The sequence below is a fragment of the Moschus berezovskii genome, chromosome 6 (genome assembly GCF_049115385.1).
Source record: "Moschus berezovskii isolate FMDL1 chromosome 6, NW_MosBer_1.0, whole genome shotgun sequence".
NCBI classification, from domain to species: Eukaryota; Metazoa; Chordata; class Mammalia; order Artiodactyla; family Moschidae; genus Moschus; species Moschus berezovskii.
This window is the reverse complement of record NC_142465.1, coordinates 9,193,254-9,303,336: the sequence shown is the minus strand read 5'-3', so window position 1 is coordinate 9,303,336 and position 110,083 is coordinate 9,193,254. Positions and strand designations below refer to the sequence as shown.

At 43.5% G+C, this 110,083-nt stretch overlaps 1 long non-coding RNA gene across 1 annotated transcript; it reads left to right on the top strand.

Moving 5' to 3' along the window:
* Positions 1-12,627: 12,627 nt before the first annotated feature.
* On the top strand, positions 12,628-74,854 carry LOC148777540 (uncharacterized). Its single transcript, XR_016037496.1, has 4 exons — positions 12,628-12,969; positions 66,729-66,777; positions 72,571-72,803; positions 74,727-74,854. It is a non-coding gene; the product is annotated as an uncharacterized LOC148777540 (long non-coding RNA).
* Positions 74,855-110,083: the final 35,229 nt, after the last annotated feature.

Below are 110,083 nucleotides of genomic sequence, written 5' to 3'. Positions count from 1 at the left end.
CCAATGTAGGAGTCAATCAAGAATCACCCTGTCAACTGAAGACAAAAGTACAGCTTAACCGTTGAGAATTATGTTTTGTTCAGCAAAATTTCTGAGAACTCAAGCCTGGATAGCTGAGGCTCTGCTATAGCTGAGGGCTATAAGATAGGCTCTCAGATAATTGAGGGACTGCTCTGAAGAGGAAGGGCAGGAGCCGGGATTTATAGAAGTTTTTACAACAGAAACCAGCTAGAACATCAAAAGATTACTGTTAATGAAAGAAAACCAGGTATCTCAAGTTAATGAGCTGAGCGCTTTTCTATGTACGGGGAGATATAAGAATCTGAGCTCACTTAATCCATCCGTTCGATATGCACCTTAGCTATCTGGAACTGGTATTCTGGTTTCCCATTCTGGATCCCCTCAGGGTGCACAGCTTGGGTGGCTGCAGTGGCTGATGGCTTGATGGGTGCAATCTCCTTTGTTTACGGATATGGCGGGTGACATCCCACAACGTAACATTTGTTTTTCATGCTGTATAGTAAAAAGGTTATGAAAAACGAAGAAGATCTTCTGCTAAATAGAGGTCAAATTAGATTGCTTGGTATAATTGGTGGGAATGTTGAAACACTAAGCACATTTTATGGAATAGAGTGCATAAGTCTTCAGAATTTTAAGGGATTAAGGGGAACAGCCAACAGTAAATGCCAACAGCCTCTGAGCTTTAATTTCAGAGTTTTTTCCAGGACTGTTCTTCTTTAATGATATGCACCTGCCTTTCCTTTGGCTTCTGCCTGATTTTATCTTTGTCCTGAAATTTAGGTGGAATAAAAACAATGTCAGATGAGGGAATTTTTAAAACAAAACTTTACCCAGTTGTGCTCACGTTTTCAACAAATGAATTGCACTTTGTGCATTTGCAAATCCTTGCGCTCTAAACACAGGTTTCCTCACCTTTCTCAGACATACTGCTTTTCCCATGTCCTCACAGGGAGCAGTAAAACACTGATGTTTGTGAAACACTGTTGTTTCCTAATAACTCATTATTTTTCGTGGCGAGACAGTGATGTTATAACATCACCTGTCTTAACAAGATTTCATTTAATAATAAAACTGTCCTTAACAAGAAATGTAACCGGATAGGGTCGGGGGTTCCCCCATGTTAGCAAACTCAGGTTCACAAAAGCCAATATTTAAGAGACACGGGTTGGTTGGAAAAGAAAGATTGCTTTATTCAGGAGGCTAGTAACCTGGGGAGAAGGTGGACTCCAATCTGAAGATTCTGCTCTACCTTGAGAGTTTATAAAGGAAGAAAGGGGAAGTCAGTCACAGTTAATCATTTGGAGAGAGTTCAGAGTCTTTGTTTTCTTCTACTTCGTGCAGACTTTCTTCTGATTGGGCTCAGGTGGTAAAGAATCCGCCTACAGTGCAGGAGACCTGGGTTTGATCCCTGGGTCAGGATGATCCCCTGGTGAAGGAAATGGCAACCCACTCCAGTGGACAGGGGGACCTGATGGACTACAGTCCATGGGGTCGCAAAAGACTCGGACATGACTGAGTGGCTAACATTTTCACTTCTGACTGGTTGGTGATGAAGTAACAGGATGGTGCTCCAGGACTCCTGTGCTCAGCCCAAAGTTACCATCCTACACCTGGGTTCCTGCCTTAGTTCCTGGCAAAACCTTAGTTCCTGCCAAAGAACCCAAAGATACTGTTATGTGTATCACTTAGGAAGAACTGTCTTATCGTTGCACTATTGTCTTTAGATTGCTCCTCCTTTGTTTCTGCATTCCTTCACTTCCCTGATAGTAACTATTTGGATCTACTCTTTGGTACTCAGGGAAGGTCTGTGAGGCTGAAGTCTCTTTCCTACAAACAAGAAATGGGAGACAGAGAAAGGATTTGTATGCAGAAGGGCCCCACAGAGTCCTGCTTGGTTTCACCTGGAGAAAGAGAAGCAGGCATTGCTTTCTTGACAGAAGAGAAGTCATTTTGCCTAAGCTGTTTTGTGACCTCAGCCTGGCCACAATGCTTGCCAGGCCTCAGTTATTAGTAATCTTAAAGAAAGTATGGAAATGCAGACACAAAGGAAAAGCAGTCAGTTAACAAACTGTTGTCTTTAAAACAGACTTCTAGTTCCTCCTAGGGATATGCAGAATAATCTGAGACATAGGTTTAAATTCTGCAGGAACTAAAGTCCCCTACCCTGCAGAGGGTGGTAGGATGTAACAGAGAAGTTGGAAGACGGTAGATGACACCACCCTTATGGCAGAAAGTGAAGAGGAACTAAAGAACCTCTTGATGAAAGTGAAAGAGGAGAGTGAAAAAGTTGGCTTAAAACTCAATATTCAGAAAACTAAGATCATGGCATCCAGTCCCATCACTTCCTGGCAAATAGGTGGGGAGACAGTGGAAACCATGGCAGACTTTATTTTTGGGGGCTTCAAAATCACTGCAGATGGTGACTGCAGCCATGAAATTAAAAGACGCTTACTCCTTGGAAGGAAAGTTATGACCAACCTAGGCAGCATATTAAAAAGCAGAGACATTACTTTGCCAACAAAGGTCTGTCTAGTCAAAGCTATGGTTTTTCCAGTAGTCCTGTATGGATGTTAGAGTTGGACTATAAAGAAAGCTGATCGCCAAAGAACTGATGCTTTTGAACTGTGGTGTTGGAGAAGACTCTTGAGAGTCCCTTGGACTGCAGGGAGATCCAACCAGTCCATCCTAAAGGAGATCAGTCCTGAGTGTTCATTGGAAGGACTGATGTTGAAGCTGAAACTCCAATACTTTGGCCACCTGATGCGAAGAGCTGACTCATTGGAAGGGACCCTGATGCTAGGAAAGATTGAGGGCAGGAGGAGAAGGGGATGACAGAGGATGAGCTGGTTGGATGGCATCACTGACTCAATGGACACGGGTTTGGGTGGACTCTGGGAGTTGGTGATGGACAGGGATGCCTGGCGAGCTGTGGTTCATGGGGTTGCAAAGAGTCGGACACGACTGAGTGACTGAACTGACCTGAACTACATACTAAGACCCCAGACTGATCAGAACCTAAGGAATGATGACATTGACCTTTTCTGATCCTTCTGAATTCAATCAACTAAAGCCTGGACTCTGGCAAACTTTACACAAATTCTGTGCTGAATTCTCTTCTGCTCAAGCTTCTTCATGACTATGCTTACACCACCCAACCCTCTTCATAGATATGTATGTACCTTTAGCTTAAAACTTCCCCAATATCACAGTAGTGAAGACTGCTTTGGGAAAGATCCCCAAGGTTCTCCTTACCTGCTGCAAGTAATAAATCCTTCCTTTTCCTGCTCTGTGATTTGGTTGTGTCTTTTGGCTCAACACCTATTGAGAGGTGAACCCAGTATTCAGGTAACAAAAACACGTTAGAAATAGACTAACACTGGATACGAGAGATCATTACTCCTAGATGTTTATTTGAGGTTTCCATTATGTTTTTATTTGAACCCAAGAGTCCATTGGAAGACTGGCGTTTATTTGAATATTTGTCAGTGGAAGAAAATAAGAAGCAGAAAGTTCTTTTCAAACAAACTCCTGACTCCTTAAAGATATTAAAAATGACTTGCTTTACTATAAAGGTATAAGTAACTGAAGATCAGAAAGATAATGTTGTCTATGTACTGTGATATGTATAGATGGAAATAATACACTTCTGTATATATGCCATCCACCGCAGAGATGAATCTTCATTCACCTAAGTAAATGCTCTTCACGCATGGCCAGTTAGCACATAACTATTTGTTATCAGTTGTAGTATAAATTTCCAGGCCCAAGATGGACCCACCTCTGCCCTGGGTGCCCTGTCAGCAAACCGAAACTTAGAGAATGTTCATGCATGTGTGCTCAGTTGCTCAGCCGTGTCCAGTTCTTTGTGACCCCATACTCTAGCCTCCCAGGCTCCTCCGTCCATGGGATTCTCCAGGAAAGAGTACTGGAGTGGGCTGCCGTAACTTTCATGTCCCTGTCAACGCTCTGCTCGATCAGAAATGCAGGATATTAAGTCAGTCAACCCCAAACACCAATCCAAGTCTGGGTTTCAAACTTACTTCCTTGTTCCTTCTTACACCATATGAGGTGGACTGTGCGGCTTCAGCCAATCAGATATTTCCTGTTTTTCTGTTTCTTGTTCTTTATTTGCTATCCTATAAAATCATGCTGCCTTCTGCCCTATTTTGCAGTTCTCCGAGTGGAGACTGTCTGCTTCATGAAGTGTTAAATAAAGGTTGTTTGTATCACCTAAATTGTCTTCATCTTTGTTGTTGCCTTTCAGTCGCTAAGTCGGGTCCAACTCTTCACAACCCCATCAACTGCAGTGTGCCAGGCTTCTCTGACCTTTACTATCTCCCTGAGTTTGCTCAAACTCATGTGCATTGAGTCAGTGATGCATCCAGCCATCTCATCCCCTGTCACCCCCTTCTCCTCGTACCTTCAGTCTTTTCCAGCATCAGGGTCTTTTCCAATGAGTCAGCTCTTCGCATCAGGTGGCCAAAGTATTGCAGCTTCAGCATCAGTCCTTCCGATGAACATTCAGGACTGATTTCCTTTAGGATTGACCGGTTTGATCTCCTTGCAGTCTAAGGGACTCTCAAGCGTCTTCTCCAGCGTCTTTCACAGTTTGAAAGCATCAATTATTTGGCACTTAGCCTTCTTTATGGTTCAATTCTCACATTCATATATGACTATTGGAAAAACCATAGCTTTGACTATATGGACGTTTGTCAGCAAAGTGATGTCTCTGCTTTTTATGTCTGTCTAGGTTTGTCAGTTTGTCTGAATGCAGAGTTCCAAAGAATAGCAAGGAGAGATAAAAAAGCCTTCCTCAGTGATCAATGCAAAGAAATAGAGGAAAACAACAGAAGAGGAAAAACAAGAGATCTCTTCAAGAAAATTAGAGATTCCAAGGGAACATTTCATGCAAAGATGGACTCGATAAAGGACAGAAATGGTATGGACCTAACTGAAGCAGAAGATATTAAGAAGAGGTGGCAAGAATACACAGAAGAACTGTACAAAAAAGATCTTCACAACCAAGATAGTCATGATAATGTGATCACTGACCTAGAGCCAGACATCTTGGAATGTGAAGTCAAGTGGGCCTTAGAAAGCATCACTACTAACAAAGCTAGTGGAGGTGATGGAATTCCAGCTGAGCTATTTCAAATCTTGAAAGATGATGCTGTGAAAGTGCTGAACTCAATATGCCAGCAAATTTGGAAAACTCAGCAGTGGCCACAGGACTGGAAGAGGTCAGTCTTCATTGCAATCCCAAAGAAAGGCAATGCCAAAGAATGCTCAAACTACTGCACAATTGCACTCATCTCACACGCTAGTGAAGTCATGCTCAAAATTCTCCAAGCCAGGCTTCAGCAATATGTGAACCATGAACTCCCAGATGTTCAAGCTGGTTTTAGAAAAGGCAGAGGCACCAGAGATCAAATTGCCAACATCCGCTGAATCATGGAGAAAGCAAGAGAGTTCCAGAAAAATATCTATTTCTGCTTCATTGACTATGCCAAAGCCTTTGACTGTGTGGATCACAATCAACTGTGGAACATTCTGAAAGAGATGGGAATACCAGACCACCTGACCTGTCTCTTGAGAAACCTGTATGCAGGTCAGGAAGCAACAGTCAGAACTGTACATGGAACAACAGACTGGTTCCAAATAGGAAAAGGAGTACGTCAAGGCTGTATATTGTCACCTTGCTTATTTAACTTATATGCAGAGTACATCATGAGGAACGCTGGGCTGGAAGAAGCACAAGCTGGAATCAAGATTGCTGGGAGAAATATCCATAACCTCAGATATGCAGATGACACTACCCTTATGGCAGAAAGTGAAGAGGAACTCAAAAGCCTCTTGATGAAAGTGAAAGAGGAGAGTGAAAAGGTTGGCTTGAAGCTCAACATTCAGAAAACGAAGATCATGGCATCTGGTCCCATCACTTCATGGGAAATAGATGGAAGAACAGTGGAAACAGTGGCTGACTTTATTTTTTTGGGCTCCAAAATCACTGCAGATGCTGATTGCAGCCATGAAATTAAAAGACGCTTACTCCTTGGAAGGAATGTTATGACCAGCCTTGATAGTATATTAAAAAGCAGAGACATTACTTTGCCAACAAAGGTCCGTCTAGTCAGGGCTATGGTTTTTCCCGTGGTCATGTATGGATGTGAGAGTTGGACTGTGAAGAAAGCTGAAGAATTGATGCTTTTGAACTGTGGTGTTGGAGAAGACTCTTGAGAGTCCCTTGGACTGCAAGGAGATCCAGCCAGTCCATTCTAAAGGAGATCAATCCTGGGTGTTCATTGGAAGGACTGATGCTGAAGCTGAAGCTCCAATACTTTGGCCACCTCATGCGACGAGTTGACTCACTGGAAAAGACTCTGATGCTGGGAAAGGTTGGGGGTGGGAGGAGAAGGGGATGACAGAGAATGAGATGGCTGGATGGCATCACCGACTCTGTGGACATGAGTTTGAGTGAACTCCGGGAGTTGGTGATGGACAGGGAGGCCTGGTGTGCTGTGATTCATGGGGTCGCGGAGAGTCGGACACGACTGAGCGACTGAACTGAACTGACTGAGGTTTGTCAGAGTTATTCCTCCAAGGTGCAGGCATCTTTAATTTTGTGGCTGCAGTCACAGTCGACGTTGATTTTGGAGCCCAAGAAAATGAAATCTGACACTGTTTTTACATTTTTCCCATCTATTTGCCACAAAGTGATGGGCCCGGATGCCATGATCTTAGTTTTTTGAATGTTGAGTATTAAGCCAGCTTTTTCACTCTCTTTTTCCACCTTCATCGAAAGACTCTGTAGTTCCTCTTTACTTTCTGCCATTAAGGTGGTATCATCTGCATATCTGAGGTTATTGATATTTCTCCCAGCAATCTTGATTCCAGCTTGTGCTTCATCCAGCCCGGTGTTTTGCATGATATACCCTGCATATATTCAGGGTTACAGTATACAGCCTTGACGTACTCCTTTCCCAATTTTGAACCAGTCTTTTGTTCCATGTCCAGCTCTAACTGTTGCTTCTTGTCCTGCATACAGGTTTCTCAGGAGACAGGTATGTGGTCTGATTTTTCCATCTCATTAAAAGTATTCCACAGTTTGTTGTGATCCATAGTCAAAGTGGATAGTGGATAGTCAATGAAGCATAGTCAATGAAGCAGAAGTAGATTTTTTTGGAAATTCCCTTGCTTTTTCTATGATCCAGCATTATGTTGGCAATTTGATCTCTGGTTCCTCTGCCTTTTCTAAGTCCAGCTTGTACATCTGGAATTTCTCAGTTCATGTACTGCTGGGCCTATCTTGAAGGATTTTGAGCATAATCTTGCTGGCATGTGAAATGAGTCTTCTTTAAACATTTTAAAACTGAGTCCGTAAGGAAATAAGTTTTGCATTGAAGGTGAGCACTTAGAAACTTTTAAAGCCATGTGATAATAATTTATATATGTTGAATCAAAAAATAGAAAACTTGGCTTATATTTGTGTGTCTTTTCGTTCCATTTTGCTCTTCTTTTTTGTTGTGGTTTATTAAAATGTGAGTTCATGATGGGTTGGGAAAAGAAAACCTGGTTCTTCATTCAGAAGGTTTGAGAAGCACTGTCTTGAAAATGGTGTTTGGCAGGAGGGGGGCATATGTGTGTATGTGTGTAAAATTAAAGGGAGAACTGAAGTAGAAAGTCATTAGATCAAATGACATGTCATTTGTGAAGGAATTGGTGTTCACTTTTCCTCACTGTGTTTTACCATAGAGTTTGCAGACTCTGTCTTGATGGAGCAGCTGAATACACAGTAAATGCTCTCAGGAGTGTCACCTGTACCTGCAAACAAGAGGTGTGAGCCCTGCACCTGGCTGAGCTTCTGGACAAGACCCTTCCTCATCCGGTGAGCCGCGTTCTTGGGTTCTGAGTCCCATCTCTAGTTAGGAAACTAGCCATCCCTGGCAGAGAGGGCTCAGACTCTCCAGGGCCTCCATCCCTGGGAACTTTGGATTGATGGCTGCCCTCCAGCTCCAACACTGGACAGTCAGTTCTTTCTTTTCTCTCTCCTTTTTTTTGGCTGCATTGCAGAGTTTGTGGGATCTTAGTTCCCCAATCAGGGATGGAATTCACACCCTCTGCACTGGAAACGTGGAGTCTTAGCCACTGGACTGCCAGGGAAGTCCTCTGTTAGTCACTTTTTCTTTATTCTATTTTCTTTAAACTGAACACAGGGATCACAGAATAACAGCTTTTGGAGGACAGGCAAAGTGGTTTTGTTCAATAGAATGCAAAGAGTATTTACAGGAAAATGTTGCTGTTCCATGGGTAAGTGGGTGAAAACATAATGAGTGGTTGTTTTTATTAGTATAGCTGTAAGCAGCATAGACAGATTCTCAGAGTCGAAAGAGCATTAAAAATCACTTAACCCAAAGATTAAGAAATCCCTGCTGAGAAGTATTCCCTAGTCTCTGCTTAGGAAATACACACCTGTCAGTGAGTGTCCCAGCAGGAAAGGGAAGGCACAGTCCAACTGGGTCACTGGAAAATAGTAATTTACAAAACTGTGGGCAGGTTTCATGGAAGCCATAGGGGATAGCGCAACACTTCCAAGCTAGCAGTATCAGGAGGCCCCTACTTTCCCTGTGCCTGAGAGGTCAGCAGAGGCCATGGTTCTTGGAACTCTGAGGCAGTAGCTGTCTTAGTCTGCTGGGGCTGCGCTGACATAATAGCGCAGACAGGATGGCTTAAACAGCAGACATTTCCCTCCTCTTCTGGGTGCTGGGCAGTCCGAGATCAAGGTGCTGGCAGATTGGGTTCCTGGTGAGCGCTGGCTTCCTGGCTTGCAGACGGTGGCTTTCTCACCGTGTCCTCACGCGACAGAGAAAGCAAGCTCTGCTCTCTCTTCCTTTTCTTCCAAGGAAGCCGATCCCCTCATGGGCGCTCCATTGTCATGACCTCATCTAAGCATAATTACTCCCCAAGGGCCCCACTTCCAAATACCATGTCTCTGGGGGTTAGGACTTTATGAACTTTGGGGAACACGGATATTTACTCCAAAACGGCACCAATAGGAAGGGCTGCCTGATGGGAGCCTATCACCTTCAACAGAGGGATGAAGACAACCCATGGCAATGTGACAAAAGGGGCCCTGTGGAATAAGGACCCTGAGCTCCCTTTCCACAGCTCTCTTATTGGCCAGACCCACCAAGAAGCAGGAGGGTAAGGTGGCTCGTTGATCTGGTTCTTATCTTACCATGGAGCGAGGAAGGTAAGGATCTGGAGAGGCAAATAGAAAATACACAGCCAGCTTCTCAGACTGCTCATTAATATTTCCCTGGGATGACTAAGTGTCATAATGTACATAAGGCTCTTCATGTATTGGCTGCAATGCTGTAGGTACTTAACAAATGCTAATGTGCTGGATGTAAATTTGATAGTCCCAGACTTATTACTCAGGCATGTACATATTCAGTTTTTTAAAAATATGCTTAAAAACTGAGTTTGGATCAAAAGTCCCCAATTTCTGTCTGGCAGATTGCAAACACAGAGTCTTAATAAATCAGTATAATTCAGTCATTTTTGAAAAATTTAGTTTTTTTAGAGAAGTTGACACATTCAGGGTTTTCCTTTCCACCTTCTCCATTTTCTCCCCTTCTCCTCAGGCCTGATCTAAATTTCTGGAAGGGTCTCATGAATGATATAGGTATTGGTGGTGTATGGCTCACTGTCATCCTAAGTTCTCTGCGATATTATCATCTGTTCTTCCCAGTTCTGTCATTTCTGCCAAGCACTTATGCTCTGAGTCTTTCAGGGTTTATCCTTAGTACAGGCATACCTCAAAGATATTGCAGGTTTGGGTCCAGACCACTGCAATAAAGCTAATATTGCAGTAAAGCAAGTCACGTGAACTTTTTGGTTTCCCACTGCATATAAAAGTTATGTTTAGGGACTTCCCTGGCGGTTTAATGATTAAGACTCTGTGCTTCCAACGCAGGGGACTTGGGTTCAGTCCCTGGTCAGGGAATTAAGATCCCATATGCCATGAGATATGGCCAAAAAAAAAGTTAAAAAATTATGTTTACACTGTACTGTAGCCTCTTAAATGTGCAATAGCATTAAGTCTAAACAATGTGTATACCTTAATTTTCAAATAATTTATTGCTGATAAAAGCTTATCACCATCTGAGCCTTCACAGAGTTGTAATCTTTTCACTGATTGCAAAGCACCATAATAAATACAACAATAAAGAAAAATTTTGAAATACTATGAGAATTATCAAAATGTGACAGAGAGACAGGAAGTGAGGCAATGCTGTTGGAGAAATGGCACCAGTAAACTTATTTGTTGCAGGGTTGCCATAAACTTTCAACTTGTAAAAATCACAGTATCTGCAAAGTGCAATAAAATGAAGTATGCCTGTACTAACAATCAAGCTTTAGAATTAAAAATAAACAAAACCAAGTATCTTTCAGCCTCACTTGCCCACTTAGCTAGATAGCCATGTGCAATGAATTATCTGAGCAGTCACACAGAGCAGTATTCACAACCCGGGGTTAGAGTGTGTTATAAGAGTCAAATGTCATAGGGATCTGTTTGAAGTAGTGGAATTAAATATCAGAGACAATATTCAAGAAAGACATTCAGACAACAGGATCCTATCTATTATAAAACTGATGTTTTAAGTGCTTTATATTTGTTAAGGCTGAATAAGACTGACCACCCAATAGCCACACATCAGCAATGTTCAACCTGCCTTGTCAGGAGAAGCTTTCATTTTCATGGGTGTGTAAGTTTGAGATTTGACTCTTCATTGAGTTTCTGCTTCTAGATAAGAACTTTTTTTTTTTAGCCTCACTGATGTGAAAATGTAATAAGTTTTCTGCTTGAAACTCTGGGGTTTAATTTGGTAAAATTCCACAAGAGGTTAAAGGAATAAAACCAATTATAATTTTATTTTTAAAAGTATTATCAAAGAATATTTGCACAGCTTCAGATACTCTGAATACTGGAATTTTTACATTTTGAAATAAGATTAATCTGGTCTTCAAATTGTGCCAATATCCAAACTGGGAAAATATGGTGCCTGTTCTAGGCTTGAAAGTTATCACCTAAATTCAACTAATGACCAAAGAATATGGAACCATGGCAGTCATGAGGATTTAGTTAATCTGTGTCAGCTGTTTGTGTTTTGGTCCTTTGTGGTTAGTTCTGAACAGGTGAGAGCCTAAAATTTAATTCCTTTGTCCCTGTTACCATGATACATCCAAAAGAAAAATATTAACGAACCAAGTATTTACACATATCTTCATTGCTAGGACACAGCCGTAGTCTCAATATATTACTGTTTGTTACCTCTTGAGTGATACTATTTGGTTGCTCATTGAGCAATAAGAGAAGAATCAGTATAAACAGCAGAGCGTTTGTAAGAGCAATCATGCTTTCGCTATGCCATGCTCTGGGATAAGCACTTTTCACATATTAACTTATTTAATTCTCCCAGTGACCCACTGATGTAGTTACTATTCCAGTCATTCCCATTTTAGTGATAAAAAAAGTTGGCTGAAGTGGTGGTTTAATCTTTTGTGACCCATGGACTGTAGCCTGCCAGGCTCCTCTATCTGTGGGATTTCCCAGGCAAGAATACAGGAGTGGTAGCCATTTCCTTCTCCAGGGGATCTTCCAACCCATAGATTGAACCTACATCTCCTGCATTGCAGGCAGGTTCTTTACCCCTGAGCCACCAGGGGAGCCCCTAAAGAAACAGACAGTCGTTTATTCAGCTATTATTTATTGAGTCCTTACTATGACCTGATAATTGGCTGAAGAATTAGGAATACATCAGTCATTCCTGCCTTTGTGGAATTTACCATCTAGTGGTAAGAGGAAAAAAACCTACAAATATGTAAATTATATGGTAAGTTAGAAAGTGGTGATATTGAAAAAAGTAAAGCATTAAAGAGGGTTCTGTGTATGTTTGTGTGCATGTATGTTTGTGTGCAGTTTAAAGGATTATGGGCAGTAACAGCTTCACTGAGAAGGTGACTTTTGAGCAAAAAATTGAGGCAGATGAAGAGGTAAAGCCCTGGGAGACGATCATGCCACAAAGAATAAACTGTCAAGTGCAAAAGCCCCAAGAAGTTACCTAGAGTGTAGCAAATGAAGCAGGAAGGCCTTCATGGGTGGAGTGAAGCGAGAAATAGAAAAGGTCAGAAAAACGGCTGGATTCCCTGGGCTTTGCAGACATTAACTTTTTGGAGCTGAGAAGGTTTTGAACAGAGAAATTGTATGATGTGACTTGTGCTGTAAAAATATCATCTGGAGGTTATATTAAGAATAGACTGTGTGTGGGCAGGCAGTAGATGGGGTGCTGGTAGGCTAGGGCAGGAACCAGAGAGATGAGTTAGGAGGCTGTTATAATAATCTGGGGGTTATGGAGACTAGAGGGTAATGAGAGGGGGTTGTACCAGTATAGTTGTATGGAGGTGGTGAGAATCATCAGATTCTGAGTCTTTTGAAGATGGAATCCCTAGGATTTGCTGGCAGATTCCCTTGTGACTCAGCTGGTAAAGAATACGCCTGCAATGTAGGAGACCTGGGTTCGATCCCTGTGTTGGGAAGATCCCCTGGAGAAGGAAAAGGCTACCCACTCCAGTATTCTGGCCTGGAGAATTCCACGGACTGTATAGTCCATGGGGTCGCAAAGAGTCGGTCATGACTGAGCAACTTTCACTTCACTTGGATATGAGATGGAGAAGAGTAAGAATGACTCCGAACTTTTTGTCCTGACTTACTGGAAGGGTGAGGTTGCATTGACTGAAATTGGGGAGAACTTGGAGAGGATCGGGGTTGCTAAGATCAGGAATTCAGTTTTGATCTGTTGGGTCTGACATGATGACAGAACATCCGGGGGAGGCGGGACAACGGCTTTCCCAAAGGGGCCATCTGGATCCTACTCCCTGAAACCTGTGAGTATGTGTGGCTACATGGCAAAGGGGAATGAAGCGGGCAGAGGGGATGAAGGTTGCTAATTAGCTGGCCTTGAGAGAGCGTTTTCCAGGTGGACGCAATGTAATCACACGTGTAGATGTGGAAGAGCACCACGGAGGGGGCGGTGTCAGAGAGATGCAGTGTGAGAGAGATTTGACTGGGCATTGCTGGCTTCGGACATAGAAATGGCCAACAGAAAAGGAGTGCAAGCAGTCTCTAGAAAAGACAAGATGATTGATTCTACCCTGGAGCCTCTAGAAAGAAATGCCACCCTGCTGGCAGGTTGACTTTAGACCAGTGAGACTCATTTTGGACTTCTGACCTTCAGCAGTGTAAGGTAATACACTGGTGGGTTTTTTTAAGTGTTTTATTTATTTAGCATCAGCTGCGCTGGGTCTTTGTTACCGAGCACGGTCCTTCTCTAGCTGCCGCAAGCGGGAGCTCCTCCTCCTTGCAATGCTCCTCCTTGCGATGGCTTCTCTTGTTGCACAGCTCAAGCTCTAGAGCAGGCAGCCGTCAGCAGTTGTGGTGCTAGGACTCAGTTGTCCCTCAGCGTGTGGAATCTTCCTGGAGCAGCGGTAGAACCTGCGTCCCCTGCATTGGCAGGCAGATTCGTAACCATTGGACCACCAGGGAAGTCTTTGGTGTTGTTTTAAAGTCACTAGGTTTGCGATCATTTGTTGCAGCAACAAATAGGAAATATAGCATCCAAGTGGAGTTATCTGGTAGGTAGGTGGATATAAATGCCTGGATTTGGGGTAGAGGTTCAGGATACAGACATAAATGTGGAGTTATTGATGATACTTAAAACCAGGAGACCTGAGGAATTTCCTGACAGTCCAGTGGTTAGGACTCCGCACTCTTAATGCAAGGAGTGTGGGTTCAATCCCTGGTCGAGGAACTAAGATCCTGCGTGTTGCAGGACATGGCCAACAAACAAGCAAATGAACAAAAAACTAGGAGAACTGATGAGATCAAGGAAATCAGTGCAGAGAAGAGGGGAGGGAGAAAAGGGCAGGGGGAAGGCAGGGCCTGAGCTTGAAGAAACTCTGCCAGTCTGAGATCAGGAAGGTGTGAAGGAGCCAGCGAGAGGCCTGGAGGGAGAAGCTGGTGAGGCAGGACAGCCAGCGGGGCGTGCCTCCTGGAAACCCGGAGAAGGAAGTGTTCCAAGGAGGGGCGATGATATACATTATGCCCTGCGATGGCTCAGGTGAGAGGAGCATGGGGATGGGTCGTGGGATTGGACAGCGTGAAGGCTATCGGTGATCTTGACAAGAGCAGTTGGAGGCGAGTGGTGAGGGCCAAAACCTTTTGTAGATGTTAGCAGGAACAGTCAGAATGGAACGGAAGGCGAGTATAGGCTCCTTTCTTGAAGAATTTCATCGTAAGAATGAGCATAGAGCAGGATAGCTGGAGAGGAAGGTAGCCTGTGAGTGTGATCGAGAGAAATAAGAACGCATTTTGTGTCCATGAGAATGACCAGCAGAGAGGATCAGAGGGGTTCAGTGGCTTGCTCAAGGTCCCATGACATGTAGAACAGAGTTGAACTGTCCCAGCTGAGGGGCAGACCCACCCCCAGAAGCAGAGCCACTTAGTGAACTCAGCAGCTGACCAGCACTCATGAGTGAACCCAACCAAGACCAGCTTAGTAATGCTTGCTGTTTTAATCTGTTAAGTTTATGGGTGACTTTTATGTAAAAAGAAAAAGCAAAGCAAAACTGGTATTGGGTCAAATTAGGTACACGTGTTTGGGGCACATGACCACCTAAGTTCATGACCAAGGCTGACTAATACATGCAGAGGACATTATTAGCTTCATTAGAATGAGACTGTAAGAGGCCTTTTGCTCTCCAAGGTCTGCCTAGGTATGAAAATGTATATTTTATGCTAAATTTCTAATTTCCTTTTTCACTGGAAAAAAAATAGGAATGTAATCACCTTCAGCGACTTATTTATGACATGAAAATTGATATATATTTCTCTCAATAGGTGGCAAAATAAGAATAAAGAACACTATTACTGTTTCCTAAATGCTTGTCTAGACAACACCAAGTAACTGCTTTTTCATGTCGTAACAATGCCATATTTTAAATTTTTTACACTTTGCTTTCATTTCTTTTGAAAAACCATGAGGGAAGTTTGTATCTCGAATATATTTGAAAAGATCATTTTCCTCTGTTAGCTTGATTTTGATGATTATTTTATAGTGTATATGTATGCTGAAACATCAAATTGTAAGTCTTAAGTATATACAAGTTTTGTCACTTATTCCTCAATAAAGACAAGAAAAAAAAGCAAAATAAAATTCGGTTCCTCAAAATGAATTCATCAGGTGAAAAAAGGATGAAAGAGAAAGGAAATATCATTTTCCAAAACCCTAATTCACCTTAGTTCGGACATATAAGTAATTGTCTGCACAATTAGTTTCAGGGTATTATGACTTTGGTGCAAGAAAAGCTATGATGGCTATAAACTCATCTTTTAGCTGTAACTAACTGTTAAAATCTAGGAATAGACGCTTGGAATACATTTCTTGATTAATCCATTCCTTTTCTCAAAATATAAGTGAATTTGGAGTAAGACCTTATTTTGGAGGATTTTATGCTTCAATGAGGGCTACCCCAGTGGCTCAGTGGTGGGATGAGGGTTTGATCCTTGCGTTGGGAAGACCCCCTGGAGAAGGAAATGGCAACCCACTCAGTATTCACTCCTGGGAAATCCCATGGGCAGAGGAAGCTGGTGAGTGACAGTCTACAAAAAAGTTGGATATGACTTAGCGACTAAACGTCATCAATGCCTTCAGTTCAGTTCAGTCGCTCAGTCGTGTCCGACTCTCCGCGACCCCATGAATCACAGCACGCCAGGCCTCCCTGTCCATCACCAACTCCCGGAGTTCACTCAAACTCATGTCCACAGAGTCGGTGATGCCATCCAGACACCTCATTCTCTGTCATCCCCTTCTCCCCCTGCCCCAAACCTTTCCCAGCATCAGAGTCTTTTCCAGTGAGTCAACTTGTTGCATGAGGTGGCCAAAGTATTGGAGCTTCAGTCCCTCCAATGAACACCCAGGATTGATCTCCTTTAGAATGGACTGGTTGGATCTCCTTGCAGTATAAGGGACTCTCAAGAGTCTTCTCCAGCACCACAGATCGAAAGCATCAATTCTTCGGCGATCAGCTTTCTTCACAGTCCAACTCTCACATCCATACATGACCACGGGAAAAACCATAGCCCTGACTAGACGGACCTTGGTTGGCAAAGTAATGTCTCTGCTTTTTAATATACTATCAAGGTTGGTCATAACTTTCCTTCCAAGGAATAAGCGTCTTTCAATTTCCTGGCTGCAATCAGCATCCACAGTGATTTTGGAGCCCCAAAAAATAAAGTCAGCCACTGTTTCCACTGTTTCCCCATCTATTTCCCATGAAGTGATGGGACCAGATGCCATGATCTTCGTTTTCTGAATGTTGAGCTTCAAGCCAACCTTTTCACTCTCCTCCCTCACTTTCATCAAGAGGCTTTTGAGTTCCTCTTCACTTTCTGCCATAAGGGTGGTGTCATCTGTATGTCTGAGGTTATTGATATTTCTCCCAGCAATCTTGATTCCAGCCTGTGCTTCTTCCAGCCCAGCGTTCCTCATGATGTACTCTGCATATAAGTTAAATAAGCAAGGTGACAATATACAGCCTTGATGTACTCCTTTTCCTATTTGGAACCATTCTGTTGTTCCATGTACAGTTCTGACTGTTGCTTCCTGACCTGCATACAGGTTTCTCAAGAGGCAGGTCAGGTGGTCTGGGATTCCCATCTCTCTCAGAATGTTCCACAGTTTCTTGTGATCCACACAGTCAAAGGCTTTGGCATAGTCAATGAAGCAGAAATAGATGTTTTTCTGGAACTCTCTTGCTTTCTCCATGATCCAGCAGATGTTGGCAATTTGATCTCTGGTGCCTCTGCCTTTTCTAAAACCTGCTTGAACATCTGGGAGTTCACGTTCACATATTGCTGAAGCCTGGCTTGGAGAATTTTGAGCATGACTTCACTAGCGTGTGAGATGAGTGCAATTGTGCGGTAGTTTGAGCATTCTTTGGCATTGCCTTTCTTTGGGATTGCAATGAAGACTGACCTTTTCCAGTCCTGTGGCCACTGCTGAGTTTTCCAAATTTGCTGGCATATTCAGTGCAGCACTTTCACAGCATCATCTTTCAAGATTTGAAATAGCTCAACTGGAATTCCATCACCTCCACTAGCTTTGTTTATAGTGATGCTTTCTAAGGCCCACTTGACTTCACATTCCAAGATGTCTGGCTCTAGGTCAGTGATCACGTTATCGTGACTATCTTGGTCGTGAAGATCTTTTTTGTACAGTTCTTCTGTGTATTCTTGCCACCTCTTCTTAATATCTTCTGCTTCTGTTAGGTCCCTACCATTTCTGTCCTTTATCGAGCCCATCTTTGCATGAAATGTTCCCTTGGAATCTCTAATTTTCTTGAAGAGATCTCTTGTTTTTCCTATTCTGTTGTTTTCCTTTATTTCTTTGCATTGATCACTGAGGAAGGCTTTTTTATCTCTCCTTGCTATTCTTTGGAACTCTGCATTCAGATGCTTATATCTTTCCGTTTCTCCTTTGCTTTTTGCTTCTCTTCTTTTCACAGCTATTTGTAAGGCCTCCTCAGACAGCCATTTCGCTTTTTTGCATTTCTTTTTCATGGGGATGGTCTTGGTCCCTGTCTCCTGTACAGTGTCATGAACCTCTGTCCAGAGTTCATCAGGCACTCTATCTATCAGATCTAGTCCCTTAAATAAGGGATTTGACTTAGGTCATATCTGAACGGTCTAGTGGTTTTCCCTACTTTCTTCAATTTCAGTCTGAATTTGGCAATAAGGAGTTCATGATCTGAGCCACAGTCAGCTCCTGGTCTTGTTTTTGCTAACTGTATAGAGCTTCTCCATCTTTGGCTGCAAAGAATATAATCAATCTGATTTCGGTGTTGACCATCTGGTGATGTCCATGTGTAGAGTCTTCTCTTGTGTTGTTGGAAGAGGGTGTTTTCTATGACCAGTGCGTTCTCTTGGCAAAACTCTACTAGCCTTTGCCCTGCTTCATTCTGTGCTCCAAGGCTAAATTTGCTTGTTACTCCAAGTGTTTCTTGACTTCCTACTTTTGCATTCCAATCCCCTATAAAGAAAAGGACATCTTTTTGGGGTGTTCGTTCTAAAAGGTCTTGTAGGTCTTCATAGAACCGTTCAACTTCAGCTTCTTCAGCGTTACTGGTTGGGGCATAGGCCTGGATTACTGTAATATTGAATGGTTTGCCTTGGAAACGAACAGAAATCATTCTGTCATTTTTAAGATTGCATCCAAGTACTGCATTTCAAACTCTTTTGTTGACCATGATGGCTACTCCATTTCTTCTAAGGGATTCCTGCCCACAGTAGTAGATACAATGGTCATCTGAGTGAAATTCACCCATTCCAGTCAGTGAGTCTCTAAGCACAGAACATCTTGCTTTGTATTCATTCCTCTTCTCTCTTTTCTGAGGGGTAAGGCTACTGTGATTCTCCTTAGTGTCATGATCCCTGGGACTCGCCGTCTCTCTCCTCCCTGATTACCCTCCCAGCTCCATTTCAGAGGAGTAGAGGCACTGTGCCCTTACTGGTCCTTTCTTTGTGTAAGTTCAGTAATTCCTAGCTTTGCCAGAATTTATATTCTTCACCAGACTGTATCACTAGTCTATGTGAACACTGATGTAAGATACTATTTGAACCCTGTAGCTTTACAGATTGGGTTAGATGTATATCTGGTTTCCTACAGACATGGGACAGAAATTTGCAAGTTTAAAATCTAAGAAATGTGTTTGCCCAAAGGCCTGGTGATGTGTTAATAACCATTCCTACCCACAGAAGATTTTGAGTCACTTCGTGCTCTGTCGTTGTACAGAGACTTTCCTCTGGCATATCAGGAAGCATTTAAGAGAGAGCAATTTTGTTCATGACTCTTTATGGCAGATGGTGATGAAATCACTGTTGTGGAGGGGTTTTGATTAGAACTAAGGGAGCTATTCTGAACTTGACATCCACCGAAGAGCCTAAGTGGATACGTCTTTCATATTTGGTCTCCTGGTATTAAACACTTTCTTACATTAATCACTTCCTTGGCTGTATAATAGGGTGCCAACCAGAACTTCTATATAAATAATAGTTTTATTGAATACGCATGCCAAGAGCTGTTCTAAGACCTTTCTAAGGTGGGGGTTTGAATGCATAAGGCAGTTGAATTTCACACATTTTGATTTTTAAAATTTCTTAGACCTAAAAACAGTCTTCAAAGTTCTTAAAGGTCATTTTGTCATGAAATAAGAAGCAATTATATGACTTGAAGAAATACTGAAAGAGAAATATTTTTTTTCTGAATATGTTTCTGTTAAAGCAATCAATTGATTCATAGGAACACCAAACAAGGAAACATGACAGGGATTAATACAGCAATTGGACAGCCATGAAAGAAGGGAATTTTTGGCACAGGCAAGGTGTAATCATGAAACAGGAGAGATGGAAAACATAATGAGACCACAGCTACATGCAATAACGTAGCTTTTTTTTTTTCAAGTTATGTCTTGAGTGTAGCTGAGTTTTAAAAGGAAGTGGCTAAGGAAACGTTGGCACTAACCTGTATCTTTTCTTATGAAGCTTTTGATGCCAAACAATTGCATAGTTTTCAGAAATGGTGAAATTAACATGGTCATGTGCCCTAAGATGGGGGTGGGGAGAGGAATTTGGGATGAAAAAGTGTATCAAGTTTCCCCCAAACTAAGCCGTTTAAGACAACAAAAAATACGTTATCTCATAGTTTCTAAAGTTCTGGACCCCGGGAACAGTTTAGGCAAATGGTTCTGGCTCTTGAAGTCACAGTCAAGCTGCCATCTTCTAAAAGCTTGACTCAGGCTTTGAGGAGAACCCACTTTCAGATGCATTCACTGAGATGTGGTCACAAGGCTTCAGTTCTTCACATTTTATTTTTCTAATCCGATCTAGAAAATGACAATTACTTCTGCTGTATGCAAATGGACAAACAGACCAACCGTATTAAGACGTGATTGGTGACTATGCAGCATTTGACTATCAGGAGATGGGATTTATGGAGACCATCTTGGAGCCAGCTTTCTTTATGGTTTATTCTTTTACAAAAAGTCATTTGACCTTCAGTTAATGAACCAGCATCTGCTTATACACCTACTTCCTTTTGGATTATACAAATCGTCATCACAGGAATTTGGAGCTGGAAGAGACTGTAGAGATGATCTTTTAACCCAGAAATTTTGGTCTTTTTGAGGAAAATAAAGCCCAGAATACACAAATGAATTGCTTTAAGCCACCCTCTCCTCCAAGAGCTGATTCAAAATTTTATCTGAAGACCTGTCAGTATCTTTTTATAAAATATTTGAACAATATTTTGTTTATGGTTTATTTTACTGATTCATCAAAAGAACCCAAATGTTTAATTTTTCATGAGTCTAGATTCAGTCAAATTGAATCTTTTTTCAATTTATGAAAAAATGTATTGAATGTTATTTTGTGCCAGATTCATATTAGATACTGTTAGATACACTTTAAAATAAGAGAAAAAAAAAAATCCCTTTCCTAAGAAGCCCACAGTCTCTTTACGTTTAAACAAGTATTGAAATAGGTGCTGTGGATGACACAAAAATGAAAAAAATATTATTCTTACTCTAAAAAGGCTTAAAATCTATTACAATTAATGTTAGAATTCTGTATGTAAAATGCTAATTGGCATGATTTAACTTTTCATATGACTGATCTCATGGCACCAGTGTTAAGCTAAAGGGCTTTGTAGCTCCCTTGTTGATAGCTGGATTTGCTACTGGCAGTTAAGCTGGGTCCATGTTACTTTAATGTGTTTACATTTGTTTATTGAAGTACAGTTATTTACAACATTATACGAGTTTTGTTAGGGAACAGGGTTCTTGGCCTCCTTAAACAATGGAAATTGATCAAAGGCCAGACTAGAAACTCAAGCAAGACTTTATTGGGACTGGTGCTACAGCAGGAGAGAAAGAAATCAAGTAACAGTTTCCCTTGTTTGCTTCCTAGGGCAGGGGTTGGGGTAAGGGTGACTTGATTTCTTACACGTGGTGAGTGTAGGAGTGGGTCCTGGGGCTAGGTCAGAAGGGGTGGCTGTGATGGTCTGCCCACTGCCTTCACTGTGCTGCGTGAGGGTGCCAGTGCAGTGCTGTTACTGGGTTTTGGTCTTGCTGTATCTTGTTCATGATGTGCCCCAGCTGTACATGCTCACCGTTACTTTTAGTCCCTTATGGTTTCTTTGTACTTTGTTGCTGGAGAAGACACTTGTCCGGGGCCAGCATTATAGTAAGGGTCCCAGGTCCCAGCCTATCTTAGTCTCAGGTGAGTGGCGCAGTGATGCAGTGTTTACAGATTATGCTTCATTAAAGGTGATTACTAGGTAACGGCTGCGATTTCCTGTGCTATACAGCATATCCTGTGGCTTGTCTATTCTTCACGCAATAATCTGTATCTCTTAATCCCATACCCTAATCTGCCCTTCCCCCTTTTTCCCCTTTGGTCACCACTGGTTTGTTTTCTGTGTCTGTGAATCTGTTTCTGTTTTGCATATATACTCATTTGTAGCTTTTTTTTTTAAGATTCCACATATAAGTGACTTTATACAGTATTTATCTTTCTCTCTGACTTATTTCACTAAGCATAATATTCTCTAGGTTGCCCATCTATGTTGCTGCAAATTGCAGAATTTCGCTTTTTAATGGCTGAGCAATATTCCATGGCGCATATATGTGTACATATATACCACATCTTCTTCATCCATTTGTCTGTTGATGAGTATTTGGGTTGCTTCCATAGCTTAACTACTGTAAATAGTACTGCTTTGAGCACTGGGGTACATGTGTCTTTTCAAGTTAGTGTTTTCATTTTCCCCCCCGATATATACTTAAGAGTGGAACTGTCAGACTATATAATAGTTCTATTTTTAGTTTTTTCAGGAATCTCCATACTGTTTCCCGTAGTGGCTACACCAATTTACAATTCCGCCAACAGTGTGTGAGGACTCCGTTTTCTCCACATCCTCACCAATATTTGTTATTTGCAGACTTTTTTGATGATAACCAGTCTGACAGGTATGAAGGGATATTTCGCTGTCGTTTAGATTTGCAGTTCTCCAATTATTAGGGTTAGTCGATCAGTTGTGTCCGACTCTTTGTGATCCCGTAGACTGTAGCCTTACAGGCTCCTCTGTCCTTGGAATTCTTCAGGCAAGAATACTGCAGTGGGTAGCCATTCCCAAGAATTAGTGATATTGAACATCCTTGTCTGTTAGCCATCTATATGTATTCTTTGGGAAAATGTCTTATCATGTCTTCTGTCCATTTATTGATTGGGTTGTTTGTGCTTTTTAAGAACTGTTTGTATTGTTGACAATTAACCCCTTCTCAGTTACATCATTTGCAAATATTTTCTCCCATTCTGTAGGTTGTCTTTTTCATTGATGGTTTCTTTTGTTGTGAAAAGGTCTTAAGTTTAATTAGATCCCATTTCTTTATTTTTAAATATTTATTTATTTTGCCTTAGGAGACAGATCCAAAAAATATTGCTGAGGTTTATGTCAAAGAGTGTGCTGCTTGTGTTCTTTTCTAGCAGTTTTATGGTTTCAGGTCTTATACTCAGGTCTTCGATCCATTTGAGTTTATTTTTGTGTATAGTGTGTAGTTATGTTCTAATCTCACTGATTTACATGTAGCTGAAATAGTACAGGCGAAGAACCAGCGTAATGCTGGGTATCCAGGTAAGAGCTTTAATTACAATATAAAAGATGTTTCATAGCACGGATTACTGCTTCCATTTCTTCTTCCTGGAAAATGAAGGAAATAAAAATACACTGTAGGTTTCTCCTGAGGAGTAAAGGTTGGCAAAATATGCCGCTCCAAAATAAGCCTCTTTGGCACAGGATTATTTTGAGAAACAGGAGACATAAGAGAAGCTCTGAAAACACAGAAGTTACCATTTTTAAGGGAAATTTACATTTATAAGGAAATCCCCCTTTGTAAGGTTATCTTTGTATCAGAAGAGAAAGATGACTAAATCACAAGAAATCCATCAATGGGGAAGGCGCCAATTTAAATCAGCGTAGCAAACCTTCCTTTTGTTTACTATCCTTCTCCTGGTCACGTCCCCATAATCGGATACTTGCACACCCTTCTCTCTTTTGTCTTTAGCTGAAGATGGTATTTAAGCCTGAATTCTCAACTACCCCTGAGTGTTATTCAGTTTTTCCTGCCTATCTCCCCAAAATACATGAAGTATACATGTTAGTAAACTTCTGTTTATTTCTTTCTTGTTACTCTGTCTCTTGTTACAGGGTACCAGGGAGAAATCCTAGAAGAGTAGATAGAAAATTATTTTTCCTCCTCTACAGGAATAAATGCAATAATCCATGTAAAATACTTAGCCCGCAGACTGACACATAGTAGACATGTAAGTTATCATTATTGGATGTTTCAATAAAGCATTCACTAGTATGGACATAGATAAAACTGGGAGAGCAATCGCAAGCCATGGGTCAACAGAGCTAGCAGGAAAATAGGAACTAGGTCCAAGGCCCAAAATAGCTAGGAAATATAAGAGCAATGGACCTGGCTGGCAGTGCAAAGTGAGGATGAATTCCATCAAGGTTTTACTCAAAGCCAGGGCAGGCTTGGTGGGTAATCTGATTTATTTGAAGGGCCTGGAGTGGGAGAGACAGCAGAGCAGAAGCAAAAACTAGGTGAATTTGAGGTTTCAATATAAGAAAGGAAATATAGATATCATATAGTGGAGCAAGTAGAAGCAGGCTTGGCCATAAATGGCTGTACCTTGTCAAAGGAAACGGTTAGGATAGAGGGGAAAGAGATTAATGCAGTATGCCAAAATGATATCCATATGTGTGGAAGCCCGTAACCATTAAGTGGGAGCATAGTGGATAAGCATAAAAGTAGAGAGAAAGCAAAAATGACGTAGTTGTGGGAGGATACTAAAGACAGTTTCATACAGAGCAGAAAATAGAAATTGTATTCTGGAATCAGACAGCACATGCTGGCCAGGCTCTCCAGAAAATTGCTAGATCCCAAGTTCTGTTAAGAACAATGCATCAAATCCTTGAAAGTCAGAATATCATGGTAGTTTAATTTAATGAGCCATAAAGGTGGACAGATTTAATTTCAGATGTATCGCGTGACATTTGATAAATTAACCTCTATTAACCTTGATTTTCTAGCAAGTCAAATAAAAATGATAAAATTCTTCTGAGGGCAATATAGGAGAAGTCTTTTGAAAATGGTTAAGCGTTTTCCTAGAATTTCACCTTCCCATTAATAGAGAAATGACAAAAGAGAGTTGCTATTTTGGATTTAATTTTACCAACAATGAAGAAGCTCTGAGCTGAGTTGGGAACTTCAGAAGAAAGAGGAGAAAATACAAGGTAATTACCTACAGTACACCCTGGGTAGAAAGAAGGGAACTCGGAGCGTGAGCCTGGGATCAGGTCGTTTCTTTCCATTCCTCCAAGAGGTTTCCAAAGCACAACTTGGCAAGAACTTTGGGACCACCCAGATGGCAACACATGTCCTACCTTCTGGAAATGTTCCTTTTCCTTTGTCTTTCTGTGACATTTTTGTGCAAACATTTGTTTTTCCACCTAGGTGGTTCTGAAAGTGCCTAAGTCAGAGTCAGGAGCACTTCAGTTCTCTTTTACTTCCTTTGACCTGTCACTTCTCTACAGAATTTATCGTTCCCTTACTAAGATGCCGTCCGAGCCCAAGTTTTAACCGCTCCTCTGATTGACTCACCTCTGAGTGCGCTCAGGCGTCAAAGTGTCAGTCGCTCAGCCGAGTCTGACTCTTTGCGACCACATGGACTGTAACCCACCAGTCTCCTCTGTCCATGGGATTCTCCAGGCAAGAATACTGGAGTGGGTTGCCATGTCCTTCACCAGGGCATCTTCCCAACCCAGGGATCAAACCTGGGTCCCTTGCATTTCAGGCAGACTCTTTACCGTCTGAGCCACAAGGGCAGGTCACACATGGTATCCATGTCAATGAACTTCTGTTTGTTTTTGTCCTGTTAATCTATGTTTTGTCAGACATGGTGCATCCTGCTGAGGTAACGAGAACGTAGGAGGACAGAAGGAAAGATTGCTCTCGTCCCCTACAATAGCTACGTGATGACACAACATCTGAAAAGCTAAGCCGCTAGGTTTTTCAAAGACTTAGGTCTGGGATGGGCACAGCATCACTTCCACCACAGTCTCTTGGTTAAAGCAGTCACAGGGCCAGACCAGACTTGAGATTGTGGGAAATAAACGCCACCCCTCAATGGAGGCAGGGTGGATCAAGAGTGAGTGGCCATTTAAGATCTACCGCATTCCCATTGAATATTTTAAAAAACTCAAGCCCTTCGTGTAGACCTGGAAGTGCCCGGGTGAGGGTTGGCAGCAGGAAAGACATCTGCCCTAGTTGTAGCCTGTCAGCACTCCACATTCCCTGCTCCTTCTCAACTGCTTCTGGTCACTTCATTAGTAAACCTCCATTCTCTTCAGGGCTGCCTCTTCCTCAAACAGGCCCACAGCTGGAGCTTCCCTCTCCGAGGCTGTGCTGTCACAAAGGGGACAGTGAGAGGCAAAGCGGGGAAAGCCAGACGTCGATGCCCCTCTTCCTCCCACCAGGAGTGCCCACGGCGGCCGTCCCTCTTCCCGAGGTCCTGTCTCCTGCCAGCTCACTGAAGGCCCATCGTCCCAGCGCTGCAGTTTCCTTTCCTTTCCTCTCTCACACATGTTTTACTTTCTAATAAGTCTCTGGATAAGGCCAGACGTCATTTTCCATGAGAAAAATCTCCTTTCCCAGAGGGAAGTATATTGAGCTTGTCACGCCCTTGCCTGCCCCACACCACAGTAGTGGCCCTGGACCTTACCTTGCAGACCTAGCGTCCCCCTAACAAGGGACATGGAAATGACGAGAACAGACTCTGTCTTTTTATGAATATACTGAATTCCGCCTTTCTCTCTCCTGGTTTTTACCTGTGGCCTCTCTGCTCTGCCAGAGCGGTCAGCCTGCCTTGGGGAGGATGAAGGTCGTACAGTAGGAAGGCAGAGAGGAAGGGGAAGCGGGATGCAGCTGACTTCCAGAGCTGTCAGAAATGAAGCAACAGTCTTAAAAGCCAGTCTTTGTCAAGAGAGGAAATTTCTCTACTCCATAAGCCACCATTAACATATCAGGAGCAGAATCCAGTGCGCTAAAAGGAGAGCGTTACTCTGGCGGGAGAGAACTGAGGGGAAGAAAAGCACCTGCGGCAAAGGGGTGGGCGGACCGGGGCGGGTGTGGGAGGGACACGGGGGTCAGCTTTGCGGAACATGGGGCGGACGTTTGGAGACACTGTTCCTCTCCACGCTCAAGTCCTACTACAGGGAGGTCTTCAAGTCAGTCAGAGCAGATGGGGGTTTGTCCTTCTCAGGAACGGCTGCCTGAGAGCGGGTGAGACTGAAGCCGCGGACTCGCCGCACAGGATGGCCCTAGCGAGGCCAGGGCAGAGAAGGCCTGCGGCTGGGGATCCGGTGTGCGGGGGCGCGGCCGAGGTTCGCGGCCAGCCGTGCACGGGCTCCTTAGCCACCGGCCGGGGAGCGAGGTGGCCGGGGGCTGACGACCTTAGCCGAGCCGAGAGAAGGCGGGCGGGCTCCCGGCTGCAGATGTTAGCGGGGTGCTCAGAGGGCCCAGACTCGCCCCGCCTCAGTGGAGGCCAACCAGCGTGACCGGCCCGCAAGGGAGGCGGCAGAAAGACGAGCGCACGCCATCGCACCCCGTCTCCCCAGTGCCCAGGGGATGTGCGCCTTATCCGCGCCTAGAGCCATATGGGGAAACGGAGAGAAAGGAGCAACCCAGCGCTGATTGCGACTTACACTTTATTTATTTGTTTTGCAAGCTTAATCATTTAATGAGTATACTTATGAATATTAAAAAAGGAATCACTTTTGTTTAAAATATGATTTAAATGTTGAGAAAGATCCCTTTTCATTTGACGACATTTCTAGTAACATTTGTGATGTAAAGCTTGGCATGTTGTCATTTCCAGTGAACTTAGGTTACACTTTAATTGATGGAAAGTTTGCTCCTCACAGAACACTCTGTCAAGTGTACCATTAACTAGAAAAGTCCATGTGCTCTCCCCTCCCCCAAAATTGGCTGCTCCCCCGTAGGATGGCAGCTCGTGAGGATTAGGTCTGTGACCGAAAACTTTAAAATTTCAGTCTCGCACACTTCAGTTTTACTTTTTGTTCAGTTTGCACCTTCATTCGTGGTATGTTCTTCAATAAATGACCAGCTTTCCTACAGAAATGAATTCTTCAGCTCCCCCAGGATGCAGATGTAGCCCTAATTATTTTTAAAGCAAAAATATTTCTTCCCACCTCATCAGAAACCATCATTCCTTCTAAACTCCCCATTGTTCATGTTTTATTTGGAAAGACCCGAAACTGTGAAAACACGAACCTCAGGTCACACAGTGGTTTGTGGCGCCTCTGCTCTGATGAACTTAACTCCCAGGAGCTTGGCCGCCGTTCCTTGTGGTCTGCTGCTGGTCTGGGGGGAGCTGCCAGAAGCTCTGTGTGTGGTGTGGCCCAGGTGTATCGGGAGCCACATCCCAGCGGACCCAATTCTGTGGTCTTTTCTGGGGTCCCATCTGTCTCAGCCTCAGGTAACTGTCCTGCTGAATTGCAATAAAATAAAAATAAAATTCCTCTTCTTAGTTTGATATAAAGTTGGAATTTTTCAAAAGGTATTTTCAATAAGAAACTAAGATAATTTTAAAAAACACTAAGACCTGCAAGACCTGCTAGAACTAACACCCAAAAAAGATGTCCTTTTCATTATAGGGGACTGGAATGCAAAAGTAGGAAGTCAGGAAACACCTGCAGTAACAGGCAAGTTTGGCCTTGGAGCACAGAATGAAGCAGGGCAAAGGCTAATAGAGTTTTGTCAAGAGAACGCACTGGTCATAGCAAACACCCTCTTCCAACAACACAGGAGAAGACTCTACACATGGACATCACCAGATGGTCAACACTGAAATCAGACTGATTATATCCTTTGAAGCCAAAGATGGAGAAGCTGTATACAGTCAGCAAAAACAAGACCAGGAGCTGACTGTGGCTCAGATCATGAACTCCTCATTGCCAAATTCAGACTGAAATTGAAGAAAGTAGGGAAAACCACTAGACCATTCAGGTATGAGCTAAATCAAATCCCTTATGGTTCTACAGTGGAAGTGAGAAATAGATTTAAGGGACTAGATCTGATAGAGTGCCTCATGAACTATGGATGGAGGTTCATGACATTGTACAGGAGACAGGGACCAAGACCATCCCCAAGAAAAAGAAAGGCAAAAAAGCAAAATGGCTGTCTGAGGAGGCCTTACAAATAGCTGTGAAAAGAAGAGAAGCGAAAAGCAAAGGGAAAAAGGAAAGATATACCCATTTGAATGTAGAGTTCCAAAGAATAGCAAGGAGAGATAAAAAAGCCTTCCTCAGCAATCAATGCAAAGAAATAGAGGAAAACAATAGAATGGGAAAGACTAGAGGTCTCTTCAAGAAATCAAGATATCAAGGGAACATTTCATGCAAAGATGGGCTCGATAAAGGACAGAAATGGTACGGACCTAATAGAAGCAGAAGATATTAAGAAGAGGTGGCAAGAATACACAGAAGAACTGTACAAAAAAGATCTTCACGACCCAGATAATCATAAAGGTGTGATCACTCACACTCACCTAGAGCCAGACATCCTGGAATGTGAAGTCAAGTGGGCCTTAGGAAGCATCACTATGAACAAAGCCAGTGGAGGTGGTGGAATTCCAGTTGAGCTTTTACAAATCCTGAAAGATGATGCTGTGAAAGTGCTGAACTCAATATGCCAGCAAATTTGGAAAACTCAGCAGTGGCCACAGGACTGGAAAAGGTCAGTTTTCATTCCAATCCCAAAGAAAGGCAATGCCAAATAATGCTCAAACTACCACACAATTACACTCATCTCACACACTAGTAAAGTCATGCTCAAAATTCTCCAAGCCAGGCTTCAACAGTATGTGAACCATAAACTTCCAGACGTTCACGCTGATTTATAAAAGGCAGAGGAACCAGAGATCAAATTGCCAACATCCTTTGGATCATTGAAAAAGCAAGAGAGTTCCAGAAAAACATCTATTTCTGCTTCATTGACTATGCCAAAACTTTTGACTGTGTGGATCACAATAAACTGTGGAACATTCTGAAAGAGATGGGAATACCAGACCACCTGACCTGCTTCTTGAGAAACCTGTATTCAGGTCACGAAGCAACAGTTAGAACTGGACACAGAACAACAGACTGGTTCCAAATAGGAAAAGGAGTATGTCACGGCTGTGTATTGTCACCCTGCTTTTTTTAACTGATATGCAGAGTACATCATGAGAAACGCTGGACTGGAAGAAACACAAGCTGGAATCAAGATTGGCAGGAGAAATATCAATAACCTCAGATATGCAGATGACACCACTCTTATGGCAGAAAGCAAAGAAGAACTAAAGAGCCGCTTGATGAAAGTGAAAGAGGAGAGTGAAAAAGTTGGCTTAAAACTCAGTATTCAGAAAACTAAGATCATGGCATCTGGTCCCATCACTTCATGGGAAATAGATGGGGAAACAGTGGAAACAGTGGCTGACTTAATTTTTCTGGGCTCCAAAATCACTGCAGATGCTGATTGCAGCCATGAAATTAAAAGACGCTTACTCCTTGGAAGGAAAGTTATGACCAAGCTAGACAGCATATTAAAAAGCAGAGACATTACTTTGCCAACAAAGGTCCGTCTAGTCAAGGCTATGGTTTTTCCCGTGGTCATGTATGGATGTGAGAGTTGGACTGTGAAGAAAGCTGATCGCTGAAGAATTGATGCTTTTGAACTGTGGTGTTGGAGAAGACTCTTGAGAGTCCCTTGGACTGCAAGGAGATCCAACCAGTCCATTCGCAAGGAGATCAATCCTGGGTGTTCATTGGAAGGACTGATGCGAAAGCTGAAACTCCAATACTTTGGCCACCTGACTCATTTGAAAAGACCCTGATGCTGGGAAAGATTGGGGGCAGGTGGAGAAGGGGACAGCAGAGGATGAAATGGTTGGATGGCATCACTGACTCGATGGACATGAGTTTGAGTGAACTCCGGGAGTTGGTGATGGACAGGGAGGCCTGGCGTGCTGTGGTTCATGGGGTCGCAAAGAGTTGGGCACGACTGAGCGAATGAACTGAACTGAACATATAAAAACCAAGGATTTTTTCGGATTACAGATTTATTGCAGCAAATAGTGGTGCAGCGGAGGGGAATGCCCAGGTAAATATCACCTCGGTGGCACAGCTTTTAGAGGATTCATTGATGGCTTCCATCCAGTGATGGTGTCATCCTGCCAGAGGACTCTTGTCCTAGAGTCAGAAATACCACTTGTGGTTTTCTTCCTTCTTTAAGCGGTGGTTTTCACCCAGGGAGGGGATAGGGGGTTATTTTAGGCCCTCAGGGACTTTTGACAACGTCTGGAAACACTTTGTCAGTCATCACAGTTTAGGGAAAGTGATGCCTTTGGCCCCTAGTAGGTAGAGGCTAGGGATACTACTAAACATCCTACAATGTACAGGACAGTCCCCCACCACAAAGCGTTATTCTGCCCAAAATGTCGATTTTGCTGAGGTTGAGAGAACCTATTTTGAGAATCATATTCTGTATGACAATTAACTGGTGTGGTCAAAGGTTGGTTCTCATTGGAAAAGAGACAAAATCACAATTCTATATTAACTAATGAACTAACTAATCATTCCATTCATGTATTAAATATTTTTTGGTATCTACTATGTTCATGGCCTTGCTAAGCAATGAGCAAGACAGACAAACTCTTCCCTTGCAGAGCTTATGGGCAAAGGCAAACACAAAGCCATTAAACATAAAAGTATACAGATGTTATTATTTCATTATAATTGTGATAATGCCATAAACAAAATATATGGGCAGATAATAAGAATGTATTTGAAGAGAAATCTAGCTTTAAAAAAAATCAATAGAACACTGTTATATTTTCTTAAAATCAAAAAATTCATTGAAAGAAATTCTTAGTGTTTTATTCCCTGGAACTTCCATCCTTACTGTTCTCAATGAGACGGACTGATTAGGCGTCCTTGGTTTTCCAAAGGAACATTGTGTCTTGCCTTGTTTTCAAACTGTCCATTCTCTTTTCTAAAATATAATAGCCTATTGAAGCTTGTTTGCTGCTGAGCACAAGCTGTATCCTCCCTGTGGAAACCAGCATGATTCTGGGAAGAGCTGGGGTTGAAGGGCAACCTTGGGTTAATCCAAGAATTAAGACCGAAGTGACCGCCTCCAGTTTCCAGCTGGTGGCCAATTCCTTTTCCTGCATAAAGATTCTCAGTAAATAACAGAATCCATATTTCACAACATGAGTCTATGGTCTTTTCCCAGGGATATTGATCATGGAAGCCTTCTCTGGGGAAAGGAATGGTCGAGACCTGAAATATGAATTAGGCAAAGTTGGGAAAGGTGAGGGCAAGCATTCCAAGAATGTGAAGGTCTATGAGGTTTGAGGCCAGCTCAGGGGAAAGACCCGCGTGAGGGAGGGGATCTTCCCGCCACATCTAAAATCACATTGAGTCAGGGGACCGTCTTTAGTCACAAGTTCAGCACAGCAACGTCAGCCTCCCAGCGAGCCTGGCCACCCAAAAGCAGGGCTCTCACATCTGGAAATTCTTTTCTAATCGGTGTCGGGACCACGACCCTTATGTATATTAAAGGGGGCATGATATAGTGACCCACTAAACATAGTCCTGATTTAAATAATCTACTATACAATGGACTTCCCTGAAACCTGGGTTCGATCCCTGGGTCAGGAAGATCCCGTGGAGATGGGAATGGCAACTCACCCCAGTAGTCTTGCCTGGAGAATTCCATGAACAGAGGAGCCTGGCAGGCTACTGTCCATGGGGTCGCAGAGTCGGACACAACTGAAGCAGTTTAGCACCCACGTAAGAGTCGGACACAACTGAGTGACTTCACTTTCACTTTTCACTTTCATGAACTGGAGAAGGAAATGGCAACCCTCTCCAGTGTTCTTGCCTGGAGAATCCCAGGGATGGGGGAGCCTGGTGGGCTACCATCTGTGGGGTCGCACAGAGTCAGACACGACTGATGCGAATTAGCAGCAGCAGCAGCAGCGTGGGGTATAAGCTGACATAACAAAATAATCCTCATACTTAGTGAATACAGAAAAAGTACTCACTACTGTCTTTTCCTTCCTTCTTTTCAGAGCCATCACAGACTTCCTCTTACATTTGATCCAGAACATGTAGCCCTACTTAGGGGGACGGGAATGGTGGCGGAATTGTTTTACAATGACTCACTGAACAATAAGCCCCAACCAGCTCTCCTGCAAATGCATGATCACAAATGCATTATAAGAATTACAACAAGGGCATTCAGAAACAGAGCAGTGAGTATTCTCCACTGAGAATGCGTGAGTCTATGCAGCAAATGTTTATGTCGACCTGGCTGAGGGCCACACCAGGGCAGACTTACATTTCCTTTCTGAGATCAAAGATTCCATGGAGAAGCTAATGAAGACAAGGGACTCCTTTCCTGAAAAAGGCAAAGAAAAGTGAAAGTGTAAGTTGCTCAGTCGTGTCTGACTCTTTGCGACCCCATGGACTGTAGCCCGCCAGGCTTCTCAGTCCATGGAATTCTCCAGGCAAGAATACTGGAGTGGGTTGCCATTCCCTCCTCAAGGGAGCTTCCTGACCCAAGGATTGAACTCCTGCAACGAAAGCAGATTCTTTACCATCTGAGCAACAAGGGAAAAAGGCAAAGATGCACTTATATTCAAACATTTGCATACAGTTCATGGGTTTCCAGTTCCAACGTGCATCCATCTCAGGGAAACAGCTGTGCTGCTCTCAAACTATAACAATGGAACTAACGACATTGTAAGTCAACTAATTTACAAAAAAGTAAACTGTAACAGTGGATAAGGAAGAACATGCTCCTGGTGGGAGGCACTGTGTCCTGTCCCGGACATAGTGAGTTTGAGGTGCATGTGGCAGGATGTTCGGGTGGAAGTGCCCCAGAAGCAGTTTAAAATGTGTCCTGGTTTTGTTTGGTTTTGCGTTGTTGCTGTGCTTAGTTGGAAGTGGCTGGGTTTGCATAGTACAATGGGCCCCACCCCAGGAGTCCAAGTTCTCCTGTGTCCATATTTAGAAATTTTTTTTTCTTAGAAAAATGTTCATTGTAAAAAAATTTCCTGGGTTTCTGTTTACTTAAAATATGACCCTCCGTTTGCTTTTTTAAGGTCCTTTTCATAATCACTCTCTCCTGCAGAGCCCGATTAAAGAAAAGGCCAGCCCTGTGGATGTCTGGAGAGCCAGGCTAAGGGGAGAAGCTGAAATATTAAATGTGGTTGAAGGAAATATTGAACAAATCTTCTACTCCCCACCCCATCACTCTGCTGAAGGGACTGGCTAAACTGCCCTCTGAGAAAGCCGAGTCTGTGAGCTGTGCTGCTTTTCCTTTGTTGTTGGGTGTAAGGTTTGGGGGCTGTAGAGTGCTAAAACATGCCCCCCAAAAAGATACCCACATACTAATCCCTGGAACCTGTGGATGTCACCTTACGTGGCCTTTGGCCTTACAGGACCAAAAAGGCTCTTTGCAAATGTGATTAAGGACTTTGACATGGGGAGATCAACCTGGATCATCTGCATGGACCCTAAAGGCCACTGCATAAATCCTAATAAGAGGGAGTCAGAGGGAGGTTTGACACAGAAGAGAAGGCAGATAGAGAGGAGGTGGCAACGTGACCACAAGGCAGAGGCCGCAGCGACGTGACCTTAAGTCAGGGGACAGCCACAGTCACCAGAACTGGGCAGGGCTCTTCCCTCAAGAGCGCAGCCCTGCTCATTTCAGACTTCTGGCCTTCAGAACTGGGAGAGCAGAGACTGCTGTTGTTTCAGATCACCGAGTTTGTGGAAGCTTTTACAGTAGTCATGGGAAAATAACTGGGGTCTCAACTAGTCAGTAGAAGAGGTGGCGAACAATCCAGATCAGAGCCTATTTGTCTCAGGTTTTTCAAGAAGGTTTCTGCTTTCCATTTTCAACCTCAAATATTTCTTTCTGAATCCCAGTGAATCTTGTCTCACCTTGACACTGTCCTATACATACTAACTGATTTTGATTTACTAATACAGAATTCTGTTAACATTTTGTTTGTTTTGGCTCCTTCCCCTTCAGCTTATATTTTATACCTCCAAATAGTTATATATCATTTGGGAAGAATCAGTTTCTCTCTTTCTGCCTCTTTTCCCTCCCTCCTCCCCTTCTATTGTGCTTAATCTGAAAAGTCACATACAGGGAACAGCCTCCTTTTTCTTTTCCTGTGATTTCCTTCTTTTGGTGGTTTAGAACTGTAGGGCTGCTTGCCCTCAAGTGTTTGAAGCCACCCACACACTTTTGAAGTATTGCCTCCAGCAGCTGACAAAGCGACACAATCAGATGGCAGTCACGAATGCCTCCATCATTCGTTTCACAAAACCACTATGGAAATGGGTCTGTAGGAAGAAGGAAAGAAAAGAGAAAATGACTGGAATTTTTTGAAATGAGAGATAAATTGGGCCATGTTTATTTTAAAATAACCACTAGTGAGAGTAGGAACTAAAAGCAAATCTACATCAGAGAATCTGGGGCATCAAAACAATCCACATGAAATCTGTTTGCATGAAGACCTTCTAGTGCTTCTGGGAGAAATGGTTCAGGGTGGACTTTAGGAGGATGGCCAAGAGATAGGGCACCGGGATCTCAGATGAGAACATTATAACACCAGGATCACCTGATTATGGCATATAGCCAATCTGGCCCACCTTCTGCTTTTATAAATAAAGTTTTATTGGAACACAGTCATGTCCATTCATTTTCATGTTGTCTATGGCTAGTTTTGCATTGGAGTGGTAGAGCTAAATAGCTGTGATAGAGATTGTATGGCACATAAAGCCTAAAACATTTACTAGTTTGCTCTTTACAGGAAAATATGCCTATCCCTGATATAACAAAATTGTAGCAGTAGTTCTGAGTGGAAAAAGTAAACTCTACCAAAGAGAAATGCCAAGAATTACCAAGTGTATTAGTTTCCTAACTATATTAAGTAACAGTTCTGAGTGTAAAAAGTAAGCTTTAACAAAGATAAATACCAAAAATTACCAGGATTATTAACTTCTTCTGTAACAAACTATTACAAACTGGACAACTTAAACAGCAGAAATTAGTTCTGTCATAGCTCAGGAGGCTAGAATTGCAAAATGAAAATGTGGGCAGGACTGGTTATTCTGCAGGTGCTGAAGGAGAATGGATTGCATGGCTGTCTCCTGGCTTCTGGTGGCTGTCAGCAGTCGTTGGCTGGGAGGCACAGGCTTCAGTCTCCGCCTCCGCGTTCACGTGGTTTTCTCCCCGTGTCTCTCCGAGGAGAGACACAAATGAATTGAATTTGAATTGAATCATTGAATTTTAGGGCCCACCTAAATCCAGAGTGATTTCATCTTGAGATCCATAACTGAATTATATCTGCAAAAACCGGATAAAATCACATTCACAAGTCCCATGGGCTAGGACTTGTCTGGGGGGAAACTGTTCAATTCACTGCACTACCAAAACTAGGTTAGCCATGTTGGGGGAAAAGGAGGCAGCTCAGGGGCTTTGGAGATTGCTCTGCACATCATCCCCCCACTCCTGAATGTGGCCTTAGGAGGCAGTGATAACATTAATATCTTATTGATTTTGACAAAAGTTTCTATAGTTGAAGGAATGTACTTAATCCTCAGACAACCCTGAACTATTATCTTATAACCTAGTCTTTGCTTCCTTTCCTTTTTCAGTTTTGTGTCGCTCACCTTATGGTCCACATGTAGAAAATCTGGGGAATTTAAACTATTGTGGCCCTAACTACGGCAAAGTGAACAAAAGACGGACAGCTGGGAAGCCCCTGGATGGTAGCGGGGAGGGAGTCGAGTGAGGCCTTTCAAGTCTGCAGGAATCTCTTCTGTCAGAGAGGATTTTGTTTTGTTTTTCTTTTAAAGCTGTGACTTGGAAACAAAGAAGTGTGGCTCTTCACTCTGTGTCTCGTCTTGTCCTTTGTTTTATTCTCTTTACCAGATTTCAGACTAAAGGCAGACAAAACTTGGAGGGGGCGGTGGTGGTAAGGAATGCAGCCCATGTTTCTGCTAGGATTCCTTTTTTTCCCCCCATCAAAATATATACCATTTTGACCAGAATTCACAAGCAGGGGTGGAAGGAGTGTGGGGAGAACGTCTGAGTAGAAGTGACAGTTTCTCATAGAGATTATCCTTGACTGGCACTGAAGCCAAGCAGAGGAGAAAGAATCGGGGAAGTCAGGGCTCCTGTCCCGAGCAGGAGCGACAGCACCTTGAGGCCACGTCAGGGGAGCCCCGGGCAGGAGAAAGAAGTCACAGGAGGTGCCCAGCTAGGAGCGCCCCGTGCTTGTGTCCTTCTGCCTGAAACAGCTAGAATCACCTCCTTTCTCCTGTGTGAACTTTGTCTGTTAGCTCCAGTAGCTAGGATAAGTCAAAGCTCCACAGTTTCCTCTAATTTTAAGATATTTTCTGAGAACTCGTACCTTTGGCACACTGGTTTCTTGTTTCTCCACTCATTTGTGGCAGAGTTTCCTGCATTCATTAAATGTGACTTGCATTTTCTAAGCTGCACAAGCCTAGTTAAATGGACATCCATAACAGTGATTTTAAAAAATAAAAAGCACTTCTATAAATGCACTGGAGGGGAGAAATAACTTTTCCTTTACCATGTTAGAGTTTCTGGTTGGGACTGACATTAGACAGAATTAACGGAGAAAAAAAGCATACAAACTTTATTAACACGTACATAGGAGCTCTCACCAGAAAAATGACCCGAAAAACTGACTGGGCTTCCCAGATGGCTCAGTGGTAAAGAATCTGCCAGCAGTGCAGAAGATGTAGGTTTGATCCCAGCGTCAGGAAAATTCCCTGGAGGAGGGCATGGCAACCCACTCCAGGATTCTTGCCTGGAGAATCCCCATGGACAGAGGAGCCTGGGGTTTAGCTTCCAGTTCCACCATTCGCAGGCTGAGTAGTAAGGGTTGACACTGGGACAGCCTGGAGGTTAGAGGCGCCAATCCCTATGCAGCTGAAAGTCTGAGTCTAACTTTACAGTTGGGTCCCCATGTCCATGGTTTCCCATCCTTGGATTCAACCGGTCTCTGATTATTTGGTACTGTGGTGGTGGTTTGGTCAGTAAGTCATGTCTGACTCTTGCAACCCCGTGGACTGTAGCCCGCCAGGCTCCTCTGCTCCCTGGGATTCTCCAGGCAAGAGTACTGGAGTGGGTTCCCCTTTCCTTCTCCAGGGGATCTTCCTGACCCAGGAACTGAACCCGGGTCTCCTGTACTGCAGGCAGATTGTTTACCAACTGAGCTATGAGGGAAGCCCTTTGGTACTGTAGCACTTCTTTATTGAAAAAAAAAATCCATGTATAGATGGACCTGCATATTTCAAAACCTGTGTTATTCAAGGATCAACTGAAGTTGGTTTCTCTGGCCTCCTTTCCCTCACGTGCAGAATGGAGATAAGCACTTACTTACTGTTCAGAAAAGAGTTACGTAGCAAGCCTGCGGTAGCTGTCATCAGAAAGACTTGATTACAAGGTCGGCCCTTGGCTGGTGTCTGGGAATTTGGGATTTGAGGAGGGTTTCTACCATTTCCTAATTGGTGATAATGGTTCACTGGGCCTAAACTGTTTGGAAAGTAATGTGGTCTGTGCTGAACACCTGCTTTCCTTTCTGGAGCCTGGAATTTGGGCACACGCTTGGCAGAGTGCCTGTGTGACCAGCCGCCAGTAACAGTGCTGGGCACCGAGTCTCTTGAGCTTCTCCTGTGAGCAGCGCTTCTCCCGTCTTGTCACGACCAGTACTGGGAGACTGAAGCGCCTGCCGTGTGATTTAGGACTCCTAGAAGCGTGTGCTTGGTTTCCTCTAAGCTTTGCCCCACGCGGCTTTTCTCTTTGCTGATTTTGCTTTGTGTCCTTTTGCTGTGATCTCAGCCTCGAAAAGACAGTGTCCAGAGTCCTGTGTGTCCTCCTAGCGAAGCACTGAAACACACTTGGTGGGGAGAGAGGTTGTTTTAGGACTCTTGTCTTGGTTTGTTCCAGCTGCTGTAAAAGAAGAAATAAATAACTACAGATTTGGTGGCTTATTAACCACAGAAATTTATTTCTCACAGCTCTGGAGCTGGGAAGTCAAAGATCAAGCTGCTGCATATAGTGACTTTCTGAAGGTCCTCCTCCTGGTTTGAAGCTGGTCCCTTCTTACCGGGCCTTCACATGCCGGAAGGGGCAAGGGACCTCTGGGGGTCTTTTATGATGGGGCACTAATCCCCTTCACGAGCCTTCCATTAGGACGGAAGCACCTCCCCAAGGCCGCACCTAATGCTGTCACCCTTAGGGGTTAAGATTTCATTTCAGCCAACTCCCAGGAAAACTCCCTGGCTTCCCATTTCTCGTCTCCTTTCTCCCGTTATCTCCCCATTCTTTGTCAGAAAAGTCCAGAACCGTGGCAGGAAGGGCAGGCAGCCATAATGATCAAGTCAGAATTGTGTTTGGCACATGAGGGAAAAGGAAATGACAAGGAACCTCCACTCAGGAATTATTTTTGTTTTGCTACAGAGCTGAATTAGTGTTGTCCATTTCAAAGCAATCGCCTTGAGAGGCTCAACCCTTTATTAACAATGGTCCAAACATTTTGGGATATTTTATTCTTGTAAAGTGAAAGTGTCAGTTAGTCATGTCTGACTCTTTCCGACCCTATGGACTGTAGCCTGCCAGGCTCCTCTGTTCATGGAATTCTCCAGGCAAAAGTACTGGAGTGGGTAGCCATTCCCTTCTCCAGGGGATCTTCCCAACCCAGGGATTGAACCCAGATCTCCTGCATTGCAGGTGGATTCTTTACTGATTCTGAGCCACTAGGGAAGCCCATTTATTCTTGTAACTGGCTTATAAATCCCTGTTTAAAAAAAAAAATCACTGCATCCCTTTGCAGTCACCCTCCGTAGAATATAGCTCCCAGCAGGCACCCCTCTGTCTTTCAGTGTTTGCCTCTGTAATTGTCCCAGTTCACTGCTCTACACTGACAGAGGATTGGCGCAGGGCCTCTAGAGGACACTGGGTCCAGCTATAGGGCTACTACTGATGATCAACAATGCCCAGGGACCCCTGGCCCTGACATCAGTGGGGACAGTAGAAGGTGAAAAGGGAGGAAGAGAAGTAAGCACATATAGACAGCAAAGCAATAGGAGTAAAAAGAAGAAGGCAAAATACAAGAGAGGAAGGAATTTAAAAAAACGCAGAGGAACAGTTTATGACTCATCCTCTCCAACCTCTGAATGCAGTGAAGCTGGTTGCTCTGTTCTATATTATCGCTGGTTCCCGGCCACCTGGTGAGAGGAGGTGCAGCGGGCTGGGAGAAGCTGAGCGGCGTGAAGAGGCTCTGCCCAGAGGCACTCGTTTTGGGTTTCATTATCCACTAAGGAGTGTCTCTCTCGGTAATGAAACTTTGCTCAGAGAAAGTTGGGCTATGAAGCCAGCTACCTGATCTATCAATAAAGAAACCATGTCCTTTCTTTTCGGAGTTCTGAAGCCATTATCTGTGGCGTGACAGCTGACTACAATAGAATGAATTGTCATATCACTAATGGTGGATTAAGGGATGAATGAGTGAACTAAGTGGGAGGACAGGTCTATTATCACCGAGAATACAGTTTGATTAATAGAAGGAAAGGCTGTGGAACAAAAAAAAAAGGAAAAAGAAAAGACTGATTTAAAAAGAGAGATTGATGAATAGATTAGAACTTGAATAGATTGTAGGTTGTAAACAAAATACGTAATGATATAAAAAGAAAAAAAATCCATGGTCCTGTTCTACCCCACCCACTTATAAATTTCACTGTGTAGGCAAAAATCACTCCTACATGTGGCTGTGTGTCTGTCCGTGTGTGTGTATAAAAACAATTTATTAAATTACCTGAGTTATATACCTGGTGATGCGAAGACTGAAGGCAAAAGGAGACGTGAAATTCACTCAGTCATGTCCCAAAAGATGTTTTTTAGTGTGGACCATTTTTAAAGTCTTTTCTTGAATCTGTTACAGGATCGCTTCTGTTTTCTGTTTAGTTTTTTGGCCCCGAGGCCTGTACGGTCTTAACTCCCTGACCAGAGACGGAGCCCTCACGAGGGAGCGGCAGGGATGAGGCGGTTAGGTGGCATCACTGACTCAGTGGGCGTGGACTGGAGCAAACTCTGGGGGACAGCGGCGTGCTCTAGTCCATGGAGTTGCAAGGAGTCACAGACACGGCTCAGCAAGCAGACAACAACGTGCCGGCACTCTTTGACTCCGTGTATCTGCCTCCAGAGTGTAAAACAAGTCAGACGACTAGTGATGGACCCAGAGGTTACTGCTGCGTAATTTTAACCTTCAGCTTTAATAACAAAACAGAAAAATCAGGAGACTACTTATTCTTTATTTTCTTATTGTATTTACTTATTTTTGGCTGCACTGCTGCAAGCAAGGGGCCTCCTCTTCGTTGCCGTGCGGGGGCTCTAGGGTGCGTGGTCTCAATCCTTGAGTCTCTTGGGCTTAGTCACTCTGCATGTGGAATCATCCCAGACCAGGGGTCAAACCCGTGTCCCCTCCATTGGCAAGTGAACTGTTATCCACTGTACCACCAAGGAAGTCCTACTTATTCTTTTTTTTTTTAAACACATGTGTCTTATAATTCTACTCAATATTTTAATATAGGAAATTTGTTTTAATAGACTAGTTTGACACCTGGGTCACTTGGCAAAAATAGATTTTATAGAAAAATGGAAAGTAGTAATGTACTCTAATGATAATTGAAAAGCCTTTTGTTCCAGGAAGATGAAAACATGCTCTAGTGTTTCTTTTACTAATCAATTAACTATCTAAGGAACACGAAAGATTGCAAAAGGCCCCTGCATACAGTTAAAATGTTTATATTGGCTTTCATTTCATAAAGTGAAAATTCCTACTAAAACTACTGATGCAAATATAACATTTTAAAACACTTGTTATTCCTTTGGTGCCTTGGTACTTAGCTTTGTTATGATGATCTAAAGTAGTTCACAGCCTTGACTGCACATTAGAATTGTCCAGGGAATTTACAAAAAATCCTGCTACCCTAGGCAGCAGCTCAGGCCAATAAATCAGAATCTTTTAGTGGAACGTGGTATTTTTAAAAAGCATGCCAGGTGATTCCCGTACATGCACGCTAAGTCCCTTCAGTCGTGTCCGACTCTTGGCAACCTTATGGACTGTAACCTGCCAGGTTCCTCTGTCTGTGGGATTCTCCAGGAGTGGGTTACCATGCCCTCCTTCAGAGGATATTTCTGACCACGTTTCATTGAAGTTTTGATCCACCAATTCAAGTAGTCCCTGACCAAGCCTCACTTCAACCATCACCTCTGTTAGAATCATTCCCTCCTCCACACTAAAAAGAGAACACATAGCAAATCATATCTTTGCAAGTCAGCTCTTTGTTTCATTGTTTTGTAATCTTCAGTACCTGATAGGAGTTCAGTAAGGCAATGACAACACACCTATTTCTAACCAGGGTCATGGGGGAAGGTTGCCACCACTTTCAAGACAGCAGACTCCGGGAATTCCTTGGTGGTCCAGTGTTTAGGACTCGGCTGTTTCACTGTGGCAGCCTGGGCTCAGTCCCTAGTTGGGGAACTAAGATCCTGAAAGTCGATTCCTTCAGAGCCTAGAGAGAGATGATGTGATTCATTTACATACACAGCTCTGAGTCACCTGGCACTTGGCCGGTCAAAAGCTTCAGAGCCTGATGTTTCAGATCCTTAGCCAGTGGACATTTTTATCGCAGGAGCCAGGCCCAAGGCTGCGTGCGGTGGCCTGACTCAGCACAGGGCTTCTCTGGGAGAAGCGGAGGGAAGGCACCGCCACTCCCTCTTCAAGTAACCGTGTGTTGCAGAAGCATGACCCACAGATGGGATCCAGACATTGTTTTCCTCTCCCTCCACCACTTTAAGCCGATGCAGTGGGGAGAAATTTCTCTGTTGATAAAGTCCTGCGTCACTCAGTGTTATTTACTTGGAGTTATAAAACAGCCTCATTTTGAAAGCAATATATTCAGTCTCATCTAATAATAAAAAGTCCACATAAAAAATCTGCACCTGAAGTCAAGGTTAAACCATCACGCAGGCTCCAGGCCCAGCCTGCTTCACAAAGCTGTGGTTCGGAAAGGAGTTTGTGATCCTTCTGTTCTCTCCTTTCTCCCAGCTCCACTGTGGTGCCTGTGATTTCTCTCGGCTGGAGTGTAGGGAACGTGAGGGAAATAAAAGGAAAGCACTGTTGTCCCTTGGCTGAACCTTGAAAGCTGGAACTTCTGGATGGGGTTGACAGGTGGTTGCAATGAATTCTCTTCTTTCAGGGGCTTTTTGGGTTCTTCAGTAGTTTCTTTGGCAAGCCACTCCAGTACTCTTGCCTAGAAAATCCCATGGATGGAGGAGCCTGGTAGGCTGCAGTCCGTGGGGTTGCTAAGGGTCGGACACGACTGAGCGACTTCACTTTCACTTTTCACTTTCACACATTGGAGAAGGAAATGGCAACCCACTCCAGTGTTCTTGCCTGGAGAATCCCAGGGACGGGGGAACCTGGTGGGCTTTCGTCTATGGGGTCGCACAGAGTTGGACACGACTGAAGTGACTTAGCAGCAGCAGCAGAAGTTTCTTATTGGTTTCCTTGCTTTTTTTGGTGAGGGCACACGCTGGCTGCCATACAGGATCATGGTTCCCCAACTAGCACTCACACTTCATCCCCTGCATTGGGAACGCTGAGTCTTAATCACTGTATCTTCAGGGACGCCCCAGACTTCCTTGCTCCTGCAGGTCCCTGGGCCTGGCGCCACCGATCTCTGTTCTTGGTGGCCACCTGTGATGCCGTCTTCACTGGGAGGTCAGGCCCCTGACCCTTTACCTGAGGTCTCTGTGCCTGTGCGGGCGGCCCTGTTAGGCTGAGAGGACCCCGCGCTGGCCCATCCTGCATCAGGCATTGCTTTCCTCCCCCACCTGGGGTCAGCAAAGTCCACGCAGCAGCACTCTCCTGGCTCCACCCTGGAGCTGCTGCTGTTGGGATTCTAGGTGGGAGTGAGCCTTCCTCAAGCCTGAGGGAGGGGCCCATCCTCTTTGGCCTCCGATTGTCGGGAGCACTTAAGAGGCACTCGACACAATTGCCTTAAAGTCTCCGTCTTTGGCTGCCCCGGTGGCTCAGTGGGAAAGAACTCACCTGCCAAGGTGGGAGACATGAGACGTGGGTTCGATCCCTGGGTCAGGAAGGTACCCTGGAGAAAGAAATGACAACCCACTCCAGTATCCTTGCCTGGGAAATGCCATGGACAGAGAAGCCTGGCAGGCTGCAGTCCAGGGGTCACGACTGAGTGTCTAACACGAAAACTCCATCTTCAGGATCCAGGAGGGGCACTGTCTTCAGTTAGTCTCCCTACAAGCCGCGCCTGAAATGGGGATTCCTGTTCGAGTGATTTGTTGAGGAACTGTTCTCATTAGAAGCGGAGTGGAGAAAGCAGGGTAAAGCTGGAGGAGAGAGAGCAGCCAAGCAGGAATGTGGTCCCAGCTAGAGACCAGCTTCTGTCTGATTCCCAAGGGAAAGATTGCCGACAAATGGCATGGCGGAGACAGAGCCACCTGGAGGCAGGGCTGCGGTGCGCTGGGGTGGTCGGGACGGGGCAGGGCGGGGGGGGCGGTGGGGCGGCCTACAGGTCCTGCTGGCTGAGGGCCGCGCTCCAGGAACGGGTGGGTGGGCAGGCAGTGAGTCAGTTTTCAAGGGGACTCCCAGTTTGGAGGCGTGGTTGGAACAAGGCAGAACTCAGCCCTGGGAGAAGAACTATAATATCAGAACAGATCTAAGGGTAAGAGAACAATCCTAGGACTCAGTCACGTGGCTGGAGCCGGGATGGGACATCAGAGCTGACCTCAGAGGTGTCTGGCTGGCTTTTTGCAGAACCATGTGGGCTCTGTGAGTTCCTCCCTGCTGTGGTCCTGAAGCCTGGGGTGAGGGCCGAAGGGCTCAGATAGCTGAGAGCTCAGTGTAGAGACAGGAGTGTCTTAGGATCGGGCATCCAGGCCAGAGACATATTCCAGGTCAGACTCCTCGACCAGCACCGCCTCCCACCCGCCGCCCACTATTTCTCATTCACTGGCAAACCCAACCTTCGCATAATTAAAAGACTGCTTTTGCCCTCAGTCGTCACCACATCTTTTCTCATATTTATAAATATCAACTCTGGAACACAACAAAGAGAGAGTTCTGAGAATTCTTCAGCTTAGCAGCAGGAGGAAAAATGAGCCCACGATGCTGTCAGGCACCGTGTGGAGCCACAGTGGTGCTTGTCAGCTGTTACCTTCAGTAGGCATGAAGTGTGATGAAGTAACCCAGTTGTACAAAAGGAGGAAAAAATAAGTGACAGCTGCAGACAGATGGTGAAAGACTTGTTTCTGCACCTACAGATAAAAACTTTTACTGAAATGCCTTTAAAGGTGACCTTCTTAAGCAATTGTGCCTCACCGGGAAGTGACTCTAGTTTCTAGGGCATGTTTCTTTTTGTTAAATTGTGGGAAAGAGAAATCATTTAATCTGGGCAAAAATAAACACCAGTAAGGTCATCTGGGCTGAACATATATAATCATTACCAATATTTTCTGGGTCCCTGCTCAGGGCCAGGTGCCACGCTAGTTACTTTATGTCTCATTTAATTCTCACGACCCTCCTAAGCGCTGCTGCTGCTGCTGCTGCTAAGTCACTTCAGTCGTGTCCGACTCTGTGTGACCCCATAGACGGAAGCCCACCAGGCTCCCCCGTCCCTGGGATTCTCCAGGCAAGAACACTGGAGTGGGTTGCCATTAAAAAGCATCTATTATTATCTCTATTTGCATATGCAGCTTAGAAAAGTAAAGTAAGTTATTCAGGTGCCCCCACAGGTGAGAAGTAGATCTAGAGCAGCTCCGTCTGTCCCCAGAGGCAGAGTGGAAGCCCTCTCTGGTGGCACACACCCTGGGGTGCCCAAATGCTGGTTGACTGCCTGGCATCCATCCCCCCATCCTCCTTAGCAAGAGAATCCCACAGGCTATCAGGGTGGTGACACCAGAGAACCCCCACCGACCAGTGTAGTTGACCCATGGCATTGAAGATCCCAGTTAATGACTTGCCACGTGCCCGTTCCCTTTGCAGTGAGACTTGTAACAAACCTTGAGGTTTCCTAACCTCCCCTTCTCTCCTGGCCCAGCCTGGTCCCCGCTCCCTACTGTTCCCTCGATGAAGGGATGAAGGTCGTAGCCACTCCCAACCTTTCCCCACTGGCTCCACAGCCCTCTCTTTGGGGTCATTGCAGAAGCAGAGTGTGGCTCCCAGAGCCTTTATTACCCATGTCAGTCCCTGGGCTTATCTGTCCTTGGAGAATCTCACAGGAGCACCCCCTGCCTGACCTAAGGATATCTTACTGCTGAGGGGTTTCAGTGTTGTTTGCAACAATTGTATCTTATTTATTTAGTGGAGTAAATATTTTATACTGTATGCCAGCAATCAGTATAATGTTATTTCTATTAGCATAGTACAGCTTACACTTAGTCAGTGCTTACTGTGTGTGGGGTACTAAACCCTTTGCATGGATTCCAGCATTTGTTGGGTTATTTGCTTATTAATAAATTGGTTATATAGAATTTAGAATGTAGTTTTCTGTATAAACCATATTTCATATATATGCACACATATAAAAGTATATATGATACAAAGCTGAAGTTCCCAGCTTATCCATTAAAGCTCTGTTTAATCCATAAATGAAACCAATGTGCTAGTTTCAGTTTGAGTTCCTATGAGTAGAGAATCATTTGATCAGACGAGAATAGGGGTCAGAGGAAACTTCTGCTCTGGGCAGCTCTGAAGGAGGGGAACTGGGGTCTTTGCCAGTTTCTCCGTGCCTCTCTGTGTCTCAGCGTCCTCCCCTGGTCCCTGCCCCCCAGCGCACCCGGTGTCTCCGTGCGGCCCTCGCTTGGCAGTCTGACACTCCCTAGGGTTTAGCAAGCTCCTCCTATGCGCCTCAGGATTCAAACACCACCTTCAAGCAAAATTTGCCTTGCCCATTGTAGAAACTTCAGATGTCTCTTCAGAGAAGTCTGGTCTCCAATGAGGAACTTGTCACGAGAAGCTGAAAAGTCTCAGCAGTTGGGAGAGAGGAGGCACGTTATTCTGAGATGGGTGGAACATCCTACAGAGAAAGCCACACCAGGAGCCATCCCGCCTTCCCCTCGGCCTCCTTGCTGACCATGGCTATTCCCTGCCCACATTTTTTTTTTTTCTGGCCACCACACAGCATGTGTGTGGTGTTCCCTGACCAGGAATCAAACCCACACCCCTGTATTAGAAGCACAGAGTCTTAACCGCTAGATGGCCACGGAAGTCCCCTCTGTGTCCTTCTGAGTCTCTAGATGCTGCACGTTAAAATTAAAAAATAGAAAGTGTATCTTTCACTGTGGCTGCTCTGGATGTTGGTTGCTGTAACTCTCTTTTAGTTGTGGCCTGTGAACTCTTAGTTGCGGCATGCAAGATCTAGACCCCTGATCAGGGGTGGAACCTGAGCTCCTACATTGAGAACGTGGAGTCTTACCAACTGGCCCACTGGAGAAGGCCCCCCGCACATTTTACTTTTTAAAGGAAAAGTTTCTATGGTACCATCACTGGACACTTTGGAGAGAGGGAGCTGTGATGATTCTTCATATTTGCTTGTCTGATATGTAGTGAAACAGCTTGAAAAGCCTTACACATTTGACAACTTTTACATATTTGTAAACAATTCCACATTTAGGAGTTTGTCTTTTAGGTGTCTGCCACCTCAGTTTTGCAGATGACACCACCCTTATGGCAGAAAGTGAAAAGGAACTCAAAAGCCTCTTGATGAAAGTGAAAGAGGAGAGTGAAAAGGTTGGCTTGAAGCTCAACATTCAGAAAACGAAGATCATGGCATCTGGTCCCATCAATTCATGGGAAGTAGATGGGGAAATAGTGGAAACAGTGTGAGACTTTATGTTTTTGGGCTCCAGAATCACTGCAGATGCTGATTGCAGCCATGAAATTAAAAGACTTACTCCTTGGAAGGAAAGCTATGACCAACCTAGATAGCATATTAAAAAGCAGAGACATTACTTTGCCAACAAAGGTCTGTCTAGTCAAGGCTATGGTTTTTCCCGTGGTCATGTATGGATGTGAGAGTTGGACTGTGAAGAAAGCTGATTGCCGAAGAATTGATGCTTTTGAACTGTGGTGCTGGAGAAGACTCTTGAGAGTCCCTTGGACTGCAAGGAGATCCAACCACTCCATCCTAAAGGAGATCAGTCCTGGGTGTTCATTGGAAGGACTGATGCTAAAGCTGAAACTGCAATACTTTGGCCACCTCATGTGACAAGTTGACTCACTGGAAAAGACTCTGATGCTGGGAGGGATTGGGGGCAGGAGGAGAAGGGGACGACAGAGAATGAGATGGCTGGATGGCATCACCGACTCTGTGGACGTGAGTTTGAGTGAACTCCGGGAGTTGGTGATGGACAGGGAGGCCTGGCGTGCTGTGGTTCATGGGGTCGCGAAGAGTCGAACACGACTGAGTGACTGAACTGAACTGAACTGAACTGACCCTATCCAGTACAATGTCGCGTTGTATAGGAGGCAGGGATCAAGACCATCCTCAAGAAAAAGAAATGCAAAAAGGCAAAATGACTGTCTGAGGAGGCCTTACACATAGCTGTGAAAAGAAGAGAAGAGAAGGGCAAAGAAGAAAAGTAAAGATATACCCATTTGAATGCAGAGTTCCAGTTCCAAAGAATAGCAAGGAAAGATAAGAAAGCCTTCCTCAGCAATCAGTGCAAAGAAATAGAGGAAAACAATAGAATGGGAAAGACTAGAGATCTCTTCAAGAAAATTAGAGATACCAAGGGAACATTTCATGCAAAGATGGGCTCAATAAAGGACAGAAATGGTATGGAACTAACAGAAGCAGAAGAGGTGGCAAAAATACACAGAAGAACTGTACGAAAAAGATCTTCACAACCCAGATAATCACAATGGTGTGATCACTCACCTAGAGCCAGACATCCTGGAATGCGAAGTCAAGTGGGCCTTAGAAAGCATCACTACGAACAAAACTGGTGGAGGGGATGGAATTCCAATTGAGCTATTTCTAATCCTGAAAGATGATGCTGTGAAACTGCTGCACTCAGTATGCCAGCTAATTTGGAAAACTCAGCAGTGGCCACAGAACTGGAAAAGGTCAGTCTTCATTCCACTCCCAAAGAAAGGCAATGCCAAAGAATGCTCAAACTACCACACAATTGCACTCATCTCACACTCTAGTGCTTTACTAGATGTTCAAAATTCTCCAAGCCAGGCTTCAACAGTACGTGAACCGTGAACTTTCAGATGTTCAAGCTGGATTTAGAAAAGGCAGAGGCACCAGAGATCAAATTGCCAACATCCATTGGATCATCGAAAAAGCAGGAGAGTTCCAGAAAAACATCTATTTCTGCTTCATTGACTATGCCAAAGCCTTTGACTGTGTGGATCACAATAAACTATGGAAAATTCTTCAAGAGATGGGAATACCAGACCACCTGACCTGCCTCTTGAGAAATCTGTATGCAGGTCAAGAAGCAACAGTTAGAACTGGACACAGAACAATAGACTGGTTCCAAATAGGAAAAGGAGTACGTCAAGGCTGTATATTGTCACCCTGCTTATTTAACTTATATGCAGAGTACATCATGAGGAACGCTGGGCTGGAAGAAGCACAAGCTGGAATCAAGATTGCTGGGAGAAATATCAATAACCTCAGATATGCAGATGACACCACCCTTAGGCAGAAAGTGAAGAGGAACTAAAGAGCCTCTTGATGAAAGTGAAAGAGGAGAGTGAAAAAGTTGGCTTAAAACTCAACATTCAGAAAATTAAGATCATGGTATCCAGTCCCATCACTTCATGGGAAATAGATGGAGAAACAGTGGAAACAGTGGCTGACTTTATTTTTTGGGGCTCCAAAATCACTGCAGATGGTGACTGCAGCCGTGAAATTAAAAGATGCTTCTTCCTTGGAAGAAAAGTTATGACCAAGCTAGACAGCATATTAAAAAGCAGAGATGTTACTTTGCCAACAAAGGTCCGTCTAGTCAAAGCTATGGTTTTTCCAGTAGTCAGGTATGGATGTGAGAGTTGGACTATAAAGAAAGCCGATCACCGAAGAATTGATGCTTTTGAACTGTGGTGTTGGAGAAGACTCTTGAGAGTCTCTTGGACTGCAAGGAGATCCAACCAGTCCATTCTAAAGGAGATCAGTCCTGAATATCCACTGGAAGGACTGATGCTGAAGCTGAAACTCCAATACTTTGGCCACTTGATGTGAAGAAATTACTCAGCTGAAAAGACCCTGATGCTGGGAAAGAGTGAAGGCAGGAGGAGAAGGGGACAACAGAGGATGAGATGGTTGGATGGCATCACTGACTTGATGGGCATGAGTTTGGGGTCACAAAGAGTCGGACACGACTGAGCAACTGGACTGAACTGAACCCTCTCCAGTATTCTTGCCTGGAAAATTCCCATGGAATGCGGAGCCGAGTGGGCTACCATCCATGGGGTTGCAATGAGCCGGACACAACTGAGCAACTTTAACACTTAAGCAATAAGTGAATAAGAGCATAAGAATTTTCGCCAAAGTGCTTTTAAAAAATATGGAAAATAGGCCACCACCTGATTTAAACAAGTAGATTTGAAATAAAGTCATAACATAATGATTTTAAAAACAAAGAAACAAAAGTTGCTACTTTAATTCTGACATTCTCTGTGACCACTCTGAGTTTTTTATTTGTATTTAAATTTTAAATAGTGATAAAGAGTGCAAAATGCAAGATGTGATACTTCTGTTTAGTAGGTGCGAATTTTAGTTCACATGTGAAGTAGTTCACTGATTTCTTTTAGCACTCTCTTCAGTTTTTTTCAAAACATACAGCTTTTTAACTGAAGCATAGTTGATTTAAATAGTTTACTAATTTTAAAGTAGTATTTTTTAAACTCATATTTATTCTTTTACAAAAAAATGATTGTAATTTTAAACCAAAAAAAAAGAAAAAAAGGAAACAAGCATTAATATTCCTGATTATTTCATGACTATTACTAAAAATAATGTTGTCTTCTACAAGAGGAGGCTGTTAAAAACTGATCTATTTCAGGTTGAGTACCCTAGGTACCCCCATCACTTGGGGAAAAAACTTGCTAAGAAGCCAAGTGTTGCTAAGTTTTCCCTGAGACTTGTGAAAATTGCTGATGGGAAAGCAGTTTGCCACTGCATGTGTTAGTTCTTCAGGAAAAGAATGCCATGGCACATGGACATGCAATGATACATTTCTTCCCCCTACTTGGCTGCCAGTAACCAGCCATGGCATCCATCTAACATCATGGAAGGTGGCAGAATTCATTAGCGATTCTCAAAACTTTCAGAAGTAACCAGTGCTTCAGACGCTGAGCTGTTATTTTAAGGACAGCAAAAGCGTTGAGCAAGACATCTAACATCCACCTTACTGATGAGCAGATAGGACTCCAAGCAAACTATTGAGGTGGTAATATGACTTCTTGGAGGAAATAGATTTTGCAGAAGACCTGGACTTTGATTGTGGTCCTACCACAACCAAATAATTCCTATTAATTCATTCAAAATACTTATTGATTGTCCACTGCATAAGTGCTGGGAATACAGTGACATATAAGTCGGATATGGTGTCCTACCCCAAAAGAAGAGAACTCCCACCCACCAAGAAAAGGGTCAACAAATGGGTGAAACTCTTTCTGTTGCCTCAGTTGCCTGAAGGAAACAAACAATTGGCTTCCCATTGCTCCTAGAGAAACATCAACATTCGTATTCTGTCCCTCACCATCCTCTCCTACTGCATCCAACACTTCTCCCTTGCTAGGTCTATCCCCTTCAGCCAGAGCCTTCTTTCACTTCGTCCGATGGACTAAAGCCTTCCTGTTTCAGGGCCTTGATGTACATTGCCTATCTACACCCCTACTGTGCTTCTGTTAATTCCTAATATAGCCTCTGAATTTCAGGACAAATATGTTGGCAGAAAAGACTCCCCCGATGTCCATCTATCTCCACACCAACTCCACATCCCCCATTGCTATTATATGTTCAATCAATGACCAATTCATATATCCCCCTAGAGGTATGGGATTTTCTTCATTAAGTGAAAGTCATGTCCAACTCTTTGCGACCCTGTGAACTATAGCCTGCCAGGCTCCTCTGTCGATGGGATTCTCCAGGCAAGAATGCTGGAGTGGTTGCCATGCCCTCCTCCAGGGGATCTTTCTGACCCAGAGATCAAACCTGGGTCTCCTGCATTGCAGGCAGACTCTTTACCTTTTGAGGCACCATGGAAGCCCTTTCTTCACTGCCCTGTAATTACTAATTTGCCAGTGCAGTCATTTGTTTAATATCTGTGTTCTCTCCCACCACCATCTCATGCTGCTAGACTGTGAGCCTCATGGAGGCAAAATTCTTCTCTGTTTGACTCACACAGTCGAATTTCCAGTTCAGCACAATAAATATTTGGGGAATGAATGAATGGGGATAGGAATAGACAAATATGTAACCAGACAAAAAACCTGACGGCAGGGATGGGCCTCGGGAGAATTCTCTTATGAGGAAAGCCTGGCTGTCCAAAGGACTTCCTCATTCCTCGTTTCCCTTGAGTGGCCCGGCTGGTCAGGTGGTGGTGTTGTTTTGAGTTGTGTTGTTATGAGTTCCTTTTTTCTTAACTTCTTGTACTTCTTAAATTACATTCACCTTTTTTATTTTTGTTTTTATCATTTGGGTTTCAGTTCAGTTCAGTTCAGTTCAGTCGCTCAGTCGTGTCCGACTCTCCGCGACCCCATGAATCACAGCACGCCAGGCCTCCCTGTCCATCACCAACTCCCAGAGTACACTCAAACTCATGTCCACAGAGTCGGTGATGCCATCCAGCCATCTCATTCTCCGTCGTCCCCTTCTCCTCCCGCCCCCAACCTTTCCCAGCATCAGAGTCTTTTCCAGTGAGTCAACTCGTCTCATGAGGTGGCCAAAGTATTGGAGTTTCAGCTTTAGCATCAGTCCCTCCAATGAACATCCAGGATTGATCTCCTTTAGAATGGACTGGTTGGATCTCCTTGCAGTATAAGGGACTCTCAAGAGTCTTCTCCAACACCACAGTTCAAAAGCATCGATTCTTCGGCGATCAGCTTTCTTCACAGTCCAACTCTCACATCCATACATGACCACGGGAAAAACCATTGCCTTGACTAGACGGACCTTGGTCGGCAAAGTAATGTCTCTGCTTTTTAATATACTATCAAGGTTGGTCATAACTTTCCTTCCAAGGAGCAAGCGTCTTTTAATTTCATGGCTGCAATCAGCATCTGCAGTGATTTTGGAGCCCAAAAAAACGAAGTCTGACACTGTTTCCACTGTTTTTCCATCTATTTCCCATGAAGTGACGGGACCAGATGCCATGATCTTTGTTTTCTGAATGTTGAGCTTCAAGCCAACCTTTTCACTCTCCTCTTTCACTTTCATCAAGAGGCTTCTTAGTTCCTCTTCACTTTCTGCCATAAGGGTAGTGTCATCTGCATATCTAAGGTTATTGATATTTCTCCCAGCAATCTTGATTCCAGCTTGTGCTTCTTCCAGCCCAGCGTTCCTCATGATGTACTCTGCATATAAGTTAAATAAGCAAGGTGACAATATACAACCTTGACGTACACCTTTTCCTATTTGGAACCAGTCTGTTGTTCCATGACCGGTTCTAACTGTTGCTTCCTGACCTGCATACAGGCATTTGGGTTTAGCTCCAGCTTAATTTTATTAGCTTTCTATTTCAAAGCTTTTGTCTCTTTTTTCACTGACCCTGTCTTTTCAAAAATTATATCTATTTTATTCATTTTTGTTCATTCCTAATCTTAATTTGGAATAATTTGCTCTATGCTTAACTCCCTTTTGTCTTACTGCTTTTGGTTTTTCCCGTATCCCATTTTAAAACAGGCATCGTTCTCTGAGACTTGATCATTGATTTGTTGATTTGCTTATTTTTAATTTAATTGACACACCATCTACGCTATCTTTTATTTGGAGTTTTACCCCCTTTGCTCTCACCTCCCCCTTCCTCTGCTTCCTTATTCTTTGACCCACTGTTCCCCTCAAACCCATCTTCCCACTATACGTTCCACTCGTATTTGCAGTGATCAGAAAGCTAGAAGTTAATATAGACAGTGGAGAGAGTTGCCTTCTCGACTTGAAAGGATAAAAGCTGTCTTTTTCCCACCAGTTTTCCCTGCTTCACCTCTTTAGGCTCCTTCATCAAATTATTCCTCGGACCTGTTGAGGATGGTTGTTCTGAGAACCTCCCTGCAGATTTGCTGACCTCAGTCAGTTCTCAGGGAAGCAAGCCCCATGCTGTATTTATATTTGATAGCTGGAACAGTGTTGCTTGTTAATATCCCTTACCATCTAGTCCTCGGATGAGGAGCTGGGGGAAACTGTGCCAGTTTCTTGCCCAGGAGGAGACCCTTGAAGAGATTCTCCAGGCCTGATATGTCAGGTAAGGTGCTGACAAGCTTCTCAATAAATAGGATGTTCCAAAGGAATGTGTGGGCACTGTCTTGGCGCCACTTTAAACCAGCTGCAGTCCTCAAGGACGCTTCCCTTCCCTTCTTGGCAGTTGTTAGGGAAAGAGTCTTCTGGCTGTGTCTGGCCTCAATTCTACTCCTTGTCCTGAGGGCTAGGAGAAGCTGAGGGTGTGGGCTGACAGCAGTTTCACGAGTCTTAAAAAGAGGAACACTCAACCTCTTGCTTCAGGGTTAGTTTACTTTTATATATATATATATATATATTTGTATTTATTTGGCTGCACCGGGTCTTGGTTGCAGCATGCAGGATGTTTAGTTTCAGCCTGTGAACTCTTAGTTGTGGCACATGGTGTCTAGTTCCCTGCAGGGATCAAACCTGGGCTGCCTGCACTGGGAGTGCAGAGTCAGCCACAACAGCACCGGGGAATCCCAAGGGTTGGTTTACATTTTAAAACCTATGCTCGATTGCTGAGGCCTGCTCGGAGGAGTGGATTTCCAGGAGATAGTAGAGAACTCCCTCATGATCTGCTCACAAGATATGGGCCTCTCCAGGATTCTAAGAAAGTTCTGATGCCAGGGATTCAGGCTGGCATCTTTTGCCCACATGTCCAGAGGATAGTTGGATGGCACACCACAGGAACAGGATCCTGACCAGACCATCACACACTACCTCCCCTCCCCAGGTCTATCACTGAGCGCCTCTGTCAGCCTCCATGGACACGGGCTCTTTTTCTCAAGAAGATGCGTTCCGCTCCATATTAGCTAGATAGATTGAATTCCTTCCCACCCAGTTTCAGGGAAGGAACCACTCTCGTGGAGTAGACCCTCAGATTCTTACTGTATTGTCATTCTCTCTTTCTCTCTTTAAAGAAATTAAAAAAAAATTTTTGGCCATGCCACACAGCACGTGGAATCTTAATTCCTGGCCCAGGGATCAGATCCGTACCCCGAGCAGTCTTAGCCCCTGGATTGCCAGGGAGGTCCTTCCTTCGAAACCCTCTGCTGACCAGCTCACCAGCCAGCCCATTCCAGCACCAGTGATCAAAACTGTGGATTTACCTTAGCTTCCTCGATGGTAGAACAAGGGTAGTGAGATCTCCCTCTTAAGGCTTTCCTCAGGACTGAGCAGTACGCTCACATAAAGCAGCTGACGTGTATATATACCAGTGTCTGGCGCACAAGAGAAGTGGTTAATAAAAGGTAGCTATTTTTACTGGATTTATCCTCATTTTTCCTGTTAGAAATAGATCTGATTCATCGAATCCATAGGACTATAATTTCTGGCACAGGAAAACGTATTCAACACACACAGATCTAGAAGCTTCCTAGGAGGCCAAGGCCCTCTCTCATGCTTCAGATAATTTGGGGAGTTAGTCCTCTATTTTTTTTTTTAATACCTGGATTTTATTCTCAGTTTGTACAAATGGGAATTATCCTTCACTTCCTGCTACTTGACTTCCCTGGTGGCTCAGATGTTAAAGCGTATGCCTGCAATGAGGGAGACCTGGGTGCAATCCCTGGGTTAGGAAGATCTCCTGGAGAAGGAAATGGCACCCCATTCCAGTACTCTTGCCTGGAAAATCCCATGGACGGAGGAGCCTGGTAGGCTACAGTCCATGGGGTCGCGAAGAGTGGGACACGACCGAGCGACTTCACTTTCACTTCACTTTCCTGCTACTTAAGCCTAGGCTGGTATGGTGGTATCCTCTGGCTCTGAGACTGTCCCAAATGATATGGTAGGACTTAGGCTGTGAACACAGGGGCCCTGGAGCATTTTCTGGTGGATCAGTGAGTTAGTCCCTACATCACAAGCACATTCATGTACACAAACTAGTCCAATATCTGCTTCACCCTGGTGGATGCCCTCAGCTTCTTCCTCAACCTAAACTCAGCTTGGTCATTACATACACACATATGGAAGTACATATTGTATTATTCTGTCTCTGCAAAGTTCCCAAACAGGCAAAGTTACAATGTGTCAGAAGTATACATAATGATTGCCTTGGTGGGGGGGGGGGCAGAAACTAGAAGGGGATGCAAGAGGGGCATCCAGGGCATTGGTAAAGTGCTACTTTCTGATCCAGGTGCTGGCTACATGGTGGCTTCATTTTATTAAAATTCATCAAGCTGTACACTCGATTTGTGTGTGAACTTTCCGGTACATATCATACGTACCTCTAACACAGCCTTTACAAGAACAGGCTAGGTCCAATGAGCATGGTCATGGCGGGTGGTTGTCCTACAGTCTAAGGAATGAAGAGAATCAAACTTCATGTAGACATGCATACTGGAAACAAAACAAAGCCCCAAGATACCCACTAATATCAGCACAGGTTAGCACTGGACAACTGGATCGAGTTGTTTTTCCGCTGTTTTTTTTTTTTTTTTTTCTTTAGCACTTTCTAAATTCTCTTCAAGAGTCTGTATTAGTCTTGCCACCTGGCCCTGTGGGATCAGCAGAATCCAGAAGACATGGTTCTATTCTTAAGGTACTGGATCAAACTGTATAGAATCATCTCTCACTTCCTTGTTGTAAGAAGCATGGATTTCTTTCTAGGTCTCTACACGCCTTCTAGGATGTCTAGGTCTATCGTTCACTTACTTATTTGTGGCGGCCCTGTGTCTTCCCTGCGGTGCGCGGGCTCATCGTCGTGGCTCCTCTTGTTGTGGAGCGGGGCTTCTAGGTGCGGTAGTTGTGGCCCCCTGGGGTTAGTTGCTCCAGAGCATGTAGGGTCTTCCCAGACCAGGGACAGAACCTATGTCTCCTGCATTAGCAGGCAGATTCCTGGACCAGCAGGCATGTCCAGGTGGATAGCTGAGAGCTAACTACGTTTGGACTTATATGCCTTTGAAGAACTGTGGGAGATAAATAGACATTAAGCTCCAAAGAAGTAGTATGGGAAAAATCAGGGACGGCTTCCTGAGGGAGATGACTCTTGACCTGAATGTCTAGGGAGAAGAATCTGGGCTGCACAGTGGGAAGAGAGGGGATGAAGGACAGGAGGGTCACCGTGGACCAAGGAAACAGCACGTGCATAGCGTGGGGAAGAAGGACGTGTTCTCTATGACCCAAGAAGAAGCTTGGCATCACTGCAGAAGAATGGAGGGCCAGGAGGCCAGAAAGGAATCGACTCCCCAGTGTCTGTGGCTTCTGAGCCGTGCCACACGCCGTGTTTGTTGGAATAGTTGTTACAGATGTCAAGTGTTCATTGTGTCAGACGACGAAAACGTGTAATTCAGGTCCTAAATGTTTAAATTATCTTTGTTTTTTTAAAAATTTTTATTTAATAAATGGTACAAAGCACAATGCCAAAAACACTAACAGTTAAAATTTCACCAAATGAAAAAATACTATAGAATACACAGTTGTAAAAAGCTACGTTATTTTACAACTGCCTCAGGCTGCAAAAAGAAACCCAAATTATCTTTGAAAAATATGTTTTATACCAAAAGCTTAATAATAAAAATACTACTGCCTACATTGCCATTTATACTGGAAGCCCTAAAGTAATTAGCTGGAATTAAACCAATCTTTGCTAAAATTTAAATTAAGTTGATCAAAATTTGAGCATGCGTATAGCAGTTGTTATGTCAACTACAGAGGACTCTCAAAACCTCTTCCCCTAGAATTAGAGAATAACTTGGTTACCAACATCAACACCCTCACACGAAATGAATTTTCAGAGATAATGTTACACTCAGAGACATCCATATTGTAAGGATGCCTATTATTATGATAAATAGCCAGACACTGTGTCTGTAGCCTGTCATAGAACAGCTATCTGGTTTGCCAAAAACGACTTTAAAAAACGCGTAAATGCACTCTTCATGCTAATGGAACAGATCTCTTCAGTGTTTTCCAAAGAGAAGAGAGAAGGGACAGAGAGAATGTACAGAGGGAGGGCTCTGTGCCGCTTTGCATGGCTTCCCTATCAACATAACCAAGTAAGAAAAGGCGTCACACCCCCTGGGCAGCCCCAAGTTAGCAAGGGAGATTCAGACCACCATCCACTCTTTATTCTTTCTTTCCATGTGTGATTTCATGGTGAAATTACAGCAGGAAAATGGAGGCAAACACGTCGGCTTGTGATTGACTCTGGGAGTGAATTCAGCAGTATAGACAGTGGCTGTGTCCAGTTGGTTAGACAATCCCAACCTGACCATCGGCCACTCTAGATGCTGCGGTGGAACAGGCAGTCTTTGCTTTCAGATTCAGTTTGTGGCAAGAAATTGCAGAGTGAATCACCTTGGGGCAGATTTCTGACTGCCTGAGAGCTACAGATTGAAGGGTACAACACTTTGTTGCTTTCACCGGCTCTGACCTTTGCAGAAAGACAATGAAGAGGGAAGTGGGAGGACTTACCACAGACTGTCTGCTCCCGGCAGGCGTGGCTGCGCGTCTTCACGTGTGCTACGCAGGCAGCACGGTGCTGGCCCTGCTGCTGCTCGCCACGTGCCGCCTGCGAGAATTCGGAAAAGCTCCCTTTGTGAACCTCACTTTCCACTTCTAGGGCTGTTTGGGAGAGAAAAGAGAGTCCATGTTCATGGCACTTAGTAAACGCTCCGGAAAAGTAATGCACTGTTTGCTGTCATTACTGTCGTTATCATTTTATCCCTCAATCAGCATCGTAACCTGTTTTACAGGGATAGACATGCAGGCTCAGAGGGGTAAGAGATTTACCCAGGGAATTTGAGCTTGGTACTGTGATACCAACCCAGTCTCACGCCATGACTCATATCCTCTGTTCCTTTAGACCTAAAAGCCTTATTCAGTCTGTTTTGAATAATGGATTGCAGGAACGAGAAGGACTACAAACGGGCTTTACAAACATTGATGAGCCAAAATTTGGTATGGTTTATTTGTCAGAGTTCACCAGGGAACAAGAAGCAACATGTCTGTCTGTCTATCTGTTGTTGTTCAGTCACTCAGTCATGTCTGAATCTTTGCGACCCCGTGGACTGCAGCACACCAGGCTTCCCTGTCCTTCACCAACCTCCAGAGCTTGCTCAAACTCACACCCATTAAATCGGTGATGCCATCCAACCATCTCATCCTCTGTTGTCCCCTTCTCCTCCTGCCTTCACTCTTTCCCAGCATCAGGGTCTTTTCTAATGTGTCAGTTCTTTGCATCAGGTGGCCAAAGTATTGGAGCTTCAGCTTCAGCATCAGTCCTTCCAATGAATATTCAGAACTAATTTCCTTTAAGATTGGCTGGATCTCCTTGTCGTCCAGGGGACTCTCAAGAGTCTTCTCCAACACCACAGTTCAAAAGTACCAATTCTTCACTGCTCAACTCTATTTATGGTCCAATTATCACATCCATACTTGACTACTAGAAAAAACATAGCTTTGACTGTATGGAACTTAGGAGGCAAAGTAAGTCTCTGCTCTTTAAATGCTGTCTAGGTTGGTCATAGCTTTTCTTCCAAGGAGCAAGCGTCTTTTAATTTCATGGCTGCAGTCACCATCTACAGTGATTTTGGAGCCCCCCAAAAAATAAAGTCACTGTTTCCACTGTTTTCTCATCTATTTGCCATGAAGTGATGGGACCAGATGCCGTGATCTTTATTTTTTAAATGTTGAGTTTTAAGTCAGCTTTTTCACTCTCCTCTTTCACTTTCATCAAGAGGCATTTTAGTTCCTCTTCACTTCCTGCCGTAAGGGTGGTGTCATCTGCATATATGAGGTTATTGATATTTCTCCTGGCAATCTTGATTTCAGCTTGTGCTTCATCCAGCCCAGCATTTTCACATGCTGTACTCTTCATGTAAGTTAAATTAGCAGGGTGACAATATACAGCCTTGACGTACTCCTTTCCCAACTATAAACCAGTCCATTGTTCCATGTCTGGTTCTAACAGTTGCTTCTTGAACTGCATTCAGATTTCTCAGGAGGCAGGTAAGGTAGCCTGGTATTCATATCTCTTGAAGAATTTTCCAGTTTGTTGTGATCCACACAGTCAAAGGCTTGTGTAATATCCAGAAGTAGATGTTCTTCTGGAATTCTGTTGCTTTTCCTAAGATCCAATGGATGTCGGCAGTTTAATCTCTGGTTCCTCTGCCTTTTCTAAATCCAGCTTGAACATCTAGAAGTTTATGATTCATGTACTGTTGAAGCCTGGCTTGGAGAATTTCGAGCATTACTTAGCTAACATGGGGAATGAGTGCAATTGTGCGGTAGTTTGAGCATTCTTTGGCATTGCCTTTCTTTGGGATTGGAATGAAAACTGACCTTTTCCAGTCCTGTGGCCACTGCTGAATTTTCCAAATTTGCTGACATATTGAATGCAGCACTTTCATAGCATCATCTTTTAGGTTCACCTCCACTAGGCTTTGTTCGTAGTGATGCTCCCTAAGGCCCACTTGACTTCACACTCCAGGATGTCTGGATCTAGGTGAGTGATCACAGCATTATGGTTATCTGAGTCATTATGATCTCTTTTGTATAGTTCGTCTGTTTATACTTGCCACCTCTTCTTATCTTCTGCTTCTGTTAGGTTCATACCATTTCTGTCCTTTATCGAGCCCATCTTTGCATGAAATATTCCCTTGGTATCTCTAATTTTCTTGAAGAGATCTCTGGTCTTTCCCATTCTATTGTTTTCCTCTATTTCTTTGCATTGATGGCTGAGGAAGGCTTTCTTATCTCTCCTTGCTATTCTTTGGAACTCTGAATTCAGATGGATATATCTTTCCTTTTCTCTCTTGCCTTTTGCTTCTCTTCTTTTCTCAGCTGTTTGTAAGGCCTCCTCAGACAAACATTTTGCCTTTTTGCATTTAATCCTCTTAGAGATGGTTTTGTCACTGCTTACTGTACAGTGTTACAAACCACCATCCATAGTTCTCCAGTCACTCTATCAGATCTAATCCCTTGAATCTGTTTGTCACTTCCACTGTATAATCATAAGGGATTTGATTTAGGTCATAACTGAATGGCCTAGTGGTTTTCACTACATTCTGCAATTTAAATCTGAATTTTGCAATAAGGAGTTCATGGTCTGAGCCACAGTCAGCTCCTGGTCTTGCTTTTGCTGACTGTATAGAGCTTCTCCATCATCGACTGCAAAGAATATAATCAATGTGATTTCGGTATTGACCATCTATCGAGTCTTCTCTTGTGTTGTTGGAAGAGGATGTCTGCTATGACCAGTGCGTTCTCTTGGCTAAACTCTGTTAGCTTTTGCCCTGCTTTATTTTGTACTCCAAACTTGCCTGTTACTCCAGGTGTGTCTTGGCTTCCTACTTTTGCATTGCAGTCCCCTATCATGAAAAGGACATCTTTTTTTGGTGTTAATTCTAGAAGGTCTTGTAGGGGTTCATAGAACCATTCAACTTCAGCTTCTTCAGCATTAGTGTTTGGGGTATAAACTTGGATTACTGTGATATTGAATGGTTTGCCTTGGAAATGAATAGAGGACATTCTGTCATTTTTGAGATTATACCCAAGTACTGCATTTCGGACTCTTTTGGTGACCATGATGGCTACTGCATTTCTTCTAAGGGATTCCTGCCCACAGTAGTAGATATAATGGTCATCTGAGTTAAATTCATGCATTCCAGTCCATCTTAGTTCACTGATTGCTAAAATGTCAGTGTTCACTCTTGCCATCTCCTGTTTGACCACTTCCAATTTACCTTGATTCATGGACCTAACATTCCATGTTCCTGTGCAATATTGCTCCTTATAGCATCGGACCTTGCTTCTATCACCAGTCACATCCACAACTGGGTATTGGTTTTGCTTTGGCTCCATCCCTTCATCCGTTCTGGAGTTATTTCTCCACTCTTCCCCAGTAGCATATTGGGCATCTACCAACCTGAGGAGTTCATCTTTCAGTATCATATCCTTTTGCCTTTTCATACCATGCAAGGCGAGAATGCTGAAGTAGTTTGTTATTCCCTTCTCCAGTGGACCACGTTTTGTCAGAACGCTCCACTATGACCCATCCATCTTGGGTGGCCCCACACGGTACGGCTCATAGTTTCACTGAGTTAGGCAACATTGTGATCCATGTGATCAGTCTGGATCGTTCTCTGTGATTGTGGTTTTCATTCTGTCTGATGGATGAGGATAAGAGGTTGTGGAAGCTTTCTGATGGGAAGGACTGGCTGTGGGGACAACTGGGTCTTGCTTTGGTGGGCAGGGGCCCTGCTCAGTAAATCTTTAATCCAATTTTCTGCTGATGGGTGGTGCTGTGTTCCCTCACTGTAGTTTAGCCTGAGGCTAAACTGGTAGGAGCAACGGCGGTAATGGCGACCTCCTTCAAAAGAACTTACGCCATCACGCCTGGTTCCCAGGACTGTTGTATGCAGTGCCCCTGACCTTGAGGCAGGCCACTGTCGATCCACGCCTCTGCCAGTGACTCCTGGACACCCACAGGCAGGTCCGAGTCAGTCCCTTGTGGGGTCGCTGCTCCTTTCTCCTGGGTCCTGGTGTGCACAAGGTTCTGTCTGTGCCCTCCCAGAGTCTGCTTCCCCAGTCCTGTGGAAGTTCTGGAGTCAAATCCCTCTGGCCCTCAGAGTCAAGTTCCCTGGGGACTCTCGGTCCTTTTGCAGATGCCCAGGCTGGGAAGCCTGTGTGGGCCCTGGAGCTTTTGCAGCAGTGCGAGACCCTCTTTGGTGCAGTTGCTCTCCAGTTTGTGGGTCGTCTCCTCAGCGGCTCTATGGTGGGGGTCATGGCGAGCTCCTCCAGGGGGACTTATGCCCCATGCGCCACCTCCCAGGGCTGCTGCAGCCAGAGCCCCTGTCCCCACGGCAGACCACTCCTGACCCGTGCCTCTGCAGGAGACGCTGAAACCCTCAAAGTCTGGTCTGGCTCAGTCTCTTATGGAGGTCACTGCTCCTTTCCCTGGGTCCTGGGGCACACCAGGTTTTGTTTGTGTCCTCTGAGTGTCTGTCTATCTATCTGTCTATTAAACTTTTAAGAAATTGGCTCGTGCAGTTGTGGGAGCAAGTTTTGAGGTCTGCAGAGAAGGCTAGAAGGCTAGGGACCGGGGCAGAGTTGATGTTGGGGTCATAAATCAGAAGACAGTCTGAAGGCAGAGTTGCTGCTCCCTCTGATAAATGTAGTCTTTATCTCTCAAGACCTTCAACTTATTGGATGAATCCCACCTACACTGTGGAGGTAATCTGCTTTACTCGAAATTTACTGATTTAAATGGCAGTCTCATCTAAAAGGGCAGCCTCCCAGTGGGAGCAGAATCTGCCTGCCAATTCAGGAGATGCAGGAGACATGGGTTTGATCCCTGGGTTGGGAAGTTCCCCTGGAGTAGGAAATGGCAACCCATTCCAGGATTCTTGCCTGGAAAATTCCATGGACAGCGGAGCCTGGAGGGCTATAGCCCATGGAGTCACAAAGAGGCGGACATGACTGAGCATACATGCACACATGTACTCATCTAAAAAGTGCCTTCACATCAAAATCTAAACTGCTGTTTTGTGAATTCCCTGGCAATCCAGTAGCTAGAACAGTGAGCTTCCACTGCAGAGAGCATGGGTTCGATCGCTGGTTAGGAAACTGAGAGCTGGCAAGCTGTGGAGTATGGCCAATTAAAAAATAAGCAAAACTGATGCTAAAACTGAAACTCCAATACTTTGGCCCCCTTATGTAATGAGTTGACTCACTGGAAAAGACTCTGATGCTGGGAAGGATTGTGGGGCGGGAGGAGAAGGGGACGACAGAGAATGAGATGGCTGGATGGCATCACCAGCTCGACGGACATGAGGTTGAATGAACTCCGGGAGTTGGTGATGGACAGGGAGGCCTGGCGTGCTGTGATTCGTGGGGTCACAAAGAGTTGGACACGACTGAGCGACTGAACTAACTGACTGACTGAACCAAATATCTGACTACTGTGGCGTAGACATGATGACACATAGAATTAACTGTCGCAAATGGGGAACAGGGATCTGTGGTAAATATGAACCCAGAGCCAAAGTGTATGAACTGAAGCACTGTCCCCAAATGGCTTCAGCCTTCAGTCTGCTTAGGTTTTGATCGGGTTCTGTTTTTAATTTCTTAAAACCCATATACCTCTTTGGCATTTTTGACTAGTCAGATGAACTAAGATTATTAGAAAAGCAAAATACCATAGTGAGAAATGCAGCCAGTGGGTTTTTAGCAGCAAAGATAAAAACAGAACTTCAGGAAGTGAATTCCTTTTGCCCAAGTGACTATTTTACCTAATCCAAGTTGGGGGTGAGCTATTATTTTTTTAAAAAAGAAAAAGCTTTGTATGTCTTCCCTCTGTTCTCTGTTGCTAAGCTGTGGAACTTATTCATAGGAAGAACAGAATTACTTTAAATAGTTTTGAAATATTTTTTAGGAAGGTGAAAATTAGTTTATTTCCTAGGAAAACTGGAAAATACTCTTACTGTAATAATTCAAAAATAGCAAATTCTTCAAGTGGCACCTACACTAGAATAAATTTGCTGCCTTTCACCTTTGAAAATGATCTTTCAAATCCGCAATCAGAAAGATAGTGCCTTCCTTCCCAGACTCCTAACATGGCTTAAAGGTGTTGAAAAACAGAGGAGTTTGTCTAGATTGGCTCTTGAACTTAGGAGAAAGCTATTCCGGACTGAGGAAATGTCCAAGGAATCCCGCTGAGATAACTGGCTGTGACAGAACCAGATGGTTGGTACTATTTCTTCTTAGCAACAGGACCCCAGTTTTATTTAGGATGGCAGTGTGCCCAGATTATGAACAGCATTCCCTAGTCAAAGGATGCCCCCGCTTTTGTCAATTTCCCCTTGCTCCTGGAATATAGATGCAAGAGTTGGCATCCTAGCAATGATACTGTATTAGGAGGTAATCTTGGGCTTCCCTGATAGCTCAGTTTGAAAAGAATCTGCCTACAATGCAGGAGACTCCAGTTTGATTCCTGAGTTGGGAAGATCTGCTGGAGAAGAGATAGGCTACGCACTCTAGTATTCTTGGGCTTCCCTTGTGGCTCAGCTGGTAAAGAATCCATCTGCAATGCGGGAGACTTGGGTTCAATCCCTGGGTTGGGAAGATCCCCTGGGAGAAAGGAAAGGCTACCCACTCCAGTGTTCCGGCCTGGAGAATTCCATGGACTGTATAGTCCACGGAGTCGCAAAGAATCAGACACGACTGAGCGACTTTCACCTCACTTCATAGGAAGTAAACTTGAGGTTAGTAGCCACATGCAGTGGAACTTCTTTATCAAGCCACAGTGTTTGTGGATTTCCTACCTCTAGAGTTCTTTCATGTCAGAGAAGAAAACCTGTGTTTTTAAACTGCAGTAGTTAGATTTGGTTTCTTTCTCTCTCTCTTTTTTGTTTTGGCCATACCTCACAGCTTGTGGTCATTTAGTTCCCCAACCAGGCACTGAACTGGGCCCTCAGCAGTGAGAATACAGAGTCCTAGCCTCTGGACTGCCAGGGAGCTCCAGATTTTGTTTCTTACAGCACAGTTTGCTGCTAAGTCACTTCAGTCGTGTCCGACTCTGTGCGACCCCATAGACGGAAGCCCACCAGGCTCCCCCATCCCTGGGATTCTCCAGGCAAGAACACTGGAGTGGGTTGCCATTTCCTTCTCCACAGCACAGTTTAGTTCTTACTAAATCACTAGCCCAGGCAGTAATCAAAACAATAAACTTCCTTAACATACTACATAGATGGGTAATAGGCCACAGACTCAATATAATTTTTAAATCCATTGTAATTTGATATATGAGACAATTTAAATAATCCAAAGAGAGAAGGGAAGTTGTTGGTCGTTACTACCTTTAACCATAAACTAAGAAGCTATTAGAACTGGAAAAGTACTTTAAAAATTCCTAACCTAACTTTCTGCCTCACTGACTATTTCACAGATGAGGAAACAGAGACCCAAAGTTTAATCCAGCAAAGATACTCAGTAACTGGGCCAGAATCTGAGCACACATCTCCCAGCACCAGTCCATTACCCCATGAAGATTTCAAATCCATGCTCTACAAATGGAGACATAATCTGACATAATCTGGATGTTGTACACAATCATGAAAGAAATCGGAAACCATGGCACACACCAGAGTCGTGTTCATCCGGACACCACTTCGCCTGCCTTGTAGCATAGCTATGCCCAATTTGCTGATATCACAGAATCATCTGAGCTACCACAGAGCCCATTCCACATTTGAGCATCATAGAACAGCCCTTACTCAGGGACTGAAGCCTTCTGATGCCCCACTTTTGGCTCAGTTCCTGTTAGCTGGAGGCAAATGATCTGCAGGCCCGGCAAAGAAAGGGGCCCATTTGGCAACCATTCATCCTTGTCAGATTTAAAGCTGTTCTGGGAAGGCATTTTAATTAGGCAGTGGGAGAGCTGCCACATTTAGAAGCAGCTTCTAAGTGGGAAGCAGTGAATTTCAGGACCAACTGAAGTTTCTGGAGCTTGTGTTGTGCATTAGTTAAGAGACAGCCCCGGTGAATTCTTCTCCAGTATTCCTTTCATATGTATTCCAGGCTTTATAAGATTCAGGACCGTCAGATGATTTCTCAAGGCTCATTCCTTAGTTCTTAGTGCCCTTCAAACTGCACGGTTTGCAGGCAACACAGGTCCTTTGACCATGGTTTGGTTAACTTGAGTTATGTTCCATACAAATGGTGACTGTTTTGATTATTGCTTTAGTTTTTCCAAAAGTGTTAAGAGACAGTTCATTGTAGTGGAGCTTTTACAGTGCATGAATAGTAATTATTTTTGTATAATCAAAGCAATAAACCAATAATCATAGCAGCATTTTGTATTAGCTATCTGCTTATTTACAAAAAGCTGGGCCGTTGTTGAGTGTCATTGCCTCTATTTTACAGTGAGACTGCAACAGAGAGAAATTCAGTCACCCAGCTCGTGGAAAACAGGGTAAGAATTTGAAGCCAGAACCCAGATCACGTCATAGCAATTGTTCAAATGAGAAATAACAATTTTCACCTTCTGATCTGTGTCAAACATATTGGCAATATTTATAGTGCCATCCGAGTGAGCATCTACTAAAAAGAAGATGCCCAACTTAGGCAGAGAAGTGGAAGATGGCATGTGGTAGAACAAAGAAGACTGGCCTAGAGTTGAGATTTGAATTCTGTCCTCAGCTCTGCGTCTGACAAACAAGGTGACCCTGAGCAGGTTACCCCTCATCCCTGGGCCTCCGGTTCCTCACCGACAAAATGAAGTCTTTGCTTCAGAAACCTTTCATCAGAAGAAATATCTTGCAAAATCTCAATGTACAAAATGGTTAAGAGCAGAGTGCTCCGAAGGAGGAGGGCCTGACGGGCCGAGGACCTGAGGCCCCCTGGGTCGTACTCCTTCCAAGGGGATCAATAGCTCACAGGAGCCCTTTTCTAACCCTAGGGCATTGGTCCATGGAACTGTAATTCCCTTCAAAGGCTCTGTTTTTATTATTTTTTTTTAATTTACTTATTCACTTATTTGATTGAAGTGTAGTTGATTTACAGTGTTGTGTCAGTTTCACAGTGATTCAGTTACATATAAATACAAATATGTATGTATACATATGCTGTTGTTGTTGTTTAGTCACTAAGTCATGTCTGACTCTTTTGTGATCCCATGGACTGTAGCCCACCAGGCTGCTCTGTCCATGGGATTTCCCAGGCAAGAATACTGGAGTGCTTTACCATTCCCTTCTCCAGCGGATCTTCCAGACCCAGGGATTGAACCCACATCTCCTGAATTGGCAGGCAGATTGTTTACCACTGAGCCACCAGGGAAGTGTATGTAATACATATATATTCTTATTCAAGTTCTTTTCCTGTGTAAGTTATTACAAAACATTCAGTATAGTTCCCTGTGCTATACAGTAGGCCCTTGTTGGTTATTTATTTTATATACAGAAATGGAAACCCACTCCAGTGTTCTTGCTTGGAGAATCCCAGGGACAGGGGAGCTTGGTGGGCTTCCATCTATGGGGTCACACAGAGTCAGACACGACTGAAGTGACTTAGCAGCAGCAGCAGCAGTGTGTATTGAGATGGCAGGCACTGAGAGAGGGCATCAGAGGGCAGACAGACTGATACCACAATCACAGACAACTAGGCAATCTGAGCACACGGACCACAGCCCTGTCTAACTCAGTGAACTAAGCCATGCCGTGTGGGGCCACCCAAGGCTGGCGGGTCATGGTGGAGAGGTCTGACAGAATGTAGTCCACTGGAGAAGGGAATGGCAGACCACTTCATTATACTTGCCTTGAGAACCCCATGAACAGTATGAAAAGGCAAAATTATAGGACACTGAAAGATGAACTACCTGGGTCGGTAGGTGCCCAGTATGCTACAGGAGATCAGTGGAGAAATAACTCCAGAAAGAATGAAGGGATGGAGCCAAAGTGAAACAACACCTAGTTGTGGATGTCACTGATGATGGAAGCAAGGTCTGATTCTGTAAAGAGCAATATAGGAACCTGAAATGTTAGGTCCATGAATCAAGGCAAGTTGGAAGTGGTCAAACAGGAGATGGCAAGAGTGAACATCAACATTCTAGGAATCAGCAAACTAAGATGGACTGGAATGGGTGAATTTAACTCAGATGACCATTATATCTACTATTGTGGGCAGGAATTCCTTAGAAGAAATGGAGTAGCTATTATGGTCAACAAAAGATTCCAAAATGCAGTACTTGGATGCAATCTCAAAAACAACAGAATGATCTCTTTGTTTCCAAGACAAGCCACTCAATATCACAGTAATCCAAGTCTATGCCCTGACCAGCAACGCTGAAGAAGCTGAAGTTGAACAGTTCTATGAAGACCTACAAGACCTTCTAGGACTAACACCCCCCAAAATTGTCCTTTTATTTATAGGGGACTGGAATGCAAAATTAGGAAGTCAAGAAACACCTGGAGTAACAGGCAAGTTTGGCCTTGGAGCATGGAATGAAGCAGGGCAAAGGCTAATAGAGTTTTGCCAAGAGAACAAACTTGTCATAGCAAACACCCTCTTCCAACAACACAAGAGAAGACTCTACACATGGACATCACCAGATGGTCAACACCGAAATCAGATTGATTATATTCTTTGCAGCCAAAGATGGAGAAGCTCTATACAGTCAGCAAAAACAAGACTGGGAGTTGACTGTGGCTCAGATCATGAACTTCTTTTTGCCAAATTCAGACTTAAATTGAAGAAAGTAGTGAAAACCACTAGACCATTCAGGAATGACCTAAATCAAATCCCTTATGATTATACACTGGAAGTGAGAAATATATTTAAGGGACTAGATCTGATAGACAGAGCACCTGATAAACTATGGATAGAAGTTTGTGACATGGTACAGGAGACAGGTATCAAGACCATCCCCCAGAAAAAGAAATGTAAAAAAGCAAAATGGCTGTCTGAGGAGGCCTTACAAATAGCTATGAAATGAAGAGAAGCAAAAAGCAACGCAGAATAGAAAAGATATAAGCATCTGAATGCAGAGTTCCAAAGAATAGCAAGGAGAGATAAGAAAGCCTTCCTCAGAGATCAATGCAAAGAAATAGAGGAAAACAATAGAATGGGAAAGACTAGAGATCTCTTCAAGAAAATCAGAGATACCATGGTATGGACCTAACAGAAACAGAAGATATTAAGAAGAGGTGGCAAAAATACACAGAAGAACTGTACAAAAATGATCTTCACGACCCAGATAATCACGATGGTGTAATCACTCACACTCACCTAGAGCCAGACATCTTGGAATGTGAAGCCAAGTGGACCTTAGGAAGCATCACTACGAACAAAGCTAGTGGAGGTGATGGAATTTCAGTTGAGCTATTTCACATCCTGAAAGATGATGCTGTGAAAGTGCTGAACTCAATATGCCAGCAAATTTGGAAAACAGCAGTGGCCACAGGACTGGAAAAGGTCAGTTTTCATTCCAATCCCAAAGAAAGGTAATGCCAAAGAATGCTCCAACTACTGCACAATTGTGCTCATCTCACACGCTAGTAAAGTCATGCTCAAAATTCTCCAAGCCAGGCTTCAGCAATACGTGAACCATGAAATTCCATGTGTTCAAGCTGGTTTTAGAAAAGGCAGAGGAACCAGAGATCAAATTGCCAACATCCACTGGGTCATGGAAAAAGCAAGAGAGTTCCAGAAAAACATCTATTTCTGCTTTATTGACTGTGCCAAAGCGTTTGACTGTGTGAATCACAATAAACTGTGGAAAATTCTGAAAGAGATGGGAATACCAGACCACCTGACCTGCCTATTGAGAAACCTGTATGCAGGTCAGGAAGCAACAGTTAAAACTGGACATGGAACAACAGACTGCTTCCAAATAGGAAAAAGAGTATGTCAAGGCTGTATATTGTCACCCTGCTTATTGAACTTATATGCAGAGTACATCATGAGAAATGCTGGGCTGGAAGAAGCACAAGCTGGAATCAAGATTACCGGGAGAAATATCAATAACCTCAGATATGCAGATGACACCACCCTTATGGCAGAAAGTGAAGAGGAACTAAAGAGCCTCTTGATGAAAGTGAAAAAGGAGAGTGAAAAAGTTGGCTTAAAGCTCAACATTCAGAAAACTAAGATCATGGCATAAAATCCCATCACTTCATGGAAAATAGCTGGGGAGACAGTGAAAACAGTGGCTGACTTTATTTTTGGGGGCTCCAAAATCACTGCAGATACTGATTGCAGCCATGAAATTAAAAGACGCTTATGCCTTGGAAGGAAAGTTATGACCAACCTAGACAGCATATTAAAAAGCAGAGACATTACTTTGTCAACAAAGGTCCATCTAGTCAAGGCTGTGGTTTTTCCAGTGGTCATGTATGGATGTGAGAGTTGGACTGTAAAGAAAGCTTATCGCCGAAGAATGGATGCTTTTGAACTGTGGTACTGAAGACTCTTGAGAGTCCCTTGGACTGCAAGGATATCCAACCAGTCCATCCTAAAGGAGATCAATCCTGGGTGTTCATTGGAAGGACTGATGCTGAAGCTGAAACTCCAATACTGTGGCCACCTGATGTGAAGAGCTGACTCATTTGAAAAGACCCTGATGTTGGGAAAGATTGAGGGCAGGAGGAGAAGGGGATGACAGAGGATGAGATGGTTGGATGGCATCACCAACTCGATGGACATGAGTTTGGGTGAACTCCGGGAGTTGATGATGGACAGAGGGGCCTTGACGTGTTGCGGTTCATGGGGTCGCAGAGTCGGACACGATTGAGTGACTGAACTGAACTGAGTGTGTATAAGTCAGTCCCAACCTCCTAATTTCAAAGTTCTGCTTTTATATTTATTCCCTCCCACATTTTTAAAACTGAAGTATATGGAAAATTCAGGCAACACTGTTATTTGCCCATCAATGAAACCTAGAAGACACTTTGTCCTAGAAGATACTAAGTAAAGCTGAACCTTTGCATTTCAGAAGGGGATCTACTTCTTCTATGCCCATCAGGGGCCTTTAACAAGTGGGCCATTTGAGAAAGTGGAGAATATTTTGTAAAAACCACAATCTGCAAAACTTGTTCATGGGTGAGGAGAGGATGGCATAGGGAGAAAAGATCTTAGCACAACCTGATTCTCCCTCGTTATAAACCAGGAAACAAAAAAACAGGGCCAAGTTGCATTGACGTCCAGACTAATTAGAATTGCCACCCTCCTCAGATGGAAGGACTCTCAGACATTATCACGTGGAGCGTGAGCTCGCTTTTTGACAGTGCTGCAGGGTTTTTGTCTCATTTTCTGTTTCTTATCCAAGGATTGCTGCTGCTGCTGCTGCTAAGTCACGTCAGTCGTGTCCGACTCTGTGCGACCCCATAGACAGCCTCCCACCAGGCTCTGCCGTCCCTGGGATTCTCCAGGCAAGAACACTGGAGTGGGTTGCCATTTCCTTCTCCAATGCATGAAAGTGAAAAGTGAAAGTGAAGTCCCTCAGTCGTGTCCGACTCTTAGCGACCCCATGGACTGCAGCCCACCAGGCTCCTCCATCCATGGGGTTTTCCAGGCAAGAGTACTGAGTGGTCTTGGCTAAATGCCTTCTTTCAGTCACCAAGTATGCCTGGTCGCAAAATCAGGCATACACACTTTTTTTAATGGCAAGCCACTCCAGTACTGTTGCCTGGAAAATCCAATGGACAGAGGAGCCTGGTGGGCTGTAGTCCATGGGGTCGCTAAGAGTTGGACGACTGAGTGACTTCACTTTCACTTTTTACTCTCATGCATTGGAGAAGGAAATGGCAACCCACTCCAGTGTTCTTGCTTGGAGAATCCCAGGGATGGGGGAGCCTGGTGGGCTGCCGTCTCTGGGGTCACACAGAGTCGGACACGATTGAAGTGACTTAGCAGCAGCAGCAACATTGTTTTATAACATTTTGTAAATTTTGAATGTATAATATCGTGTTATACTTCTGTATACCCTAAAACGTGCTTGCCACCAAAAATTTAGTTTTCATTCCTTGCTGTACGGTTAATCCCTTTACCCTTTTCACCTCCCACCCCTGCCCTGCAGTAACCAAAGCTGTGCATTGTAGCTGTTCGCTTTGGTTTGGTTTGGTTTGGGCCTTAAGGATAGTATGCCGAGTGAAATAAGTCAGAGAAAGAAAACACTTTGATTTCACTCATATATGGACTTTTAAAAAGCTAATAAGCAAACAAAAACAAAACAAAATAAATGAGCTCCTTTTTTTTTTTTTGTTTGGCTCAGGGACTCCACCTCTGCTTTCGGGAGATGACAGTGTCCTTCTGTGTCTGTCACTTTTGAACCCGTGGTGGAATCATGGAAGGGTAAAGGCTCACTGAGAAGCCTGTGCTGACAGCATAGGTAGCCTTTCCTCACCGTCCACCCAGCTGTACTCACCACACTGCGGTCCATCTGCGGCGCCTCTGAGTCGATGCTAATTCTGAGGATAATCTGAAAGCTCAAATGGTGAAAGGAAGGTAGGGATTTGTATTGCTGGATGAAGTTTTGTGGATTTGCCTGGTTTGGAACTCTGTCAGGACATAGGCTAAAATAAAAAATAAATTCCAGTCATTACACCATGGCAGATACCTCATCTGTTTTTTAAATGTGAAAACTTTTCACACACTAGGCCCTTGTTGTATATTGCAAAAATGGCCATCACTTCCCCGCATCTGTCTAGGCACGTCCTTTGGATGGGAAGGTGAAGTTCCTCCCATCAAGAGGTGGAGTCTGTTTCACCACGCCTGGAGTCTGGACATGGACACACTAGATTTGGACAAGGAGATCGGCAGATTCACAGCAGAGACTGGCACTTGAGACCTTGCTGTCTTTCGCTGGGGTTGGAGCCCTGGGGTTACCATGTCAAGGAGCCCCAGCTGGCCTGCTAAAAGAGAGAGAATATGGGGAGCAAATGCGAGGTATCCGGCACGCGGGTGCCCGTCAGCCACCTGCCAACAGCCAGACATATGGGTGAGACCATCCTAGGCCAGCCAGCCTCCAGCCCCACCAGTAGTGCTCACAGGCCACATAAGCCCAGCAAAGAGCAGCAAAGGCAGCCTGGAGGAGAACCACCTTTTCAGTTCCTGGAATTATGAGCTACATAAGAGCTTGTTTTTTCAAGCAAGTAAGTTGCGGGGTAATTTGTTATACAGCAAGACCTAACTGACAGAGCACGTAACAAGTGCTTGCTAATTCAGATGTCTAATAAGAGTATGAGGATGCAAAGATAATAATGTATTTTCAGAACAAGGCAAAGAGAAAGTTGCTAAGTAAAACAGGAACTGGAAGAAATAAGCAAATCGTTGATTTTAGGCTGATTTTTCTCCCTGAATTTAGAAAAATGATTGTTTTTTTAAATAAAATAGCAGCAGAAAACAAATTTATATTTCAAATTTTGATTTACCTTGTACTTCGACCTACTCTGTGAATCTGCTGAGTTCATGCTGAGCCTCTTTCAAAAGAGTACTCACCCATCACTCCCCCTTCCCCAACCCCTTCCCCGCAGCTGCCCCGTGCCAGTGTGGCCAGGACTAGCATGTCCTCGTTCAGGAAGAATTCAGGGCTCCTTGGATGACACAGGAAGGACAAGAATTGTTGCTGACACAGAAATAGCATCAGTGGTCTCTGCGTTACTATGAAGCCAGAGAGAAGCCTCTTTAGGAAAGGGATGTGCTGGTTCTGCCGCATCAGATAGAAGCTGGAGAGAGCTGTGGGCGTCTGCAGGAAGTGCTCGGAGCCGAATGAGTGTGCAGGTTCCAAACATGCTTCTATTTTTAATGTTGGCTTGGCAATATCTTTATTTTAGTCTGTTCAAAGAGTATACCTTCTTAGGAAATGGTGAAGATATAAACATAGGTTTAGCATTTGCCTCCCAAAATGCAAACTCCCTAAAGGTTTAACTTCTCCAGCAGCCTCTCTGCTAATACTTTGTAGCCCATGCCCAGGCAAACTATGATATGAGTTCTCCTGAGATTAACATATTTTACTTATTTGAAAAGATTTCCAAACTGAAACAAAGTGAAGAAAGCTTATAAAATAGATCGATATTTTCATACATCTTAGTAACTCAGAACTATGCTTTTTTTAAGAAAAAAATTTATTTTTCTCTGCAAATTAGATTTCAGTGTTCAGTGTCCATCTAGTGTGTACCAGTGAGACCCAAAATCTTTGATTATAGGATTTCCTAAAGTCTTTTCAAAGATGGAAAGATCTTGGGGAATCCCTGGTGGTGCAGTGGCTAGGACTCTGCTTTCAATGCCAGGGCCAGGGTTCAGTCTCTTGGGGAGTGTACACAAGCTCTGCAGTACAGCCAAAATAAAACTTTAGAGAAAGAAGGAGAAAAAAAGAAAGACCTTGGATGTTCTGATCCAGTGGAACCTAAGATTCTTTATTTTCAACAGGATGTCTCCATAGATGACCCAGTTTTGGAAATCATGCTGAGAAAATACAACTAATGGATTCAATCATTTATTTGGCTTTCTATAGTCATAATAAAGTGATTCTTATTTTAAAAAACACATTTTTTACAACCCTACATTTGTGCCTACTCACTGTTAGAATCTGGACTGTTTTGAAGCAAAAATACCACTGTCTAGGCTGGAAAAATAAAAATCAATATCTGTTGCAGAATAAGTGGTTTGGTGCAAATGCTTTTTTTGTATCTCGTTGTACCAGACACAAGTGTCTGAGCTCACACATGTAGATCAGTTCTTAATTGTAAATCTAACTTCTTTTTTTCAATCAAAGTTATTGTTTGAGTCACAAGTCGTTTTGGTTTCTGGTGTATAGCACAGTGATTTGTGTGTGTGTGCATATACCCCCCCACACACACATATATATATTCAGGTACTTTTCCCGTATAGGTCATTACAAAACATTGAGTACAGTTGCCTGTGCTATGCAGTAGGTCCTTGTTGGTTATCCATTTTATATCAGCGTGTAGTAATATGTATATGTTAATCCCAAACCCCTCTCCCCACCCTCCTGGCCCCCTTTAGGAGCCATAGTTTGTCTTCTATGTGAGTCTCTTTCTGTTTTGTAAATAAGCTCATTTGTGTCATATCTTCGATTCCACATAAAAGTAATATTGTGGTATGTGGCTTTGACTCACTTCACTCAGTATTAAAATCTCTAGGTCCTTCCGTGTTACTGCAGATGACATCTTTTCTTGTAAATCTAACAATTAGTGTCGCCCAGTTGCCATGAGTATTCGCCCCTCCTGGCTATTCTCCCCAGGGAAGAAGGAACTTCAATCTGATGACGTTTGTTGACAGGAAACAGGGTGTGTGGCGCCCCACCCCTTTCATGCTCCTTCCCCTTGAAAGTTTCCTGGCTACCGTGTGTGTTGTTCTTTGTGCTCTTCGGCTTTACCTGGCCAGTCTGTTCTGTCATGTAAATCTGTTTTATCCAGGAGGTCAGTATTATACACCACTTGAGTGCAGATAAAAGTCACACATTTCTTTATCTGCTTTAGCAGTCCTAGCAGAAATATTTTGGCCTCTACCAGACCCAGGCAAGGGAAAAGAGTGCTAGGTATGGGACCCCTTTCAAATATATTGACATATCCCTGTGAAATCATTACTTTTATTATTTCTGTTTTAGAGATGAGTAAGATAAGCTTCAACAGCTAAATTCTTTGCCCAAGACACTTGAGCCATCAGAGCTAATCTTGAGTCTTGCACAGTCAATTGATTACAAATAATATACTTGAAAAAGGTTACACATGGACTTAATAATGTGTCAGTATTAGTTCATTAATTATAACAAATATACTACACTGTTAGATAGTAGTAGGGGAAACTGGATGCAGGGTATATGGGAATTCTTTCTACTATTGTCACATTTTTTTTGAGACTCTAAAATGATTAGAAAAATAAAGTTTGTTTTTAAAAAGCTTACATATGAAATGAGTACATCATAGGAAAGGATTCTGTTCCTGAATTTGTTTTCTGACTGCTAAATAAAGAATAATAAAACTTCTACTTTGAATGTATCTGGATTATCTCACTTCCAGCTCTGTCAGGGGTTACGAAGGCTCTAGAAGTAGACGTTGATCTGAATCACAGCTCTAAGACTTGCTGCCAGTCACTTAACCTCTCTGAGTCTCAGCTTCCTCTCCTGTTAAAGGGACCAATACCTGATTAAGAAGATGGCTGAATGTGTTAAGTCATACGTTGCTGCTGCTGCTGCTGCTGCCAAGTCGCTTCAGTCGTGTCCAACTCTGTGCAACCCCATAGATGGCAGCCGACCAGGCTCTGTCATCCCTGGGATTCTCCAGGCAAGAACACGGGGGTGGGTTGCCATTCCCTTCTCCAATGTGTGAAAGTGAAAAGTGAAAGTGAAGTTGCTCAGTCGTGTCCGACTAGTAGCGACCCCATGGACTGCAGCCCACCAGGCTCCTCCATCCATGCGATTTTCTAGGCAAGAGAACTGGACTGGCTTGCCATTGCCTTCTCCGAAGTCATACGTTAGTGACCGTAATAACAGTGCCTAAAACAGTGAGCACCCGCAGCAGTGCCCTGCATTGGCTAAGTGCCCCATCCTCTGCCTCTGCACCCACTCAGCGTGCCTGCTGTGGAGTCAAGAGTCTGCTTTTTCAATGCTCCTGAGGCGATTCCGATGGTTGGGAACCACTCGTGAAGGCCAACCCCACTTCCAAGAACGGTACTTCCCTTGACTCCCTGCATAGTCAACAATAGCCCCCCGACTGGATTTCGAAGCTCATTCTCCCCTTGAGGTTTTTTCCCCAGTTTCTCCAGGTAGTCATCACCTGGCAGCATTCTCTTCACAGACCAGGGATACTTGGCCATCCTGAGCTCAAGAAAAGGGCCCATCAATTGCTTCAGTTCAGTTCAGTTCAGTTCAGTTGCTCAGTCGTGTCCGACTCTTTGCGACCCCATGAATCACAGCACGCCAGGCCTCCCTGTCCATCACCAACTCCCGGAGTTCACTCAAACTCATGTCCACAGAGTCGGTGATGCCATCCAGCCATCTCATTCTCTGTCGTCCCCTTCTCCTCCTGCCCGCAATCCCTCCCAGCATCAGAGTCTTTTCCAGTGAGTCAACTCGTCGCATGAGGTGGCCAAAGTATTGCAGTTTCAGCTTCAGCATCAGTCCTTCCAATGAACACCCAGGATTGATCTCCTTTAGAATGGACTGGTTGGATCTCCTTGCAGTCCAAGGGACTCTCAAGAGTCTTCTCCAGCACCACAGTTCAAAAGCATCAATTCTTCGGCAATCAGCTTTCTTCACAGTCCAACTCTCACATCCATACATGACCACGGGAAAAACTATAGCCTTGACTAGATGGACCTTGGTTGGCAAAGTAATGTCTCCGCTTTTCAATATGCTATCTAGGTTGGTCATAACTTTCCTTCCAAGGAGTAAGCGTCTTTTAATTTCATGGCTGCAATCAGCATCTGCAGTGATTTTGGAGCCCAGAAAAATTAAGTCTGACACTGTTTCCACTGTTTCCCCATCTATTTCCCATGAAGTGATGGGACCAGATGCCATGATCTTTGTTTTCTGAATGTTGAGCTTCAAGCCAACCTTTTCACTCTCCTCTTTCACTTTCATCAAGAGGCTTTTGAGTTCCTCTTCACTTTCTGCCATAAGGGTGGTGTCATCTGCATATCTGAGGTTATTGATATTTTTCCCGGCAATCTTGATTCCAGCTTGTGCTTCTTCCAGCCCAGTGTTCCTCATGATGTACTCTGCATATAAGTTAAATAAGCAGGGTGACAATATACAACCTTGACGTACTCCTTTTCCTATTTCTACTTCCCCTTATTTATCTCTCTCTGTTCTCTTTCAACTCTAATTCCTGAAGAATTCCAAAGAGTGAGGAATTATTTCCAATGTGCTGGAGTTACATTCTTGCTGCATAAACTAATTTTACTATTATAACTATACAACCAGTGAGTGAAAGTTAAACCGCTCAGTCGTGTCCGACTCTTTGCGACCCCATAGACTGTAGCCTACCAGGGCTCCTCTGTCCATGGGATTTTCCAGGCAATAGTACTGGAGTGGATTATTCCTTGCAAATGTATGCAGAGCTATGTCATCACAGAACAAAATAACAGACGTTTGAAATCCACCAATATTCTCCTGCCTTGAATTCTACCAATAACCCATGACTTCTCCTGGCTCCAACATGCTTAAGGAGCTTTTCCTGGCTCCAACTTGAAATGATTTTTTTAAACTCTTATTTTATTTTAAAATTGCAGTTGTGTAACCATAAATAATAGTCTGCGCTCCCCTCCATTTTGTTTTTTCATAGAAGCTGTTGCTTCTACTGTTACTTCAGGAAGAAGTGAATAAGTGGTTGTTCACGCAGTACCCACTGAAAAACCAACCTCCTTTTTTCTCTGATGCTGTTAAAGACCTAAATTCTTTGGAAATTGCTCTCTGGGGTGTATTTCTTGGAGGATAGCTACACTGAGTTCAACCTAATAACACATGGAATTTCCAAGGAATTTAAGCTTAATGTCCCAAGGAAAACTGAGAACTTGAACCAACCCAAACATGAAAACCCCACAAAGACCGAAGAATAAGTTCAACCTCATCTTCACTAAACAAGTGCAGGCCATGCATCATCTCTACCATGTCTGAACACGTGGTTGGATGATGCGTGGTGTCTGGGCATCCACGTTTTATAAAGTTTCTTTTGAAAATATTGATTATCACTGAATTTTCAAATAGCACTTTAGGAGTCCAAATGTTGATAAAGAGAGATGTACAAAGACCTTGATGTCTCTGTGTTGGAAATGGACACACTTTAGTGTCTTCTTTCTATCTATTGAGTCAGGCATTCTAAGAAGGCCCTAGAATTTGACTGCTTAGTGCTTTGGGTTTTTGAGAGGAAAAACATTTTTATTTTATTAAAAAAAATTTTTTGTTGTTGTTTTTTGGCCATGTGGCAAATGGGATCTTAGTTCCCGACCCAGGCTCATACCCATGTCCACTGCAGTGAAAGCAAGGAGTCTTAACCACTGCACCACCCAGGAAGTCCCAGAAAAACATTTTTAGAGATCATCACTAATAATTCATAAATGAAAGAAATTTACCTGGTCAAAGAAATTCAGTATTCTTGTTTATAACTTACCTTTAAATTTTGTCAGCGCCTTTGGAATGTTTGCCTACCATGAATCACTTTGAATGATTATTCTAAATAATTAATGATAGCTGAGTGCTCTGTGATACAAAGATTGATGGTGGTACCCCCGTCCCAGGTTGGTCTTCCTCAGAAGACCTCATCTGGAGGATTATGATCAGTATAGAATAACTTTTGAAACAAATCAGATTAGATTGTTGGCTTGGGGATATGTACGCTTGCATTTAGTATCTTTTGTCTTTAATGTAGATTATTTTATCTGAACATGGGAGAAAAAAAGAACGATTTTAGCCTACAGCTTCTCTGTGATGATGACAGAAGTTCAGAAAGAACAGTGATTTTTTTCTGCTGTTGACGGCAAGGTCCCTTGCCTCAGAGTCTGAAGGAATGGCAAATGAAGGGATACTCATCCTGCCTGTGTGCTTTACAGATCAGAAATGACGTTCCTTTCCTGGGGTGGATGCTTTCTAAATGTGATTTTATGCTTTCTGAAAGCTATGGTTTCTTCATCCAATAGTGTATTTTGGGAGGTCGGGATTATTTGGGGTAATGTTTTCAAATATGCGTATATACACATGCATACATACACACATTCCACACTCACTTTTTAATTTGTGAATTGGAGTTACAGGATAAATTCAATTTAAAAATTGACCAAGTAGACAAAAATACTTTGGAAAGTTCATGGAAGGTAGGTAGTGATCACCAGTTTCTCTACCTCTGTTTTTTTATTAGCATGAATCTTAGAAAAGGCAAAGAAGGAATCAGAACAGACACTGTGGGCAAGAATGTAAGTGAAAAAGAAAAATACGGATGGTTATGTTATCTTTAGTTTCAGCATGCTGCTGCTACATAGGTATGGTGCAACCTTTCATCAGCATCATTTGATGATTCATATTGACTCATAAATAAGACACTGCTTTGTGAACCATTGTTGAAGTCATATTTCCTATAGAGATTAAAAAGTTAAGGAAGACATTTGTTTTTTACAAGGTAAGAAATGTATATAAAATCTGATAAATTAATTATTACCCTTTATATAGATTTTGTTTAATCTCTCCATTTTATTCTTAGTATGGATGGTAGACCATGATAATTGAAACACATTTTAAAATACTTAAATGATTCATTTCTGGCTAAGAGAAAACTAACTCAAAATTAAGCATAACCTTATACTGATTTATTTTCTAAAAGCAAAAAAAATCTACAGAGCTATAATTTATACCAAATTTACAAGTATATATTAAACACAAAATATTGTTTTGAGATCTACTGAGTTGAATTTATAAAATTTATTTCATCTTAAGTTTCAAATTAATGCTGTGAAAGTAGAAACCTAGGAACTTTTGTATGGTAATGTACCAACTGTATGAAACTGATTCTAAATACTATAGAAGAGGGACTTCCCTGGTGGTCCAGTATCTGAAACTTCAGGTTACCAACGCAGGAGGCCTGGGGTTCAATTCCTGGTCAGGGAACTAGATACCATATACAGCAACTAAAGATCCCACATGCTGCAAGAAAGACCCAGTGCAGCCAAATAAATAAATAAGTAAATAATTTTAAAATAGACCTGTGTAAGAAACCAGACAAGTCTACTTGTGCTGGAGGAGTTAGGTCACAGGTCAAAGGGTATGAGTATTAAATAATACTCCTGTTTGCTCAGTCTGAAAATAAGAAATTTTTTGTAAAACTGCTTGTCACTGACATCCCTGCTCATAAGAATTAGTCATTTATGCTTCAGATTCTTTCTGATACAACTTTGAACTCCATCTACGGGATATCATGTCTCAGCTACTTTTAGCCCAAGATGTTGAGTCCAAAAATGCCAACTAAACTCAAAGTGTATTTGCATGTTGAGTTTCCCTGCATTCATGGAGCCAAATAAAGTTAGCTACCGTGTGCTTTCTCAGTCACAAATTTGATGGTGACACACTGCTTAAAAACCTTTCGGGAAAGTCAATGATCTGGCCCCAGCCCACACTTTATTCTTCCTCCTGATACTCTCCTATGTGTGGCTTATTCAGCTTCTCCTTTTATCCCCGAATACTGTGTTTAATCATGTCTCTTTGCCAGAATTCTAGTACTCCTTCTGCCCTGATACTCTTCTGTTTCTCAACACCATTCTTCAAGACATGGCTCGCGTTTTACTGCCTGTAGGAAGTCTTCCTGACCACCAGCCCTTCCTGTTTCTGCCCAGCATTTACATAAGCCTCTCCCACTGGGTCATGAGCTTTCAAGACGGTCACAGTAATAACAATATTGATATTCCTACCCCTCTCACCATGACATATACTATAGCCTAGCACAAGGTCTGGCATAATACATCTCTAACGGATGTGCGAATGCTAAATCAATGTGGTCCCTGTTGCTTCAAAGTGCAACTAAAGAAGATGTTTGTGCGATTAGGCAAGAAGCAAAAACCTATACAATTACCAAAAAAAGCTATATGTGATTTATACAAGTTAGAAAAATATTGAGTTGAGTTCAGTCGCTCAGTTGTGTACGACTCTCTGCGACCCCATGAATCACAGCACGCCAGGCCTCCCTGTCCATCACCAACTCCCGGAGTTCACTCAAACTCATGTCCATCGAGTCGGTGATGCCATCCAGCCATCTCATCCTCTGTCGTCCCCTTCTCCTCCTGCCCCCAATCCCTCCCAGCATCAGAGTCTTTTCCAGTGAGTCAACTCGTCACATGAAGTGGCCAAAGTATTGGAGTTTCAGCTTTAGCATCAGTCCCTCCAATGAACACCCAGGATTGATCTCCTTTAGAATGGACTGGTTGGATCTCCTTGCAGTCCAAGGGACTCTCAAGAGTCTTCTCCAGCACCACGGTTCAAAAGCATCAATTCTTCGGCAATCAGCTTTCTTCACAGTCCAACTCTCACATCCATACATGACCACGGGAAAAACCATAGCCTTGACTAGATGGACCTTGGTTGGCACAGTAATGTCTCTGCTTTTTAATATGCTATCTAGGTTGGTCATAACTTTCTTTCCAAGGAGTAAGCGTCTTTTAATTTCATGGCTGCAATCAGCACCGCAGTGATTTTGGAGCCCCAAAAAATAAAGTCTGACACTGTTTCCCCATCTATTTCCCATGAAGTGATGGGACCAGATGCCATGATCTTTGTTTTCTGAATGCTGAGCTTCAAGCCAACCTTTTCACTCTCCTCTTTCACTTTCATTAAGAGGTTTCTGAGTTCCTCTTCACTTTCTGCCATAGGGTGGTGTTATCTGCATATCTGAGGTTATTGATATTTCTCCCAGCAATCTTGATTCCAGCTTGTGCTTCTTCCAGCCCAGCGTTTATCATGATGTACTCTGCATATAAGTTAAAAAAGCAGGGTGACAATATACAACCTTGACGTACTCCTTTTCCTATTTGCAACCAGTCTGTTGTTCCATTACCCAGAGAATAAAAATTGGGAACCTAAGTATTTATGGTTAAGTACAGAAATTAAATGTAAATCACTGGGAATTTGTATAGGAGACAGTGCCTAGAGACGACGCAGCAACCAAGTTCTGTTTTATATGTGCTGAGCCTCTGAAGAGAGTGAACTATTATGATCAAAATACCTCATTGTGACATCCATTATGGCTTTGTTGTGTACTGGTGGTTTTTCTATGTGTTAGTGGCCCAACCTTTTACATATATAATCACAATACTTTTAAAAAATTCTTATATCATATTAAAAAAAAAAAAAAGGGACTTTCCTGGTGGTCCAGTGCTTAAGACTCTGCACTTCCAATGTGGAGGGCCTGGGTTCAATCCCTGTTCGGGGAGCTAGATTCCACATGCCACAACTTAGCGTTCACATGCCGTAGCTGAAGATCCTGAATGCTGCAGCTGAGAATCAACAGTCAAATACATTAAAATAAATATAAAAAAGAATCAACAGGGGTTGACGCAGCTTATACAATATCCTCTTTAAGAAAAATACAAAATTCACAGACATAACATTATATATGAAAGCAAATATCTATTTAGAACAAGATTAAAAATCACAAGAAATTACAATTTTGTTGACAAATACCACAAAACTCTGAAAAATAGTGTATTTTCATTAATTAATTGCCATGTAGCTTTTCCCCTACATTTTTGGCTGTATGCTCATTGATTGTTTTATCTGGTGATAGTCTTGTTCTATCACTTTCTATAGAAAAAAGTGGAAAAATAATTATATTTTTTGGCATGTTTTTCCTAGTCAACTTGCATCCTTCCAGTCTGGTCACCTAGGGACATGTTCTTATTGTGAGGGACCTCTGGCTTTGTGCCTTTTTATCGTGCTGGAAAGTCAGAATAATGGGCAAGTCTAGTATTTCTGGAAGCCATTTCTACACCAGAGAGACTAGTCACGGTTTCCCTACACACAGAAGTGATGAGACTTACAAAAACATATCCCAAACACCATGTATTACCAACTGTATTTTCCTTACTCAAGTTCCCAGAAAACCTGCAGCCACTACGATTAACCAATTAGTCATGGGGGAAAGTGTGACAAGAGGAGAAGTTAGAACAGAAGGACAACAGGGTCTCAGCCAGTTATGAGGAAAACCTCTAACTTTTACAAATGTTACGAAATCCATTGGCCCATGTGAATGCATTAGAAGGGTCTCTCCCAGTGCCTTGGAAGGGGCTGTTCAGAAGAAGGGCCCCCAGACTAAAACTTGCCTTTCACCTAATGCCAGCGAAAGAGAAGAATCACTTATTCTGTGACCCTCATATGGAAGTGAGAATAGCAAAGGCTGCTGGTACAGAGAAGGAAATGGCAAGCCACTCCAGTGTTCTTGCCTGGAGAATCCCAGGGACGGGGGAGCCTGGTGGGCTGCCGTCAGTGTGGTCACACAGAGTCGGACACGACTGAAGTGACTTAGCAGCAGCAGCTGGTACAGAAATGTAGTCAGAGGGACTTCCCTGGTGGTCCAGTGGCTAAGACTGTGAGCTTCCAACGTAGGGGCCTGGGTTTGATCCCTGATCAGGGAACTAGATCTCACATGCCACAACTAAAAGTTTGCCTGCCGCAGCTAAAGACACCACATGCCTCAGCAGATCCTGCCTGCTAGAGCAGATTCTATGTGCTGTAACTAGAACCTGGCACAGTCAAATAAAGTATTTTAAAAAAAGAATGAAGTTAAAACTCAAAGGACTATTTTGTGTTATTAAGAAAATAGCCCTGTCTAATCCCCAGCGAATGTGCAGAGGAAGAGACTGAGTAATGGAAGGAACATTGCTTTGCACAAAAATACGACTTCCAAGACTTATGGATTCTGCAGAGAAAGGTGACTTATAAATTAGGGAACGGTTGGAAAAATATTTTCTCCTTCCTACTGGTTTATATGGTTTTGGTTTAGGAATCATAAACTGGTAAAACATAGGTCATATTTAACCTGAAAGCAGCTTTTATTTGCTCCGCAAATGTCTTAAAAAAAAAAAAAAGTGAGCCAATGGAAGCAAATTTGACTTCAAAATAGAGCATTCTGGCCACAGTGACTTCATCTCTCTGTGCCCAGGCTGGGCGAGGATTGCCCCTTTTAGATGCAGTGCCTGATCCCCAGCTTGCACAGTCCTCACTGCTGACACAACCACACAAAGGCTTTTATTTCGGTCCACGTTAGTTCTGCCCTAGGCTGACTGTTCTGTCTTTATCCTTCAGGGTGTTTGATCCAACCAGCTTGCACCTCACACTTGTGAAGAGATTGGGAAGGACCCAATTTTCTTTGGAGTGGCTAGGCATGTCAGAGATGGGATCACAAGGCTAGGAGAGACAGGTGTGTGGATGGGGACACCAGTGACCACTCTAACTCTACTGGTAACGGGCTACCTCACAGGACGTTACCCCAGACTGCACGAATCAGACTTAGGAGACCTGACGGCTGATGGAAAGTGAAGAGGTCCTGTTGGGGAGGGGAAGTACAGTGCCAATAACTGGGTTTGGGGCATGGAGTTTTATAAAGGTAGAGGAGATTCACACAGGGTAACCCAGAAAGAGGAAAGGCTTTGGGAGAAAGATGGAAATTTGAAGACAAAAGAAGCAATTTAGAACAGTGGGGAAATCAAACAGGATCAGGTGAATGTTTTAAATGATCAAATAAGAATGGTAAATTTTTACATGATTTTAATTTGTTTTTAAATTTATTTATTTTATTATTATTATTTTGCCATACCACGTGGCTTATAGGGTCTCAGTTCTCTGGCCAGGGATGGAACCCGTGGCCCCTATATTGAAAGTGCAAGAGTCTAAACTGCAGGACTGCTATAATTCTAATTTAATTTTTAATTAAATCTTTTAAACTAATCTACATGATTTTAATATTTTAATTTATCTATATTTTCTACATGATCATTTTAATCCACATGATTAATCTTTTAACTGAGCTATATGATCTTAATTTTTAATTTACCCATATTTTCTAATTTTTGAAATGCATGTGTATCATTTTCTACTAATTTTTACAAGTAGAAGAAATTTTTTAAAAGATGAAGAGTTTTTAATTGAGATGATGACTATTTAAAAAGAATAAATAAAAATCCAAATTGGCCATCACCAGGGTATTGGAAAAATGTATGGGAGTGAAAAATATTCTTACTCTTGGAAAAACAAATTAAAGAAAAAAAGATCTGAGGTTAAAAAAAATTGATAAAGAAAAAATATTACAAAGAAAAGGACAACTAGATGCAGTTTAAGAATTTCATCAAATGAAAAGGCATTTAAAGTGTCTATGATAATTACACTGTTTAAAATTACTTTTAGAAAAATTTCTCTCTAAATTTTTACAACTTACAAGAAAATAGTCATAGATGTTAAATTAATGAATTAAATGTTAATAAATTAATTTTATTGATAATAAATTAATGTTAAATTAATAAACACAAAAATTCATAAATTAAACAATAGAAATATTATGGATTCTAGATATGTATATTTTATGAAGAGATTTATCCTGACTTTTCAACATCAGCCAGTTTTTCAATCATTGTCAAAGACTGAAAAAGGAATCAAATTAAGGAGAGAAAAAGGAAGTTATTAGTCAGAGATGAATAATTGTTCAGGGAAATGAACTCCTCTGAAAGAATATTTTGAAGGTAATTCTTAGTATCAGAATTTTAAGTTGCTAAAAGTTCACCATGCCAGGAGGAGAAGCTGATCACTAGCCAGGCATTGTTTTTTCTCTTTATGTGGTCATACAACAAATCTTTTTCTTTTTTTCCTTAATTGGTTCTGCTGGGTCTTGGTTGCTGCACAGGCCTGTCTCCAGCTTCCACAAGCCGAAGCTATGCCCTAGTCGCGGTGTGCCGACTCCCCATTGGAGCGGACTCTCTTGCAGAGCACAGACTCTAGGCAGGAGGGCTCCGCGGTTGAGGCACACAGGCTTCATTGCTCTGTGGCATGTGAAATCTTCCCGAACCAGGGATAGAACTCGAGTTCCTGGCACTGGCAAGCAGATTCTTAACCATTGGATCACCAGGGAAGTCCAAAAGTTTCATAGACTTTTAATGTGTGAAGGACAAAAAATAGGTAATAAGCCTTAAATTAGAAGATAATATTCAACATAAATTTTAATATGCCTTTTTATGTAGGAGAAAAAAGGAAGGAAGGAAAGGAATTGTATTCCTTACAATTGCCTTGCTTGAGAGGTGTGTGTTTCTCATCCAGGCATTTATAGTTGAGGATCATGACGTTCAGAGAAAGTAAGTGAATCACGGGACGGTAACCCAGGGCAGTACTGGAGTGACTCTGACACCAGTGCTCTTTTCCAAGCAACCAGCTCCTAAGTGTTAGTCATTCAGGCATCAGTTTCAGAAACTGTTATACCTGAATACCATAGTAATAAGCATATTAACTTGTCAATTCAATTTAAAAATTTTAAATATTTATTTCAAAAGAAAATTGTATTACTACTATAAATGGAATCGACTATCAGTGATAATAGATACTCTAGATACTCTTCCAACAACACAAGAGAAGACTACACATGGCCATCACCAGATGGTCAACACCAAAATCAGATTGATTATATTCTTTGCAGCCAAAGATGGAGAAGCTCTATACAGTCAGCAAAAACAAGACCAGGAGCTGACTGTGGCTCAGATCATGAACTCCTTATTGCCAAATTCAGACTTAAATTGAAGAAAATGGGGAAAACCACTAGACCATTCAGGTATGACCTAAATCAAATCCCTTATGATTATACAGTGGAAGTGACAAAGAGATTTAATGGACTAGATCTGATAGAGAACCTGATGAACTATGGATGGAAGTTTGTGACATTGTACAGGAGACAGGGATGAAGACCATCCCCAAGAAAAAGAAATGCAAAAAAGCAAAATGGCTGTCTGAGGAGGCCTTACAAATAGCTGTGAAAAGAAGAGAAGTGAAAAGCAAAGCAGAAAAGGAAAGATACACCCATTTCAATGCAGATTTCCAAAGAATAGCAAGGAGAGATAAGAAAGCCTTCCTCAGCAATCAATGTAAAGAAATAGAGGAAAACAACAGAATAGGAAAAACAAGAGATCTCTTCAAGAAAATAAGAGAGACCAAGGGAACATTTCATGCAAAGATGGGCTCAATGAAGGACAGAAATGGTATGGACCTAACAGAAGCAGAAGATATTAAGAAGAGGTGGCAAGAACACACAGAAGAACTATACAAAAAAGATTTTCGTGACCAAGATAATCACGATAGTGTGATCACTCACCTAGAGCCAGACATCTTGGAACGTGAAGTCAAGTGGGCCTTAGAAAGCATCACTACGAACAAAGCTAGTGGAGGTGATGGAATTCCAGTTGAGCTATTTCAAATCTTGAAAGAGGATGCTGTGAAAGTGCTGCACTCAATATGCCAGCAAATTTGGAAAACTCAGCAGTGGCCACAGGACCGGAAAAGGTCAGTCTTCATTCCAATCCCAAAGAAAGGCAATGCCAAAGAATGTTCAAACTACTTCACAATGCACTCATCTCACATGTTAGTAAAGTCATGCTCAAAATTCTCCAAGCCAGGCTTCAACAGTACGTGAATTGTGAACTTCCAGGTGTTCAAGCTGGCTTTAGAAAAGGCAGAGGAACCAGAAATCAAATTGCCAACATCCGCTGGATCATCGTCTACTTCTGCTTTATTGACTATGCCAAAGCCTTTGACTGTGTGGATCACAATAAACTATGGAAAATTTTGAAAGGATGGGAATACCAGACCACCTGACCTGCCTCTTAAGACAGCTGTATGCAGGTCAGGAAGCAACAGTTAGAACTTGATATGGAACAACAAACTGGTTCCAAATAGGAAAGGAGTACGTCAAGGCTGTATATTGTCACCCTGCTTATTTAACTTATATGCAGAATACATCTTGAGAAACACTGGGCTGGAAGAAGCACAAGCTGGAATCAAGATTGCTGGGAGAAATATCAATAACCTCAGATATGCAGATGACACCACCTTTATGACAGAAAGTGAAGAAGAACTAAAGAGCCTCTTGATGAAAATGAAAGAGAAGAGTGAAAAAGTTGGCTTAAAGCTCAACATTCAGAAAACTAAGATCATGGCATCCGGTCCCATCACTTCATGGCAAATAAATTGGGAAATAGTGCAAACAGTTACTGATTATTTTTCTGGGCTCCAAAAAAAAATCACTGTAGATGGTGACTGCAGCCATGAATTTAAAAGACACTTCTTCCTTGGAAGAAAAGTTATGACAAACCTAGACAGCATATTAAAAAGTAGAGACATTACTTTGCCAACAAAATTCCCTCTAGTCAAGGCTGGGTTTTCCAGTAGTCATGTATGGATGTGAGAGTTGGACTATAAAGAAAGCTGAGTGCCAAAGAATTGATGCTTTTGAACTGTGGTGCTGGAGAAGACTCTTGAGAGTCCCTTGGACTGCAAGGAGATCCAACCATTCCATTCTAAAGGAGATCAGTTCTGGGTGTTCATTGAAAGGACTGATGTTGAAACTGAAACTCCAATACTTTGGCTGCATTTGAAAAGACCTGATGGTGGGAAAGATTGAGGGCAGGAGGAGAAGGGGACAACAAAGGACGAGATGGTTGGGTGGCATCACCAACTCCATGGACACGAGTTTGGGTAAACTCCAGGAGTTGGTGATGGACAGGGAGGCCTGGCGTGCTCTGGTCCATGGGTTGCAAAGACTTGGACACGACTGAGCAACTGAATTGAACTGAGTATCAGTTGGTCATAAACAGAAGGTATAAAAATCTCCATGTGCAAAAATGCTTGGTTTTCAGTTCATCCTGAACCTATGTCCACCTTATTGTGATTTTAAAATTTCTTTCTGTCTTGGGTGGCCCTATGGGGTGTTGGTCAACTTCTATTTCCAACCCTGCCCCAGTTTTTTTAAGAACTGAAGACTGCACATCAAATAAATATGAATGCCATCTGTCTCCAAGCTTGTCCTGAGAAGCCCTCCCTGCCCTACCTCCAGGACTGTAATATTCACCTTCTGTACCGTCAAAAAGCAATGCATACTCTGGGAAACTCTGAACCAAACTACTTCCTATCTTCTCTTCTACAAAAAAAAAAAAAAAGTACCAAACACAAATACTGCTGAGGGATCAAAATATACAAATAAAGAGTGCAGTTCTGAGGCATATGAATTGCCCTAGTCATTCAGTAATGACTTTGGAAAAGCACAAAGGGCTAATGTATCCTTTTTAGTAGATAACATTTCTCCTTTAATGTTCTCCTTGGCGACATTCATTTATTTTTAGAGTTGTGTGGCTAACAGACTAGACTGGGGCATGATTGATCTATTCATTTATGCTCTCTTTAGCGTTCAAGGCAGTTGTTACCACTGAATCAATTCTGTCATGAACCAGACTAGCAGTTGTGACCACCAGTACAAACGGGCTAGCAGTGCCTTGGGCTTTTATCCTGTAGACAGTCATCATCTCTCTCTGGTTCATTCAGAATCTGAGATGAAACATTCTTTGTAGCTTCAATGAATTTTCTTTGAAACTTAAGTGGTTAAGTGCTGACTGTCTGAAAGCTTCTTCAGGTGATGACAATTTGGTTGTTCAGTTCAGTTCAGTCGCTCAGTCATGTCCGACTCTCTGCGACCCCATGAATCACAGCATGCCAGGCCTCCCTGTCCATCACCAACTCCCAGAGTTCACTCAAACTCATGTCCACAGAGTTGGTGATGCCATCCAGCCATCTCATTCTCTGTCGTCCCCTTCTCCTCCCGCCCCCAACCTTTCCCAGCATCAGAGTCTTTTCCAGTGAGTCAACTCGTCGCATGAGGTGGCCAAAGTATTGGAGTTTCAGCTTTAGCATCAGTCCTTCCAATGAACACCCAGGATTGATCTCCTTTAGAATGGACTGGTTGGATCTCCTTGCAGTCCAAGGGACTCTCAAGAGTCTTCTCCAACACCATAGTTCAAAAGCATCAATTCTTCGGCGATCAGCTTTCTTTACAGTGCCTATTCCTTTTGGGTATGCAGATCCTTAATTCCTGTTCTGTGTGCATTTATCAGAGTTAGATTGTATCCCAGTAGAATCTACCCTTCAGGACAGCCAAGACTGCAGGTTTCTTGTGTTTTGCATAGCATCTATTCTCTGTTTTCCTTATGTGGAATCTTGTTAGGTTAAATTTTTTAAAAAATCCTTTACCATTAAAAATTTAAAAAGCAAGGAGAAGAAGGCTCTAAGTAACATAAGCCTCCAACATATAGGGAGCCCTCACCCTGTGTACACAATCCTTTCTCAAAGTATAGACATTGACTGGGGGAAAACTGTAGGGGCAGGAAAGCAGTCTCTTCCCTCCTAGGTTCTCTAATCAGAGCCATGTAAATTAGACTGACAAACAAATTAACAAGAGGAAAGCTTACTAAATTATTTAGTATAAGTTTTGCATGATGTGGTAGCCTTAAAAGGAAATGAAGACCTGGGAAACTGTTAAGTCTGAGTATTTTTAAACTAGGTTTGATGTAGAATGGAAAGTCATGGGGAATTATGAAAAAAAAAGAAAGAGTATGCGCTAAGGGGAGTAAACTAGGGCAACTTAGCGAGGCCGGTTCCCCCAGACTCCTCTATGCGTCTCAGAGATGAGGGCTCTCCTTTCCTCTGGGTGTAGGACGGCACCTCTCAGGCGGTTGGGGGTGGGAAGTGACCTACTTCAGAGGAGGATCGGAGAGTCCTCCCTATACCTGTCATTTCTCCAAATCCTTCAGTGTAAAATTTTCAAAGTGGCAAGGTACTGTATTGTGGGGTAGCATGTTCTGAACCTCATCGCTACTAAACACTTTTATTGCTTAAACAAAGACTCTTTGAGAGTCTACTGTCCTCTCAACACCTTTTGTATGGAAACAATAGGATGAATACTGTTTGGATTCCAGGGCCAGCTCACTGAAGCCTTTTCACCTCACTTGGAGTGAAGCTGTGCCACGAGATGTGCAAGTCAGACCTCTGAGCCCTGGAAACAACAGGCCACATGCTAAGACAGGAGGAGGAGACGGGGAGGAGGGAGAGCAATCCCTTCTGTGGTGGGGACTGGCTCGCCCCAGAACCAATGATTAGGAAATGCTTACTGTTATCATGTTATCTGGACCTAGGCACTGTTCTACATGCTTTATGTAAAATAATTCCTTTACACAGACCTGTTTTGACTTGTGCTGCCACCTGCTTTCCTCCCTGTCCCCCTTCTCTCTGTGAGCCCCTCTCTCCCTGTGACCTGGGCGTGTGCTGCTGTCCTGGGCGCTCTGCTCTAGCTCCTGCACCGGCCAGATGGACACTCCACAGCGCTCCATGCTCTACAGTCCTCTCTTCTCCAACCCTTACTCATCAAAATTGCCGTCACTTCACTGTAGCTGATCTTAGGTGCTAAGAAGAAACTCTTCAGAGATGCTCTTATTTGCAAAGAGGAGACCTCATACGTCAAGTGCATTTCTGGTGGTATTTTAGGCGGCTGGGTCCGGCAGTGTGGAACAGACACATATGGGCTCCAGGTTACTGAGTGGAAGGTTGGCCCTTCTGAAGAGCCCGTTTGTGGAGACCACACCTCAGAGCTGTTTCTGTTTTTATAGCATCTTCCCTTCTCCATTTCTGAACATGAGAAAAGCACAGGGGAAAACTACCAGCAAAGAAAAATTGGCACACTCAGCTTCTCTTAAATTCTATAGAGCAGACCAAGGCAGGGGAAGTCAAGGCAATGCTGTGAAAGAAAAAATGGGGATCTTCTTTGGGCTTCCCTGGTGGCTCAGATGGTAAAGAATCTGCCTACAATGTGGGATGTTTGATCCCTGGATCAAGAAGGTCCCCTGGAAAGGGGAATGGCTATGCACTCCAGTATTCTTGCCTGGAGCCTCCCGTGGACAGAGGAGCCTGGTGGGCTATAGTCCGTGGGTTTGCAAAGAGTCGGACACGGCTGAGCGACTAACACTCAGTCACTTTCTATCATTGTTGTTAATGTTCTAACACCTGTATCTGGGGATTATTGGCTGACCCATGTGAGAATTAGTTCATACTTACTCCTTTTCAGTGACTTCCTTGTGTGGCTCAGACGGTAAAGCGTCTGCCTCGAATGTGGGAAACGCAAGTTCAATGCCTGGGTCGGGAAGATCTCCTGGAGAAGGAAATGGCAACCCACTCCAGTATTCTTGCCTGGAAAATCCCATGGACGGAAGAGCCTGGTAGGCTACAGTCCATGGGGTCACAGAGAGTTGGACCCGACTGAGCGACTGCACTTTCACTACCCCTTTTCAGGCAAGCTCGGAGTAGAAAAGAAAGTCTTAAAAATTAACTTATAGAACTCTTAGACCATGATGGTGGTTTGGTTTTTTTGAAATCTCAATTCTTAATGACGATAGCAGACTAAAGCCTTCACAGGCAGGAGGTGGTTTTCCCTAGTCCTTCTTTGGGTATAACTTTCTGAAGTAAGAATTAATCCCTTCACAAAGGCGCGATCTTTGCTTCTGAACCAAAGGGTAAAGTCCTATTAGTCTTTGTCTTCTCCAAATCAATAATGCAGAGGTTAACAACGATGACAGCGTTTCAACTCAGCTTTCATTTTTATTATAGTGAAACTGTTTGCATACTTTCCAGGGAAATTTTTTAAAACACGACTTCCACTGAAAGAAAAAGAAGTGGGAGAATAATTAGATGGTACTTCTTCATAAGTAAAAGGCACATTTATGCCTCTTATATATTTTTGTTTTTTCTAATGAATTGATTGTCAAATTACATACAATGAAATATCAGTGCATGATAGAATTGCTGACTGCTGCTGCTGCTGCTACTGCTAAGTCACGTCAGTCGTGTTCGACTCTGTGCGACCCCATAGAGGGCAGCCCACCAGGCTCCGCCATCCCTGGGATTCTCCAGGCAAGAACACTGGAGTGGGTTGCCAATTCCCTCTCCAATGCATGAAAGTGAAAAGTGAAAGTGAAGTTGCTCAGTCGTGTCAGACTCTTAGCAACCCCATGGACTACAGCCTACCAGGCTCCTCTGTCCATGGGATTCTCCAGGCAAGAGTACTGGAGTGGGTTGCCATTGCCTTCTCCAGAATTGCTGACTAATGATCACAAAGTCTACTTTCAGAGGTTTTTCTTACTAACTGGCCCATGAAGCCAGGACTGTTGCCTGACTAGGCGATGCCACCAATCATTTACATTCTGTGGCTCTAATCACAATTAAAATTAATTACTTGTGTTGCTCTTTATATAATCTCTTCTTCCCTATTCAACTGTGAGCTCCTTGAGCAAATTTCAGTCATGTTCACCTCTCTCTTTTGCATCCCAGGTGTGATCATAGCCCCCTAAACATAATAGGCTTCAGAAATACCTTATATTTACATAAATATAATCATATGCTGAACAAACAGATAATAGCACTAAACACATGAGGTAAGCTCGTTGCGCTAGTTTAGCAATGAACTTGGCCAAGTTTCTTGGCAGTGAAGACCCAAGTGAAAACATATTGGGCTTTTGTTCTAACTTCAAATAACATGCACACGAAGAGACACTTTTCTTTCAACTGAACCCAAAGGCACCAAGGAACAGAAATGACCACATCTGTGATTTTGCGGAACAACCAAATACTTTTTCCAATGTGCTATTTTACAGATGCTCTCTAAAAGTTTACATTTGACTTGTGAGAATGCTTTTGAAGATAACAGATTACATGGCCCAGGTACACTGATATCAGTGAGTCAGGACGGAATGTAGTTTGGTGTTTATCTGCTCAGACTGCAGAGTCGGAAGGACACGGGTATGCACTCTGGCTCCACTCCACAGAAGCCAGGTGATCTGGGCCATGCACTCCCTCTGAGCCTTGGTTTCCATACTGCAACACTAAACGCTGCTCTTCAGTGTGCTGTGTGAATTAAGTGAGAGAGCTTATATACTCCTTCAGACAAAGTAAATACTCAATGAATGAGAGCTAGCATTATTAGCTTACAGTACTGAAGCAAAACTAGGGGAAAATCTAAAAAAAAGAATAATGGCTGTTCCCTGGCAGTCCAGTGGTTAAGGTTCTGTGCTTCCACCCCAGGGTGTGTGGGTTCCATCCCTGGGGAACTAAGATCCCACATGCCCTGTGACATGGCCAAAAAAACAAACAAAAATTAACAGTGATCATAACGATAAAAGTTCCTTACCATCTCGGAGGCCTCAGTCAGTCAGTTCAGTCGCTCAGTCGTCTCCGACTCTTTGCGACCCCATGAATCACAGCACGCCAGGCCTCCCTGTCCATCACCAACTCCCGGAGTTCACTCAAACTCACGTCCATCGAGTCAGTGATGCCATCCAGCCATCTCATTCTCTGTTGTCCCCGTCTCCTCTCATCCCCAATCCTTCCCAGCATCAGAGTCTTTTCCAGTGAGTCAACTCTTCGCATGAGGTGGCCAAAGTATTGGAGCTTCAGCTTTAGCATCAGTCCTTCCAATGAACTTAAGTAAGTATTATGAAGTAACTTCTCTCAATCATTTTTCCCACAACAGGTATGGGAAATGAAGATATTTTATGTGAATGGATAAAAGGAGTCATCTTATAGATAGAGAGGGAATTTGTTCTGCTGAGAAAGAAAAGATACCCAGCTTTGGCATTCTGACCCAGGCAGAATTTCCACTCAGTTGATTGGAAGTGCAGATGGCAAGGGTGAGTGTAAATATAATCAAGCTCTTTTATCAAAAATTTGATTAAGTACCTGATTGAGGCTCCCAAGGTCTATACCATATAAAGGGAAAGGGCAGTGGAACACTATGTTATCTTGGATTGTGGGGATGAGTCAGGTAAAAGGGTTACCTCCCAAGCTGCTAAATGAATTGAGGCACCTTTGGAGTCTGCTTATGTTATTCTGTTAAAATGTTGCAAACTGCCACATTTGTATAGGTATACCTCTTTGAGTTTGGGAGTAAAGACCTCTTTAACATCAACTAGCCAATTGGTCTGATTAATTCTTAGGAAGATTTTTTCTGCATGAAACAGGAATGTTAACAACACAGAGTCCTCACCCTCCTGTTTTCTATAGCAGGAAAGCATTTATTCCATTCACCTGTTAATCATCAAAATGAAATGGGTCTGTGACATGGCTTTTATTTCTAGATGTATTCCTAATATGATGGAGTAAAGCATTACAGTGATAATATGAGAATAAATGTTTCTGAAATTTATAACCAGATAATGGAAGAAAGCTGATGTAGTTCAAAACACTAATTGATCCATGATTTAGGAGTGAGAACAGGTCATACTTTGATTTCATCTGCTGCTGCTAAGTCACTTCAGTCTTGTTCGACTCTGTGCGACCCCATATACGGCAGCCCACCAGGCTCTGCTGTCCCTGGGATTCTCCAAGCAAGAACACTGGAGTGGGTTGTCATGTCCTTCTCCAATGCATGAAAGTGAAAAGTGAAAGTGAAGTTGCTCAGTCATGTCAGACTCTTCACGACCCCATGGACTGCAGCCCACCAGGCTCCTCCGTCCATGGGATTCTCCAGGCAAGAGTACTGGAGTGGGGTGCCATTGCGTTCTCCGTGATTTCATCTAGGCCTTACCTATATGGTTCATTACAGAAAATAGTTAAGCAGTTTAATTTCCTATCTTTCATTTAGGCCAGGAAGTCTAAAAAATTATAATAAAGTGAATGAAAGTCACGTCCAAGACTTTGCAACCCCATGGACTATAGCCCGCCAAGGTCCTCTGTCCATGGAATTCTCCAGGCAAGAATACTAGAGTGGGTTGCCATTTCCTCTACAGGGGATCTTCCCAACCCAGGGATCACACCCAGATCTCCTGCTTGGCAGGTGGATTCTTTACTGTCTGAGCCACCAGGGCAGCCCTCCAGATTAGATCATCTAGAGCAGGATTGCTCACACTCCAGAATCTAGTGCCTGATGACCTGAGGTGAAGCTGATGTAAATAAAAGAAATAAAGTACACAGTAAATGTAATGCACTTGAATCATCTCAAAAGCATGCCACCACCCCCAGCCCAGTCTGTGAAAAAACTGTCTCCCGTGAAACTGGTCCCTGGTGCCAAAAGGGTTGGGGACCACCAACCTAGGGCTCTTCTGTCTCACTTGGTGATCACCAGCTACGTGTGGCTATCTAAATTGAAGTGAATTAAAATTAAATAAAATTAAAATATCAGAGAGAGTCCCTTGTACAGCAAGGAGATCAGACCAGTCAATCCTAAAAGAAATCAACCCTGAATATTCATTGGAAGGACTGATGCTGAAGCTGAAGCTCCAATGCTTTGGCCACCTGATGTGAAGAACTGACTCACTGGAAAAGACTCTGATGCTGGGAAAGATTGCAGGCGGGAGGAGAAAGGGACGACAGAGGATGAGATGGTTGGATGGCATCACCGACTCAATGGACATGAGTTTGAGTGAACTCCGGGAGTTGGTGATGGACAGGGAGGCCTGGCGTGCTGTGATTCATGGGGTTGCAAAGAGTCGGACACGACTGAGCGACTGAACAACAACAAAAATATCAGTTCCTCAATCACAGAAGCCACATTTCAGGTGCTCAAGAGCCATTACATGGCTGCCACATTAATCAATGCAGATATTGAATGCGTCAGTCATTGCTGAAGGTGGGCAGAACTGGACAGTTCTGTTCGAGAATCACTAAAATTACTGCCTGTTTATTTGGGATGGCTCCTAGAATCTAATACCTTACAAAATTCCAACATCATTCTAAGCTGGTAGAATTGAGGAAGGTGATTTGTCCAACTGTGGATAGAAATGTACACTTGTAATTCCTCTTGTAAATGTCATGCCCTAAGTAATTCTGTCCTGACATCTAAGAACGGTTTCTCATTCCAACTATAATGCTATGTTTCTCGGTCTCTACTAAACAAAGGTTTTCTCATTAAATCTACACAATAGTTCTTTGGGAACTGCATTGTTATTTTCAAAATGCAGATGGAGAAAGGAAAGCTCAGAGTGATGAATCTGCTTGTCCCAAGTTATTCAGCTGGTAACAGAAGCAGAAGATATTAAGAAGTGGCAAGAATACACAGAAGAACTGTACAAAAAAGATCTTCATGACCAAGATAATCACGATAGTGTGATCACTCACCTAGAGCCAGACATCTTGGAATATGAAGTCAAGTGGGCCTTAGAAATCATCACTACGAACAAAGCTAGTGGAGGTGATGGAATTCCAGTTGAGCTATTTCAAATCTTGAAAGAGGATGCTGTGAAAGTGCTGAACTCATTATGCCAGCAAATTTGGAAAACTCAGCAGTGGCCACAGGACTGGAAAGGGTCAGTCTTCATTCCAATCCCAAAGAAAGGCAATGCCAAAGAATGCTCAAACTACCACACAATTGCACTCATCTCACATGCTAGTAAAGTCATGCTCAAAATTCTCCAAGCCAGGCTTCAGCAATATGTGAACCGTGAACTCCCAGATGTTCAAGCAGGTTTTAGGGAAGGCAGAGGCACCAGAGATCAAATTGCCAACATCCACTGGATTATGGAGAAAGCAAGAGAGTTCCAGAAAAACATCTATTTCTGCTTCATTGACTATGCCAAAGCCTTTGACTGTGTGGATCACAATAAACTGTGGAACATTCTGAAAGAGATGGGAATACCAGACCACCTGACCTGCCTCTTGAGAAACCTGTATGCAGGTCAGGAAGCAACAGTCAGAACTGTACATGGAAGAACAGACTGGTTCCAAATAGGAAAAGGAGTACGTCAAGGCTGTATATTGTCACCTTGCTTATTTAACTTATATGCAGAATACATCATGAGGAATGCTGGGCTGGAAGAAGCACAAGCTGGAATCAAGATTGCTGGGAGAAATATCAATAACCTCAGATATGCAGATGATACTACCCTTATGGCAGAAAGTGAAGAGGAACTAAAAAGCCTCTTGATGAAAGTGAAAGAGGAGAGTGAAAGGTTGGCTTGAAGCTCAACATTCAGAAAACAAAGATCGTGGCATCTGGTCCCATCACTTCATGGGAAATAGATGGGGAAACAGTGGAAACAGTGTCAGACTTTATTTTTTGGGGGCTCCAAAATCACTGCAGATGCTGATTGCAGCCATGAAATTAAAAGAGGCTTACTCCTTGGAAGGAAAGTTATGACCAACCTTGATAGTATATTGAAAAGCAGAGACATTACTTTGCCAACCAAGGTCCATCTAGTCAAGGCTATGGTTTTTCCCGTGGTCATGTATGGATGTGAGAGTTGGACTGTGAAGAAAGCTGATCGCCGAAGAATTGATGCATTTGAACTGTGGTGTTGGAGAAGACTCTTGAGAGTCCCTTGGACTGCAAGGAGATCCAACCAGTCCATTCTAAAGGAGATCAGTCCTGGGTGTTCATTGGAAGGACTGATGCTAAAGCTGAAACTGCAATACTTTGGCCACCTCATGCGATGAGTTGACACACTGGAAAAGACTCTGATGCTGGGAAGGATTGGGGGCGGGAGGAGAAGGAGATGACAGAGAATGAGATGGCTGGATGGCATCACTGACTCGATGGACATGAGTTTGAGTGAACTCCGGGAGTTGGTGATGGACAGGGAGGCCTGGCGTGCTGTGATTCGTGGGGTCACTGAGAGTCGGACACGACTGAGCGACTGAACTGAACTGAACTGAAGGGGACAATAGGAACTTAAACCCTATGTTATCTTAATTCCAGAGTCCTATGTACTCTTCACCACCCTCTCCAGTCTGTCAAAGAAAATTGAAATAGTGCTTTTTTGTATACGAGCCCCTTTAGCTCTTTAGATTCTTGAGCCCAACTCTGACACGTAATCGCTGCGTTACCTTGAGCAAACAATGTAACCACTCTGTGCCTCAGTCCCTCATCTGGAAAATGGGAATGATAGCAGTAGCTACCTCAGAGGGTTGTGAAAGGGAGGTGAGCACCTGTGAAGCACACGGAACAGTGCCTGGCCCTGGGAGGAGCTCAGTGAAGTGTTTGCTGTTAATATCTCATTTAGCGTTTTTGTTTTTAAAGAGATTTAAATAGCTTTTAAATAGTTGAGAAATAGCTTTTGGTAGTTTCAATTGCTAATTATTTATAGGTCTGAAAAACCCTTTTTAAACAGTATGTTTTTCAAGATATCAAACAAAAGAGACTGGAAGACCAACCTTCATTCATCTCCACCCCCAAAAGTTGGCTGACTTCAGTCAGCCTGCTGAGTTATCACGAAAGGAGAAGCTTCTCCAAAAAGCCTGTGCGCAGCAGCAAGAAGTCCTCAGAGCGCAGGAGGTTTAGCCAAAGCTTAGACAGAGTCTATTTTCACTCACCCTTTTTTTTTTTTTACCCTTTTTTTTTTTCCCCCTGAGAATGTAAGAAAAGGACATAGGATTCAGAACGTTGGGTGGAAAAAATATTATCAGAAAAGGACCATGTAAGGAGTGCCGTCAAATGCAGACCTTACTTAGGGTCATTCACTTTGCAGTTCTGAACCTAGAGGACTCTAGGAGAGCCTTTCTTGTTGGCACCTGGGAAGAGGAATTCAGAGTTCATAAACAGAAAACCTGATGGGTTTATGGGGCAATATTTTTTGTAAACTGGGTAGAAAAACGGAATGTCAGAGCTGGGCAGCCCTTTAATATCCGGGACGGAATATTCTGAGTTTTCTGCCTAGAAAGAAGGTTGGAAGAAACCATGCCTGCCAGCGCATAGTTCTGAAGGTGATGGCTCCGTACTCCACAGACACTGCTGCTAAGTCACTTCAGTCGTGTCCGACTCTGCGTGACCCCATAGACGGCAGCCCACCAGGCTGCCCCGTCCCTGGGATTCTCCAGGCAAGAACACTGGAGTGGGTTGCCATTTCCTTCTCCAGTGCATGAAAGTGAAAAGTCAAAGTGAAGTCGCTCAGTCGTGTCCGACTTTTCGCGACCCCGTGGACTGTAGCCCACCAGGCTCCTCCATCCATGGGATTTTCCAGGCAAGAGAACTGGAGTGGGGTGCCATTGCCGTCTATAGTGCCAGCCTCGGCGAGGGGCTTCCCAGGTGGCACAGGTGATCAAGAACCCACCTGCCAATACAGGAGACACAAGAGATGCAGATTCGATCCCCAGGTCAGGAAGATTCCATGGAGAAGGGCATGGCAACTCACTCCAGTATTCTTGCCTGGAATATAGTTCTTAGGGTCACAAAGAGTCAGACACGCTCCCAGCACGCTCGCTCGCAGCTTCAGGGAAGAGGGTTCTGAAACAAATCAAGTTCCAATAGCAGAAAAACAAACACCAGAACATTTCCCAAACACACACAGCAAAATAAATATCCAGGCCTCATCATTTCATTCTCCTTAGAAGTACTCTCGTGGTGACCTTCTGGAGTCAATTACATTGTGCACTCTTAAAATAGTTCTAAGAAAAGAGGGTGGTCCTGGATTTCTGGCCCCAGAAGAAATGGAATAAGCCCCTCACAGCAGGCCAGAGGAGCAGAGGGAGAAATTCAGAAAGTGGGGCTCTTTTGGAAAATCTACAGTGGCACTTCATTTTCCAGTAGGGCTGGTTCTCTTCAGGTCATCCCTTCTGCAGGCCTAGGAGCTGCATCAGGAGAATAGGAAGATGTCATTAAAGCTGCAGCCAGAGGAACTGAAACCACAGCCTCCTTTAAATACGTGAGAGAAAATTTAGGGACAAAAACATTTCCTCCTTATTGCTTTCTGTTTTCTCCAAAACTCATTATTCTAAAAAATTAAGATTATTTCTACTTAATTTTTCTCAATTGACCAATATTCTGTTTATAAAAGAAAACATGAGCTTCTAAGTGCTTCCCTGGTGGCTCAGCTGGTAAAGAATCTGCCTGCAACCCTGGAGACCCCGGTTTGATTCCTGGGTTGGGAAGATCCCCTGGAGAAAGGAAAGGTTACCCACTCCAGTATTCTGGCCTGGAGAATCCCCATGGACAGAGGAGCCTGGCAGGCTACAGTCCATAGGGTTGCAAAGAGTCAGACATGACTGAGCAACTAAGCACACAGGACAAATGCTGATAAGTGCCAGGTACTGTGCAAGCCACTGAAGCAGGATTCCGTCTTGTCTTCATAAACCTTGGGCGAGATTGATAGAAAGTGTCAGAACCAGGATCACAAACCCACAGTTCCCCAGCCTTTCGCCAGGACACTGTTCTGACCCATGCAGGTGTATGTAGTCCATTAAAGAAAATCGCATCCGTCACCCCCTTCCCCACCCCATTACCAGCCACAGTGAGGCCCTCAATTATAATGAATAGGAAATTAGCTTGTGAAGGTTTTCCTTTTGAACTGTTTGTCAGCATGGGGTCCCTCCCTATCATTTTCAGTTCAAACGGGACTCACACCACTGTCTCACACACACACACGCACACACACACACATGCACACACACACACACGCACACACACACGCACACACACACATGCACACACACACATGCACACACACACACACGCACACACACACATGCACACACACACGCACACACACCCTTTGATGTTGATCTCCATCTAAAATTACTTGAAAGAGTATAGCAGCTCCTAAACAGATGCCTGCAGGAGGCTGAATGGGGGAGGGAAGGACCAGTCTTATGTTTTCTATTTTCTTCATTTTATTTCCCCCCACATCCCACTGAAGCTAATGTAGTTGTTTTAGGCTTTCCACGGGAATATAACTTTACACTAAATGCTAAATGTATCTTTTCCCATAGTCTAGACCAGATGTTAGCAAATTTTTCTGTAAATGGCCATACAGTAAACAGTTCAGGCTTCGCGCAGTTTGTCTTTTTTGCAACAGTTTACCTCTACCATTATAGGGAAAGCAATCACGGACAATATGCAAACTCATGCACTTGGCTGTATTCCATTAACCCCTGGGGTATGTCCTCATCTACATTATTGAAGACCCTTCGCCACCAAGTCTATGAGAATGTGGAGAAAGCAAATGTCTTCAAACCCAACCCTAGAAGCAGCACATGCCTTGTCTGTTTGGATTGTATTGGCGAGAGCTTGATAACACAGTCATAACTCAGTGTTCAGGGCCTGAGGAAGTTAGTCTCGGATGACAGCCATGGTCCCTGGAGGGAAACAAGGCTGGATTTTTGTAAGGGAGAGTCTCCACTAAGGGGTATTCTCCTCCCAGGCTGACTGGGCTGTGAGTGTGGAAATCATTCTTCTAATACCGACTTCATTATCCTATATAATGACTGTAACAGTCCTATGGGATCAAAATTATTTCCACTTTACAGATAAGGAAATTGAGACATTATGTAACTTTCGTAGAATATTGTTCCTTGTCATAGGACATTTTTCCTTTTTTATTTATTTGCGATATGTCCTCAACTGGATCATAAAATTGTGTCCCCAGTGTTAACAGAATAGAACTTTGTTAATTGAATGAGCAAATTAATGATTAACATATGTTTATGTGCTGATGCTTGAAATGAAGAGAAGCAGACTTCTTGCCTCATAAGTAAATTATTTTGTTTGTTTTTTTTTTTGGCTGTGCCACGCAGCACGTTCCCCAACCAAGAATCAAACGTACACCCCTTTCAACGGGAGCACATAGTTTTAACTGCTGGACCACCAGGGAATTGCCTGAACTATTTTGGTAAAAACAAATGTTTTAAAATTCAGGTACAAGATATCTATTAAGGAGTATTAAAGATGGCTGTTAATTTCTTCTGTAATGCTGTCATGGAATCATGTTTATTTGATTAGTCCATTAATCTAGCATTTGAAAAAATCAAATTAGTCAAAAAAGCTAACAGTTCAATCAAATGGTTTATGCATATAACGCATAAAAAACCACTTAGTAAAAAAAAGGAAAGCTTTCCATAGCCAACGTTGGTCCTTAGATTAGAACGAGAGAAAAAAAGAAAACTAACAATTACTGAGTAAATTGTATGATGGGCCCTTTATATATATATTCCTCACAAAATCCCATTAGGTAAAGTGAAAGTCGCTCAGTCGTGTCCAACTCTTTGTGAACCCATGGAATTCTCCAGGCCAGAATACTGGAGGGGGTAGCCTTTCCCTTCACCAGGGGAATCTTCCCAACCCAGGGATCGAACTGGGGTCTCCTGCATTGCAGGCAGATTCTTTACCAACTGAACTATCAGGGAAGACTATCAGGGAATTTTTATTAATATTTACATGTGCAGGAGTTTACAGAAAATAAGTGAAACTCAAGCAGTTATACTCTGGAGCTTTTATACACTTCTTAGGAAAGATAACTTGAGCTAAATTGTAGGGAAATGACTAAGAAATATATGGGGGAAGCTAATATAATTAAGGGCTACTTTAGTAAATTCTATTTGTACAAACTCCTCTGGGTGTTGACTCCCTATCTGACGATAAGAGTCACTCTTCTTTCCCTGGATGGCTGGGGGAGGCACCTTTCTCAAAGGTTAATTTATATCCTGATTTCAGGCAACAAGGGGAGGGCAGAGAACTCTGTTGACTTTCAGTTGCCTTCAGCTTAAAATAGTACTTTTGCTACAGTGGAATATTCTGGGTGGCATAACGTTTTGATCGTCTTCAGTGTTCAGAAACATGAAATTACTTGTCCAGATTTACTGGGGAGTGAGTGAGTGAGTGGGGGACTCTGGGATTTAAATTCACCTCTGTCAGCCTCTTTAGCATCTGCCTTTTAAGTGTAAGCATTCAGAAAAAGTCTGCTTTTCCTATTTTATTTAAGATGATCGAAATAGTAGTTTCATTGCAAGCAACATGATGCTGGCTCCAAGTGCTTTTATGAAGTCTCTCATTTGATGGTCTAGACAGTAGGATGGCAAGACTCACTAAACTAGTTTCACAGATCAGAAAACTAAGTAACAGCGAAGAATACAGTGACTTGACCACAGCCAAGCAGCTGGTGGGGAACATTGCTGCAACGGTGATCTAGGTCTTCTAAGTCCCATTTCAGTGCCTATTGTAGCTATTTCATTACTACCTCTTCCTGAACTGCCCACCCAAGGAATTTAAATAGGATTATTCTATTTAACCACAGACCTCTGGGGCATAACCTTCAGGGTGGTATGAAGGTCACTGCTCTAAACTCTCACAACCTGGCACTGAGTCCAGGTTTATTCATTTACTGTTCTGAGGGAATAACAGAACCCACCTGTGGGATGCACTTGGCAGGAGATAAGGCAGTGTGAATGTGAAAGTCACTCAGCCACGTCCGACTCTTTGCGACCACATGGACTGTGCAGTCCACGGATTTCTCCAGGCAAGAAACTTTGCGACCACATGGACTGTGCAGTCCACGGATTTCTCCAGGCAAGAAAATGAGTGGGTAGCTTTTCCCATCTCCAGGGGATCTTCCCAACCCAGAGATCAAACCCAGGTCTCCCGCAATGCAGGTGGATTCTTTACCAGCTGAGCCAGCAGTCGGGAGTACTACAAAGGGGCCTCCATTTCCCTGCCCTCTGGGGGCAGGTTTCCCTCTAGAAGAACCTCCACCAGGAGGTTTATTCTTTCTGACTGAATTACTTATCTCCAGGGCAGAAGGTGTGGTGTATCTGATGGGGAAGTTGGGAGAAAGAACTGGGCAAACAAACCCAGACTCTCCTTGGGTGCCCTTTGTTTCAGAGCTGGTTGTCCGGGCCTCTCTTCTGCCTTCCTGAGGGGACAGGAGAACCTGTGCCTGACGGTGAAACCGTGCGACCCAGCCGGGACTCCACCCACGGTCTTTCCGCTGAGCTCACAGCTGGTCTCAGTGCTTCCCTGTTGGCTCAGATGGTAAAGACTCTGCCTGCAGTGCGGGAGACCGGGGTCTGATCCCTGGTTTGGGGAGATCTCCCGGAGAAGGGAATGGCCAACCACTCCAGTACTCCTGCCTGGACAGTTCCCTGGACAGAGGAGCCTGGCCGGGCCCCAGTCCATGGAGTCAGAGTCAGACATGACTTAGTGACTAACAGTAACACACCTGGACTCAAGACTTAATGAAGCTTGGGCTCTTGATGTCTCACCACAGAAAGAATTCAGTCAGAGACAAAGTCATAGGAAAGAAATAGATTTATTTAGAGAGAAATACACTCATCTCTGCCAACCAAGGTCCGTCTAGTCAAGGCAATGGTTTTTCCCGTGGTCATGTGTGGATGTGAGAGTTGGACTGTGAAGAAAGCTGATCGCCGAAGAATCAATGCTTTTGAACTGTGGTGTTGGAGAAGACTCTTGAGAGTCCCTTGGACTGCAAGGAGATCCAACCAGTCCATTCTAAAGGAGATCAATCCTGGGTGTTCATTGGAGGGACTGATGCTAAAGCTGGAACTGCAATACTTTGGCCATCTCATGCGACGAGTTGACTCACTGGAAAAGACTCTGATGCTGGGAAAGGTTGGGGGCGGGAGGAGAAGGGGACGACAGAGAATGAGATGGCTGGATGGCATCACCGACTCTGTGGACATGAGTTTGAGTGAACTCCGGGAGTTGGTGCTGGACAGGGAGGCCTGGCGTGCTGTGATTCATGGGGTCGCGGAGAGTTGGACACGACTGAGCGACTGAACTGAACTGAACTGAACACTCATCTCACACGCTAGTAAAGTCGTGCTCAAAATTCTCCAAGCCAGGCTTTAGCAATATGTGAACCGTGAACTCCCAGATGTTCAAGCAGGTTTTAGAAAAGGCAGAGGCACCAGAGATCAAATTGCCAACATCCAATGGATCATGGAGAAAGCAAGAGAGTTCCAGAAAAACATCTATTTCTGCTTCATTGACTATGCCAAAGCCTTTGACTGTGTGGATCACAATAAACTGTGGAACATTCTGAAAGAGATGGGAATACCAGACCACCTGACCTGCCTCTTGAGAAACCTGTACGCAGGCCAGGAAGCAACAGTCAGAACTGTACATGGAACAACAGACTGGTTCCAGATAGGAAAAGGTGTACGTCAAGGTTGTATATTGTCACCCTGCTTATTTAACTTATATGCAGAGTACATCATGAGGAACGCTGGGCTGGAAGAAGCACAAGCTGGAATCAAGATTGCCAGGAGAAATATCAATAACCTCAGATATGCAGATGACACCACCCTTATGGCAGAAAGTGAAGAGGAACTCAAAAGCCTCTTGATGAAAGTGAAAGAGGAGAGTGAAAAGGTTGGCTTAAAGCTCAACATTCAGAAAACAAAGATCATGGCATCTGGTCCCATCACTTCATGGGAAATAGATGGGAAAACAGTGGAAACAGTGTCAGACTTTACATTTTGGGCTCCAAAATCACTGCAGATGCTGATTGCAGCCGTGAAATGAAAAGACGCTTACGCCTTGGAAGGAAAGTTATGACCAACCTTGACAGTATATTATAAAGCAGAGACATTACTTTGCCAACAAAGGTCCGTCTAGTCAAGGCTATGGTTTTTCCTGTGGTCATGTATGGATGTGAGAGTTAGACTGTGAAGAAAGCTGATCGCTGAAGAATTGATGCATTTGAACTGTGGTGCTGGAGAAGACTCTTGAGAGTCCCTTGGACTGCAAGGAGATCCAACCAGTCCATTCTAAAGGAGATCAATCCTGAGATCATCATTGGAAGGACTGATGCTGAAGCTGAAACTGCAGTACTTTGGCCACCTTATGCGACGAGTTGACTCACTGGAAAAGACTCTGATGCTGGGAAAGGTTGGGGGTGGGAGGAGAAGGGGACGACAGAGAATGAGATGGCTGGATGGCATCACTGACTCTGTGGACATGAGTTTGAGTGAACTCCGGGAGTTGGTGATGGACAGGGAGGCCTGGCGTTCTGTGATTCATGGGGTCACGGAGAGTCGGACACGACTGAACTGAACTGAACTGAACTGAACACTCCACCGGTAGAGTGTGACCATTCTCAGAAGGTGAGAGCAGCAAAAGCAGTTATCAGTTTTTATAGGAGTGGTTAATTTCATAGGCTAATGAATGGGGGAGGGGTTCCAGCTATTTTGGGTAAGAGGTGGGAATTTTTAGAAATTGGTCCAGCACCCATTTTTTGACTCTTATGGTTGGCCTTGAGACTGTCGTGGCAGCTGTGGGTGTGTCGTTTAGCTTGCTGATGTGTTAGGATGGGTGTAACATCAAGGCTCAAGGTCTTGTGGAAGTTAACTCTTCCACCATCTTGGACCCATTTGGTTCTAATCACTATGTGTCATGTCCTTGGGCTATGTCATTCTTCTAATGGTTGTGCCCTGTCCCCTTCCCTCCTGTTTCAGGCAAGGAGGCCTGTGTTAGAGGTGAGGTCTGAGCAAATACAAAGCCATGTTCTCCAACTTACTTTTCCTGTGCTATTTTGATCTCTGTCTGCTTACCTCCTGCATCGGTCTTTCAACTGATTCTAAACTCAGATAGGGAAAATGGATTTTATTTACTGGCTCCCTGAAACCCAAAATGCAGATCGATTCCTTTGCTTTCCTTGCTCATAGGAGAAGGTGTCCTAAATTTACGGGGAAAAAAAAATGTGTCTGAGCAAAATTATACATAATTTTTGACATGTGAACTAAGTTTTAACTTGTAGGTGTGAAAAATGCTTTTATGTAATTATAAATCTAAATGGGTATGGCTTTTCCACTAAAATCACAATTTTTATTATTGGTGGTTCTGGTGAAATTTGCTAAGTATTTTAGAACTTTCAATACGTCATAAGAGCAAACTGGATACAAAAAAAGAACACCTGATGAAATGGAATAATAATTATAATACTAATAAAATATTACTAAAGTTGGAAAAATGGAAGTGAAATCCCTCTCCCTTTTAAGTTAGAGCCTCAAAATGATTAGCAGTAGGAATGTTCTGGGATCCTCCTCTGGTGCTAATTTTGATACAAGAAAGTCATAGCCCACTTGGGCTGTGAATAGTTTTTCTTGAAATTTGCAGTATTTCTTACTGAGATCTGGAATCTCGTTCACGTAAGGGAATCGGCACATCAACTCTGAACGAGATTAGCTCTAGCTCAGTCACTCAGTTATGTCCAACTCTCTTTTGACCATGTGGACTGTAGCCTTTCAAGCTCCTCTGTCCATGGGATTTCCAAGGCCAGAATACTGGAGTGGTTGCCATTTCCTACTCCAGGAGATCTTCGTGACTCAGGGATCAAACCTGTGCCTCCTGAGTCTCCTGCATTGGCAAACGTATTCTTTACCATAGCACCACCTGGGAAACCCACTGAACAGGACTGAAAATTACTCAGTTTTGTCTGACTCTTTGTGACCCGGTGGACTGTAGCCTGCCAGGCTCGTCTGTCCATGGTATCCTCTGGGCAAGAATACTGGAGCAGGTTGTCATTTACTTCTCCAGGGGATCTTCCTGATCCAGGTATCAAACCCTGGTCTCCTGCATTACAAGCAGGATCTTTACCATCTGAGCCACCAGAGAGGCCCCTAGTCTGGCAGATGTTGCCTGATTTACCTTCCTCCTCTGGCATCCCAAGTTCTACTCTCCACTGCCTTTCTTCCTGCTCTGGGTCTCCTTAGCTTACTCCTCCGCTTCTGCCAACTCTTTAAGTGCTGGAGTTCGTGGTTCTCTTAATTTCTTCTTTCCTTTCCTACAAGGATCCTCATCTACACTCCTCGCATTGAGGATTTCTAAATCTGTACTTGCCACTCGAGTTATTCTCCTGAACTTCATGCATATTTTCAAATTTCTAGTCACTGGAGGCATCACAGCATGTCCAGAACTGAGCTCATTTTGTGCACTCCTCCCAATATTGGGAGATTTCGTGTGTAACAGTCACGAAAAACAGGAAACCTGTATGCAGGTCAGGAAGCAACAGTTAGAACTGGACAAGGAACAACAGACTGGTTCCAAATAGGAAAAGGAGTACATCAAGGTTGTATATTGTCACCCTGCTTATTTAACTTATATGCAGAGTACATCATGAGGAATACTGGGCTGGAAGAAGCACAAGCTGGAATTAAGATTGCCGGGAGAAATATCAATAACCTCAGATATGCAGATGACACCACCCTTATGGCAGAAAGTGAAGAGGAACTCAAAGGCCTCTTGATGAAAGTGAAACAGGAGAGTGAAAAGTTTGGCTTGAAGCTCAACATTCAGAAAACGAAGACCATGGCATCTGGTCCCATCACTTCATGGGAAATAGATGTGGAATCAGTTTCAGAGTTTATTTTTTTGGGCTCCAAAATCACTGTGGATGCTGATTGCAGCCATGAAATTAAAAGACGCTTACTCCTTGGAAGGAAAGTTATGACCAACCTTGATAGTATATTATAAAGCAGAGACATTACTTTGCCAACCAAGGTCCGTCTA